The following is a 144,179-nucleotide window of genomic DNA, read 5'->3' on the forward strand; positions in this document are numbered from 1 at the left end:
GTGAGAGATTCAGTAAGTTAATTTGGTGTATGTATCTTCAATTCCATTTTTGGTACAGTCCCAAGATTTCAGATATAGACCCAGTGTCGTGAAGCAGTTGGTGGCAGCATTTGTGATATTGATCCCATATCCTGAGGCAATTTAAAACCATTTGAATTAAGAGCTAGTGGATGGAAACTGGTATGCAAACCATACATCACCTAACTGACAGGAAATCTAAGCTGTACAACACTCCATGATTTTTTTTTTTTTTTTTTTTTTTTTTTTAATACGAAGTTTCTTCTACTCTGTAATGATGTGATGGTCATAGAATGTGCGAAATTTATGGAAACGAATACCTGACCTTGAACACCCACAACTGAAGTGCTCAATTCCTGTTGTTATTTATGATTTAGGGGAGCGCGGTGGCTCAGTGGTAGAGTGTTCACCGCTATCGCCTAGTGAACTTTGTGATGGGCAAACATTGTCTTCACTGTCTCCTTTAACCTAACCGGCATAACCGTGGGGCGTAAAATTGTAGGATTTTATTTCATATTTATGTATGATTTAATAACTTATAAGAATTTAGAGACCGGACACAATGGTAGGTTTTCCAGGAAAGGAAATAATCTAAAAGAATCGTAACGTAATCAGAATAATTTGCTCACAAATAGCAGTGGATTGCGAATAATGTCAGTGGTCAATCTCTTGATGAAAGAAAGGTGTCCACTTTAATCACCGGTTGAGGAGAGCTCTCTGGTTTCGTAAACTATAAATAACGACGGTAATAGCCAATATAGTGACCACAAATCGTCCAACTGAAACCTTTGTGGCTGACCAGGGCCTATTTGACTGTTGGATTGGTGTTTAGGCGCCCTTTTTAGCATCAAGGCTGTATGAGACGTGGATCTCAGTTGAAGGTGGAATCTGAGCCACAATAATGCGTTCGATTTCAATGCTCGAATTGAACGTACGAGACTCCTTGCACCAAAGGCATTCGCTAACCACTAGAGCAACGTGAAGGGCTTTGAGAGCTTAAGTAAAGCTTGATTTATTAAGCTGCATCGGGACCGAATAAATCAATAGTTTCATTGTTAATTCCCAGTACGAGGGGAAGAGTTGTCTCGAGAAATATGGAGAGAGGAAGTAAAGACATTAGAATAATTAGCTGAATATGACATTCTAATTTATACAATCTCTGCATCACAAATATCAGCATCTCCAGCACCACTTAACTCTAATTACTCGCAGGTCGAGGGATCATTGTAATTGTTAAGCACTAGATCGTTATGAAGCCCAAATTTTGAGGGTTTTTTTTATCGTTATATTGAATTTAAAAAAAGAAAAGAAAAAAGAAAAATGGTGAATCGAGGTTAGGTAACAGAATGTGGTTCTGATTTCCTTTTCACAGAAATGTTCGTGTGTGTCTGTAAATACTACATGATTGATATTATTTTACCACATATTGAAACAAAATTGTATATTTGATCATTTAGTTAGCAAAAGGCAAATTAATCAAACATTTATGATTTTTTTTTGTATTGTAATATAATGTTTTATTCTAATTATTATTATTATTATTATTACCATTTTTTGGGAATAATTATTTTAAGTTCCCAATTTGCGTCCACCGCCACAACATTGTTTTGTTGTTTCTTTGATAAAATATTTTGTTGAGAGAGTATTCGGTGCTTACAGTGTAGTCTGTGAATTGTTTTTTTCAGTGGGTAACCAAGTGCATTAATCATAATAGAAGAAATAAATTTGAAAGAAAGGTTTGTAAATAAACTGAATGTACCAGGCGTAGTACATGTTGTATATACTATAAACTAAGTTTTCTATTTAGACTGGATGCGATTGTGTAATTACAAGTGTCACGTGCCATAAGTGTGTTGTGTGGTGGTGTTACCCTCTTTTCTCTTGCTGTTTTCTCCTTTCATATTTACTGCTGTATTATACGTAAGTTATTAGTTATTTGTTCATCATTAACGTCATACATATATATAGATAATAAATATTAATTTTTTTTATATTTTCAAACACAGTTTCATTGTTTTTATTACTATTACCCGCTTGATCAGTAAATGCATTTTTGTTTTATACGAGGTGCTACGCAAAATATCCCAAGAATGTCATTGTAAAAATCAGAAAACCATACTTAAGTCCTAATGTCCCCCGTCACTTTCAAAGTAGTCCCCTTCGGCGTGTATGCAACGATCCCAGCGCTGTTCCCACTTTTGGAAGCACTCCTGAAGGGTATTCAGGACCCGTTGCGCTTGCACTTGGATGTCTTCAATGGATTTTAAAGGTCGCCCTTTCAACGCGAGTTTCATCTTCGGGAATAGGTAGAAGATTCATCACCTGTAATGACTGGATAAGAAGTTTGGACACTCTTTAACTCTTTGTTGCAGCTCAGTGCATGTCTGAATACTGAGGGTTTTTTGTCGATGCTGAGAAGGCGAGGGACCAACTTTGCTGCAGTTCGACTCAGTGCACTCTCACCAAATGCCCTTTTCCAGCATGCGGTGGATTTCGGCTGCAGTTTTCTTCAACTTGACGCAGAACCTGACGTAAATCCGTTGCTTCTTAACGTCAGCGATTTGACGAATCACAGAAGCACTGAAACACACCCTGACATACAACTACAACTCTCGCGCCAAAGATGACAGAGTGCAGCAACTAATACGTGTACCTCGAGACATCTAGTGGCGGAATGTTGTACTGCTAGTGGTTTGCCCGGTAAAAAAAAAAAAAAAAAAAAAACTCGGATATTTTGGTTAGCACCTCGTACAGTTGCTGCTGCTCTTGTGTTTATGTCAAAGTAAGGTGAGCATTGGGAGACAGGTTTTCTGCAAGGAATTGAAAAAACTAGACCGAGTGTATTTCATGGTCGTTTTAGTTCTTGGGTAAGATTTGTGGTGTGGTTGTTATTCGAAGAGTAAAATTATAACAAAACCAATAGCCAAAATATAATTCGGTCTCATAAAAGATAATATAAAGAGTCCATTTTGGTATTAGATAAAGAAATGGAAGGAATACAGAAATTTGAGAGCTGTTACCAAAATTGGGAGTGTGTACGAAACTGCTGAATTATCTGAGCAACATATTTCAGTGCAGGGTAAGTGGTGACCACGAGAATGAGAGAGAAAGAGAAAAAAGGAAGAAAAATAGGTATTCATTCGATATGGTAAACAACCTTATTCATACTGGAATCTGTAGACGTTACTAACATAGATTGTACTATTCTGAAACATATTTATATATGTTTCTATGTGGAGCTCAAAACTTTCCAAATACCCTTATAGACATAACTTGGGTTGAGTTTATTCTCTCTTTATAATAATAATAATAATAATAATAATAATAAATCTTAGGTAAAAGCAGGCACTGCTTTCCTGTTTTGATCATATGTCTGACGTCGCTCGTCACCAAGGAAATTAGTTCGCAATCTTACCTTCTCCATAGATATTTCAGATCTGTAATACATTATATTACGAGTAGCGTTCAGAAGGTAAGTTCCACTTTGATGTTAAATGGAAGATGAACATCACAAGAAAATGATTTTACTCTGTGGAGTTAGTGATACATAACATACGTACTTTTCAACATGGTTAGCATCCTTGTTGAGGCATTTATCGTAACGTTGCATCAGCGTAATTATAAAGGAAACCAAGAAAGTTCTATCACTTTTTTACGCACCATCTTCGAACATCGATATGTCACCTAAGACGTACCTGGAAGATCAAAAATAGTCCCCATCAGCATCGACGACCTTCTGCCAGCGTTCTGGAAGGCCATGGATTCCATCAAGGTAGAATTTGGTAGGCCGTGAAGCGAAGAAGGTATCAAATGCACTTTGCACATCTTCTAGGTATTTGAACTGGTGTCATCTAAGGTGATTGTCCAAGGAATGGAACAGGTGATAATCGGACGGTGCATTGCCCGGAGAGTATGGCGGATGCAATAGTTTCTCATCTAAGGTGTAGAATGATGTCCCGGGTCACCCTAGCAACGTGAAGCTTAGCGTTGTTCTGTAACAGGAAGACCCCTTAGCAATTCAGAAGTGCTGGCTCCAGAGTTTTGAGTTTTTGTTGAACACGGCTCAACTGCTGACAGTACACATTTGCATTGATGCTCTGACCAGCTGGTAGCAAGTCCCGAAGTACGATGCCGCGAGCAGTCCACCAGACACACAGGAGGACTTTCTTCTGGTACAGTACTGATTTCGGCTGTTTTGAAACCGATTCATGGGGTGCTGTGGAGCTTCGTACAGGACCCACCTCTCATCACATTCAACACCTGTCTAGAAATGGCTCCTTCCTCATACGAGACAGCAAAGAAACACAGAAGTCTGCTCGCATTGCCCTCTGGCCCGGAGTCAAATCATGTGGGACCCATCGACCCAACTTGCAATGCTTTCCAAGTTGATGGAGGTGCTACCGAATGGTTTATTCACTCACACTGAATTGTAGTCCCAGTTCCTCATATGTTTGGCCACTATTCGCCTCAATTTCTGCCTGAAGATCTTCATTTTGTAGATGTGTTGGTCTTCCGACACGTGGTGCGTCTTCTAGTGTTTCGTCACCGTCCTTAAACTTGTTAAACCACCCTTGAATTGTCCGCGTAGTCGTGACACCCTCACCAAAGGCCTGGCATATCTTCCGCCCTGCTGCAGCGGCGTTTGGTTCCAGTTTGAACTCTTACGGCATACACGCCCTTATGACGCTCTGTTGTAACTGCTCCAAATTTTTGCTTCATATATTTTTCGCTTAAACGCAAATTCTGCGTTAGTGCATTTTGTGACGTTCATCTGAATTCGTACATTTTGTGTGGTGTATGCTTTCCGTTGATTGCGCTGCCGCCTGGTGGGGCTAAAAGAAAGAGAGTAGAAGAAAAGAAAAAGAGAATTTTCAGACGCATAAAGCTGGATTTTGGTGTGTAAGTGTGTGTGTACTAAGAAGACTCGACATAAATTCTAAAACGAAGTTGAGTCTTAACTCCAGACGTACTTTTAAAATATATAAATTGTGCTATACTTTGGAAAAGTTATCAATATACCCAAAAGTCTATAAATAATCAGTAAAAATAGTACTGCTAATATGAGTGTTTTAGTAGATATTTCGTAAGCTTTTACTAAATTAAGGCAGTCCCATGAAATATTTTATAACAAGAAAGGATGGTGAACAAGACTATAAGAAAACAAAGGACTTGGCAAGAGGTACCTGAAGGTAATGGACATCTAATTACCGACTGACACGAAAGATTTTTGATTAAGCCATTTTCTTCAACAGAAATTGCGTTATTAGGCAGTCATCACGTTCACCAGGGAAGCCAGCTTAGTAAATCCTTTAAATTGGTAGAATGGACAATTATTGCAAGTAGATTCATAACGTGTGGACTTCGGTAAAGTGATCACAAACGATAGTGCGCCATCATGGACTAAGACTGTATTTGTGAGTAATTTTAAAGCATATCTACGAACTAGCTACGTAATTGGGGCAAAGTGAAATGTAAAATATTTACTATGTTACAGGTACGTCCATCTAATTATAATAAACGGCACTGAAAATATTTAGTTTTGTTTGTTCTCTTTTTTTTTTTTTTTTTTTTTTTTTTTCAGATTGCATAACAAGGTGAGAACGTGGTTGTTAAATTACTTGTGATCAATCTATGAAAGTAGGTGATGCTCTCATCTATTTTCTTTGACACGCCTTAGGTCTCCTCTCAGGTGATTCCGTCCGAATCTGGACCATTACGGTAAGGTGAACCGTGCCTTCCTGAACCTTAGACGAGTGTCGAAGGGACGAACTTTCTGAACCCACAAGTAATATAGTGATAAGCTATATTATTTGGGGGCAAAGAGTAGTGAGTTCTCTACGGTAACCGTCTAACGAGAGTGTGTACCAGGCCGCGCGAAGCTGTACCGTAATATTGTGGAGGTCCCATGTTCACTCTGTCCTTGTGCAAATTCACGGTGTAACTGAACTGCCACAACCAGATAGTATGTTGGATATACCCACATCAACAACTTACCTTCGCCTTATCTCCATTCGCATTCAACTCACGTTGTGAAGGCCAATTGAACACACATCACAAAAAGCGACAGAATTTTCTTGGTTACCCTTATACGTCTGTGTAAAATAAATTCTAGCGCTAAGGACGGAACCAAGACATCACGACCGTCAGCAACTTAGAAAAACTTGTTCGTCCAGAAATTTCTTCGGGAACCACTATCGCCAGGGCATTAACTGTTGCTTAGTTTCTGGCATCACATACCCCACCCATGTTTTGTTCCCGGTGGCAGTCTATTGAGATAGTAGCGCAGTAGGAAGGTCAAAGTGAACACTAGACTCTTCTGGCTGTGCTCTACTTTCAGTTATTTTGAAACGCATCGTGCACAAAAGTTGCGAAACTGTAATTGCTACCTCGCACTTCGTGGAAGACTATGCACGCAGCCATGTTTACCGAACACTGCAAAAAATTTTGATTTTGTTACTATGCTTTACGAACTCGACAAATACAGGGTGTAACATAAATGTATGGCTAAAAGTGACGAGGTGATTGCGGACATCCAAATAAATAAAAATGTTCCTATAAACATGGGTCCGATGCCGCTTCGTTTCTGAGATACAGGGTGTTCAAAAGTGCATTCCCTTCAATGGCTCAATATTCGAAAGTGAATGGAAATGTTCAATATTACAGGAATAATACAATCAAGTGGAATTATGCCTGTGCATATACATTTACACTAACATATAGAATGAAACTAATAAACATTTGAGGTTATTCGATTTTCAGTGTTGCCAACCTGGTTTAAAGTATCTATTATGTTTTCAAATAGCACTAGACGTCCATACGTTAGCATATGATTGCTGATATCAAAACGTTCATAAACATGGAACACTGTCTTTCGAAGCTTATGTGTGGTATAAACGAACATTGTGACCTCCATCAAATACCTTTCTCAATTACTTATCTTTGGAAACATGCAATAGTTTTGATCTATGAACCGTTGTAAATCGTTAATTAACTTCACACTTAGACGCCCTGTCTTTCGAAAATCAAGCGGAATCTATCCCATGTTTAGGAACATTTTGATGTTAGGACTCCTATGCTAACGTGTGGACGTCTAGTGCTATTTGAAAACATAACACTTTGTACCAGGTTGGCAACACTGACAACCCAATAACCTCAAATGTTGATCAGTTTCATTCTCTATGTTAATGTAAATGTATTTGCACAGGCATAATTCCACGTGATTGTATTATTCCTGTAATATTGAACATTTCCATTCCCATAGTGTCATTGGAGACACTCGATATTTGAGCACCCTGTATCTTGGTAACGAAGCAGCATCGGACCCATGTTTATAGGGACATTTTTACTTACTTGGATGTCCGCAATCACCTCGTCACTTTTGGCCATGCATTTATGGTACACCCTGTATTTTTAGTAGAAGTGTTTTCAGCTTATCTGTTTGTACTTTTAATCACAGCACCGTTCGTATTATCATTTCGTAGTCTGACAACCGTGTGTCTTAAAGACTATGGGTTACTTTTATTATTATTACTTTTAAAAAAAGACGAAATCTTGAATTGTATCATTAGTGTTTGCAAATGACTGTAAATATGAAGCGACAAATGCAGGTAAAAATATAGGATTACTTTTTTTTTTTTTTTAAAGTAGGGGTGTTGAAGATTCAAATGAAAAGTTTGTATACATGCACAAACGTGTGATTAAGCAAAAACACATATCTCAGAAACAGATAGTAAGGTTCAACTGTTAGCTTTATTAGAACAATGCTTATCTTCAATGCAAGAAATCACTAGTAATCAGTGGCGGCGTAAGGCAAACTGGGGCCCGGGGCCAGTGAAGTAGATCGGGGCCCCTTCTCGAACAATCATGATTTATGCATTGCTATTTTTGACATTCATTTTCATACTTATTCTTTCTGTTTACTTCTCCTCCTCCCCCTTTCCCGTTGGTGTGAGTGTGTTTAAACCATCTTAATTTGGGATATGTTAAATAAATGGGGGTGACATTCAGCATATGTATCATATAATATATATTCATTTTTAAACAAGGGGCATGACAGAAATGAAATAATCTTAAGAACAAACAAAACATAACAACAACAACAACAACAACAAAGAATCCAGAATTTATCCGACACCTAAGTTATACTATTCTAGGTTAAAAGCGTACTGTAATTAGATAGAATAGTTTAAGTAATGCTCCTAATAATACATTTAGAGACAAATTTATGTACAAAATGTAACATTGAGCTGATATTGAAAAATATGCAAATAATAATATAACCGAAGTGATTTCTAAATGTGTCTCAGTTTTCAATAGAATTTTCTTGTTCGGTTCTCGCCTTTGGTGTTAGTTCTGTGCAATTTCTCATATGATAAGTTTATTCATAGTCTCTCACCTGCCCGAGTTTACGCTACATGGGCTTCATTTGATTAGATTTTTCTCATACAATTAGCTCCATTCACTGTAACATTCGTTTTCTCTCCAGTGATAATACATGATACTTAAACACTTTTTATTTTATTTATTTTAATTTTTTTTTTACCGAACTAGTAAATAATGTCTAGAATAGATTTCTCTCCTGCGTGTCTTCTTCATTCATCTTTTACTAGGTTTCTCCTCAGTGATAATATACGATCTATTTAGTGCCACTGCTTTTGCCGAAATATTAATAAATTGTTAAGCATTAGAATCTTTCTCTCCTGGTTGTTCGTTTTACTATTGTTTCCAGATTTCACACTTGTTTTATGATTCCATTATTTTGTATTTAATAATTCAGTCATATTTATATTCTGCCACTTATGACTATTTCCATTACCACTTACTGACACACTTAGTATTAGAATATACTGTAACAAAAAATCCTGAATGTATTGAATAATTGAGGATAGGGCTCCATCATAGATTAAATATGTGAGCACAGAATTCTACTATGGGTTGTGTACCATCCTACTTTTCATTACAACCCATCACCAGTCAATTGACAGATCTTGACGGCTTTTTATTATTCTTTTGGTACTTTTGTATTTTTATTGTCTTAAGTTGAAACCTGAAACTACTTTCGGCAATGGTTCCACTACCTTATTAGCCTGTGTTCCGCCAGTATTCAGGATGCTACCTTGCTTGCTTTAGTAGCTGCGAAAGTATCAACTATATTATCAAAATCCAAAGTAGATGCTATTCCATTATCGATAGAAAGAATGTCCGGATTCGTGTCTTTCTTGACTCTTAGTGGAGCGTAAGTATGGTCTTATCAGCTTCATTTTGCTGGAAGACCTTTCAAATGATGCGACAGATACGGGTAGTGTTATCAAAATCTGAAGGGCGGTTGCCAAACTTTTGTAAGCTGCAAACCCCATTGAAAATAAATATTTTAATATACTTTGTGGGGAAAAGTCAAGTTGTTCTTTAGGTTTCTATTCACACCTTAGTGAACGGATTATATATAAACAATTCTATGCCATTCAGGTCATTCGGTTAGAACAAAGCCAAATCAGAGCAACAAACATGCTTTTAACCTTTCCTCGCGCTCATAATTTAGCTGCTGCACAAAGTTGGCAAAGTAAGAAAATAGTTTTATTTTATTTCTATCTAAATATAGAAGGAAGCAATATAACATAATTCGCGTTTTTTTTTTCTTTTGAACATTTGAACACTTGTTTTCTTATTGAACATCTTATTCACTCTAAATTTGTGGGCTGAAGTGTAAATTTGTACGCCAAGAAACAAGAGCAAAAAAGGACAAACCAGCTAAGCAAAAGAGTTTCGCTCGCTGAAAATTCGACTTGTAAAGGACAAAATAAAAAAGACAGAAGGAAAACAAACGAATCAGCAACTACAGCGTCTGCACCAAAGAGCTTTTAATTAGGAACAGAATGCTAGTACCCTAATATAAAGGTAACCAAGAAAGTTCTGTCACTTTTTCACCAACCACACTGAACATCGATATGTCACCTAAGACGTACCTGGAAAATCAAAAATAGTCCCCATCAACATCGATGACCTTCTGCCAACGTTCTGGAAGGCCATGGATTCTATCGCGGTAGAACTTGGTAGGTCGTGAAGCGAAGAAGATATCAAGTGCATTTTGCACCTCTACTAGGGATATGAACTGGCGTCCTCTAAGGTGATTGTCCAAGGAATGGAACAAGTAATAATCGGACGATCCAATGTCCGGGAAGTGTGGCGGATGAAATAGTGTTTTCCATCCAAGGCGTAGAATTGTGTCCTGGGTCATCCTAGCCACGTTGAGCTTAGCGTTGTCCTGTAACAAGAAGAAAACCTTTGCGATTCAGAAGTGCTTTCTCCAGAGTTTTGAGTTTTTCTTAAACACTGCTCAACTGCAGACAGTACACAGTTGCATTGATGCTTTGACCATTATGATAGCATTTCCCGATGCACGATGCCGCGAGCAGTCCACCAAACACACGGGAGGACCACTGAAGTGATGGTTTCGGCTGTTTTGGAACCGGTTCATGGAATGCTAACCAATGACGACGCTGTGGAGCTTCGTACAGGACCTACTTCTCATCACACGTCAACATTCTGTCCAGAAATGGCTCCTTCCTCAGACGAGACAGCAAAGAAACACAGATGTCTGCTCGAGTTGCCTTCTGGCCCCGAGTCAAATCATGTGGGATCTATCGACCCAACTTGTAGTGCTTCCTAAGTTGATGGAGGTGCTGCCGAATGGTTTTTCTACTCACACTGAATTGTAGTCCCAGTTCCTCACATGTCTGGCCACTGTTCTCCTCAATTGCTGCCTGAAGATCTTCATTTTGTAGATGTGTTGGTCTTCCGGCACGTGGTGCGTCTTCGAGTGTTTAGTCGCCGTCCTTAAACTTGTTAAACCATTGCTGTTCTGTCCACGTAGTCTACCAAAGGCCTGGCATGTCTTCCGCCTCGCTGCAGCGGCGTTTGACTCGAGTTTGAACTCGTACAGCATATACGCCCTTACGACGCTCTGTGGAGGTCCCATGTTCACTCTGTCCTTACGCAAGTTCACGGTGTAACTGAACTGCCACAACCAGGTAGTGTGTTGGATATACCCCACACAAACAACTGATCTTCGCCTTATCTTCATTTGCATTCAACTCACCTTATGGGGACCATTTGAACGCAGACGTCCACAAAAAGCGACATAACTTTCTTGGTTATCTTTCAGAAAAATAAACACACTGCTGAACAAGACTGTACTTATTTAATATAAAAACACATTTATACGTGACGTTTCGATCTTCTAGCCAAGATCCTCATCAGACGTACACTCCTAGATTGATTTGCGAGACGTATGACTATGATAGTGTGTCAGTTTGGTTATCTTTATAAAGCTTTATGTACGTTCATCACTTCTTTGTGCCCTTCCCTTGAACTGATAAATAAATAAATAGTGATATTTCAGGAAGCAAGGTAGCAGAATGTAGACAACACAATATACTTCGATTTTTCTTTTACTATATTTTAATCTACACTCAGTATTTTCCTTTAAATTTCTCTGGAGTAATTGAACAGAGTGAAATTTTTATTTTATTCATATTTTAATCACACACTTTTTTCCTTTGAATTTCTTTCGGGCCCTAACAGACAAACTGGTTTTACTTATTTTTCACCTACATTCAGCTTTTTTCGTTAATTTTTTTTGGGGGGAGGCTCCCAAGAGAGTGAAACGTTTGTATTATTATTTTTTCACCTACATTCGGCTTTTCCTTTAAATTTCTTTGGGAGCCCACAAGATAATAAAACTGTTATTTTATTTATTTTTATTCTATATTCAGTTTTTCTTTAAATTTCTTTGCAGGTCCCCAAGAGTGTGAGGCCCTAACCCATATGTTGTTTAGCTTATACGGAAATCGGGCACTGATTAGTTTTATTAGACAGATGTTTTTGTTGTTTCATCTAGTATTTGGTGTAATATTGGTTGACAATTAATGAATATTTACTTTTACTTTTAAGGAAGCTGTGAATTATAAACCTTGACGGTCCTTGTACCTCACGCTAACAAGTTTCTTCAGTAATTATTTTTTCCCTACCGTCCGGGGACCCCCCCCCACAAACCGGGGCCCGGGGCGGGGGCACCGCTCGTCCCGCCCTTACGCCGCCACTGCTACTAGTAATAGTATTCGAGCACAAAGAACACATTGCACTGATATACAAGGTTTCGTGGTTTTGAAATGAAGAGCTGCATCGGAATGGATTTTCCCCCATATATTCCACAAATGACTTTCAAAATTTCCGTAGCATTTATTTTTTAACATTACGAAAACGTGAACTTTGAAAATAAAACATTAATTTATATATGACAACGTTTGTAACGTGTGAAAATATGCTCTGAAGGGACAGAATGAATGTGTAAGGATTAGGTAAACACAAATTTATATTGCAAAACCAACATACCTAACATTCACCACTGGACTTTCCTTCAAACTTCCTCTTGGTGGATTTTCTTCAATGTTCTTCCGTAAGTCTGTTTTTAACATCTAGCAATAGTCAGCCATCATAATTATGTCAAATCCACTTTCCTTGGCATCTCTCTTCCAGTACTTGAATAACCTAATGGAAGCACTCGCCATATTCTTCCGTAAAATCGCCAATTTAGATGAGAATGAAGAAAGTGAAGTTTGACGCTCATGTTGTAACCAAGCAGTTTATAGGATTCTAACATCTAAAACAGTGTAACTCTTCAAAACGTTTTGTAACACATTTTTGAATGCAGTCCATTTTACAGTTCGCACTCACTCATAAACTTATTGGATATGTTGTCCACCATTAATTTTTGTATTCGTGAGCTGTAAATGTACCAGCTTAGATGTTTTTTTAAGACGTGGTTGATTAAAGCAAGGTGCTGAAAGCATTTGCTGCCTGTGCTGAAAGCTGTTACGAATTGCTTCGTTAACCTTGCTCTGAAGCCCCATTCACACAGAAAGTAAGGAAATTTGGTGTAGCCTGCATGTTGATGGTACAATCCGCGGCAAAAAATCTGCAACGTGAGGATGTAAGTTTATTGTGAAACTACGCCTAACAGCACAGGGAATGAACGTAACATCTAAGTGGAACGAATCACGCCAGGATAAACCTCGGCCTCCTCCCGTGCACACTTATTTTGGAGCAAAAAACTTCGTCATTTCACAATAAACTTATATGCTCATGTTGCAGGTTTTTTGCCGCGGATTGTACAACATTCCAATCACCTTGACCACACACTGACCATTCATGACGCTTGCACTGAACTTTTTCAAGCAGAAATTTAAGGTTGTCAAACGTCTCCTTCAAAGTCACAGAATGGATGGATGGATGGATGTTAGTATTGTGTAATAAAGCACCTTTAAACACTTTTCTATTTTACATTTTCGGATTTGGTAAAAATAATCTTCCAAAAAATCTATGTAGTCAAAGTGATACGTTGAAGATCATTTTCGGAATCTGCGGCAACAATCAACTTCTATACCTCTTCACTTCAAAACAATAGACAAACTTGGAAAATGCTGATTAATGCTTTTTTAACCTTTAAGATCGTTAGTTTTTGAACATTTATCTAGATTTCAATTTTAAGTGGGGATGAAGGAAATGAGTTAGATATTTATGAAAGACAAATCAGAGTAAGTACAAGTACAGAATATGCTTGATGAGCAAAGAGCATTAACCCTTTCGAAACGGGCGTGACATATCCTGCTGTAGCCCTAAAGGATTAATCACTTATCAATGATTCTTCAACTTGTCCAACGTAATATGAGCAGAGCTACCACCCTAAGAAATTTCGTAGTGCATTTAATAGAGATTTGAAGTTCTTCTTTGACAAAAATATAATATGTTTGCACCGATTTTTAATCTAGAATATGATCTGATTTTTAAGTGTATTGAAATATCTTAAAAAGATTATCCATAGAGTTAAATAGTTTCAGAAATAAAAGTAACATTGTAAATGTGGATAAAAGAGAGTTACTTGCTCTGTACGGCATTCTGTCAACATGGAAATTATAGTATGCGACGAACTTTTTGCGTATTAAAAATACACACTTATTTAGAGCGTACGAAATGTAGAGAGGTCTAAACTTTCTTTTACAATAAACTTGAGGTGGGTCCTTATCCTGATTCTCGAGTTACAGTGTATTAACTTGAGCTCGGTAAGTTTGGTGAGTGGCTGGCGTGCTGGGAATAAATAATCGGCAAATAGTCACAAAATGATAAATAAAATCAATGGACTTAGTAATTTTAATTAGTCTTAGAAGTTAGCATAATACGTCATAGTTCATGAAGAATGAAATACAAATACGTACTTTATATTATAAGCTCAAAAGATCAGCTACTGAGAATATGCCTACAATTCTGTATTTAAAGACAGAAAAAAATGAACTACTTAAAATAGCAACAGTTCGACGTTTATTATTGTCAGGTTACGTTGAACAAGTATTATTTTATAGATATACAAAAACTACATTCCAACAGCTTTTTCAACTTTACAATTAATCAGCAATGAAGGGTTTTCCTCACTGTAAACTTTTTTTTTATCTACCTGTCTAATCTCTAACCACGTATTTTTATCGTAACTACCTCTGTATTGAGAAATTTGTTCTGTGTAGTGATACTATGCAGAACACCAGAAATTAACGTCAAAGATGGCGTAGTACAATGAAAACTTGACCCACGACCTGCTGTGACACATCAAAACACATCGTCAACTCTGACCCATGATCCACGCCCTCCTCTCCACTGACTTAAGAGTTTACACCTGTAATAAAACAAGGCTGCGAAATTATCACTAATCGGAGTGGGAATTTCTATGGCCGATCGCTCTATTATAATATCAGTGGACCTGACCTTTACGGTATAAAATGGTAAAGTGTTTGTGATGGGTCATATTACGATGATTTCAATTTAATTATCAATCATATATAATTATTTCCTTGTTGAATTACAGATACTACTCAGGTAAGTAAGTATAAATAAATTAAAAAGAAAGAAAATGGTGGCCTTGAAAGTAAAAGGTAGACAAATTCACCAGTGTTCAAAACATACTATCTACAATATACTGAGCAGACTAGGTCGGTGGGTCAGAGTCGATCATGGTGGATCGTGGTGGTCATGTCCTGCCGACCCACGATTCATTGACCCACTCCATCTCTGGTTCACGTGTGAAGAAGAGTAATTAATTCTTTAAATGAATGCTGCGTCATAATCTGGTCTCATCAGTTTGCGATTGATTAGCGTATTTAAAACATTGAGCGCATAATGGCTTCTAAGAATGGCCGAATTAAGCTTGCAAAATAATATTACGAAAATATTGGGAATCTTAATTAAGCGCAATATAAGGTCCCGGGGAGAATTTCGCAGCTCCGGGGGAGAAAATTCCACCCCATCCCACCCTCTGAAACCATCATTGAGTGTAAGTACAAAATTTTTAGTGTCTAATGACTCTCTATTCTCATGTTTTTCTTTAATCTCGAATTTGAAAATGCACTTCTTGTCTCGTTTTCAAGACGAGACGAGACATTTCTCTTCTCGTGGGCAAAACTACCTAGGGTAAACGGGTGAAATTTTCTACCTGTAAGCAGTGCTTAAAGTGAGCCGGTTATGCATCCGAAAGTTAGAAAATCGGCCGGTATGGGATACCGTTAAAAGTAACTGATTTAAATTGAAATTTACATGTAGGAAAAAACAAAAACAGCTTTTACACACAGAAACAAGTATGATGTTATCATTGAGTCAACAAATATGTTTGTACTATCAAAAATTTCGTTTCTACTGCTTCGAAAGTTAATAATAATGATGATTAACAATATGTAAGGTTTCCATGTTATTGAATGGAATACAATACAATACAATGGAATACAACGGAAAACAATATTCATTGTTTTGAAGAGTTAGTTTTCAAAACGTCTCTTGTCCGTTTTTGATTCAAAATTCAGATAGCGAGTAAACCAGGGGTGCCCACAAGGGGGGGGGCTATGACGAAAACTGCGTCATTGAAATATTTGGGGGGGGGTAAAAATCTATATAAATATGTTTGAGGGAGTGTAAAAATTAATCGAAAATATTTTTTTTCATGGAAGAACACCTACGGATAGACAATTGAGGGGGGGTGCGTCATGGACATGAGGGGGGCACCACTGAGTAAACTAATATTTATTTATTAATTTTTGCTGTTATTTAGTTTCAAAATCCATAGTCAATCTGAAAATATGTTTCTTAAGGATTTCGAAATTAAATCACATTAATTATAGCTAAAATTTAAAAAAATCTAGTTTAAACCTTATCTGAATTTTGAACTAAAAATGGGCAAGGGACGTTTTGAAAATGAACTCTTCATTTTATAAATATATTTCTCTTAAGCTGATGATAGTGGGGAGTAAAACATTTACATATTAGTCCTCACTCACTCCCTTTCTCTCTTTCTATAGATTTTTCAGGTCAAAAATGGTGCAAAAATGTCAGAAGTTGAGATGCTCATTAGGATTCTGTCAAAATTATTACTCTAAGCGGTCATGTTTGTTCCATACCGTCACCTCATCTGATGTCACTTTAAGCACTGCCTGTAAGGATAACACTACCTTCTATATTGCATTAAAAATAGTTTTAAATTTTGATAGCACAGAGTATTTATCGACTGTACTACTTTCTTCAATCGTTTAGTAGTAGGAATACGGTCATAACTGAGAAGGGGTTTACTGGAAAGCCAAACTGTCGAGTAGGGGACTTGCTCCTCAGAACACCCTACAGTTCCATCTCTCAGGAATAAAAGTGGATCTGAAAAGATAGGGGATCTGACGTCACCCGTCTCCGTGCTTATCTTTGCCCATTGTAATATTTTAGAATAGAATAGAATATTTTATTGTCATTAAGCTTTACAAGCAAAAGACAACGTCCGAATGATATAGGGCTATATGTACTTCCGCAACAATTTTTATAGAGGTAAGTTAGTCAGTACTTCAGATTATATGCCCGAAACCAAATTGCCTGTATAAAAATTGTTGCGTGAGTTCCTTGGATTCTGAAACATGTATTTTTGGATAGAGCACATATTAATTCCTAAGTAAAGTCTTGACCCGACTACGGTAGGTCACATAGTTTTGGAGCTACGGGCCTTTAAAAGTTCATTTTTATCATTTTTTCGGGAGCCCATAACTCCGAAAGGAAGCATTTGTGCACCCAGGTTGGTCTGTACTTTTCGTCAGTGGCGGCCGGTGGATTGTGGTTTCGGGTGTTGCAGTGCGAACGATAAGAGACAGAAGATATAAAGTTGACTCATTGACTAATCAGCATAACTTTAGATGCAAATGCTATGTGACATGTTAAATAAAATTCTGTGTTTAAAAAATAAAAAAAATGCAGAACATTTTATCCGATTAATCAACTTAATTAATTATTAAGTTCATTATCCTCTCTTTGATTGGAGCAAATCTGTCTAATACATGCTGGTTGAACTCTGGTATTCTTATTGTCAGGTCTTTTTCGATGGAAAGCATAACCAATGGTGATAACCTTTCTTGGGACATTCAATTCCTTGAAAGTGTCAACTCTTTCTCATATGGAAAAAAACTTTGCGTCTTTTGCTGACGCCATAGGCACAGTTAATATTAATTTCAGAAGTTTTGTAGATTCACTGAATATTTTTTCTAGATTATTGCGAACGATTCATTCTAGCAAACTCAGTCCCTGACAATGATCCGAATTCCTCTTCAGCGTTGACTGAAGAGAGTTTGTAGCAGAGATTAGTGTTATAAAAAAAAATGTACATTGAACACACTTTATTCATAGTTTATCTAGGAAAATTTAAAATAAATTGAGGAAATGTATCTGGTGCCGTGCAAACAACACTATTGCCATAAGATATCCTGTAAATTTAAACTGGATTTTTTTTTTGAACACACTCCTGAATTGCCCTTTGCTTGTTTTGTCTAAGTCTTAATTGATAATTTTTCCTCAGTTGAAAGCTCGTCAATGTTTTTTGTAAGTTATTTACAGAAGTCATGGTATACAATTCATTCAGAATTTGTAGGTTATTTACAAAATTAAAGCACACACAATAAAATTAAACCTAATAATTAAAAACCAAACCAGCTGATACAAAAGAGGTACTGGTATATGAATTTCGAATGTCACATATTCATACATCAACACACACACATGTGCGTAAAAGAAAAAAACTACACTCCAAATCATCCGTACTGGTTGTTACGCAATGCGCGATGAACACAATATACTTCCCCATGAGGCGAAACAACGCTTACCAATGTGATATGTTCTGAAAAGGAAATCTCGAAACCCGTCAGATGAAGGATCAGCATGTAACAGAAGCCAAAAATCAAAGAACATCAAAACAAACAGCACTGCCAATTCTACATCCAGAAATGTTAATTGGGAGGGGTCTAAAGTATTTGAGGGAGGTCCAATACGTCTACATAATATGGAACCTGTCTTATACTGCACCCGAAAAGACGATAAGTAATTCTTACTTACTGTCATCCATATTTTTAGAAAAAAATACCGTATAGAACGATTATTTTTATAAGAAAAGAAGAGTACATGATGAGGCGGAAAATAAAATATTTAGCCTGCATCAATCGTTTCTCTGTTAAACAAGTATAGTTCGTTAAGAAAGTCTACAAATGTTAGTCAAGTTTCGAAATTTTGGGGAGGTCCGAACACGGTGAACCCCACTCATGGCTACGCCCCTGAGCTTTTCTAACTAGTCCCAAATTCAATGTTGCATTCCCCATCATACAGTTTTATGTGGAAATTATCAAGAGTATAAAATATATTTATTTTATAAAATAAATTGTTTATGCTAAAATACTATCCACAGAGGGGGCGGAGCGACTCTACATACTGACTTATTAATATTTGATTCACAAATTACTGTAGAAGCCGCCTTCATTATCAATATAAGCTAAGAATTAACTTGTAAATAGGGTCTACTTTCATTTGTTTTCTCCTCTACTAGATATTTTCTTTCTTATTTTGTAATTCTGCAATCACTTTTTTTAATTGTCATTATATTGATTTGCTTCAGTATGGTCCCGTAATTTAAAAATATGAATGCATAAAAACAAATTCCATTTGTTAATTGCTAGTGAAAGAAAATTCAGAAATCTTATTTAGCGCGAAAAACCTTCTCGTTCACTGGAAACCGTGCTAGTGTTGCTGAAGCACTACAACAACCAGTCCCTTTAACTTCTGAGATAGGGGAAAGGAGACTTAACATTTGCTCCAATTGCCGCGCTGAAGGAATCTGGTCGTTGTATGCTTGCTGCAACACAATATAAATTAGAGACTCTGTGACGGATTATTTTTCCTTTTTAAAACGGATTAACGGAACGGACAGTTACAGAAGTAAAAAAATATGTTATTTAAAGTGTATATATGCGAGTATTAAAAAGTATTTTTTTCTGCTCTTCACTACTATTGATAATAATATTTTTTTTCTTGAAATACTTTGGTCGTTGCGCAACGCTGCAACACTAACATAAGCCGCCACTGCTTTTCGTTTTATTTTGGTGTCAGGAATCACCTTCCGAACGTTATCGGTGTTGTTTTGAAACACTCTATATATATAATAACCGTCACCAGATTATAGAAGTAATTTTTGTGGACGCTCTGCATATTTCGTAAGGACAGTAATTATTCTTCGATTTATACTTTATTTCTGCGACGCAATAATTTCTGTCTTCGGTGGGAACCGTTTTCTTTCCACGCAATAGGACAAAGGAGTATTTTGTCGTTCATTCATTCATATATATATATATATATATATATATATATATATATATATATAACGTTGTTTTGTGGTGAGAACATTTTAGTGAGCGACAAAGAACTTATTCATTTTCTGAACTATATATAATCGTCGTATATTTCGTACTTGAGTACCCAGTGTTTCTTCCTTACTTATTAACATGCAAGTTGGAACTAAATTAAGTGCATTCTTCAATCATTTATGGAAGTATTGCAGACCAGGTGTCCGAACGTCAAATCGTCGCCAACCATGTCGCTCTGCTAGTTCGTTACCTGAACGCTCCCACAACCAAGTTACCGCAATGATTTGTGCATCGTGGTTAGTGAACTGAAAATTAACGCAAATTCTTTTAACACTTAATTTGCAAGTACATACAGGTGATTTAACCTGAGTGCATTTTAGAATGAACTGCCAACATTGACCAGGCGGTCAATGCAGCTCGTATCTCGAACCTCTCAGTTCGAGAAGTTTTACTCCGCATCTTCAAGCAACCACCATGTTCGTTGGATTGGGCATCACAGTATCTTAAGGAGCATACGCTATTAGCCGGTGAAGGACTTAGTTACGGCTGGCCCCATTTAGTGAAGTCCCGGGTTCGTAAACCCAGTGCGTACCACTTGTAAACGCGCCCTCCAACAATCTCATTCTATTTTGGCGACTGTCTACATTCTTTTGTGTGCGAAGCAGCTACAAACTACCTCGTGGGTTTATCCTGGTATCCTCCCCACAGTGTTAATCCCAGATGTGAATTAATGATGTGAAAAAAATATCTATAGTGAAATCTTAATCATAATATATCTCTCTCTCTCTCACTCACACTCTCTCTATATATATAATATAGTGAAAAAGCGAAGTGTAATTTTTATTAGTGAAAATAGTTATATGTTCAGTGTTGAGTATTGTGATTACCTTTTTCAGTGGCGGCGATTGACCGTTAAAAGTGGGGGGGGGCAGGCATGATTTGAATATTTGTATATCAGTGTTAGTTTACCTGGTTGATGCTAACACTTTGTTTGTCGAAAGATTGTATAACTAATAGGATACTATATTTTTAAGTTAAAATACTATATATTCTATTTCATATTTTATTAAGGAAATTGACAAGAGCAAGGGAAGTAGGTACTAGTTCTTTGTATTCTTAAACAACGAAAGTGTAAGAAGAGATTTGATTTCTTGCTCATGAACATCTTAAAATGCTGTCTGGAAAATTGTGTGATCAGATTATTTAATAACAAACTTGCAAAACAAATAAATAGAAAGGATAATAGAGGGTTAACCTAAAAGAAATAGACAAGTTATGCTATGTATAATTTTTTTTGAGCAAAAAGATTTTACCGGTGGTACATGCATACATACTTGAAGTTTTGCGGCTGACAGTTTTTCTTTTGTTTCAATGACGGGTGTGTGACGTAAGCGGCCCCGCCCTCGAACTTGACATTGACGTGGCTTGGAGGAATATGGCGAGTCAAGTTGAGAAGGCTGTGTTCCGGAATATGCCAAGACAAATTCAGTTACTGTAGTGCAACGTCATTTTAGGACAAAGTATGGGAAAGACCAACCCACACGACAGTCCATTTATGACTGGGTGCATAAATTTGAAGAAACAGGTTGTCTGTATAAGAAATCCACGGGAAGACCTCCAGTGTCAAACGAAATAGTTGAGCGCGTTCGTGCGAGCTACGCTCGTAGCCCGAAGAAATCAACGACATGTGCAGAAAAAGAACTTGATATCCCTCAAAAGACTGTCTGGAACATTCTATGCGAACGTCTCAAGTTCTATCCATATCGACTGCAATTACTGCAAAGTCTCAATGAAAGTGACAAACAGCAACGTTCAGTTTTGCGTGTTCATACAAAATCTTTGTGAAGAAAAAGATGACATCATTCAGCTGCTTACATTTGAGGACGAATCAACCTTTCACATTAGTGATATCGTAAACAGAGCAGATTAGGGACTTAGAAAGGTTAACGTGTTTTGTGCTGTATCGCCCAAAAAGGTGTATGGACCGTTCTTTTCCAAGAAGAAACTGTTACTGGAAGAAAGTACCTTGACATGTTGCAACTTTGGTTGATGCCACAACTTGAAGAAGATAGTGACAATTTCATATTTGTGCAGGATGGAATCCCACCTCACTGACATTCCGATGTAAGGGGCTATCTTGACGAAGTTCTTCCTAGGCGGTGGATTGGCCGTTCAACTGATGAGAACATGGCTATGACTCAATGGCCACCATGAAGTCCAGACCTCACACCGTGTGATTACTTTCTGTGGGGTTTCAGAAAAGATAATGTGTATGTTCCCTCCCCTCTCTCAGTCTGACGGAACTGAAAGAACGAATCAGAGATGCCGTTGCATTGGTGGACAGTCAGAGTTTGATGCCTGTTTGGGAAGAATTGGACTACAGACTAGATGTTTCCCGTGTAACCAAAGGATCACACATAGAACATCTGTAGTTGTATCACAACCACTTCCAGATGTACCCTAACAACTCATGTAAGTTACGTTACCAGTAATTAAAACTCTTCATTTGGGGGACCACTAAAGTTGTCTATTTCTTTTAGGCTAACCCAGTATTACTCAGTAATGAATAATGAGGCTTGTTTTGCAAGTTACATAGAAACTTTAATGAATTAGGGATTAATGAACAAATTATATTTTTCATTCCACACAAGGTATTAAATGTATGTTATTACTCTAGAAAGACAGTAAGCTTCCCGAAACATTTTCGTTGCCATTAAGTGCAGTTTTCACTTTCTTGGAATACATCTAAACTCAACAATACTTAGAATCAATTCACACTCCAGTTATACAAAATAATCCTGAAAGCTAGAATTATGTTGAATTCAGTAAATTTAATTGTATATATCCTCGTACACCCCTAAACACACACTTCATTCGTATATTACACTGTAAAACAATAAAAAAATGTAGTAATTCTTTCTTATTGCTCTGTTTTTAATCAATATTTCTTGCTGTTAGAAAAAAAGAAAATACATTTTAGTCAATTTTTATGCAATTAAAGAATAACTTGTGAAAGTTTTTTTTAAGTGTTATCTATTAGTTTCAAAGCGTCTGACTAACAATGTAAGAAGAAATGAAGTACGCTGGAATCATTGTGCTCGAATACGTTAAATTTTGGACAATTTTCAGTGGCAATTAAAACGCAATTCCTGTAGCTTTCTTAATACAACAGGAAGAGAACTAACCAATACGTACTCACGCAACGGCAAATATATGGCATCATTCTTTTCTATGAACCAGTAATATATATGCAATAACTTTACATTTCCAAATGAAACTATATACATCAATGGGTAACTTCAAAAAAGTGGGGGGGCAACTGCCCCCCTTTGCCCCCCCTAATCGCTGCCCATGACCTTTTTCTCCTGCATATTTTTTTTACTAGTGTTTTAATAAATAAGCAAAGTGTCATTTTATTTAATTGTTTTTGTTACATGTATGAGTGATATTTGTGTGCGTCGTGGTCTGAGTGACCGTCTGATCGTCCGTGAGGATTTCGAGACGAGACACCCGAAACTCTCGGTACCTAATGCTCATCTCATTATTGAAACCGGAGGGCAATTTGGGAAAAGATCTGTAATCCCTTTTTGGAAATGTTCTTCGATGTCTTAACCAGGTAAGTTCAGGTTTCTTGAAAGCAAGGACGCCCATGTTGTGGTTTCAGAAGGGGGCAATAGTGATGAGCGCAAGAGTCTTGCTCTTGCAGTTTTTGCAAGAGTCTTGCATGCAAGACCAAGGCCAAGACCAGGAATCGTGATGCAAGACCAAGACCAAGGGGTGCAAGACCAAGACCATACCTGCAAGACCAAGACCAAGACTCTTGTGCAAGAGTCTTGCACAATTACTGGTACTGCTTGAATCTTTTTTATCGAATGTAAAAATGAGAAAAAATCATTACTTCTTTCACTTGAATTTCTTGGCTAGAGTAAAAATACCACTGGAGTGAATGTGTTCCCATTAGTTTATGCAATCGGTGGTGTGAGTCGATCTGCCCCTGTAGCATATAGCTACAGTATGTCGTTTTCTGAATCGGTTCGCGTTTTCTGTTGTTATTCCTCGTTCTCAAGCCACACAAGTGCCATTCTAATCAAAGCTTGTTGCATACAGAGAAATTATCCATTGGTGCTGGATTACAATGTATTCCTCCGTTTTTAAAGAATGAGGATTACTTATCGTGAAATTACACACTACAGGTGTGTGTTATCTGGAGTTAACTTAAACCTTTAGCCCTCGAGCTGATAAAGTTTGTAGACTCGTCCTGGGATAAATGTAGCAAAAGATTAGATTTGTTTTTCACCCTTCAGTTGATTTGCCTCAGTCTGCTGACGAAACGCCACAAACGTCCAGCAAGAAGAAATTTGCAAGATAAAAAAGCAAGTGTCGAGCCCAAAAGGTAAATTTCATGCGTACTTTGAAGTTGTTGCGGTAAGTGGGGAACATCCCTATGGTTATGCAAACTATGCAAAAATCTAAGAATAAAGTGACATTAAAAATGAAAAACAGTAACACTTCAGGATTGAAAAATATATATATATATATATTTCATCAGTGCATAAGAACGAAGCGCAGGTACTATTTCCATTAAAGCATCTACAAACTCAAAATATTGCAAATTTCTTTAAACCTGGTTGGATTATAATCAATATTATTTTTATTTTTCTCTCCTTTTTGGCCGATATTGCGAAACATATCACCATCATCATCATAGCTATTCTGTCATTATTAGAAGATCACTTGCTGCAACTGAGAAGTTTCGAAATACGGTGGGCCTCAGCTAGTCTCTTCGTCTTGATGTAGCAATTTTCTGATTTAATACCTTTTTCCAACTACAGTCTCTTTCGCCTCTCCCTCTCTACCCTTCCACCATACCCTCTAATACGTCCCTCATAATACAGTTCCTCCTCAGTCAATGTCCCAATACATGTCTTAATACATCTAAAATTCTTTTATTCTACCCTACGGCTATTATTTCTAACACCTTCTCTTCGTTTTCTGTTCAACTCAGCTAATTCTCTCCTTTTTTCTCCATGCTCATGTTTCGAAAACCTCCAATTTTTTCATTGCTTTTCCGTAATGTCCATGTTTCTGCCCCATAGAGTACATATTTGGAATCACTAAAATAAAATCCTTATATTTAATCGGAAGTTTTGTTCAATATAAAGATTAGCTAATCGAGGTTGATAAAAAATCTGATGCCTTTAGATTGTAAAAATTATTTTGCAATTCATAGTGTTTCAGTAATCTGTGCCGTTTTGATTTTCTTTCATGCGTTTCAGGGGTAGGGTCCCCAATTTGGGAACCAATGGAGTATTGTATCTGTTAAAAAATATAAAAAGATTACGAAATGATGTGATTTATCTTAAAAGTAGTGAAGCGGGGGCAACCATTGAAAAAAAAAAAAAAAGTCATCGCTTATGTTGTACACTATCTTCATACTTACACGAAGGTAAACTACATTGCATTTAGAAACATACATTGTATTTCCGTTGCTATTGGCGCATTGTAGAATTTATTATCTCTGATATCCAGCGTAAAATTCACCTATGAAAATCATAAATTTCTTAAAAGCAAAACTACCAAGATTCTTGCAAGCAAGACCAAGACCAAGACCAAGACTGGGTATGCAGGACCAAGACCAAGACCAAGACTGGGTGTGCAAGACCAAGACCAAGACCATGACCACCCGGGTCTTGGTCTTGGTCTTGCATTTGCACATCACTAGGGGGCAAGTATATGCGACATTTCAAATATAGTTTTAAATTTTGCTGTAACTATTCTAAAAATTCTATTGGATTTTCGATCTTGCGAAGTACAATTTTCTCTAGGGGGGGGGCGATCATCCCATCTTGGCCCCCTGATCGGCGCCCTTGCTTGAAAGTACTTATTGGTGGGACAGTAAGGGGACAGATCCGGAAAGCGGTTATATATATATATATATATATATATATATATATATATATATATATATATATATATATATATATAAATCTTAATAATTCTTGAAACGCCCGACCGATCTCGATCAAATTTTCAACATAAATGACGTTCAGGCCTGAGATGGTTTTGTCATTTCACTTTGACGGTGCAACTTAGGAGAGGAAATTTATAAATAATCGAAAACGACCGATATTAGTGTTGAATCCATGGTTTTCGAGGTCGCTGAGATGCACAATGACGCTTCTGAGAATGGTTAAATCCAAATTCAGCACTGGAGCTTGGGGGAGAGCTAGATACATAAATATGATCGAAAATAACCTATATCAGTGACGAAACCATGGTTTTTGGGATCAGTGACACTTCAGATCCCGTTTACATCCAAATTCAGCCCCACATCTTGGAGGGGGGAAAGGTAAATACATAAAACTGATAAAAAATAACCCATATACTCATATTAGTGTCGAATTAATATTTTTCGGGGTCGCTGACATGAATAGTGACACTTTCAATCCCGTTTACATCCAAATTCAGCCCCGCATCTTGGGGAAAGGAAAATATACATAAAACTGATCAAAAACAACTCATATACCCATATTGGTGTCGAATTCATATTTTTCGGGGTCGCTGACATGATTAGTGATACTTTCGATCTCGTTTACATTCAAATTCAGTCTCGCATCTTGGGGGAGGGATATTATATATATATATATATATATATATATATATATATATATATATATATATATATATATATATATATATATATATATATATATATATATATATAATGATCAAAATGACTGTTATTAGTTTCGAATCCATAGTTTTCGGGGTCGCTGAGATGAACAGTGATCTTTCTGATGCCGTCTAAATCGAAACCACTAAAAACGAAAACAGCATATTTCATGGATACCAAACACATGAGATACGGAGATGTACGTACATTTAAATTTTCATTTTAATCCAGCGAAGCGGGTAATCAATGCTAGTTGGTTAATAAAATCACCATTTGATTTCTGTAATTTTGAGTAGACGATACTGGTACTACTGTTGCAACTCATCTTTTGGGGTGGGTCAAGAAGGAAAAGTGCATTATTCAGGTGAGTCAGTATAATTTTACTCTTCGATCACGAAAATTATTAAATTCGGTATAAAAAATATTTTGTAAAAGTACTTTGAAGCGTAAGTTTGAATTGAAATACATTTTTGAGAGTATTACGAAATGAACTTTATCTCTACATGCGTTTAGTTGAGTAATCCTACACGAAGCATGGAATACCGTATGTTACAATTAGAAATTCTTAGAAAAGAATGTTTTATGAATTTATTTGAAATTCAATATCTCTGTGGGGTATTGGTGAAGGATATATTTGGTTTTCTATTGCTTTTTTATCAGGTAAAGGAAATGAAGAGGTAAGTATTTTGTAAGAGTAATGTATTGGACTTACGGTAAGAGTACCACATGTCTTGAACCCGTCATCTGTCGGCGGCACGTTGTACTTCACTCGGAAGCCGCCATATCGGTAAGTGACAGTGGTGTTTGATTTTGAGTAGTTATAGTACAAATTATAGTATAACTTTGTGTAATTTAGCCGTAAAATATAGGTAAAGTTGTAGTATAGTTATTGTAGATTATTTCCTATTTTTAATAAGAACCAAAATGAAGTCGGAGCTATGAAGTGTATGTATTGCGTAAGTACCGGTGGTAATCTAAGACAGCGGTCTCGGGCAAATTGGAAAGTAATGATTATCTGATTAAATATTTTGTTGGAAGCTATATTTTCCTAAGTATCTTTTTCGTAAATTAGTTTTAGGTGCTTGTGTGTGTATTTATTTCGGATAAGGAAAAAAAATCGTGGGGTGAGTTTTTAATCAAATGTGTTCCTCCATTACGTGTCGTTTTTCCTCGTGTGCGTGGACAAAAGGAAGTGAGTTTATAGTTGTAAAAAAAAAAAAAAAAAAAAAGTTTGATCTATACACTTCCAAGAGCTATTTTTGATGTTTGCATACTCTGTTGGTAATAAGTGTGGCTTTGTGACAAGTGAAGGGAAGTATGATTTAAAAGGGTTTTAACGAGTTTAGCGTCATGTAGCATTGATTGTATGTTTAACATGAAGACCGGCATGGTTCATATTCGTATATTTTAATGCGAAACTCAGTTTTATAAAATCACAGTTCTTTCATTTTAACCATGTATACTACCTGTATAAGATCAATATGTTCGTGACGTGAATGTGTTTAGTTTTAATGTAAGGATTTCGGGAATTAGATTCTTTGCGTGGCAAATTAGTAAAAAAGTGCCGTAATTTTACCCTTGGATATTTTGTACCGTATTAATTTGATAACATTTTTTATTAAAAGTCAGTATGTATTACTATAGCGATGTTCGTGAAAAGAAAGGTGGTGGTTCAACTATTAGCACGTGCGCAAGGCTTCCCGGTTTAATTTTTTAAATGGGCAATTGTGGATTTTTTTTTTTTTTTTCTGGTTCAGCATCTCACGTTTATACCCTTTCAGGTTAAAGGAAGCTCATTAGTGAAAGTCGATAATTGAAATTCTTGCTAAATTTTACAGTACACGCCCCAACTACCCATCAATAAATAGGGCCATCAATAAAAATACTATAGAGTAGGATAGGGTTTTGTTTGCTGAGGCAAGTTTACACAGTTTCGTTAAAATTAATCAGGCATATTTTCTCGTGTCTGCGTAATATACAAACTGGAGAGACCATTGTCAAGTTCATATAGCTTTGTCCTCCCAACAGTAACCTGAACTTATGTACACATGCCCTAGCAGTCCGCTACATCAGCGAGGCGAGCATAAAGAAAATTGTGCCTGTTGAAATGTAAATTTGTTTGGGATCGAGTGAACTGTTGACATCTTACAGCGTAAGAAAGGGAGGAAACTTCCGATAGGCTGGTAGATGCTTTTTCTGAAGGGCGGTGAGGGAAGGTTCTGGAACAAGGGTCCTTTATAGGTTAGTTGCTAGGTTAGTTTCATTCTGTACCAGGGTTTAGTATGTATTACCAGGGTTCATAGCGAGTTTTTTAACTAAGTTACATTTTCCAAGTTGTTCACTAAAAGCTACTTTTTTTGGGAGGTAAAGTGAATCTTTCTTATGATTTGTTTTGCGTTGACAGTTTTCTAAAGAAATAAATGGAAGAAGGCAGAATCTTGTTACTCATTACTCTTCTGGAAGTTTCAGTACTTGCTGCCACATGTGAAAGTCAGCTTTATTCTCACTTCAGCTTTTATTCTTTCTAAAGCACAGTGGATGGTTGATGGATGATTAAGATCTGTAGGTGGGGTTGAGAACGCTTCTGTCTATTCTTTCTTTTGTCATAGTATTTGTTTTCTCTCAAAATGCCCCATTCAATGTTGAGTGTGTTTGTGTGGTTCATGTTCATTTTGTGCTTCTTGCATGCTCTTAAAGAGTAGGTGATGAATTTGAATATTTCATGGCTTTGAGAACTCACAATGCTAAGTTAAATATAATGTCTGGGGTGAAGAAATTCGGAAATAGGCTAGAACTGGTTCCACTTAGAAGCTTCGTACATCTGCTTAGCGTAACTACAAAGCAAACTTAGAAAACCTAAGAAAGGAGGAAGCTCAAAAAGAAGTAAAGAAAAGATGAAACAAAACAGAGGTGATTGAGAAATTAAGATAAAAAGGGGCATGATGGGATTTTGGTCATTTTTAAACTATTTACAAGAGACCAGACCACTAGGAGCCCTGTAATACATATGGTATTGCCGAGCGAGCACTAGGGAGTGAAGGCGGGTCTTTAGCCTGGCAGGGCAAGTAGTTTTGTCTTCATTACAGCTCAATGGGGAGGGAGTACCTATGTTCTAGAACTGCCGTGAGGCGAGCATACTTATTTTTCCTGCATTGGGCGGATTTGTGTGAACTGTATATATTTCGCGACTTCTCATGTGTAATTGTTTTCCTCGTGTAGAGTACTTTGAGATTCATTCATGCTTTCATTGAGAACAGATGGGGTTTACTAATTTTTGCATGGTTTCTGAAGCAAATAGAAACAGGTACAGGGTAGATACCATTTGAGTTTGATTCGTTTCCCGCACGATTCATTGAATGTCTTCCGAACTTCATGTCACAGAGGAAAAAACAGGACTGAGGTATAACGTAAACATGCCTACGCGATTTAGCAGGGATCACAGTAATCGAGCACCAGATGGCTCTGGCAGTCTCATTTACATGATTAAATGTTACAAGAAGTTTAATATTTCAGCGCTCAATCGCAGAGCTTTTCTGCATAGCTACTTTATTTCCTCGTAAGAAGAATAAACAAATGTTAAACCGAAATTCGTGAAATATTGAATCATTTCAAAAGACCGCCTGAACCATCTGGTGCTCGGTTGCTGTGATCCACGCAGTAAATCTCGTTCACGTTTCGACGTTTACGTTACATCTGTCTTGTACTTTGTGTTCATGTACTTTCTTACGTATTCTGCGAGAATATTGATTTCGTTCACTCAAAATAGTTCGGTAATTGAAACTTCTTAGTGCTATTTTTTTCCTTGAATAGCATTGTAGAAGTTGTATTTTTCTTTGAGGATATCATAACTTTTGTCATCTTGTTTGATCTCGATGCTGGCAGAGACATACGTACTGTTGTTAATCTATGAATTTAACTAAACATGAAAGTGTTTCTCCATTTTATATTACACTTTTAATGCGAATCTCAATTGTATACATTTCATGGGATGAACATTAGTTACACAGGAAAGATTGTTTTTAGTCTGTTTAGTTGGTACTAGTGTTCTGTGCGCTACATTTTGCAAGACTTAACAGTAAAATACTTTCCATGAAAAGACATGTTTATCGCCCCCAGAAATGTGTTCCTTATGGAATTAAGTACAAAGTGATAAAATTGTATTTTGATTTACAAATGTAGCGTTATTAATGTAAAATCGGAGTATGTTTAGTACAAGGGGTCCGGAAGCACACACACACACACACAAAAAAAAAAAAAAAAAAGAGAAATGAGTGATACAAGTACTTAGGCGTACCATAACGTAACCTAATATTAGTAGAAATAAGCGAAGTTCTATCATTTTTTGTAAAATTATGCGGGGCCCTTATGCTAATATAACGTAAACTAACCTAACCTACCCTACCATAAACTGACCGAATATGAGCAGAGATTAACAATTTATAGAGAAGAGCTGGACCCCTTCTGTTAATCATACGCCGTAAAATCATTAAAAGTGCTTTGCGACGGATGAATTTTGTATATAATAACATTATTAGATGCTGTTTTTCCAGCGGCGGTGTATTTCTGCACGGTGTACAGAAGCTGTATTTTATGTTTACAAGTGGAGCGTTACTATTATGAAACCATGACAAGTGCTGCTGAAACTCGTGTCATTGCCAAACCTACATCCTTTCACTACCCTTGCTTATGCATGTACCTACTGTCGCTGCCTCCTTCCGGACGCCTTCCCGCGCTACTTCGCCCTACCCTTATTTGGTTAGATAGCATTCTTGCTTTTTAGTAGCCACCTGGTACAAGTTGTTGCAGTGTAGTATTTTTGGCACACATCCGTAAACGTATTTATACGCAAATCATATAAAAATTGTAATTTTTCAGTATTTCTGTTGGCCCCTTGAATTTTATCCATGCGAACTGAAATATCACCCACCACAAGTCTTTTAGAGAACAGTGAAGGAACTATGGAAAGACTTGTCTTTTCGCAACAGATATTTCGAGTGTTTCACCAAGAATAAAGCTGTACGGTTTAGTTGAAGGGGTCCAGCCTTATTTTCGAAAAAAATAATAGAATTTTACTTATTTCTGTTATTTGGTTAGGTTACGATGTTAGAATTAAATATTCATATTTCCTTAACGCGCGCTCGCAGTAAGTACGTAGTCGCTACAGCATTTTTTCATTTCTCATATCTGCAAGTAGTAAGATTCCATTCTTAAACGATACAGGAATAAATTCCGTGAACTTCTCTGCTGTGAATCTTTTTACGTACTTCTGGGCCCCTTGAACTAAACATAGCTATTTATTATTTTTACAAACCTTCTGTACCTGTTATTCGTGTATTTGGCTGGCAACACAGAATATGATCCAGGTATTCGAGAAATCCGTATTGTGTTTAACTGTTAGTAACGAGTTTTCACTTGTCTGAAATGTAAGATTCCGAAGATAATCATCCATGTGGTGGCTATGTTAAAGTCTACAAGCATTTTATCGGGATGAGAGGTGCTTAATGTCCATTGTTTACTTTGTATTTTAATTTTCATCTAAAATTTGACTGTTCATTTTTATGTTGCTAGCTAACCGAAGGATTTTATATATATAATAGTGCCTGCAGTTTTATGCTAAGACAATCGCAAGTTGTAAGATGACAAGGGACAGAAACATCAAGATAATGGCATACTTAGGTTTCAGTTGACGGTAATGACACTAGTGAGTTAAACACTTCTGTAGAATCAAGTTTTACTCATTTATTTTTGAAAATTTCTGTGACTAACAGAATTGCGATTTTTTTATTACTCCAGACATCGCCTGCTATATATATATATATATATATATATATATATATATATATATAAGATTGGGACTCTAAGCCTGTTGTCAACATAGTACAGTTAAGATTGAATGCTCAGTTTGTAGTTGTCAAACACGTTAATTATATTTTCATGTAGCGGTTTGAGTTGCTATTATAGTGTTGCGCGTACATTTGAAGCGCGTTGAATATGTCTAATCAAATGATTCCATTTCAGGATTTTGAGACTTGACAAACCAATACCAAGATGCCTGGCGCTAACAGTGTTGGTACTTTTAAAATATTTGTGGGCAACCTGACAGAGAGCACAAATGCATCGGATGTGAAGCCTTTGTTCGAGAAGTATGGCAAAGTAGTAGAGTGTGATGTTGTGAAGAACTATGGTTTTGTGGTAAGTGCTTGCTACGTAATATCTAACAAAGTTTTATATGATGCATACCAGACATCCAGGAAACGGTAAGCTAACATCGTAGGTGCATAGATTGATAAACTACCTGCCCAACCGACAGTGTATTGAAGAAATTTGTCGTTGAACGAATCTTGTCGATTGTTTCTAATTGCTCCAACTACAAAAATTCTTCAATATGCATTAATTAGCTTATCTTTGTATCTCGTAAAATGCATTAATCCTTCTATCGGATCTCGCTGGAGGCACTTGATCGGAAAGATGTAAAAGCTTTTTTAGGCTAGCATTCCTGAGATTTTCCTCACGGCAACAAAGAATATACCACAGTGGTTTATAACTAGAAAGGTAGAAACCTGTATTCAAAACTAGGAAGGTAGAAATAATTTCCCTTTCAGCGTTATTCGAGAACAAAAACGCGTTGTAAAATATAGCGGAAAGCTAATTGTAATGAATTCAGCATCCCGAGAACGTACTTACAGAAAAAGGACTTGTTTCAAACTTACGAGTAAAATCTTTGTCTCCTAAAGGAACAAGAAAATGCTAGAAGCGGCGCGTATTGAAATTAGCCTTCCAGGACGTATAAAACATCCGCAGATGCAACTAGTACTTGGCACCAACTCTCAAACTAAGTTCGTTGTTGGTATGATTTTTCTGGCTGGCCCCTAGTATATAAAGATTCTACCTGCATCCTTGGGTAATGCGCAAAGATTTTCTTACTGCGCGAGAGTCAGAACATACGTATATGTAGTGTAAGGTAGTGATTGGTTTGGTTTAAAGAAGTGAATAGTATCTAGAATTCAAATTTGTCAAATGTTAATTCCAGGTTTGGCTTGTTTAAACAAAAACACAAGGTCGAAAATATTGAATCGCAATATAGGCACAGGTTAATGTGCACGGCTGTCGAAATAGCTATGGAATTACCAAATAGTTACATTGATAGCTAAGGAACTCTCCTAAATTTATTTATTTTTTGGTCTAAAAGAAGTTTTTTTTTTTTTTTTTTTTTTTTTTTTTAACTAAACTAAGTTCTCTACATTTGCTAATGTAGCTATGGGGTGGTTCGAATTTTCTAGTCTAAAGAACCCAGTGTTTTTTGTTGGATAAAACAAATAATGAAACCAAAGATATCAAATTCCAAAATTATACTTCAAAGCTTGAATTTCGAATAGTATCCTTAATGTGATTATAATCAGTTTCTTTAATTGTATTTCTCAGTACACGCCTAGTTACAGGATTTGCTTTCAGGTATGCATTTTTCAAAAGGAAAATTCTAGTTAGAATTGAATAAGACTGGAAAAAGAATGTTTTGAAATCATGCTTAACAAACTTAGTTCAATCAAACTCTGTAACTACGTTCAACTGTAATCTGGGAGGCCAGGCAATGAGATTGCCTTTATGTAATAAATACTTGGATATTAGTGCAAATGCATTTCTCCATGTCAGCTATTTAGATTGAAGATAGTTTACTTTAAAACTGATTTTTTCAACTATTTGGATAATTACACACGTACAATCGAGAGTTGTATTAAGAATGAAACTAAATTTTATAATTACGGATTGCACAAGTCATTTTAATGTTTTAATATAATTTGAATCGCTATTTCCCTTTAATATGTAGTTACGAAATTTAACTGACATAGTACCGTTAATAAAACTTAATTGGGTTGGGAAGACTGTTAACTAGTGGTATTGCGGAGTATGTCAATATTGTTCCCTGTTATTTGCTTGCATCGTACCAAATTTGTATTTCCAGTGGCGTATCAAGATGATTGCTCCTATGATCCCGTCGCTATCTGGTGTACGATGTTACGTGCAATACCAAGAATCATGTTAGGCATGAGTTAAGCAAGTTGGAAAGTGCATTATTAGTTCCTCGTAATAAAGGTGGAAAGCAGTTTGACTACGAGCTTTGACAATTGCGGTGTTTTTGTTTTGTTTAAATAAGCAGATCGTGAAAACTTTAAGAATGTTTGTGGAACTGCAAATCTTGCTCCTTGGGGAAAGCAGGGGTTTGCCTTTGAAAGAAGAGAAAAAGCAGTATTGAGGATATAGTATAATACGCGTAAATAAAAATTATACGTGTTAACTGCTTCTGATTTGTATTATTTATTTTTCTTTCCAGCATATGGAAGATGAACCTTCTGGTCGGGATGCCATTCAGAACCTGAATGGTTACTTAGTGAATGGCCAACCAATGAAGGTTGAAGAAGCGACAAGTAGGAAGGGACCACAAACACCAACCACAAAAATATTCGTCGGCAATTTGTCCGACAAAACTAAGGCTGATGAAATTCGCAAACTATTTGCAAAGTTCGGAACAGTTGTTGAGTGCGACATAGTGAGAAACTATGGATTTGTGGTGAGTATTTCACTGATAAGACGTGGTATTTGTATGTAAAACTTGTAAGCTAGTAGTTTGCTGTAATTACCTGTAGTAAACTTTATAGATATCATACTAAATAGCTATCATGTAATAGTTTGTCTTGTGGCCACCAGGAGTGAGCTGTCATAACTCACCAACTTGTAGGAGAGTTCGGAGCATACAGCTTCTAGTGTCTGTTGACAAGGTTAGTGTTGCCAGCTAATTTGTATGGTAACACATTTTGTACGTTGCAAGTTTTTAATTTTATGTGTAGTCATCGTACACGTCTTAACTGGAACGTACCTAGTCGAATGGTGTGACGCGAATGAGTCCAGTTTGTTAGGGAATGAGTGTTTCTATATCATTATATTGACTACTATTGTTTCGATCAGTCCTAATTTTCCCATTTGCTGTACAGTTCCCTCATAGGTATAGGTTAACGTATAAGTCTGCTTGGGAGACTTGGGTTAGTCCGAGTGGGAATTCGTGATTCAGATCCCACGTTTAGCTTCTGGTCTCATGGGTGCTGAAGGGTACGTTTAACTCTAAATGGTCAACTAGCCCTTTACCATACAAAGCATAAATGACATATTTAGTAAAGAAATAGTCAAAATAGCAGTCACTAAACCATTCTTTCAATGTAAATACTTTTTCAGAAGACTATGATCTGCGATAAGTGTAACATGGTATTAGATTCATAGTGAAGTCATTCTTTCCAAAGTGTTGTGTAGAGATATGATTGAATTGACTCAAGCTCAGTTGACTGTAATTTTGAACTAAGAAAGTGCAGAAATGAGAAAAAAAAAAAAAAAAAAAAAATTGCAGGGTGCCTCAAAATTCGAATACTTTTGAATCTTACTCGATTCTGCTAACTCGCAGTATAGTATTAAAAAGTGTCGCATAAGTTATACAATGTAAAGGTTTGTGATTTGAACTAAATATCTAGACCACCATGGTGATGCTTGATACAATTTTACCTGTGGGTAACTACAGACTGTTTCAAAGAATGTGTAGCCATCAACCATTTTTTTTTTTTTTTTTTTTCCAAAAACTTGGAGAAAGGGTTGAGTTTCGATTAAAATGATAGTGTTTATTCAGCATATTGGAGTACATGTGTTATTTCACAGATACTTTATGCAGTCTTGAAATCAACCTTGGTTTTGAAAGTTACGTGAAGTGGTGTCCATTTCTCACCATGCATTCAGATTTCCTGCCGGAGTTGTCAGAAACATGCCTCAGCATTCGAGTGTATATTCGTCCAGTGTGCTTAATTTGTTTACAGCCTCAATTTAAGGCTCCCTCACAAAAGAAATTCCGACGAAATCTGGGAAAACTAGCGGGTCAAGCAGTGTTACAATTACGAGAAATTAGGAGAGCGGAACCTTCTTGCTAGAATCACATTTCGATTGCGAATTTGTCTTCGAATTCCAGAAAATTTTCCAGCATTGACAGCTAATGCTGTTGTCACCGTAACTGCTTTCTTTGTATTGTTAAAGAAGTGGACGTTTCTAGGGTTAGGACAAACCAATAGCGGAATTTGTTCACATACGCAGTTAAATGGGAATAGATATCACTTGGATGATGTAATGTACAGAACGCAAGATTGTTTTAAAGGTTTTCATGTATGGCTGTTCACTGACATGTACGCAAACATGTTGAAAGTATAAATGTACCGTTGTTCCCCAATGAGTACATTAAAATTTTGTATATTGCTCTACAGCTAATAGTTCCCGTAAAGGTTTTGTAATTATTGATTCCATAATATGAACTTATTTCGAATGTAAATCTTGTTTATTCATAGCTCTAACCATTGAGATTCAGGGCATTACATGCATGTAAAGGGACGAAAACCACAGAATAATTATGCTGAACTTTGTTCGCAGACTTAACTAGCAGCCAGTAAAAAAAAAAAAAAAAAACTCAGATACTCATACCTTTTGATAAAGCAAAGTCCTTAATGTAATTTTCCGTTACAAACTTGGACCATCGTTTGAGAGAATAGAACATTGCCTTGTAAGAGTAGCAATGGGAGATACCTTACATTCCAGTAAACTATGAAATTTTTATACTTTGACTATATGACTGACGTTTGATTTTATTTACGGGTTTATTTTTTCAGCTATAGCTTTTTTTGTCCAGTAAACAATGACATTTTTATACTTTTGATGACTATGACTTACTTTAAGTTGGTTTTAGTTACGGGTTTTTTTGCCAGCTATAGCTTTCTCGGTCTATTCCAGCACATAGAATCAAGTGCCAGTGTGAACGATGCAATTAAGGAACTGAATGGGTTTGTCGTTGACGGACAGCCAATGAAAGTCCAAGTTTCAACAAGCAAAGTCAGACAGAGGCCTGGTATGGGTGACCCAGAGCAATGTTACAGGTAAGTTTCTGTGAACAGGTAAAATTAGTACAGGGAAAGCACTCAATATTGCAATGAAATGTTGGTTGGTCATTACAAGGTCCATTGGAAAAAAAATAACGATATATAGGAATAAACAGGATTGTCAACTTTTTTAGCTGTAGTGTTAATAGTGCAGTAAGTTGACAATTTAAGAATTCTACATTGAAAGCATGAACTGAATAAATAGAGCGTAATACAGCGTGATTCAAAATGATGTGAACGATAGGGAAACGTTCTATAAGTGATAATACTCTTAACAATAAAATCTCGATGGACATAGTTTCAATATTATCTTAAAGTTTTGTTTGCAACGAGCGTAGTGTAAAATTTATCCGCTAGGTGAGTGATTAGTTCCGAGATGGCTGCCTGTGGTGCAGAGAGCATTTTGCGTTTTACAGTTTCAAGTTTGTCGGTCTGTTGTTAGTGTTGAGCGCGAGTTCCGCCCCACATTTCATAGATTCACCATCAAAGAACTCCATACGTAAGTGGTATGACAAATTCAACAGAATGAGATGCATTTGTAAAGAAAAATCGTCGATACGTCCACTTCTGAGGCAGATTGCGAAAGGGTTCGAACCAGGTTTCAACGCAGCCCGCAAGTCAACCAGGAGAGTTAGCAAAGAGCTCCAAATGCCTCAAACTACTGTTTGGCGTGTAGTGCGTACACATTTAAAGATGTATCCGTATCGAGTACAGTTGTTACAACACTTTAACACCTAATGATCACACGTGACGCAGTACTTTGTGAGTCATTTCAAGAATTGTGCAGTGTTGATTATGAATTTTTTGGGCAAACTTTGTTTCAGTGATGAGGCTACGTTCCAAGTGACAGGAAGAGTAAATAAACAATGTTCGCATTTGGGGAACTGAGAAGCCTCACCAAATCTGTGAAATTGTGCGTGATTCACCGAAGACAAATGTATTTTGTGCAATTTCATCTTCAAAACTTTATGGTTCGTACTTTGATGAAGGAACTGAGACTGGACAAACATTTCTACAAATGCTTACTGCGTGGCTTATGCCACAGCTCGAACATGACATTGCAAACTTCATCTATCAATTGGATGGAGCTCCATGTCACTTTCATCACAATGTCAGAAATTTTCTCAACAGACTTCCACACCGCTGGATTGGGCGGTCAGATAAAAATCATAATCAGCTTCTACGTTGGCCAGCCACCAAGATCACCGGATTTAACCCCCTGCGATTTTTTCTGTGGGGACATCGAAAACATTGTCTACATACCCCCCTCTACCTCAAGATGTGAATGAACTGAAAGAGCACATTACTGGTGCAGTGCAAACTATTGTTGCAAACACGTTGAAACGGGTCTGGACGGAATTGGAATACCGAATAGATGTATGCAAGGTAACAAAGAGGGGCACACATAGAAACACACACATCACACATTTGTGATGTACTATTTTCATTTTTTTATCACAAACTTGGAGAGATTTAGCTGTAAGAATTGAAGCTATTTGGATGATTAATAAAAAAAAGTTATAAAGAGTTGTAATCGTTCACATAATTTTGAATCACGCTGAATAATGCTTTATATCCATAGCAGTCTGAACTGAAGTGCTAGTTATTTTTGGAATTGATGGAAATAAAATCTCAAGTTCCTTCTACTTATTCGATTATTTGCTGACTACATAAAATTAGGAATTACCAGTTGCTGCATTTACCTGTTAAATTACGCAGTTTATTCCAAGACATTTCACTCCCTAATATTAATACTTCTGGAAATATTTCTTGTTAAATTGTCAGATTGCGGCAAATGCTCCAGCAGTTCATCCCTTTGGGAGGCAAGCACACATTGAACAAATATCTTTTGAAATTCGATTCATAATTTCGGAGTTGGAAAGGTAGTAGTTGGATAATATACACATGATACGGAAATGAACAATCGCATTTGTATTGAACCGTTGATGGATAGCATTCGCTGGTAGTCTTTATTTAGCGGTAATAACTTTATAAACGTGCGATAAATAACGCATGGACACAAAAAAGTGGGAATGTTATTCAGAATCATAACTCATGAGCGAAACAAATTGACATTGGTACTGACAGGTATTGAGCATAAATTACTATTCAACTAACAAAGGAGGTACTGTTGGAAATGTAAATGGTTTCTAATAGTGAAATTTTCTACTTAGCTATATTCTTTTTTTTACAGATGTGGAAGAGGTGGTCACTGGTCAAAAGAATGCCCAAAGACAATGGGAGGGTGAGTTTTCAGTGATAAGATGGATTGAATGTTTTTTGAGAAATAAGCATTGGTGATGAGTTAGAAATGTAGCAGATTCATAGTTTCTTTAAAAAATGAGAATGGGAAGACAGGACTGTTTTCCAGCGTCTTAAGGGATAGGTTGATTTGACAGGTTGCTTTCACTCAGTAGCTAGCTTAAGAGTTGTGCAAATGTTAAGGTTAGTACAAAGTTTGTGGTTGTTTGCATCGAAATGTCATTGTTTAGCAAAATTGTTGACCTCAATAAATGAAATCTCGAGGTAAGGAAATGGACCATTGGATGACTACTATGAGGGGGAGTCCGAAAATAAGGTCCGAGGCGATTGTGGAAGAAGTGGGGATGCAAGACATAAAGTAGCATGTGACATTAAAAAGCACATACTTTTATTTTTCTACAAGTACCACGTACATTGAGACATTTGTCATACCGGTCTATAAGGTTCAAAACCCTTCCCAGAACAATTCAAGGCTCTGCATACGGAAGAAGTGACTTCGAACAACTTTTGTGACTTCAGCATTTCTTCCAACCTGCCGCAGTCTTCAAAGCTAGAAACGGATGGGTACGAGATCAGGACTGTATGGCAGATGGGCAAAGCCCTCCCACCCAAGAGTTGCAATATGGTTTTGCGTTGCCGTCGCAGTGTGATATCTCGCACTCTCATCCAACAAGAGCACCAGGAATGGGGCCAGGCCGCTTGTTCCGAATCTCCTTCGATTTTGACGGTGTGACAGCACTGCGGAGCAGTGATGCTTCTAACCTCCAAAATGTTCAGCAACAACACCCGTTTGGCATCTCAAAACGCGCCTCCTCTCCATAGCTATCAGGCTTAGACTGAGGGACTTGCCTCCGCTTTGGGCAAACGCTGCGACGGTGCCAGGTGCAATATCGCGGACGAACGATACCCACTTGTCTGTGTTGTGCGTGCGACCGCGCTTTTATTTCCCCGTTGCATCGCTTTCCTGGGGAAAACTGGAGGGGGGGAAGCTGATTTTCGGACTCTCCTTCGTAGTTAATTTACTTTTTCTATAATTGAAGTAGAGTTCGTGTAATTTTTTAATGCATCTCCTAGCAATAGAAAGTGATTTTAAAGCGGAGAGTTATTTCAAGAAATGAAAAAAAAAAAAAATGTTCAAAATTGTAATTTTTCTGAATGATAGTTTGGCATTTGAAAGAACTAAAATATACCTCCATCGCGTCTTCAGTTAACTAATTTGTACTTCTGGCTTACTGAAAATCGTTGCTTAGTCTTAAATGTGTAGTAATTAAACACAAAGAACTTCTCTTTTGAAGTACAAATCAGAATTAACCTTTATTTTTTGGATGGATGTTTATACAGGAGGGATTATCATAAGTTAAGCTGAGTAGCTCGTTGGAAGTTGTAGAATTTATAATATGGAACTTAGAAGTCGTTCGATTAATGGCTTACATTTCTCATAACGTCATTTTTATTCATAGTTTTTCTGTTTTAGAAGACATTTTTCGTTTAGTAGGCAGATTGTGTACAGTTTCATGCGGTAAGCATAAGTTTTGTTACTATAAGAGTTCTTTACTCTTCCTGTTTTTTCTCGTATGTGTTCGTATGTCTACTTAACTATTAAAAGTACTATAGTATTAAGGATTTCGTGTAAGAGAAACGTGCTTTTTATATTAATCCTTAAGCAGCTTGTACGCCGATGCGTTTCGCGGCGGCGTCAGTGGTGAAATCTTCTACGGCTTGCCGGTGCTTATATTGAATTTCGAATTTCCGAAAATTTGTGTTGAACAAGCAAACTAATGCATCCGCAGGCCCTAGAATTTTTCACTGGCCAGGTACTGCGCGCACGGTCGATGCTTTTGTTTAAGATTAGCTTTATGTTGAGGAGAACGTGCGTGTAAAGGTTTGCATTCTCTTAACAGGCGCATGGGACCTGACAGGAACGGCTTTCGTGACAGAATGTTTGGACGAGGAGAACCTTATCCCCCACCACCCCCGCCGCCATTCATGCGGGATCGATTGATGGGAAGGTTCGGGGTAAGTTCGAGACGCTTCGTTATTTTTGATAGCCCCGTGAGCGGTAGGTACGGCTAATTTAAGCTAATATATGCTATAATGTTAGAAGAATGCTCGAGGACCGTTCGTCACGGATGGAACCGTGTTACGGAACGATGGTAGAACTCGTGATATCTGGAAAGTAATGGAAATGATTGCTTTGCTCCGATTTTCTAGATTGGAACTTGATTCGGAGATGACTGATGAGACTTCAAGTCGGTTGGAGGTTTAAAATTCTATATTTAAAATATGAATATGCTGAGCGTTGTAGTTAACTTGCAGTTTTGGACTACCTGAAATTATTTTAATTTTTAGTTTCAATAGTGCACATTGGACGCTGAGCAGTTCAGTTCAATTATGACAGTAATAGTAAAACTCGAAAGAATTAAGAATTTTGTACAAAAATTTATAGTACTGTTATTAAACTAATTTAGTGTTCTTTTAAAAAAAAAAATAGCATTGGAAATGGTAAATTAACTACAATGCTCTGAAGTAATTAATGATTGTATATGATTAAGGTGTTTTTCTGTAGATTTTAATTGATGCAGTATTTGTATGAGTGTTTTACAAACATTTCAATTTTCGTGAGCTATCGATCGCAGTCTGCGCTGGCTGGGAAGTAGAATTCAGAATTATAATACCTTCATTTGGTATACAAGCATCGAGGACTGCGATCTAACTTCTTTTGGTAAGTGCTAAAAACAAATCCCTTCAGTTGCTAATAACTGCCTTGTATGGTGTTGTATTGCAATAAGTGATGTTAACAAGAATAGATGCACTCGTAACCTATATTTTCAGGTACAGGGAATCGTATTTTTAGGGTTTGGACATTAGGCTCATCACTTTTTATGTTCTAAGATTTTACTAGGAAGTTCGGGTGTCGATATTGCGCGGGCGTATACTGTATATGTAAAGAGCTGCAGACGTCCCATCATCTAGTTAGCAAATTAGGTTTGGTTCTATTAGTAAAAGTTTTCAATTCAACCTAATTGGCAGATATTGGCGATGGAGTGAATACTTCGTAGCAGTTTACATAATGGTACTGACTAGCACTCGAAAGAGCGACCTAGTTGTTTTGCTTTCAGAATTTGTGTATATATAAGCGGGGGACTGCCTTTTGTTATACTTTGTGCGGTGAGGTTTTTTTAATGAAGTACTTAACTATTACTAAAGTGCAAAATGGATTTGTGTATGCATTTACATGGTTTTCTGTGTTTTTTTTTACATCATGTGGTAAGGTTTTTTTAGTTGACGTGACTGTGACATTATCCTATATTTGGATCAGGGTTGGCTGATTTTTCGAAACTAGCTTAAAAAAAAAAAAAAAAAAAAAAAAAATCGTGAAAGTGTTCGTAAAATGGGTTATCACATTTCACTCCCGTATATTATTCGTTATATTCAGATCCAAATTCCCTATTCATTACTCAGATATACTACAAAAGCAACTTTTTTATAAGTTTATGAATGTTTCTTTTGTGATTTTTTTATAGTTTATTATGCAATTACAATCATAGAAAGAAATGCAGTTTTGTTTAGTTTTAATAACGTTTGCTATTAATAAAATACATGGAAATGCCGTACTTGTTTTGGGACGGGGGTCATACAGTCCCCACGAGAGGCATTTATTGAAATCAAACGTATCTTTGGTATCTGTTTATGTATAAATGGGTCGCAGCCAAAATGGGCTCAAATAATTCGTATTTTTATTCACTTTTCTTACTGATGCAAATTAAGGCGTTGCATTTCTTTAACTTGGACTAATAAAAGCCGTAGTGGACTAACAGTTCTTCTGTACTCTGCAGTATTTTGAAATTGCCCATATGTAATTCTGAATAATGGTTTCACTTCAACTGTTCTTTTTTTTCTAACTGAAATGATTCTTGACAATTACATTAACAAGTATGTAAAGATCAGTACAGCGTATTTTTGAGTCCTTCGTGAGTGGGTCGGCAGACGTATCGCATTTCTGGCCAATTAGTCCCGGTTTCGAGTTCAAATGGGGGACAAGTTCTGTCGGATGTAAGCAGAGTAGCTGTTTGGATTTCGCTTTAAGCTTGAGACTCCCCTTCCAGCATAACCCGGTTGTTACATAATACCAAGGCGAAACACTTTATTTCTGTTTATATGTGATATTAATACATAGAGCAAGTTTAAACCAAGATTTTTTTTCTTTGAATAGACACCATGGTTTTTGCTAACCCTGATTTGGATACTGGTGGAATTAGGTCTTCCACGTCTAACCTTTGCTTGTTGGAGAGCAGATTCGAATATTTTTGTGAATGTCCTAAAGCAGCTCTTGAGCTGTTCCATTATTTATAAGCATTCGGAATACTGCTTGGGGTGTATTACGTAATGTATTGTGTTCATGCAATGAGTGATAGGTTACTATAGCGTGTGGTTTTGCTTTCACAGGATAGCTATTACGATAGCTACTATGAGAGACGATATGATGATTCCCGTGATGCATTTGAGCGTCGTTTCCCTCCTCTGCCACCAAGAGACTTCGGACCAAGAGACTTAGGATCATCTTCACTCCGAGGAAGGGACTTCCTCCCACCTCCACCTCCACTGCCACCACGCCGGGACTCGCTTCCACCTCCGCCACCAATGTCATTGAGAGGATCCTCGAGCTCCTTGCGTGACTCCAGCTCCAGAGACGGTTTCTATGACAGGAGTAGCTCAGATTTCAACATCTTCAGCCGTCGCTCGCCACCAACCTCCAGCAGTCGCTTCAGGTATTTGGCATAATCTTAATCTTAAGTGATTTTCTGCTTTCAGTATTTCATAAATATTAATTTTTAATTCTAAATGCTGATAGACTTCATTAAACCAGGTGTAAAAATAGTTTTAGCCAAGTTATAAGCAATTCGTCTAAAATTGTTTCGATTTAAACTTAGCTTTACTGTTATAAATGAAAACAAGTTCCGTTGTATTAAACAAGTATTCGTTAAGTGTTCAATGTTTGCATACATCCGTTTCGTAATAGTTTTTCCAGACTTGCTGCAACAGAATGGTTTCTCTAATTTGATACTCTCATACAAGGGGAAAGAATACTGGGAAATTAAATTTTCTGACGTTCTCCCCTATTGTCAATGCTTTGCGTTGTAGCATAAGAAACAATTTTTACTAGACTTGAAACTAGAATGCGTTAATTAAAATTTTAAGAATAATTGTACCTTAAAAGTTATCCTTGACATAATTGCAGAGGAACACAAATTCATTACATAGGTTTAAGGTGGTAAAGAGATCGAAGTAAATTTCCACAATATCCTAACTTGACGTTACTAATACGATGTCTTTCATTGAAGTTACTTCATGCCCTAATCCACATTGTGGCAAGTTTTTTTACAAGTTCCTTGGAATCTCCAAGTTAACTATGTACAGTAGTTGGCTGGTATTATAGTCCAACGAACGGTCTCACTCAATTAGTTTAAAAATTAATTCAGATTCATTCTCGACATGTAAATAGAATTATAAATGTTATGATCATTGTACGGTAAATAAATTGGTGGCACTTTTTACATAAGAGAATAGTGTTAAATACTGATAGTATTTAAGCACCATAATTTGTCATTCAGTACATGAATAAAAATTACCTGATGCATGGCTAGTCTTACTGTCGATGCATTAAACGGACTTCCCTAGTTTAGTGGTTCCTAACCTTTTTTATTGACGCTCTACTGAAGGTCCATAACATTGCAACAGTTACTTCTTTAAAAAGATAAATTACAGTAGACTATGAAGTATGTAGTACTGAGAATTGTTGATGCCGCTGGAGACTGGCTGCTACACAATTAATTTTCACTAAAATTTGAAGATACAGATGATTTCCTCTGCAGTTCTCAAGGATGTTCATGAATAATGTTTTACAGGGTCAATTGATTTTGAAGTTTCGTAGATTTGTACATCTCGTATTATTACCTAGTTCTTAGATTTTAATTTATAAGCTGTTGGGAATTAACGGAAAAATAGAGCTTTTCATCAACTAAGTTTATTGCAGTAATGGAATCAGTAACAAAAATTTACTAAGTTTGCAGAGATCATTGAGGTTGTACTATAACATGAAATTTCTTATATGCATTAAGATTATTTACGTGCTGAAATCACGTTTGGTATGTCATATGTAAAAGTTTCTTAAGCGTTATGAAGGAGACGGTGAAAAATAAATGGTGAAGGAGTTGTGATAAGTCTTGCGATTGCCACCTTACATCGTTCGATCATACTATCAGCATCTTGCCAAGAATCTAATTTGACGCTGTCGGGAGTAAAGTAGGATTTATTGGAAGAATTATTCTGAATTACTACGTAATAACCAACAATGCGGCAATAACACTATTGGCAAGAGGATTATGTCCGAAAATGTGGAATTACTAAGCAATAAACGCTTCAAAATTAACCCCAAGTAACAGTATAGGTAGGAATAGATATTTGGGGGACATCTGAGAAAACATTGTCCGCCATTTTAATCTTAACGCAGGCATCTTAAACGAAAACCATAGGATTGCAATAGATCATTTTAATAGTAACTTCCGTAGAAGTTGAATGGCACTATTTTTGTTCTACCGCTAATCATTACGAAGCTAAGCCTTACTTTTTCTCCAAGGAAAGAGATTAATCATGCGGCAATTAAGCACGCACTGTTAGCAGGAAGGATTCAACGTGTTCTCAATTTCAGTTGGTTGTCAAGCATTGAGTTCTGGTTAAATAACACATTTATTAATCAATGTAACGCTGTTATAGTATCACAAACATCCGAAGTTTGAAAGCATCTAGCACATATACAACATAATGAAGATGCACAGGATAATGCACGTCAAAAATACCTTAAAATTGGATATGGGTATGGTATGGCTTGTTTCAAATGAATAGAAACTAAGTTAACAGGGCCTGAAAATTTGATTTTTTTTGATAGACTGATTTCAAAAAAATGCTTATAAGTGTATCTAGTTTGTAATTGGCAAACAAATTAGTTTGCCATTTTTAGCACTTCGATATCTCACAGTTCCGGATATGATAAACATTGCTGAAGTTCGCAACACTGCTTAAATCATAATTGTGAGAACTTGTAATTAGAGCTACTATAAACTATTGCGGAAACGCTATAAAAGAGAAGGAAAACAGTAATTTTAAATATTTTCCAGAAATACACCATCTTTAGCAATGTTGCGAACTTGTTCAATGTTTATCATTTCCGAAACAGTTTGATATCGAAGTACTATAAACGGCAAAATAATCTGTACGTCGATTGCAAACCATACAAGTAACTAGATATGGTACTTATCTAACTTTTTTTTTTTTTTCCCGACATACAGGCTTTCAAAAGATCAAGCTCTAGAAACTTATGTTCCTGTTCATTCGAAACGAGTCATACCATTAACTAACATATATCTAACGTTTAAGGTACTTGCGATATATATTATGCTGCCAATCTTAGTTGTGTACGTCCGTTAGAGGCTTCCAAACTTTTGGATGTTTATGATACTATAACATCCTTAGTTTGCAACACTGAATGATAAATGTGGTATTTTTTGATGAAATGGTGATTTGAAATTTGTAATCTGACGTGGTCATTTGAAAAATATAACTTGGGTTGGCAGTACTGTTAGGCGTTTGATAAATGCAAATGTCCCCCTCCTTATATTTGCTTCGTGCAGTTCCGCTTTTCTCAATCTTTTGGTTATCATTGTTGGACATTATAAATGATACGCCCTATATGCCAATCAACTGCTGTCGTTAGATCTTTGTCTTAGAACTTTAAGAAAGTCAGTGACCTTTGATCTTGTTAGGATGGATTCGTAAGTTGCGCTACAAGAATATTCTTAATTGCTTAATTTAATATGTGCAACAGGTAAATATTTTAGGTATTAGTAACATCAAAGTTTGATTGCAGTAATGTGTTACTATCAATTACGGCATGTAAAGAGCTTGAAGCTGTAACTTCCCTCACAAACATTTTGTGAAGAGCTCTTCCCTTTTCTCCCGGACACTTGGTACCGATTCTTAGGAATAGCGGGAAATGTAATTTCATAATAATAGTAGTATTATAGGCAATAATTATATATATATATATGATATTCTAGGCCGGAGTAATTTTTTCCATTGGTTTTGTACTGTTGTGCCTTGTAATGTTTTCACTTCAATTCTTTCTCACATCTAAGTTAGGAGAGAGCAGTAAGGTAAGATCTGATTCATTTAAAGTAGAGCGCGTGTGAGATCTGCTGTTCGTTATTCTGTTGCTTTTACATTCATGAACTGATTGTTTGTGGGAATTGTCAGTATTGTTAGGGAGGGTTGGGGTGTAACGTGGCTTCGAATCTGTGAAACCATATTTTTATTTTGCAGGGATGAAGATTTGGGACGTTCTAGGTCCAGGTAAGATGTATATGTTGTACTGCTTTTTTCTGTATTCGGTATGTTAGGCATCTTGAAAGTATCCAGCTTAACTTGGCACTCGTGGATTTCTGCCGTTAACGGTTGAGTGACAGTGTTGCTCGAAATAACTGAGTATTTATTTTATTGGGTAATTGCTTATTGAGGGGCTAAAAGAATATTCTGCTCCGTGTCAATGCATGAGACATTTGCCAACGAAAGCTGGATAGATTTAAGAAAGTGAACAGGCAGCAGCAGCATACTGGCATGTTGATCGAAATATTTAAATCCCTACGGCATGTAAATTCTCCCTCTGCCTTCTTAAGTTCAATCAATTCGAATATGTTTACTGACTTACACGAAGAAACATTCGTATAATGAATCTTGAGTAGTGTTAACTGCTTATATACACACTGATGTTGGAGGAGTATAAAAATATTTCCATATTTTTTAAAAAATATATTAATTCATGGAGATTTAATACGAAATAATGAATTTACAGACTAACTTTCTAATCATTATAGTTGCGTGCAGTCATGTAGCAAAGATATTCGAGCCATTAACCATGCATGTTTTAGCATGGAAATTATTATACCTAATTTCATAAAGAGGACATTTGGAGTGCTTCATAAACGCCTTTTCATTCTTTTCGAGCATCCAGATAGGAATAATCAGATGGATGTTTTTTTGCTAAATAGGGTACACCGTGTGTTGGTTTTCCTTGGGTTTCTTCAGTTTCCTCCCACTTTCTTTATTCTATCATTTCATTCCTCACCATCACCGTCTCCTTTAGCCTACCCGGCATATACGTGGGACGTAAAACTCAATTTCATTTTATTTTATTTTTTATTTATTTTTACTAAGTGGGAATTACTAGGAGATACAAGGAATTATCTAGAATTACTGGTGTTAAGTAGAACAAAGTGTTTTCTGAAGTACTGTCGGGTCGCTCGCGTCACACGAAATTCGTTGTGGTAAGTTTTCAGTTACAAAGTGTAAGTTCGGAAAGTGTACTTCCGCAAGTTACCGACATTGAAAATTGGAAAATGCAAAATTAGCTGGAGGTGGATAGATAGGTTGTACATTTGCCAGTAAAAGTGGGTATTAATGTTTTTAGAAAGCTTCAGAGGCCACTGAGTATTTGGTGTAACTTTTAAGATCTTAGTGTATTCACATTGCAAAACTCTGAACTCTAGTTTCGATCACTTCGAAAAATGTTAGGAAATTTTAAATCCCCACTTCTGCTGGCAACTGTGGATTGTAGTGCATGAGCACCCTTGACGGTGCTATAATATGCCTGGAAAGCAGACTGAAATATGATTACTCTCATCTTTTCAGCAGCTACTGACGGGAAGGAACTGTAAGTTCATGGTAGGCACGAAATTTGCGATTTTTTATGAACTGCTAATTGTGCAGCCTTTGTAAGAGGACGAAATGCAAGGCATGGATGAGCTATATTTTTGTTAATTTGTAATGCAGCAGGACAGCAGTTTTACTCGCAGAATAGTGTTGTGAAAGCCGTAGTGACAGGTGCACAGTTTTGTCCTATATAAACTGTAAACGTGATGACTACTCCGATGTTTATGAAGTTCCTGTGTTATTGAATGTAACTATTTCTTAATCGGTCTAAATTGAAAAGAAAGTAACTGATCATAATCAGTACGACGAGACATTTGTCTGTTTCTGATGCAAGTTCAGTATGAATTTCTTTCAGAAGTCGAATGAAAACTTGAATTCTACCACCACTTGTGTGTATATTTACGTCCAGCTAACTAAAACTAAATGGGTGTGGTAATACCAAATTTTATACAGAGTGGTTCGAATCCTAAAAAGTGCCTGAAATTGATTTTCAGATTAACATATATTCAGAGTATTGAAAGGGTGTGTAATTCTGTTCTTGATCGTTTTACTATTAACCTATTTTCGAACTGTTGACATAACTAGTACTGGACTGTGGGACCAATGTTAAATTAGAAAATGCAAGAAAAAGAACTAAATACTGGTTTCAATAGAAATGAATTAAATAATTTATCGTAGAAATGTGGGTAGGCGGGGATGATTTAAAAAAAAATGGTAGCAGGTAAAGAACTATGTATTAAGACAGTTTGTATAGTTCTGAGAGATTTTGAAATTATTACTGGCTTGTAAATTATTCTTTTTAAATAGGAAGGGTTATTATACGTTGAACGTTACTTTGTATTTATTTTCATTTACTAATTTCTTAACCCTAATGGTAGGGGTTAAAATTCTGTGAACAGTAATTTTTTTTTTTTTCGGTTTGAGAATTGTTGTATTGCAAGCCATAATTTTGAGAAAATGAAATTGTATTTTTTACTTAATAAAATTTATATTAAACTTTTTTTTGTTTTTTATTTTGATTTTGAAACCGGGTGGGAATTAGTTTCCATACAGTAATGCTTTCGTGTAGGCAGTTACTTGGTGTTACCTTGAAGATTTAAAATGGATCAGTTCAGTTAATAAACCCTATCACAATGACAATGAATTGTAGTTTTAATTTTACGTCATTGTTACATGTAAATTAGTTCAGGTTTGTGTGGGTACACATGAATTCTCTCAATCTAAATACGTATTCAGCAGATGAACATCAGTAAGTTTTTAATGCTGTTTAGTATTTTCGAGATTTGTCTGCTACATGTAGTTTTCCAGTATCGACGGAAAATGTCTGGAAAGTTTAGTAGTACGCTTTAATACTTCAATCTGAAATTCATACTGAATGTTGGGCTTCCGGTCAATTTCTTCTGGAGAGTAAACTGAATACTTTATTTCAGCGTAGTTATACTATGGTTTCGACTCGTAAGATTGACGATAATCAGCATTTTATATTTTATTGAAGTATAAAATGCAAATGACTCGGCAATGAAATTCTGACATCTTGAAGGTGCATTTTCTCCACTTGTCAGTGCTCTGCATCAGTCACGCCCTGGATCGTCAGTTTTCGAATTTTATTAGCCACTATCATTATATTCGTAATTTTCTGAGCAGTCTTTGAATACCTTGATGTTTACTTGAAATCGTTGTCCTCATAATTACAATGTGTAAAGTTTCCCCTTGTAATTTTTCACGCAAAATATGAAGAACGGACTGAACACTTTCAAAATTTGTCATGGTAATTTCTAACTCCCTCTCCTATTAAATTAAATTTAACGAGTGATCTAAGTTTGTTTTTTATATTGAATAATGGTCCAAAATTTGAGTAACTTGACCAGTGATATATTTTTCTTTAAATAGAAATTGTCGAAAGATATAATCCATATTAACAGGAATGTTAATGGTATTTAGTGTTTCACCTTCTCCCCCTCGTGTTCTCAATGATAGAATCTTGTGGATCACTAGAATTTATTGGTCTCCATCCCGGCGAAATGAAAATACCGCTAATTTTACAGTAATTATGTGATATCTTCAAATAGATAGAAGATAATTGAAATATGGAACAAGAGCGCCCTCGACAATATTATTTTGCGTGAGATACCGTTATCACAAGTCACGTTTCCGTTTTCAGCTGTTTAGAAACGCGAAAATAAATGCCGATTTTCAAAATGGCTCGAAATCGGAAGCAGATAAGTGAGTCGTGATAACGGTACCTCATACAAAATATTGTCTAGGGCGTTCTTGTTCCACATTTCGACTATCTTTTATCTATTTGAAGATATCACAGAATTACTGTAAAATTAGTGGTATTTTAATTTCGCCGGGATGAAGACTCTTAAGATATATTTTTCGTTTAGAAAGAAATGATCATTGCTGTATCTGCATGCCTGTTCACTGTTAATCTTAGAACATCACTAACTGGTGAAAGAGTGATAGTCTTAGAACATTACTAACTGGTGAAAGGGTAATAGCCTGATAATTTTGCTAATAGGAAGCAGTGGAATATGACATAACGAGAATAGAACTTTCAGACTTCATTCTATATGTACTTCATGGAGAATTAAGGGATGCCTGAAAATAGATTGAGTATATGAACGTTGATGTATCAGATAATGGAAGGAAGTTTTTCACACATTTCATGGATATGTCGCATGGGTTTTATAACTGATGTATGTATTTGAGAAGTACTAGTTCCATAAACTTAATAGTTGCGCGTTACTTAGTCTGTGAATAAGACGTAACTTTTCTTTCGAGGTTTCTACATGTAATGGCAAGGAAGCATTGTCGTGGTTCCAACTTTTGTAGCACCTATACCGAATAGTGCGGGGATTGTGTAGTTTTGGATAAGGTTTGAAAGCGGGGAAATTTTCTCTGAAAATGAAATTATCTTGAGTCATCTAAGTTTGTCTCCTGCCTTCAGTCTAGTCTTTTCCAAATAATTATTCGTATGTCCATTTTATTGAAATGGCTTGTAGGAATTGTTTTTACAGGGATTTCTGACTCTTGTCAAGTAATAGTAAATTATCCTATATCCTCGGATACCAGTGCCGTGCGGACATATTTCGCTGTAGTTAATAGTAAACACTCGTGACATGGAATTTCTAAAAGTTGTGGAGGACTGCAAAGGCTGTCCTATTCCTTACACAATATTTGTTTCGTGACTACATGTTGAACGTACTAGAACATACTCCACTGTGTTTCATAGTTGGTACTATAGACATTGGCAGTAGCAATTTTTCGGACTAAAGGACTGATTTGCATTATGATCACGACGGAGATAGTTTTAGCGTGGTCGTGCTAAGGAGTTTGTGTAGCAGCTTTGCTAGTTCTGATTTGCACAGTACACTATAGGTGGTACTAGTGCACGTGGTCCTTTTTGAAACTAAAGTCTGAAGGCGCTCGGTCAGCTTTGTTTTTAGATGTTGCGTTGTCGGCCTCTTTACAAGCATATGAAGCCTTTTATTCAAGCTACACAGCTAATTTCAGGTAGTAGTTCTTGGAATCCTGCCGCAAAGATTCCAGAGGTTGCATCTGTCAATATGAAACTCGTGCATACTGCAAGAGTTGAAATAAGCAGCAGTGTATTTTGAAACTGGGCTTCCTTATATTACGTATGGGCACCATTAAGTGGTTCCTTACAGATACGTAAGCACATACTGTGGTTTGGATACTACATTTAAGTTGTAGGTCTTTATAGCCTCGATGCTAAACGTGGCGCTAAATTCGCAAGTCAACGTGTATTAAACTGAAGAAGAAAGTTAGGCAGCCATCAATCCCTGATTTTTAAATTGTGTAAGTGGTTGGATTAGCGTGACTATAATATGCATACCAGAACAAGTTTATTTGGTACTTCGAATGTTCCAAGTACTTTTGAAGTGTTCGTTAGAGATCCGTAATTTTCTTGTAGTGCATTAGACAATAGTATTTGAACATGGAATGAAGGAAGTTTTTCTAGTAACCGATGCTCATGGTTAGAATTTACAGTAAATATTTTGGACTGTTCAAAATATTTTGGACTGTTCAAGCAAGATTTTGAATTTACCGATTTGGTGCAGTTCCACCAACTAATTTTTCTTAATCAGGTAGATATTTAGAACATAATTTGAGGGGAATCACAGTAACAAAAGCTCATTGTATCCAGTCTTGTCTGTCCAACTTTCAAGATTGTAACTGCTCCTCTGTTTTATATTGTCCGTTAGTGTTTGTGTACCTTACTATATTTTTTCTTAGCCTTTCCTCGCGGCCATTCCATGCAAAGACCTCATCCAGTTTTAGATATATATATATATATATATAGATCTAAGACACGTTGCAGTGAAGTGTTAAAAACTGTTTATCATGCAGGACGAATTGAATATTGTGGTTTATCTCAACTTGTAATATTTATCGGACAAGACTTTTATTTATTTATTTATTTTTTTTTTTAATGCAGTTTTGATAGAAGGAAGGTTTAAGAGCCTACCTTACTAAAAATAACACAAAATTTACAATTTTTCTTTTGCTTGTTTTTTATAAGTGAAAGGACATAATAAAATAAAACTTATCACAATCATAGATAATGTTGTACTACAACAGAAAATATAAACCTGAAGGAGTTTGTGTTGCCATCTATAGATATTACAGTGTTGCCAGAATAATAATTTCCCTAACATCTAAGTTAAGGCAGCGACCAGAAGAACGAACTCAACTGCATTTGATTATGTATCATGTTGTTTTGGTTTCCTGTGAACTACTTTTTAAATAATAGTTGTATTTAGTTTGTAATAAACAAAATAGTTTTAACATACAGTTATTAAAACATTATTATTTAGTTTTAAAAAGTAGTTTTAAAAAAGTATTTAAAAAGTAGTTCACAGCAAACCAAAACAACACAATATGTAACCAAGTGGAGTTGAGATCGTTCTTGTAGTCGCTGCCTTAACTTAAATTTTAGGGAAATTGTTATTCTGGCAACACTGTAATTTCTATGGATGGCAACACTGAAAATTCTTCAGGTTCATATTTTCTGTTGTAGAACAACATTATCTATGATTGTGGGAAATTACATACCACTATCTCCTTTCACTTATGAATAAACAAGCAAAAGAAAAATGGTAAATTTTGCATTATTTTTACTAAGGCAGGCTCTTAAGGCGCATATGGTGGTTATAGGGTTAGCCGAACGGAGATGATTTCGGGTAGTCTCTCGTGATGTAATAAGCTCGCAGCAATCTTGATTCGCTTCAGTCTTTTTTCATCCTAGTGTTGAGTAGAGCAACAAAATATTCCTAAACCACCCAGAAGGAAAGTGTAGGGATTATATAAAAATAAGTTTAATAAATATTAAGTATGCTAAAAGTAAGCTGTTTAAAATTCAACTGTTTGAGAATAAAGTTTGGTACAGTTATATTTGGAAATAAACCATGAGTGAGAACTCTGTATAGTATTTATTGCTTTCGTTATCTCCTTTTGCCTAGAAATGAAGTGCATGTGAAAAGTCAAATGAGAAATTGTAAATTTTTGAACAGTACGAAAAGTTAAAAGCTAGACTTCATGAAATCTAATTACAGGCTTCTATATCTGTGAAAGCGAATGTGTAGAGGCTTGAAATCTTACTTATTGCTCATTGATGTTACAACACAGTGCTTTTTCTTTTTGGCTCCCAACCTTTCATATAGGCTGCATGTAAGACTAACCTGCTTGATCGCCAAAAAAAGTTTGTAGGGGAACAACTTTTATATAGGCACTCTTCAGCGGTATCGGGTAGTATTTCAGCTCCGTAACTTTTGCTATTTTGTTTGTGAGTTTCTACTTTTATAGAGAACTTCTAGTACTTAAAAATACCATGAAGCAAAATATCCAATATTATACGCTTGTCTCAATGTAACATAGTAGCAGAGAAAAGAATAAAATTGCATACAACGGCTTTTGAGTAGTTAAGCCTCGATACTGTGAACGTGCATTGTATAAGACAAGAGTAATGCGCAGTGGTGAGATCTTGAGCACAACAGATTTTAACCAGAGATGACGTCACCAGAAAAATTAGTCTAAAGCTTTTTTTCAAGATGAGCCTTAAACATGCTGCAGTTTGCATAGTACATGACGGACTTTCCCCACTCATGATCGCTTTCCATTAGCAGATTTGACGCCTCATAAATGCCAGTGGTTCGAATCAGTTTTAAATCGTATCTTATTGTGTGGGACGTAAAAATTCCTAACGTCGGTAGATAATTTGAAATCTGGATTCGTGAATGATAAGCAGCATAGTTTTAAAAAATAAATTGTTGGCGATGGGACTCGTAACTACTTTCCTTTTTCCAACATAAAATTGATAGTGTAAAAAGTACTCAGTTTGATCATCGTGAGATAGAATACCCTTTAGGCAATGGTGATTTCTAAGTACTAGAAACGCTCAAGGGTTTTTAAATATTCTAATGTTAAAGGAGCTTCAGTTGCAGTACTAAGTGGCAGTACTAGTTTCATTAAAAAAAAAAAAAAAAAAAAAAAAAAAAAAAAAAAAAAAGGATATAGAAACTAAAGCCAATCATTATACTTGTCAAATGTTCTGTAAACAGCTAATTTACACAGCAAGCTCCGAATAATTAACTGAACAGTGAAGGAAATAAAAAGATGAAAATACAGGTAGTAATTTGACCATTTTCGGTATCCATTTCTGGAATTTGACAAAAGTTAATGTAAATAATATCTTCGGTTAATAAGAGTAATTTTTAAAAACTAGCTTCAGTTTAGTTCTTTGCACTGAACTTAGTATGACTTTGAAATATCCTTCATGTAGTTTTCTGAACGCATTTATAAGATAAGGAAGATCTTGTATATTAAGATCTAAAAGGAGTAGAGTTACCCGCATATGTAACATTCAATTCTTCTTTTGACAGACTGTACGAGGACTTTAGCAGGGACACATTTGATGACAGGAGGTAAGTCCAAATTTAAAAAAAAAAAATAAAAATAAGAAAAATATAAGTCGTAATTCAAAATTGCACGTACAGTTCGTTAAATATTTCTGTGAACTGAAGAATTACTCATTACTTTTTATTTTTTATTTTTTTCCAAGCAGTGTAACAGTATAGTTATTGTCTTTTTCTTAGAGCAAAAATTGGTAAACTGATTGTAATTTCATGAACTTTGTTTTAAATTACTGTGCATGATTTAACTTCGAAGTTTAACGTGTAGCTGTGTGTTCGGCCTAGTTAAAAATTATACGGTGTTAGAATAAGTCTTATAATTTATATGTTGTGAATATTTGTTCCGTTTCCTTGTTCTAAAGATTGACTTTGCTTTATTGTCAGACCTACCGCTCGTGGACCATCTCCCCCCCGTCGGTACGCGCCGTATTAGGCCGTGACCGTGGCAAGAGTTCAGCAGCATGGCCCGTTCTCTCATGGGATTGTCTCTGTGTCGGTTTTGGGAGCATCGCCGCCGGTACGTGTGAAATTGAAGAAGGAATGTGACCGCAACTGGAGTCACAATGAAAACTTCATCGTCGGACTGACGGACAGACGGACCGTAAAGTATTTCTCGGGACATTGTTGCGGACTCTTCAGAAGTACATTTTACGTTTTCATTTTATTTTACATGATGTTAATTATGTTTACATATTTAAACTAGTGATGTTTTTTGCACAGTTATTAAAGTAGTTAAGAGCTGAGCTGCAAGAAAACAACTATGATGGATGGAAGATATATAACCTAGAACGTGCTTTAGATGGTGATAAGAACTTCATAGTTTTGTTCGGTGGATAAATGTAATGTTTAGCATGTCACTCGTGATATTGATAATATCGTAAATACTATATCAAACATTCTTTTTATTCTTAGATATTAGTTCACCGTGTTTTACTTATGATGTAATGAACCATGTATGAATACAGAGAAATGTATCTTAATTTGGTACAGTCATTTCATGTGAAAAACAATCCCATTCGCCCTTTAACCTATATAAATGTTAGTTTTCGTAATATCGATTTTGAAGTGATGTCTTGGATCGAAATGTAATAAACTGACTTCGTGTTTAAACTATGCGTTGTGATTTCTTTAGTCTACTTTCTTTTAAAACTTAGCATAATTACATACTAACACTGTTGAACGATGTATGGATTCGACGTACGGATGTTACCGACGACTTGATCGAGACACGTGTTACTCGAAACTAGTTTCGATGTATAAAAGGCAAGTAAACGATGCGGATAGATGTGAACGTGAGTATACAGCAGTATTGATTTTTAAATTTATAAGCATTGACAGCATATCCTGAAAATCATGTGGAATCTGATTTTCCGCGTGAAATTGCTTGTTAATTTTCTATGGAAAAACTCTTTAGAGAACTGATTTGGTGGCAGTTTACTCTTACCCCAGCTTTCTGTAATAAGGGCTACTTGAGACCATTGGTCATATTTTTGGAAATTAACTTTCAGTAGATTTTTAGACGCTGTTGGGTCCTTATTTTGCCATAAAAACAATTATCCTATCTGAACCTGCAAGTAGATGCCAATTTACAGAGCATTCTTCGTTCATTTTCGGTGCACCAAATGAACACTTTCTACATAAATGACATGTAAAGATTTTCTACCTTACCCTATGTAGATCGATTGACATGGGATAGATTTAAGTTGGTAAATTCTCTTGAATATTTGTGTGAACAAAACCTCGTAATATGTACTTCTGTTGGGCCAAAGGTCAAATATTTGGAGGAGGAAAATTTAGTACAACTAGTTAGAATCTTTCAGCCTGTTAATAGGATAGGTCATGAGACATGTCATTGTTGTAGTGATAAAAATTTCTGATGCGCCGATTATGGAGCGAGGAACGATCCGAAACTACGTATAAGTTTGTTTTTATCTGGTATTTCAGGTAAATTCCTCTGTATGGTCTAGTATTTTAGTATAATTTTTGTAAGTACTTGTGAACTTAGAATAGTTTTTTTTTTCTTTCTTCACGTTTAGATATATTGAATAAACTTATATATTGACAATATATAATAGTTCTCACAGTAACTCCTCACATTTTTTTGGTGTTTGATGCGAATTCGGTTTGACTGCAGTTACAACATGAAATAACAGTAATTACGATCTTTGGTACGCACTCTTAACACGGTACACTACGTACTGGGAAAAGCATACCAGAGGTTGCAATCTGTTACAAATTTCAGTATGAATCAATCATTTCAATTTAGTTGGCATCTGATCTTTCGACGATGTACCACTGTGAACATTCCCTGACAAGTATCTCAGTGTAAGTGTTCGTAAACGCACAGTTGTACAAGATACCTTGCCGAGACCTTGGGTGCTGCTATTGGAAATGTGGTTTTCAGTGTACCGGCGAATTAACAGGAATTGTTTATTCGTCAAAAGGCCTGAGCTTCCTGGCAAGCGGTTAGCGTACGCGCCTTTAGCGCGGAAGACCCGGGTTCGATTCTCGACGGGAGCCCAATGTGGTTCGGATTCCGCGTTAGTCACTAGGTCCACGTTTCATATGGCCTCGCTGCTGAAAAGCACGTTAAACTCAAAACTCGTCGTCGCCAGAAGGCCTGAACTTCACATTCTATTGACCATTGCTCACAGGGAGGCTGTGGTATGTGGTGACATATACAGTGGATGACAGTGGAACACTGCGTCCAGTTATTCTTCTCAGACTAGTCCCGGTTTAGTCTTAAGCGATTCGTCCTGTGCTATCGTTTAGACGGAACCAGGTATCATCCTGCTTAACATCCTCGAAAAACTTGTGGAAGTGGTGTTCTGGAATAGAGAATTTTTATAGGTGCATGTTTGTCCTCTTTCAGGACACTGAGGGTTCAGATTTCATACTAATAGACGACAGGCCGCATAGTGGAGTAGTATCTGAAAATCGGGAAATATTCGGATAGGGTAACCAGATGACCAGTATGGAAGTAACGCATTGGAAAATAAATAAGAGCTAGAAACACCGTATTTAGTCATTCTCCGTACAATCGCATTATTACACTAATGAATATAAAATATACTATTTGAAGGATCTGATTTATGTCATTAAAAAAAAAAAAAAAAAAAACTAATTGGTTTTAAAGACATTTTCATTTTTGAACTGATAAAACTGTGAAACACAAAATTAGAAGTTGTTGTCTATACGTGGGTTAATTCACGAGAAAAAAACTTTAATACATGTACAAGGTAACTATCACAATCCCTTTCAGTATTTTATCATATTTCCTAATGCTCCAATCTCCACTAACATCATTCTCTCTCTCTCTCTCTCTCTCTCAAAACATAAAATTGAGAACACACAGTCTTTAACATTGTACTGCACACACGCAATACTTTTGACTGATTCTGCAGCTCCTTCGACTATTCAGAATTAATAGAAAACAGTCTTTCTATACTGTACTGACATTGTGACCTACCAAAAAGAATTTCTATTTTCAGTAATTCTGGAAAACTTTTTGAATTTTTGATTTACGAAAATACTTACACCAAATGTCATTACATGAATTGTTCATATACTATGTTGTCTGCACTTAAAAACACCTCAAAATTACAAAATTGATTGAAAGCTTCATTAATTCCCCCCCCCCCCTGTCATTTATATAAATAAGTTAGCTAAACATCTTCCTAAGTAGGAACGGTTTTGAATCCCATTCATTTGAAAATACAAAATTGCTATTTCTAAATTGTAACCATCTCTCTCTCTCTCTCTCTCTCTCTCTAACGTATTTCTTTTAATTTCAAACTTGAAATTACAGCTGTCTTAACTTTTCAGTGTGTTTTGCAAGATTACTTCAACAAAATTTTTTCTTTGAATAGACAATATTATAATGGAAAACAGAAATAAGGAAATGTAAAAAGCACAACCTTGCTTTACTACTTAGTTCATTCTTTAAAAAGGCTTTAATTAGAACAGAAATACCATCTTGTAAAATGAAAATACTTCAAACCTGCGATCATTTCCAATCTATATGTAACAGCCAGCCATTTTGATTTTGAATGGTTCATTTGTTACTGTACTTAAATTTACAAAATCTCAAGTTTCCTGTGCGAATAATTTATGCGGGGAAATAATTGTTTTTAGAACTATTTATTTTACATGAACTCAAACCAGTTCCAATGCAATGTTGGACACAATTATTAATACATGAGCAAAACAGCCGACTTCAAGCTTTAATCAGTACTTACTTTTTTAGTTTATGTATAAGGCAGTAGTTTGATATTTCATTAGGAACAGCTTTGAACTCAGTTTAGTATCGTCAGATTTGTAGTCAAAATATTGAATCAAAACAGAAAATAGCTTCATTGATCTATGATTAGAGCCATCAGTTGCAACGACAAATGATGCTGTTTCTCCTAATACTTCAATTGTCAAGTATATAGAGTAGGGCGAAAGAACAATTAATTATAAGTGTTCACGCACAACTTTTGTTCAGCTGAAGCAGTGTTTGAATGTAGTTTCCTGCATCATAGTTATGCAATCTATGAATCTAAACGACGGATGTTTCACTATGAAATGCCATGGTTCCTTTAGGTGCGTTATCGAGACTTTACTAAGACTCCCAATTTTGAACTGAAAGCACTACTTTGAACATACTGTGTTTGGTGGTATTCATGAGTTTCTAGATCACAAGAGCCTGTAAAAAAAAATGTTCATGCAGCATCTTCGTCGGTAAAAGAAATTCTGCTGTTAATGTAACAAGTACTTTCATTTTGTAAATTTCTCAATGTTACTAGCTTAAAAATCGATCGTTTGTCGTACTGCGAAGAATCTTGTTCCATACAATTACTCTGCAACATTTACACTAGTGTTCAAATTAAGGGTCCACAAGAAGCGATGATTTGTCATTGTAGTTAAACGTATTACTTGCGATACGTTCAAAGAAAAGTTTACTAACTTCTACGAAGTGATTTACCTTCAGACCGGGATAAATTCATTAGACGTTGTAAAATGTACAGTCTTTAAAGATTTTTACTAAATATTTGGAGCAAGCAGTGTGTAACTTGAGAAATAGATGCTCTGCCAAGGAATACAATTGTAGAATTCGTAAAATTTAATAACCTAAAAATACACTTAGCGAGACGAGAAGTTTATTTCTGTTGCGTAGAAGCCAGGGATAAATTGTAGCGAGAAACTAATTTTACTCTGTTTGTGCCTTTTACTCCGAAAATAACGTATTGGACACGCAGAAAAAGTGAAACAAGCCAAAACTCACTGAAACCTACTTATGTACAAGCACAATCTCGCATTCTTCATTCTGCTCGAAATGTCAAGTGTTTCTGCCTATCACACCTTAAAAATTCAGCTCCACGCTCCTGTTCATCCTGATTAGAGGTTTGCAGTTGGCTGAACACACACACACACACCAGGGTAGAACTCCGAACCACTCGTACAGAAAGCGAGAAAATAACTTCAAAAAAATGTTTATAGTTTCGCTCAAGATTTCTAGACGTCTTGCAAGGCGGGGGTACGATGCTTCGCTAGTAGAATGCTTACCTGTGGTGTCCCTGAGTCGATCCTCGGCTAAGTTTATGGTGGATAACGTGTCCCTGGGTTTTATCGGGGTACGCCAGTTTCCTTCCACATTCTCATTTCTCCAGTTCTATCATTAGTCACTTTAATTATCGCCTCGGCCTGAAGGGCATAGTGGTAGGGCGTTAAACTGAAAGATTTCATTCTATACGGCTTCGGCGCCTGGCTGCAAGACAGCAGTGAAAACTGAACTGTTTAAATCGGCTCTATATTTGTTAGTTTGACTTTTTTGTAGTGATCATTGGCTACTTCTATCGATGGTTGATTCATTCGAAAGCAGAAAATCATCTCAAAAACAGCAATACTTCTATACGAGTTCCAGTCGTACAGTTCTCCTTAATATATATTGGTTGCCCCACTGTAATAGACACCAAAACGCTATGTTATTATGAAAAAAGTACTTCAAGATATAAAACAAATGCACCAAAATTTTCTTATTTAGTTTTTATATTTGTCTAAAAATGCAAAATTCATGAACACATCGGACGGTTTTCTGAAAAATCCGCCCAGACATAAAAAAAAAGAGAAAAAAAAGGTCACTGATCGGAAAATGCCGTGGCTTGCAAGATCGCTCGACCTCAATCGAATTAAGTTCTCGTGGGATGCTCTCGGTCTACGTGTTGCTGCCTGTCTTCACCCTCCATGGACACTTTTAAGATCTCCAACAGGTACAAGTGCTAAAATGGGTATTCTATGCCCCAACAGTTGTTCGCCCTTGTTCGTCGACATCACATTCCAAACCATCATTTTGTGAGTTCATACACTTTGGATCAATATATTGGTCCACCTTTTTAGCGTCATATGTTCTCATTTTTGCAATGCATTGTACATTTGGATAAGTTTTGTTTGAAGACCATGTTTTATTAGCTTCTCTTCACAGCAAGAATGTAGAATTCAAGGATTTGTTCTAAATGATAGAACTATATCAACCTGATCCAAAATATTGCGTCTAGACTCGTTCCCGATTAAAGGGACACAACAAATATTCATAGTTAACCTTTACATTGACGAAATTAACTAAGCCCGAAATGCAGGATTTTTTTTTTTTTTTTTTTTTAACATTCAGATTAGTTACTTCTAACTGATCGATATATGACGTAAGAGCTCGTTTTACAATCTGAGTAAAACAGGAGGGGGAAGGGAATTATGTAGGAGAGCAAGGGTTGGCAGTGTACGTGTAGTTATGGATTCACGAGCAGTGTGACAAAAAATTACGCTGCATTATTTGCCTGTCAGCTCTTTCCCCTCACAGAGAAGACGAAAAGCAAATACGTCGCATTCAGTTGGAAACTACTGGTGAAGATACACACTAGATATACTTTACTGAAATCGTTCCATCTATTCGGAAATCAAACTAAAACTTATTTGATATCACGTAGTGCAACTCTTATACACTGGCCAGGGATTTGAACAAGATCATACTCTTTGCGTTGGGGCCTCTAATTGTTACAGGGTAATGATTGATATGTCGTTGGAAAGCCTGTAGAACACTGATTCCAACGAGGTAACACTTGTGCACTCCCGCCCTGTTCGTACAAGAAATAAAAAAGCATAAGAAAAGTATAATTTGCAGGGACTCTTGTCACCCTTAGCCACTTTACGCTGACAAAATGGAGAAGCCATTGCTGCAGTACAAAGAGAGATTCAGAACAAAATTTCTATAAAAGCATCTCGTATAACATTTTCGAAGGGGTGTTGCTGACCATGTTGTGGGCCCTGGTGAACCCCCACACTTAATTGTCATGACACATATCGTTGGAAATCTTATGAAACACAGTTCCAACGAGAATTAACTTCTTGACCAATTCAGTGAATAGGTATCTTATATGGATCCGTCCAGAATATGTAATTTACGTCAACCACCTCCCCCCAATAAAAGCAACAAGTACTTTTGCAAGTTATCAAGAAGATTGTGGACTACTTCGTTGCTTCACGTACCAATGACCCCCCAAAAAATTGACGAAAAACACTAAATTTACACTCCCTCTACGCCGTGATACATCCCCACGTACATAAAATGCATACCGGCGTAAAGCTCCATCCGTCAGGAACTCGATACCAAAATTATCTTTCTAGCTTAAGTGGGGCTGAGGTATTAAGGTTTAAACCCTTGAAGCAGCAATTGCGTCCTTTTGGCGTTTAAAGGTTAAGTACAATAATTATCGTGTAAATGTAGAATAAAACGCAAAAGTAATTTACAGTTTTAATTTAATATGGGTAGAAACAAGTGCGATGGAAGGATTCCCTAATTTGTCTAGTTTTCCATTACACAGTAATAGTTCACCGTACATGAAAATATGAATAAGCTAGTGAATATAGAAACTACGTGGAAGATTAGATGACATTGCCGAAAATGGAAATGGGAAACAAGGACACAAATTACAAAGGGACATAATCATTGGTTGTAAATACCTGAAGAAAATGTTGACCAAAGGAGACGAATTCGATTACGTTAAATTTTTGTAGATGTTTTCTATTTACACACGATTAGGTAAGGATCATACAAATAAAACAAAGCTGTTGGAATATCTACTACGTAACACACTTAAGTTCAAGAAGACTACCTACTTCAATATCACACATTGTATAGGTTGGAGGGGAAGGACTTATATATATATATATATATATATATATATATATATATATAAATAAATAAAAATGTAGAGAATTGTCCTGAGAGTGTTTTAGTTATGGTGGATGTTCAGTTAGAGATCGACGGAATTCTGTGAATTGCGGGGTCCTATTTAAACTGACATCTTGCGAAAGCTGAAATTATTGGGTGCTGTAACCCTTCAAACGCAGAAACGACCACAGTAAGAGCATAATCTTCTCCATCCTATACTGCACTGGAACTACTATTCATTTCATAAAGATAGGCCCCTGACTTCGCGGTACTCCCCTGACGTTCACTCAAAACTTATATTGCATTGTTGTACCTCGTTGGAATTGTTGGAATGTTATCTTTTCAACACTCAAAGCATAACAATTTTCTTTGTACTGTGTAGCGAGAAAAAAATAGAAATTAATGAAAAAGTGCGTATTTTATAGTACTTTTTTTGGTAAACCAATGTTTATACGACTATATCTCGGAAACGAGGTAACGTGAAATAATTTCCTGTGCACGATATGTAGGTACATCTATTATCTGTAAGTTCTGAAAATTTCATTACTCAACACTTTGTAATTTTCTTGTTATTCAGTGAAAAGTGAGACTTCATTATCTCTGAATTGCTGCGGTGTATCATCAATCTGAAAAAACTTTTGGAAAGATCTTAAAGTACCTTTTTCAACCAAACTGTTTCGATTTATTTTAAAAGATAAATAATGACAAATATGACATTATGATTTTCTCTGCTTCGCGCCCTTCGCTATCGCAGTTTATACGGAGTGCTACGTTGCCAGATTTCCCTGGCGCGTTACTCTCAGCCCGACGGGTATTTAAACTTGTCAAGCACACTGTCCGGCACTTTTTAGAGGTATTTTTTAAAAATTTCATATCTCCACAGAGTTTTAACCAATTTCTTAGAAATTAACAGGATACACAGTAAACATACCAATTGTTTAAAATTAGAAAAACGAACCGCTTATCTTATTTGGATTGCATATGATCGTCGTCGAAAATTTGTTACTTGTCGTCAGTTTTTTCTTTTACTGCATACAGTACGAAATACACTTACACAGAAACACACACACACTCAAAGTTTATTATATGGTACAATCTTAGTTGACATGTAATATTGAGCTTACACTTCTTAGAAAATCTCTTTTCAGTTCTAGAAGTCCCAGTACATTTCGAAGCACTTTTACACGCGAAATCCAACTTCATATATCAAACAATAAACGCTAGTATTTTTTTTTAACTTCCATTTATCTTGCGGATGCTACACATTTTACATCACCTTTGTCCTGCTCTATTAGGATTTGAGGATAATAAGGGAACTCTGTACGGGTAATGGTCCCTTGCTACCAGCCTTCCACCAGGTGAAAACTGGGATGGTCCCTGTACTTCAATGCCTGCTCAGTGCAGGTGGTGTGATATTTTCCTGCTTTCTTCCTGTACAGTGTATGAGCATTGACAACTGATAAGTCAAACAGCAGAAAAAGCAGCTTCTTCCACCATTTGACAGACATATTAATAGCTATTGCGTAATTAATTTGTAAAAATCGCGTAAAGCTGGCTTCCGTACAAGGTACATGTGAATAATTAGTGTAAAAAATTTATTGTTTTCAATTGAAGTAATATGCTATCACTTAGAAAACAAAGATTTTTGTTTTTGCGTGTTGATTCTTTTCTTTTGCAACTATAAAACTTTATCGGTAAAAACAGCTGAAACACTTTATATGGGGGAATACTCTGTAGATAGCTAAGCATTTTGATCAATTCCCGGGACACCATTTAACAGATGTTTTGCATTGACTTAAATTTTATCGCTCTAAGCTACATCAGAATCTGCCTTCGAATAGGAACGACGCGTTTTTTTTTTTTTTTTTTTTTTTTTTTTTTTTTTTTTTTTTTTTTTTTTTTTTTTTTTCTGGCGCAAATTCAGGTTCACTTGAAACAGAGTTACCATCTTGTTCATTCCCGGATACGCCACTGAACAGAGAATAATAGCTCATAACCATCTGAGACAGAGTCATTAATCAGTTCTGCAATTTCATTGTTGCTCAAAATTTTACTCCTTCTTTCTCTTTCTGTAATACCACTGTCCGTAGAAGAAATTTCGACATTTTTTTTCAATAAAAAAAGCACGAGAAATAGGCTACTCAGGAAAAATACAAACGCTCGTTCGCCCGTCTCACTGCAATAAACATATATGATGTATGGAAGTTTTAGACACCTATGAACCGAGGGAGAGTGTTGAAAACGTAATCAGTGCGACATGATTTACAATAGATGATAAGACGCAGAAACAGCCCCCGTCACGTACACGTCGTTGAAAGAAAACAAAAGACCCTTGTTTCTCTGTTATATTTGGCAGAGGAATTAATTGTAGAACCGGGGTGAACTCGTGATTGCTAAGGCTACATTTCTTTTTCCCTTTATTTTTTAAATGTCGCTTATATATGTATGCATATATACAAAGATCAGACTCAACGTGATGCAAAACCCCGTTGAATACGTATATACACAACATTCGAACTCTGAGTTTTAATCGTGGTAGCTGGGCAGTGCGAGAGAAGTGTGTTACTGAAAAAGTGTCTATCGTTTGATTCATCTATTAGTGTTAGTGATTCGTTTTGTTTTATTACATGTTATTATCATGCATCATTTGCGAAGTTCCGAGAAGGCGATGATTATTAAAGCCCGAGCTTATTTTGATGCAGAGAGAGAGCAGGGTGTAAGCAATTGTGTATTTCAACCAGTGAAGCGTACGGCCGAATGTCTTGGTGTGAGCGAGCGAACTGTGAAACGTGTTACAAAAGAACACCGCGAAAGTGGGGAGGTTTCTTCTCCAAGGAAAAGTTCCGGTAGGCCAGAAAAATATATATTGGATGAGTTTATGCAAGGGGTAATTAGGCGAAAAGTGCATGATTTTTATGCGGTTCGAGAATTCCCCACGGTAAGGCGCGTTTTGGAAAAATTGAAAACCGATGTGAGTGATTTTCCGGATATGAGCGAGACATCTCTTTGGCGGCATATGAAGAAAATCGGGTTTAAATACAGAAAATTTAACAAAAAACCAGTTTTAATGGAGAGTTCCAGGGTAGCTGGGCAGAGGGATTCCTTCTTACGAGAAATTACGTTTTTGCGTAATAATGGATGGACAATATATTACACGGACGAGTCATGGTGTGGGGCAAACCATTCGAAAAAGTATGGGTGGCAAGAGCAAATAATGCCGGATACTTCAACTGAAGCATTCGATTATCATAGGGGGGCAGTGCAACAAGTTAATGGGTGGAATGGTGGAATTCGAACACCATCCGGAGCTGGGAAAAGAGTGATTATGTGTCACATTGGAAACGAAGATGGGTTTCTGGAAGATGAAAAGTTATGCTTTATGGGACAGAAAGGGGGTTCAGATTATCATTCAGAAATGAATGCCAAACATTATGAGGAATGGTTTAGAAAAATTGTTAACAGCCTTCCGACAAAATCAGCCATTGTCATTGACCAAGCTCCATATCACACCATGATAAATCCAGAAACGAGAAATCCATCCATGAGCTGGAAAAAGGCCGATATCATTGAATGGATTCAAAATAATGATATTCGCGTTCCGCCAAATGCTTCGTCATTTGATGACCTTACAAAGGCTGGTTTACTTGAATATGCTAGACCGTACTTTAAACGGAGGGAACTACTTCTGGATAGTATATTACGTACTATACCTGAAAAGGAAATCAAACTTTTGTGGTTGCCCGTTGCACATTGCGAATTTAACGCAATTGAACTTATTTGGGCATTCGTCAAAAATAAAGTTGCGGCAGAAAACAAAACTTTCAAAATAGCTGATGTCATGCAATTGTGCATCGATTCTCTGCAGAGTGTGCCTTCTGATGTTTGGAAGAATGCAGTAGAACATGTTCGTAAGCTGGAAAAACTGTATACTGATAGAGCTCACTATCTTGAGGTACAAATTGAACCATTGTTAGTAAGTGTCCAGGAAGATAGCAGCAGTAGCAGCAGCGATGAGTCAACAAGTGATGAAAGCGAATGAGGTAAGTAGATAAATATATTTTTGGATGTGTTACTTCAACGTTTTATTTCGATGTTAATTGAGATACGTTCATCCATTGTTATTATTTTTAAGATATATTGTTATGAAGTAGGCTCCGCGCTGCAATTTTGCTTAACGCGACAACACAGCACGAGATGATCTATACAGCGTTGCCGCATTTCGAATTACTGTATGCTTTTTCTTTATATAAGCGCGGGGAATTTAAAGGTTGGGTTGCAACATGGCTCTCCGCTTAACGCACAGAATATGTTCGTATAAACATTTTGTTTTAAAAAATAAATACTCTACCAACTAAACCCTTTTTCATTAAAAACTTCAAATATTTGGAACACTGGAGTACCAAATTTTCGAACTGTTTTTTGTACGTTTCTCTACCTACCTCGATAAAGGAGATCAGAGCGTCATACATTTATTTTAATTACACAAAAAGTATCAAGTGATGAAAACTGAACTTTTCACAACTTACAGCTAATGGATGCATCTACATATTGTACACAGAGAATTATTTCACGTTATCTCGTTTCCGAGATATAGTCGTATAAACATTGGTTTACCAAAAAAGTACTATAAAATACGCACTTTTTCATTAATTTCTATTTTTTTCTCGCTACACAGTACAAAGAAAATTGTTATGCTTTAAGTGTTGAAAAGATAACATTCCAACAATTCCAACGAGGTACGACAATGCAATATAAGTTTTGAGTGAACGTCAGGGGAGTACCGCGAAGTCAGGGGCCTATCTTTATGAAATGGATAGTAGTACCTCATATACATGAATAATTTATATTGTCATATATGTAAGATATAATGTGTACACAGATTAAGGTACAAAATCACTCAGTAGCTTCTGGGGGATAATTAAAATTTTCCGATAGTACGTCGTAAGAATTGCCAAATGCGAGTTCTATATATCATGTGCGCAAACGCTTAATTTTTCCACTTACCAGCTACACACAGACGGCCTTTCTCATGAGACAAATTATTACCACTGTTCTCTCTACATACGTGTAGGTGCTACAGTCAATCCTCACACATCAGATTATTCGCGATGAGCAGGTTCATGGGCAATTGCCACAGGAACGCAATTTCATCCAGTAGTCTGGGACTACCTTTCTGTTCAAGTATGCTTTCGTAGGGATGTCTATTGTGGGAAATCTTAGTGTTATAACACCGACGAACGACATAACCTACGCAAGCGTCATTCAGCCGAGCGTCGGGCTGCTTGACAATTTCTTCTATATGGCCACGCTCACATGTGGAATGTGCATTCGCTAGCATCTTCTGACAAACTGATATAAAGTACCACACATTACTATGGTTGTGTTCGATGATCGTCAAATATTAGCGTTCCCTGTACACACATTTTGCTATACGAATTTCACTTGAATCAGATATTCGTAGGGAATGTTCGTGTTTTAAATCCCACCTAAAAGGAGGGAGGGGATGTCCCATAAACTTGAAAAAGTGAGTGAAAAACTTAAAGAAAGCAGCAGTCACGAAGGATGCAATGGTCATCAAAACGGATATTACAATCACTTGCGCAGTAACAGTTCGGATCATTCAAATTACTTTTATATTGGGACATAACTGTACCATATAGTGTATTGGGCTGGGGAGAGGGGAGGTACGACGGAATTCTGTGGGCGTAATCTGTATTTGCCAATTGACTGACTGGTGTTCGATGTCTGGTGGGGGCGAGGATTTACTTTCATGTTCTGTCCTCTTTCAGGTGTGGTCCAGAGGTTAATATATCATACCAAATTGCTACCTGAAAGAAGTTACGGGCGGTTTGTGAGTGGTGTTAACCACGTCCCTTTAATATGCATTGATACGGAAAGTGCGTGTACAGAGCCGGTGGGCCATAAGGTCTGCCCGTATCTTTAGCTGTAAGGCAAGCTAACACGGAACAGAGCAAAAATTTCAGTTCAAGACGCAGTAAATGGGTTCCCAGGAGGGATCTTTTCCGTACACAGTTCAGAAGCATGATTTGAGACACTAGAAGTAAAATTTAATTTAACCATAACTAAGAACCTGATCATTTTAATCTTGCCTTTTTAGCATGGTTAAGTCACACTTTGGTTCCAAGTATACTTTGATTTTAATTAGTGTTTTTGTGAAAAGTTGAAAAAAATAATGAAAAGTAACAAGAGAATAACAATATTCCGTCGATAAACTTTATCACCCTATGTAAATCAGTATATTAAAATATTGAGAAGGTGTTATTGATTTATTAAAAGCTGGAAGGGACAGTGAGTGAAACTTGGCGCGTATAAACGACAGCAATACCTACGAAGTCCACAAACAAAACGACGTAAAATTCTAAGTATGAACTATCCGGAGAAATGTTAAAATTAAGCACTAACTTTAAATGGTAATCGAATTTCCTTCAGTACACTTCTGCGTGTTAGGGGAAAAGATCAGAAAGTAACAAGATGACACACACAGCGGAAATACAGTCCAACTTACAAATCTCGTACGGAAGAAATGGTATCGTTGGTTGGCATTCGGAATCTTTGTTTCGGTAAGTAAAATTATTACTATTAATTTCGTTTGTACACTCATTGTATACGTATTAACTTATTTGTAATTATTCTAATTCTTTTACTTTTTTCCTTAACGTGGTAATCTTATTTAAGCGTGTGCTGGTTTATACTCACAACTTGGTTTCAACACTGCACCTCCGTAGCTTACTAAATAACGTACAATAATTGCATTGTTGTTCATAATTGTTTTTAAATGCACGTATGGGGCACAGTTGCACTTTATTCTTAACATGCGTGAATAAGTGGTGTACTTTCTCAGGATTCAGGGCCAAATTGGTTCCACAACAAAGCACCTTCGTGCCGAAGTGGCTACCCGCGTGCTGGCAAGGTTCGATCTCTGTGACTGTGTGTGCCTCATACAAACTTGAGTAGTGGTTCGGATCAGATTTTAATCAAAGGTCGTGTATTAAAACCTTGGCACAGTCAAATGGAACCAGTCATTTCTGCGGCAAAGTAGGATTTATTGGTAGATGGTCAAAAACGTTCTTCCAGCTTATTCCAAGCAATTTTAAAACAAATCTGAACAGTAAGTGCTCCCCATAATAGAACAAATGTAAAGTTCTCTGTGAAGGGCAGACTATCACCTTAAGGTTCATAGTACATCCATAGTATTAGGGTGTAGTGACTTTCAAATTTCTTAAATCGTACTCTACATGCATTGCTTCCCAAGTTTTTATTTGTTCAGCATTGAAGTATTCAAAGTAATTGAGTTACTTCTGTGCTACTTGAACATTTTCACATTTATTGAACAGATATAGAATTGTTTGACTCAGGATATGATTAAAGTAATGAAGGTTGGTTAAAGATTTTAAAGTGAGGACTTTGTCTACGGTTTTTTTTTCTTTTTAAATCCTGAAAACAAAATTGGTGGAAGGTAGTCCGTTATTCTCATTGGAATCTATTTTATTTGGTATTTTTATTTCAGAGAAAACCTGTAGCTTTCTAAAATATGCTATAAGGAAAATTTACTACGTTAAAATATCAAATACTCGAGTAATACTTTCGATAAAGTGGATACAAGTTTTAACTGAAATCTAATCGGAAAACTATTATTAGGAAGACCTAGGCGCAAATGGGACAATATAGGCGTTACAGACACAGTAGTACCAAGTAGAAACTGGATCCAGTTAGCTGAGGACAAAACTCAATGGAGAGCTTTTGTAAATGGGAACGTTCTGGTTCCATAGATCAGTTATTATTTAAAGTGCACAGTCTGTATCTGACGTGCCCTTGTAAGCGAGGGATGGAAGCAGAACGAAACGCAGTAGAACTATTGTTTGATCTTCACAATAAACGGGGAATTTTAAGAATGCAGAACCAATGGTTAATTAGCATTGGTTTACTTCAGAGCTGTTGCATTATATACTCTATAATAATTGTTCTAGGCAATCATCATAAGCCTATACTAGCTTAGTTCATTAGTTCTATATCTGTGCTCCAATGCTGGACATACAAAAGTTACCACGAACAATGAACGTGAACGAAGGGTTTCTCCTTGTACATAAACGAGAATTGTTCTTCCTCGATAGTTTTCGGAAAATGAAATGGTAGCATACGTATTCCGCCTACGGTGTTCAGTACCAAGAATATCGCACTCCTGCCAGAGGATCCCGTTTTGGAAGTTAACAAAATCGAAAATTCATTAAACCACAAGGATTATGCGAATAAAAATTACAAATTTTAGATGAATAAATTAGTGAATCGGTTGCTTTCCCAGAATAAGTTCGTAGGTCTTCAATTATTACGCTACGCTGGAGTATTCCCACCCGGTTATAAAGCACAATTAAAACAATCGGTTTAGTTGTAATTAATCTCTCTCAGTTCTGTCTGAACTTTTTTTTAAACTACCTCACTCATATGTTGGCAAGTTAAAATTTCGAAAGCTATTTTTAGAATCATTGTAGTGAATATACAAAATTGTATTCATGTGCCCTCTGTGGCAATAAAAAACTGAATTAAAATGAATAGAATGTATGGATGGAAAATGTGCCTCATGGCCAAGATGATTCTCATATCAATAACAGTCTTCTTGTAAGAATATAATTTGATAATGATTTTGCAGGGTACTTTTAATACTGATACTATCTGTATAATCGGGAAATGTATATTTGTGGTAAATTTCATAGGAAAAGAATTGTAAATACGAAAATTAGAATGAGTAAAACAATGTTTCTAAAAGGACAAGGAAGTTCTATTTTCGTTTTATTGTTTTTATTTAATGCTCTTTTGACCTGAAATTTGGCACATACATGTCTGCTGATTATACACATACTAACATTACAAGAAATACCGGGTGAATTCGTTATCAAATTATATTACAACAACAACATATTTATAGACATGCGACAATAATTGAAGAGTTTGATGCAATAAGGGCTAAGTTTGAAACATGCAGTTGAAGACTATGTTGAAAATTTTAATAGTGTTTTTTTCTTTCTTACATAAAATAATGTAATATGTAGCATTTTATTCCGATATTTAATTGAAATGGTACCAGGAGGCTAAAGAAGCATGACAAAAGCCACAAATGCGTTTGATGTAATAAGGGCGTAAGCAAGTTTACCCCCTTTTTGCATCGAACTCCTCAATTTTAGACATGCGTGTACATATTACAAGATTAAAGTGTACTAATATTGTGGGCTTCCTAATAGGTGAATAGAATCATTTTATAGTAAGACCTTCACACGTTTATACGAAGGTCACTAGAAAAGTTTTGAGACATGCAACTGTGAGTACTCACACCTTTATTTAAACTGTTTTAACTTTTCGAAGTATTTTCCCGAACATTTCACACGTCTCATCCTTCTAAACCAGTCCTTGAAGCACTGGTGCCATTGAGTTTCAAGCACTGCACCTAACTGTTCTTTGTAAGCATTCGCAGCAGCTTCAAGGCGGGAAAACCGATGTCCATGAAATTTCTCCAACATAGAGAACAGAAAAATGTCAAACTGGTAAATCCAGGTTTCATCACCCTTCACAATCTCAAACCCTCCACGAGTCTCCCTTTCTTGACACCATTCCACGCCTGTCTGTTTTCGATTTTCAGCCTGGGGGGCGCGGTGGCTCAGTGGTAGAGCGTTCACCTCTGGTGCTTGGGGTCCCGGGTTCGATCCCAGCCCCCGCCAAGTGAACTTTGTGGTGGACAAACACCGTGCTCGTGGGTTTTCTCGGGGTTCTCCCGTTTCCTCCCACTTTCTTCATTCCACCATTTCACTCATCTCTCATAATCACCGTCTCCTTTAGCCTAACCGGCATAACCGTGGGACGTAAAACTCAAAGATTTCATTTCATTTTCGATTTTCAGCCAAGTTGTGTGGCACCCATCGAAATGAAATATTTCTCACACGCAAGTGTTCGTGCAGGATGGTTGAAATACTCTGCGCACTAATTCCAAGGACACACTCAATATCACTGTCACTGCTGTTGATAACCTTTCACCGCGCCCCTCGTTTTTTAATGGGGTCCGGTCACATCTAAATTCTGAAAACCAGCGAAACACTGTTGCACGCGATGGTGCACTCGTCAAACGCTCATGTCAACCTTGCCAGCGACTCCAATTCATTTAAACCATATTTAAAATCGTACAGAACCATGGCTCCCAATTCCATAGCTGCGGTGCAAATGGTATCAACTTAGCGACATCGTTCACCACATCATATGGCATGATCGTCGCGAGGCTAAGCAAATTCACTTAAGAAAGGAAGGGCACTTGTCATCCAGGGAAACTTACTTGTACAGTGTCCCGTTGGCTGTATCTCAAAACTCCTAGTCGCCCTCGTATTTTCAATACCAGTGGTACCTTTTAATTTTATATGAAGTAACTCCGAAGGAATGTATTTTGTAAATAATTAAGTGGAGGGGATTCTAATTTCTGTACTTTCCCTCCATAAAACTGTACTAGAGCGAAAAGCGCACTTAACACTATAATTATTACCCACTTCTAAATTCATTATTTTTATCTTTCAGGTATAAGAAATACCTACTTAACTACTCTCGAAGTAGTCTTGATTTCCATCAAATAAGTATGGAATCCATTCGAAAGTTCAGTGTTGCCAAAACTTACTGTGCATATCAGGTTTTACTTGTGCTACATTCCTATGTATATTAAGGGAAGACTACAATATTAACAATTGTAAAATTAATTACTTATTACTCCGAATTTTCTTCACACAGGTTTGTCATTCCTGAAAAAAGTACAAAATAACAAGTACCAGTGATTTAGCAACACAACTTCTCGTGAGTTCCTTCATAGTTGTATGACGGATGTATAGAAGGCCATGTCAAGAGTTTCGAGTAGATATTAGTACTCTAATTCCTGCAAGATAACAGATTTAGAATTAGATAATAATTATAGTGTTCAGATCGGTTTTTACTTTAGGTAAATTATGGGGGGGGGGGAGGTGTAGGATTGTGAAGCCACATTGCACAGGTTAGTGTTTTAAAGTACATTGCTTCGTATTGTAGGTGTTGAATATAGATGAAGTTTCACAGACGTTGAAGCTACAAGCAGGTGAAAATCTTCCTACAGAATAAGATTTAAACCTATATGGTCCTTGAGAATGGTTTCAGCTACTAGGAGTACAAGAAGTCAGTACAGTTTTTAATCTTGACTTAAAAGTATTGGGCTCGTCTCGTTCCGAAGTTAGTGACAAAGGGACATGTAGAATATGGTGACCCGTTTTTTTGGTAATGACATGCCAAACTCCAGAATCGAAGTTGACGAATTCCGTGGAACCTGGAGGAAGTGTCGCATCGCAGGAAAGAAATTTCCCGTGGGTTAATTTTGAAAATTTGCATTAGGAATTTTAGAAATTAACTACATCAGCCCCGCTGTCCCTCTAGGTTCCGTTCCCTGATTTTTTTTTAATGCACTACTGAACATGTAACTGTATTAGTACGTATGTGGCTTTAAATTTACTGTCCTATAGTCTACCGTTTCTCACGTAATGAAGCAGCGGTTTTAATTCTAAGCTGTAATGTAATACATCAGAACTTGCCATTTTAGTTGCTCGATTCTTCTATTATTATTATTATTTCTTCTTGTTTGAAAAATTATTATTCGACTCTTCTATTATTCTTGCACTGAGATCGTAGAGACGTTTGTGATTTCAGGGAGTGTGGACATTTTGTGAAAAAAATTACTGACGTAGTCTTTTTATTTCAAATGTGCCCTCGGAAAACGTGAAATATACTTCGGCCCCATCCCCACCATATATCCGACGAAGGAAACCTTTCCTTTGGGGAAAGAAGGGAATGGCCTTGACTGTGTTGCCAATTTTTCATTTAGTCGTTTGATCTTGGCGGGTGAAGATCGTAGGCTACCTAGAATGGCTAACAAGACAGTGCAGGGCAAAGCTCGTGAAATAATTCAGTGTAGCAACCCTGTCCGCATTCAGCTGCTGAAAGATCTCTGCCGGAACAACTTTTCTCCTTTCGAGGGAGGTATGGGAAAACAGACAGCAGCGCCAGCAAGGGTACACTTGGAATAAAAAGGCTGTAATAGGAAACTCACCAATCATCACTGATGCAATGGTCAACTTCGACTTTTATTTTTGTATTTCACTTTTAACCCCACGAATATCGCAACATTCTGTTGCAGTGTTTCTTAATATGTGGGCGCCTCTCTATTTCCTTGAGAGATTGAAAGTTAGTCCGTAGGATAATTTATCAACACTGAACTTTATATGTTGCTCACACCTGGGATATTTTAATGTACGTTAACTAGAATTCAATCAGTCGAGAAGAATAGAAGACAAAAGGCTGAAATAAGAAATAACGACACTATCGAGCTAGGTTGAAAAACGTTATATTAGGTGAATGTTGAATTCATAATCGTATTGCATAATTGTCAAAAGTGACACATTTTATGTTGCAAACTTGTACACTTCTGTTTTCAATAAGAATTGCTCCTATTCACATAACCGTAAATTTTGTACGTGGAAATAAGTTACACATGGTTAACTGTGATTTCGTTGTTGAAGTTGTGATTAGTTTTAAAATTGAGTATTATTTATCTGTAATCAATCTGTAAAATACGTATTTAAACCCCTTTTAATGCTTTGGCTTAAGATAACAATTGCCCAAAGAGAATTGACTTGAGGTTTAATCCCATCTCTGGATGATGATGGTGGAAGAAGTGGCTGCCCAGGTTATATGACCATATTTGATAAGACTGGTTGCATGAAAAAGAAATAAAATAGTGACCTTAACCACATGTTCCACATACATTCCTCCTTTTTCGATACAAATAGTGGCACGGGTATAGAGTTGTAAGATCGCTCCTAGAAATCTTGTCATCCTGCTTAGTTCACTGGTAACAACCTGCTGGATATTAGAAATAGTCAAACCTCTGCCCCTTTAGTTTGGATTTAATTTGGGTAACAGAAAAATCTGCTCGAGCCAAGTCAGGAGAACAAACGAAAGTTGCCATCAGCGTGTTAGGTCTGTAAAGATTCTACGCATTCGAACAAAGGCATCTCCAGAATTCTCGTGTTACGATGTTCTTGGACTAGAGAGAGATGGTTCACAAGGAATTCATACCCAGTGGTCACATCACATCACAGCAGCAGTTTAAAGCCACTACTGATCGGTTTTTGAAGAGACTGACGTCTGAAACCAGAATTTCCTGATCCTACTAGAGGCTCCTCCTCCATGACAACTCCAAATTGAAGGTACAGAGATTTGATTGTATTTGATACGCAACAGGCAGTTGCTAGTGAACTGAACAAAGCCAGATAACAGTATTTCCAAAAGCGGATCTTGCTGCTCTCCACCCGTGCCACTAGTGTCAAAAGAGGAGGGATGAACGTTAGACTGTTGTCATTTCCATATACACTCATTCTCGAAACTTAGATGGACTGTGTAAACTTAAGGTTCCTCGTATTCTCTAGTTTAATTTAATCTTTTTCAAGATAGTTGGCAAGTGCATTAGAAAGATGCTTAAAATAATCGTGTATTAGAGCCTTTGTGTTTCAAGTGTGCCGCTGCTGTCGATGTATGTTTTCCCGTACCCCCCTCGAAAGAGGAAGGACAGGTTGCTGTGGCCTAAATCTTTGAATAGTTGGACTGACAGGGTTGCCATATTGAATTATTTCACGGGCTTCGCTATGCACTGTCTTGTTAGTCATTCTAAGTAGCCTACCATCTTGACTCGCCAGAACCAAACGACTGAATGACAAATTGGCAACACCGCCGAGGTCATTCACTTCTTTCCCCAAAGCAAAGGGAAGATTTCCTTCGTAAGAGGGTGGCGGGGGTGGGATTGAAGTATGTTTCATATATTTTCCGAAGGCACACTTAAAATAGAAAGGCTCTAGCGGTATTCTATCCAAAAACGTCAACACGAATATTAAGTTTTAAAATTGTATAGAAGAACAGGTAGTTGTAGTTGTTTACGTAAGTGCTAGAGCCAGAAAAGTTTGAAAAGTCGGGGAGTTGCTCTTGTGATAGCTCTGAATTTATTAGGTAATACGTTAGGCAATAATATTTCCACTATCCATCAAGTAATTGAATGCAGCTCTTCCAAAGGCTTCCAAAGCTTACTGGCTCTATTTGGAGAGAGGCTTTCTGATTGAATTTGTCAGACCAGACTTTGTGTCCAGTTCCATAATTCCGTATCCTATAGGATGGAATTTTTTAAAACTGTACAATGCAAATATTGACAAATGGTCCAAATAATAATAATAATAATAATACTGGCTACCCATCTCTCTTTGAAAGTCCTGCAGCCTTAACTGTAGTTGGAAGTAAATCAAACTTAGATTTCCTTTGGCCAATGGAGACCTTTCTTTACAGTTGAATTATTAGAATTTCCCACCCATGTAGCCTTCTAAAGCAAGGTGTGGTCAAGTTTTTATTTTTTATTTTTATAACAAGACTGAATTGTTTAACATTCTGTAATACCACCAGATTAATGGTTTTATCTAGTCAGCACTTGTATTTCTTAAACTACGCCACATTACACCCATTTCAGATCTACATGTTGAAAGAAACCACCACCAGTTAGTGTAGTGTAGTGTTACAAGCTAAGAACGCTACAGCATCACACTCATCCAAAATTTTCGAGGCCTCTGCAACTGAGACGGACGTGGCATCGAATACTATGATCATGATAGGCACATTAGAATGAATGGGTTTTTACCCAAAGCCTTGATTTCGATCAGCTCCTTACATACTATCACTTTTAATCACGCAGATAGTTTTCAACAAACGAAGGAAATTATACTATTTACAGCAGTTGATATTGCAAACTGTTCCGGAGATACACAAAACATGGATAGAGGTTGCTATACTGCTCAGAATGACTCATTTGTGGGAAGTGTTTAAAAGTGGTTATTGCATTCCTTTGCTGCTTTGGTAGTTGAAACTGTGAATTTGCAATTACGTAATTTTAAGCAATGTTGCAAATTTTACCAATGTTTATCATTGATGAATTCGCAAACCTTATCAGTTCCTTGGATTACCCGTATTTAACTATAATTCGGTCAAATTTAACAATTTGCTAACAGGCAATTGTGTGTAATATTAAGCGATAATACTGTTGGCAATAAAAACTTGAGTGAGCATTTTCATCGGCTTTGTCTAAAAATTTTATTTAGCCTAAAACTACTTGAGAACGTAAATTCGTGGGGTACCCGACTGCTTTGGGTAATATTGATTTAGCCCATCTACATATTCTTACGTAGACGAAATGATTAATGAAAGTGTCGCTGATCAATTAGGAAGTTTTTGTGTATTCGTGGAGTGAAATTTACGATGATGCAGTTGTCTTGACTGTTCTCACAAATGCATTAAGAGAACGTAACAATTTTAAACAGAAAATACTGCCTTCTATAACAGTATATATATATAAAAAAAAAAAATGTTTAATAATGACCAGTTCTGTATATAATTCAGTTGTTCACAACTAATGTTATATAAGTCACTCGCGCCTTGCTGAGTATTTCCGTATTTTCACAGTATTTAGTATTGATCTTACAGTAACTTCATAGAGAAAGTCTACTGGAAATCGAACCTGGGAACTTGCTCCAAAAGCCAAGCATTCGATTTACACTCCGAAAAGAAACCGTTCAGTGGCTTAGTGACCCTGCTTAACTACTGCAAGTAAAGAGAGCAGAACTTGGATAAGAAAGCGTGAGTGTGGAAATGCTGAAATTAAAAAAAGCTACTAGAGATAGTGATACGAGGGGCAGTCAAAAGGTTCCCGGAATTTTGTAGCTCTTTCATTACCACAATATACGAAATATACGAGGGTGGGCTGATAAGTTCTCGGCCGGCCCGACCCAGGACTTGAGCTGCAGACATGAAAGTGTGAGGCTATTCAGCATAGTCCCCTCGAAAGTCAACACACTTGGCACTTACATGCTGCAACTTCTTCAACCCCCCCCCCCCCAAAAAAAAACCTCAAGGTCTGCAAAAAAACGGTTTCGCAGCTGTTATCACCTCTTCGCCATTGTGAAATGTCTGTCCTTTCAGCGCTGTTTTGAGTTTTGGAAACAATTATCAGAAGGGGCAAGATCTGGCGAGTAAGGTGGGTGGTCAATGCGCTGAAACCCTAGGTCCCTCAGAAAATCCTTTGTTCTGCCAGCCTTGTGGACGGAAGCATTGTCCTGCAAGAACAAGACACCTCGTGTCAACTTTCCCCGGCGCTTTTCTTTAATAGCGTTCTTTACCTTAGCTAGCAGACTGCAGTAATACTCTTTTAAAGGTAGTCTGAGAGGAAAACACCATCCTTATCCCAGAATATTGAGGCAAGCACCTTCCCTGTGGACTTTTGTGCTTTGAATTTTTTGGGGCCTTGGAGATCCTGAGTGGCGCCACTCACATGACTGCTGTTTGGTTTCCGGATCAAAGTAATGTAACCACGTTTCATTCTGGGTAACAAGCAGATTCAAAAACTCGTCCTTGGAGTTCGCAAAATGCCGTAAAATCACCTGCTATGATCTCTCACGTTCGGGTTGCTGATCCGCGTTCAAACATTTCGGAATCCATTTCGCAGAAAGCTTGCGCATGTCCAACTGATCATGGATTATTGACCCAACACGTTCTTTGGATATGTGCACTTTGTCAGCTATCTCCTGAAGCGAAATCCGTCTGTTGCTCAAAATCAGGTCATGAATCTGGTCCACTTTTTCCAGAATTGACACTGACACTGGCATGCCACATCTGTCACCATCTTTTGAAAATTCACCACGCTTGAAGTTCGCACACCATTTCTTCACAGTGGAATATGAAGGGCACTGTCCACCAAATGTGTCTAGCATGCAACCATGGATTTCCTTGGGCGACTTCTGTTGCAGGAAGAACAACTTCATTACACCTCACAACTCCTATTTGGTGAATTTGACATCTGGCTCCGCCATGGTTCATTCAATTACCTGTAAAATAAAAAGCATTCATGGTAGAATCGTGAAATTTGGTACTTAAACACACAAAAGATCAACATTTCACATGACCAATTACATCAGGGTAGTACATTCGGAAGGGGGTCAGGCCGAGAACTTATTAGCCGACCCTCGTAAGTAAATTTACTTAATCGCCTTCAAAGGAGGTACCTTCGGAACTCTTGTGCCAGCGATCCTACGATTGCTGGAAACATCGGCGAAAGTCCTCTTTTGGATCTTCTGTGAAGTTCAGCCGTTGCGTTCGTTTTGATCTCTTCTTTGACGGGCTCTTTTGAGGCCCATTTATAGTTTTGGGAAGAGCCTTAGTGCTATACTATTTTTAAGGCTATCAGTCTTTGAAGCCGGTTTTTCTCATTTGCATATGAACTTGATGGTTGAGCGTTGCTTGATCTGTCAAATTGCGCCAACTGATCACTACAGTCCTCCGTTCAGCTACACTGTATTCGTACACTGCCTTTTAAGACTTGTTGACACTAGTTAGGTTCATAAGTAGGCAACCTAAGAATCGTACTATACAAGTCATTTTGATTGCATTACAAATACCAAAACTGCAACATTACGGAAACTTTGTGACTTCTCTTCGTATTCCATTCCGTGGCGAAAATTGTTCTAAATCCATCTCTTAATAGTTTTTCAAACTAGTACTGAATTTAGAAAAAGTCTTAAATTTTTTATTTAGTGAAATGGTTGTTCCAAAATTTGCCTGATTTGCCTGAGAAGGGGAGGGGGAAGCAATAATATTTGAAACACTGTTCACCAGTTTGTTTTGCTTAACTATCAAGTAGTGGCGTTAAAATTCAAATATTTGCTGTTCAGATAACTAATAATTAGTTGAATACTGAAAACTAATATCCAGTAACAGCAGGAAAATAATAGAATTTTAACAGCACTATTTTTTTTTTTTTTTTTTTTTTTTTTTTTTTTTTTTTTTTTTAAATGAAGAGATTATTATGCAGAGATTTTTAAAATGACTTCTGGATTTTGTTTCTCTTAGAGAAATGTGGAAGTTTAAGCAGACCATTGAAGAATTCTTAACTTTTCTGCTTCAGTTTTGTGGTAAATTTAGAACTGAAGTTCGCTACTAAATGTCAAGAAAGTGTACACTTTACATGGAATACAAAGTTAATTGGAATATAGAAGACTCCTCTGTCCATTGAACTTTCAAGCCCTGTAAAGAACAAATGTTAAGAGATTTGGTAGTAGTAAAGTAATGCCAATTAGTAAAACTTTTCATTATTATTTATACACTTGTGGATTACCTTAGATGCCTAATCGAATTCCAAATTCGTGACCATATGAAGTCTGCTTTATAGGCATATGATTAGCGGAATCCCCATCTGTGGGTCCAGTTGATACTTGAAACCAACTACATCCACACCTCAGCATACATATTCCTGAATTGAACTCAAATCATTAAGTGAAGTAATAAAATGACTTAGAGGGTCTTGCATCCCTTCTGTAGTATTATTTTAACGAAAAGTAATTACACTATCGCAATCTTTTTCCTTAACTAAGCAATCAATATAAGGACGTATCCGGCTGCAATGATGTGAACAGACTTTGGGAGAGATGGCTGAAATTCAGCCCAAATGGAGCATAGTCAGTAGAGCACGAAACATGAACATTCAGGGACGTAAATAAGGGCCCCGCATTGCGGGGTGGGGGAGAAGCCATCACGGGGCCCCAAATCGTGATGTAGGACGTACAGAAGGGGCCCCATTCCACGTTGTCTGCGGGGTGGCCCCCAAGCCCTTAGTTACGCCATTGTGAACATTAAAGTCAATGGAAAATCAATGAAAAAAACTGAAGTTCTTCCACATACCTCAGAAACTATAATAAGATGGTTAATGGAAAGCCTATTGCAAATACGTAATGGAGAGCTTAAAAACGATGTATAGCACGTAAGATAAATATGGATACAAATTGAGTAAAATCAACATATAAAGTATATGCATCTTCTGCTAATTACCCAGGGCGCCCCCACGCACAGGTTACGTGTTTGAAATTTCTCTCATCTGCATTTGGAATCTCCAGACACGATTTAGCACACAACGCGACTTTTGACCTGATCCCGTGACAGTCTGGTCCTTATGGCAAGCCGGATATGCTCTAGCAGAATTATGTAAGTCGTCTGCTACTGATAAATCGGTAAATTTGTGTCACTTCTTATCGACAGGACTATGTGATTCAGCTTATAGATATTGGATCAGTTTTAAACAAAACTTTACTTTTTCACTGGACGGTTTTGAATCAGAAGGATTAATATAATCTCAAACGACCAACCAAAAGAAGGTAATGAGAATAAACTTGCTTGGCACTATATCGCGTGTAGGACTTTTTTTTACTTGTACACTGTTGTGTATGGCACAGTGAGGGTTTGAATTTTTCACTGCAATTCACGTGTTTCACAATAAAGATGCGAAGAATACATATAATATTCGATGATGAATGAAATTTTCGTGCAGTAACAGGTTTAGAAGCAATATTCAATGACACTTTTAATTCGATTTGAGATAAATTCCAAAGTTACTACAACAAACTGTTCTTTCTTTTTCCAGGATTTGATGGGCACAATAAGGAAGAGCTACTTTTCAAAATTTTATACCAAATTGAATTAAGTTTTTATCTTACACTATACTTAAATTGATTTTGAAAACTGTATTCTTTCCAGTTCAATGTATCATAGGTGCCTGAGTCCTGATTAATTTCCAGGGTAATGTATGTTTACATGAATGCCACAACATTACTTGTGTTCCTTTTAAAAAGAGAGCTTTTTAAGAAATGAAACGCACAATGTAATTGTCGATTAAGTTTATATGTGGTGTATTCTGTAATAAGAATTGTGATTTTTGCTCAGATGTACAATGGATCAAAATATGATAAATGGTGTCTGAAAACGCCTTGCTTTTAAGATTGCTACACACATGATTTACGTGTGCTTTTGCTGTACTAAGTGATTCAGTATTTAAGACTAAATTTGACTTGTAACTTTACTTGTAGCAAATGAATTACACCAGGAAAACCAAGCTGAATTTGCTACAAAAGTAATTTTACCAAAATATATAATGAATTGTAGTTTGATTTAGAACATTCCGGTAAATCTCAGGTTCAATTTAATTACGGACGCAACAAATAATGTACCTTAAATAAAAACCATGAATGCCTTTTTCTTTTTAAGTGAGCATATAGAAATTGTAGTTTTTCATTTTGTATATGAAGAAAATAATGTAAGCGAGTTTTGCTGTATGTATGTGGATATTTGCAAGTACTAACAAAGTAGTTAAACGCATAGCTCCATTTGTAAAGGGTTATTATATATATTGATAAAGGTACTATTAAGTCGGTCAACAAACACTTGATTTCAATGATTGAAGCGTAGAGAAAGACATTAGTCGTTGTTTTAAATGTGACTGCTTGTTGATAAGTTCATGGTTTCATTATTTATTGTTTTTCTTCCCTCAAATGAACAAGTCTTTCTTGTTATGGTATGTGTTCATTTTTCACAAATTTTCAATAAAAAATTTCAATTAATATGTCAATGTTCATTTCCCTTGAACAATTTTCATAGAATAATATAATGGCTTACACCTTGTATGTTCAGTTATTTACAGTGAACAGCTTCTTCTGTTGTGTGGCTAGTGTAATAGGAATGTTAAGCGATCATCATCTTTAATTAAGGCATAACTGGAGAACAAGAGAAATGCCAAGCTATTATCTTGAATGAAACTTTCCTGGGAGCAGTCTAGAACTTTTTTTTTTTTAGGTCCCAGCAGTTGTGGCCCTTCGAATTTAAAATATAATCATATTTACGAGGGCCATTCAAAAGGAACGATCGCGCGGCGCCGAACCCCCACTATTGCGATCGCGGCAGTTAGCTCGTTCCTTCACCTCAATGTGAGCGGAGTATCAATGCTGTATGGTCACCCTAGTTGTTTTTGTAGCTATTCAAAATAGCAGTGCCATTCGAAACTCCTGCCAGATGTGTGAAGTACGGAGTCTCACTAGTTTTCTGAACGCGCAAAAAGTTAAGCCTATTGAAATTTATAGACAAATAAAGAATGTTTATGGTGATGGTGCAATAAACGAGTCATCAGTGAGTAAATGATGCATTATGTTTAATCAAGGAAGGACCAGCGTGCATGATGAAGATTGGGGTGGGAGACCATCACTTGTTACGGAAGAACTGAAGGGAAAAAGTCGAAAGAAAAAATTCCACAAATTTCACTATGAGGAACCTAAGCAAGCAGTGACAACCTGGCTCAAATCTTCGGCGACAGATGAGTAAGATCGGCATTGAAAAATTGGTCCCACGAAATGTCTTATTACAACTGGCGATTACATAGAAAAAGTAAAGTAAGGTCTGTGGCTTTGTAAGTTTGGTGCTGATACAGTTTGTTTTTATTTAACCATGCCAAAACGTTCTTTTACTTTCTGGACGACCCTCGTATTTATTGTAGAGTTTAAAGATGGAATTATCTACTAATGATAGATGTGTGAAGTATATTAACTATTAATGTGTGGTGAGTTCTAAAAATATCATCATAGTTATTCTCGTTCGATACAGTGTCATTCGACTGTAGCGAGGAAAAGGAACAATATATTGTCATTGCTGTAATAGGAAAGTGATACAACTCAAAATCAACTTGGATTAACACTGCTGCAGATTAACATAGCTGAATAAATGACATCTTGTCAAGTGATTGCTCCTTAGGGATTGGAGGATACCTTCATATGTGATGTTTTACACAATACCCTTCTTGCTTTTAACCCTTTCGGTACGGTGCGCTTTTTAATTTCATCGACTTTCAGTTAATGCATTATTGCTCCAAGACTACTTTACCCGATTGGTATGGCTAAGACCTTGTTTTTAGTAGAAGAATGTGACAATTGTATGACGTAAGTTTGATTGCAGTGTTGCCAAAAGTAGGAAAATTTAGGGGTGAAAATTAACAAAAAAATTCCCTAGCAAAACTGCACATTTCCCGCTGTTGCCACATTGGTCCAACTCGACAAAAAATTCTTTTATCTGTCAACAATGCACATTGAAAGTGTTGGCTTCCATACAAAGACTGAAAGAAAAAAGTCTCTCACATCGTACACACGAAATTTTAAAATTTGTTTCGCCTCAGAAGCTAAAATTAAAGTTATGCAGATATTGCAGTTTCCCTAATTATCCTATTCAAACTCTGTGGTGCATTCTGTCGACCGAAGACGAGGCTGGTACGTTTGTTCCAATGTAGCCAATAAGAGGAAAATCAGAAGGGGAAAATAGGATTTTTCACTTAAAATCGGGAATTAAGATTTTTCATGGCTGAAAATGCCACTATAGCACGACCAACAAGAGATGGTCTCTGACGTTTCTTACCTCATGCGGTGGGACATTGCAGCCCCCCACTTTGATACCAGTGTTACCAACCACGATCAAACTGTCTTATACCATTAATAAATTGCCACTACAGTTGCACCGAAAAAAACCTTGACACGCGAGTAGTGGCAATGTCACTGCGAGCTGTCAGAGACGTTCTCTTACTGGACGCACTATAGGAAGATGCAAACAAACTTTGGTACATCACTAATATAATATCCTAGAAGTATCATACTGATATCTAAGAAACAAAGCGTGTAATAAAAAAAATATATTGTAAACAGAAATGTAAAGAAAATAAAGAACCTAAATTTGAATTTTTGCGAGCCCGCTAATTACCCAATTTTATCGATATGTAGCTTTAAGCGAGGACTAGTGTTCAACTGACGTAAGTTGACTTGCGGTTCGTACGTACAGGTACGGATTTATAAACATAAATTTCGAAAATTTTGGATTTTTTAACCAAAAAATCGAGAACTAACAATTTACGTAATTGGCGACACATTGAGAGTTCAAATAGGTCCAACATTCAGTATCCGTATGAGGTATTGTGACGATGGGGCAGCTCTCTAGTTTCATCTTGCTCTTTATTTTCCCATATATTTGGAGAACTGCTTAGCAGTTGTCATAAGAGAAAAATATTGATATACACCAAGAGTTACTTGGGAATAATGGGAACTTAAATCTAGGGGTTGAATAAAGGCTTTTGTTAATATTAATTGAATTTTTATTTACATGATTGATTAAGCAGCATACAGCTCAGTACTTTGGAAGTTATTAAGTATTTACCGTTATATTTATGGTTAATAATTGTCTGATTTGTTTATATGATTGGTTAAGCAACATATAGCTCATTACTTTGATTACTATTGAGTATTCACTATAGTTTTTACTATCAAAATTTTTCTGAGGATAGACAGTGAAATGCAATTATACGACTGTCATTTTTAATCTTGAGAGCTTTATCGTAGGGAGACAAAACATAATTGAGTTTGATATGACATCCCCAATACAAGAAAAGGTTCTATAAGAATCTTTGTTACGTACCTTGCTGAATTCTCGTAAGGTTGAGTAAGTCGTTACTCCTCTGGTCGTTGCACTTACTGTGGAACACCTGAGGGCTGACTCTTGAATCCCACCGAGGGCTGGGGATCCTCAGACTTAAAGGATATCGGGTCACACCCAAATCTCGTGGTGATCAGACCATAAATTGCGTCAGATTCCTAAATATGGAAACCTATTGCCCTTTTAGCCTCCTCATTGGTCCTTACCAACTGCCGCACCCAGGATACGATACAGATGACACATGTACAATATCCGACGCATGATGCAATGTCACGCGTCCAAGCATCCGTAAGCACTGACTAAATTTCCTACGTTACTGCGTTGTTGCGGTCATAGTTCAATAGCAGGTATCCTGTTTTTGTATTATCAATTATCTTCACTGAGTAAGCTTCCTATAATATTGCGTCGTAGTGATAATATCAATTGTCTTCATCGTGTGCATATTTCCCTTCTCTTGTTGCTAGCTCTAAGCAAACCAAGAGAACAAAAGTGTCTGAATAAACCCATTAATTCAACTTTACTCAATTTAGGGCAAACGATAACCATATTTTAAATTTATTGCCACATTCTCACTGCTTCATAATTTTCTACTTTGAAAATTACCAAGAAGTGAGCGAGGCATGAACTTACTTTTTGAATGACCCTCGTACGCGAGAATCTTACAACTACGTCGCTAACACTATGGATTGAAAGAAAGGGGGATTCAGTTGGTAAGCGAATATGATCATATAGTAGGGGAAAAGAACTTTACAGTCGAACCTAACAGTCGTATGGTTGCATTTCGTCTTTACCAAATAGAACGATTAATGTGTTTGTAAATCATATTTGATAACATATGAATGAAATAATGATAGTGTCTCCGTAAAACTGTAATACAAGTCATAACACATAGAATGAGACAGGTGGAACACATTAAGACACACTTCAAACACAGAAAAAAAAAATGTATAGTGAATGAAAATAATAGTTACAAAACTACACTTGTTATTTAGTACATGAACGTGCAGAAATCAAAATAATCGTGATACACAAGACTTCAGAATGGAGTAAGTTAAATCATAACAATGCTCAATTATAGTCATTGGTTATCAATCAGAAGTAATCATAATCAGTAGAAATTATACAGTAAAACAGAACCTCCAGGTACATACGTGACAGATTCACATGCAGAACTAGAATTTGTCTAAATATGACTCATGACAATAAGGACTTGTTACAATAATTGATTGCCCCAGATAACAAACGTTTTGTTGTTTTGTTTATGAATTTTTTATCTTGGACGTTTACAATCTAAAATAGAGACTTTACAAGACTGGAGCACTGAATTAATTTGCCACATGAAATATTTACATCACTCATTGAAATGTTATTACAGGTATACTGCATAAAGGATTTGACTCTACATAAATCACAGGAACTATTTTCAATGATTTAAGGGCAAGGTCGTATGATTCACGACTGTATGAAATGTTTGAACGTTTAGAAAGTCGAATATCCAATGAGTCTGTCAATGAGTGTTAGCTTAATACATGCAATAAAAACAAACAAAACTGAGATGAAACAACTAAGAAATGAAGATTTGCTAAAACAAACCATGGGCTAAAGAATTAATTACAATTGCTAATTCTGAATAATGGTAAAAGAGTAAAATTTGAAATAGTAAAAGAATAAAAAAAAAAAAAAAAAACGAAATAGGGTTCCGATACCTTGTCGTGAAGCTGTTGTGGATGACAACAGTACGTATCAGTAGCAAATCCACAACAATATAGATAAAGTAGTTTAATAGTGTAATGTAACATAGTGAACTCTATTTGTAAGATCATTTTAAAATTATATATACTTAGCATTTACATGAAACATGGCTTGAAACATGAAATCAATCTTCAGTATTCATAATTGCTGTCAATTTAATTCGTATTACACAAATGAATGACATTTAATATATATATATATATATATATATATATATATATATATATATATATATATATATATATATATATATATATATATATATATATATATATATATAATATATATATATATATGCCTCATAATTTCTACTTACAAGGGGATTCAAAGAGTTACATTTAACATCCTTGTGAGATATACGCAACAGTTTGTAAGGGATCAATAGAGATCAACACCAGTTTTTATGTTGGGTAGGGGCGGATTTGTTTCCATTAATCATACTAATCATAATATCATACAACCATGCGGAATCAAAGGTAGGACTGTTGTCACTTCTCGTAGATTATATATCTCTTAACCCTTTTGGGATCTTGGCTTTTTGGGCTATTTTTTAGACTTTCAGTCAAGCAGCTACTGCATCGTCACTATTTATCCTAGGATCATGGTTCATACCTCATTCTCTTTAGAATTGAGCTGGCTTTCAAATGATACCACTTGCATGCTCATACCATATACCAGGAGCGGGAAAAATGATGTCAAAGAAAATTTTGGAGGAAAATTTTTTTCTCGCACTTTGGGCCCCTCTGGAGCGGCCCTGTGTGAACGTAGCCATCTAAAAAAAATCTGATAAATAGTAATTGGTATACTGAATTTATGTGCCAAATTTCAAGTTTCTATCATGAATTCCAAGGACGGGAGAAATTTTATCAGGAATTCCCACCATGCCCCAAATTACCGTAAAACACCATGATCTCAGGTAAAAAATTTCCTGAGACATCCCTAATTACCCTAGGGTCATGTTTCGCTCATCATTCTCTTCAGAATAGAACTGCCTCTCAGGTGGTACCATTCACTTGTCCCCATCATGTATCTAAGGCGGGAAAATCCCGTAAAAGGGATTTTTTGGTAAAAAATTCCCTTTTTAACGTTTAGCCCCTCTGTACCCACCTGTTTTAACGCAGAAATTTGGTAAATACTACTCGGTGGACTGAATGTTTGTGCACAATTTCAATCTTCTAGGTGCAAAAGTAAGCCCGCCAAAAAATATATACCCACCATGTCCCATTTTTCTCTATATAGAAGTATATTTTTCAAAAAATCCCTGAGACGTCCCTAATTACCCTAGGATAATGATTCGACCGTCATTCTCTTCAGAATTGAACTGTCTTTCAGACGGTATGACTCACGTGTCCCCATAATGTATGTGAGGCGGGAAAATGACAAACCGGATTTTGGGGATAAAAATATCCCTTTTTTCACCCTTTTTCCCCTCTGGTTCCCCCCCCCCCTTCTGTGTTAGCACTGACATTGGAACAAAAAATCTGGTAAATACTACTCGGTAGAACTGAATGTTTGTGCAAAATTTCAATCTTCTACGTGCAAAAATAAGCCCGCCAAAAATACTTTACATAACCCCCTCCCAAAAAAAGTATTACACGAAAATATAACTTTTAGACATGACGTCATCACCTCCTATGTCTGGATGCAGGACGGTCTGAAACCATACGTAATGTCTTCTACAATGTATCTGGACTTGAAAAACAAACAAACAAACAAACAAAAAAAAGCTCAAATAGAAGAGAAATAACGCAATGTACCATGAAAAATGCGTACCGTACAAAATGTACGATAAGATCCCCAAAGGGTTAACCCTTATCCGGGCAACCGGGGCCTCCCAGGCCCAGTAGCTTCATTTTTCTAAAATTTCTCAATAACCATACATATTTCGAAGACATAAAATACTGAATTATTCTATCTTTCGTCGAAGTTAAAATCATGAACATATCGAGTTGGTAAAGCTAATGTTTTTTTTTTTTTTTTTTTTTTTAATAATAATAATAATTGAAAATCTTTTCCTGACGTAACCGGGGCCTAGGAGGCCCCGTATAACTTTAGTGAAATTCCTGTCAAATATTAGATCAAATTGTCACATAATTATATATTGAACACGTGACTATTGTAGCCTTTAGTCGGAACAGTATGCGGCAACAGACATTGAATTTCGAGTGTTCTGCACTTAAAATATATACTGGGCCTGACAGGCCCCGGTTGCCCCTTTACGTTACAAAAATGTCTGGACCGGATTTGCTATTCTGCTTGGCTTACAAAAGTGTAACACGAAGTTTCGCTACTTGACAAAAATATATACCGGTACATTCTAGACTAGTCTGAACGGTAAGTGACAATAGGCATTGATTTTGTGTATTCTGCACTTAAAATATATACTGGGCCTCACAGGCCCCGGTTGCCCGTTTACGTTACAAAAATGTCTTGCCCGGATAAGGGTTAATGAATTTAATAATTAGGATATATATATTTAAAAAAAACATCAATATCAGAACTTGTTAAATGAAATGACTTTATCAGCCTGGGCTTTGAATCAGCATGCCAGTGAAACTATAAGGTTGGAACCCTGTTTCGTTATGTTTGGATTCGTCTCGAAACCGGGGTAATTGGTGTTTTTCTCTTTATGAGATTTGGGAGCGTATTCAGAAAGGAGTGAAGAAAGAAAGAGAAATTGCAGCATTAATTCCCATCCGGGGAATCGAACTATCATCTATTTGGGCCTGGAACCTCGATATCTAGTGGTGATAAACCAACTTAGCCAATTGCAGAATATTTTAATAATCTATATATAGTGTCATTAATTTCTTGCTTTCAATACAGAATTTTGTCGTGGACACTCATTCGAAATCATGGTTTTAGCTTAAAACCACAGTTGTGTGATACGTATTTCCTGTTTACCAGTTATAACGACAGAACAGGAAACGTGTGCCAAATCAGCTAAGAAAGTGCTTACAAGATTTCCATCTAGAGTAGGAAGTTTCTTTCTTTTCTCGTACTAAATTTCTCTCTTTTCAACTATAATCCTTTTTTCTGCTTTTGAATTCACACAAGAGGTACGGCTTAATAGTGAGAATTTACAGAAAATGTATTGAGTTGGATACTCATTCCTCAGAGAGTACGTGTTTTATTAATGCGCGTGAACTTGACTTTCCAATCGCAGCCCTCTTTGTCCATAACTTGTCCAATATAATGCTGTTTACCTTTCTTTAAAATATACCGTACTATTACCCACGAACTGACTTTTAGACCACCAAAATCAGCTGTTGAAAGTAGCCCCATTTGTTACCTAAAACGACATATGGTTTTCAAAAATTCATCAAAATTTGAATATAGGTTAGACAATAGAAGCTATTGGAATCAGTAAATAATGGATGAGATTTTATCAGTAATACTGATTTAGGCAATTAATGCTTTAAACCCAAGTTCCAGAGAGAGATTTTTCTGGTCGACGAAAAAATAAACATATTTCATTTTTCTTCGTATATGATTTTCAGTAAAGCTTACAGATTTGTTATGGTTGAATTCAGAACACTCCACACTACTACTTGCAATATTCAGATGAGCCGCAAATGACTTTTCAGGACATGAAAATTTTGATTGAAACATTTTCCCAGTTTTGTTCAAAGAAGCCCCTATGTTCATAGTAGCTCCATTTGACGGTACGGTTGCATACGAAACTTCTACAAAGAGTAATGAATGGTACAACACGATTTAGAATGCAGAATTTTGTGCCCTAGACTTTGCTTCACTTAAGGCGTTACTGTGGTTAATACAAATCGTGTAGGCCGTGAATTCGAGTTCTGCCTCGACTTGGGTAATTTTATTTCAAAATTTCCTCAATTCTTTCTTCCAAATTATGCTATATATAAGTGTCAGAAGTCATAGAACGGCTTTGTCCTTCCGTTTGTTAATAAGCATCTGTAAAAACGGTAAGAGATATAGAGATGCTGTTTCTTACAATCGATTCAGCGTCTCAAGAATAGGTTTCATTTCCTCCGTTAACTGTTCAAACCGGAAGTATCAAATTAGTCATTTCCGGTTTTAACGTTTACCGTCATAGAGCGAAACCTGTAACATAGCGAGAAGCAATCTCTTTTTTTACAACCCATTTAGCATCTCAAGGCAACGTACCATGACTATCGCGAACTCTACAAAACCAGAAGTGGTTCGAATTACTATTCCGGTTTGAACACATCCCAATGGAACAAATGCTTTTTTTTTCAATCGATTCTTTCTCAAGAGTATATCGTAACATCCCGTAACACACTACCAAAACTGGAAGTGGTTGAAGTTTTTTTTCAGGCTGAAACCACCAAAGCTGTTATTCTGATCTAACTACGAAAGAATACTGAATGGTCTGGTCGAGGCAAATGCGGAAATTGGCGGCGGTGTATTTAGCTGTACTTATGGAATACCTGGCAGCTGAAGTTCTTGAGTTGGCAGGCAACGCTGCTCGTGGCAAGAAGATGACAAGGATTATTCCATGTCATTTGCAGGTAGCTATCCATAATGCCAAAGAATTGAACAAGTTGTCTGAAGTGACAATCGCTCAAGGTGGTGTTTTACCCGACATTCAAGCCATACTTCTGCCCAAGAAAACTAAAAAGACATAAATATAATGAGCTGTTTCTCATACATTTAACTAATTTGGTTTCCTTACTGATTTTCATAGAGCAAAAACGATAAGATATATCGAGATGCGGTGTTTTTGCAATTGTTTTAGCGTTCCAAGAATTGTTTCTACATTAAAAAAAAAAATCAGAAGTGGTTAAAATAACCATTTCCATGTTCAACATTTACTGTCATAAAACGAAATGGTAATATATAGTGACAAACTGTTTTCAGCAATCGATTCAGGGTCTCAAGATCACGTACCATCACAACCCACGTCTATACCAAAACCGGAGATGGTTGCAATTTCTATTTCCGGTTTGAATACTGATTTCCATAGAGTAAAAAGTGTAAGATATTTAGAAGCAGTTTTTTTGCGATCAATTCAGCTTCCCAAGAGTATGTTTTTTATTTCCTCTTTACCATGTATTCAGTCGGAAGTGGTTCAAATTAGCGATTTGCTGCTTCAATCTTTGTCGTCATGAAACGAAAACGCATAGCGAGTAATGGCTTTCTGATATGGATTGAGCATCCAAGGAACGGGTTCTATCTTAATCTATTGCAACCAATAGTTATAGATGTACTACTTAAAATATTGAATTCACAGTTTGGAAGTCTACCGTAGTTTTAGAGTGTGAAACGAAGATATCTTGTTATTATGGCTACATGTATTTCTCAGTCATTCTGCAGATATGAGCAGCAAGTAGCTTCGATTTTTTTTTTTTTTTTTTTTTTATTTAAAGAAAGGTACTTCACTTACATTTGATCTTTCAGTGATCGTGAAAACTCATGTATCTATTAAAATGCTTAAAAATCGGTAAAAGCGCCTGATCTTCAACCTCTAACTTTTGATGTCAAATCTTTGATTTACGGTTATTACTTCACGATTAACAATCGCAAATATTTTAAACTATGTGTACTTTAAATAAATTATTTAAATAGATCTTTCTCATAAACTTTACTTTTTTAAAATTATTGTTCAAAGCCCTTGTATTTTAATAAGCCTTCTCCAAAATCAATGCAAATGAATTGTGCTGCCATCTTTCCAGTTCTTTTAATCTAAACGTTTGTGGACGTTTATATGTTTATGTCCAATCCTTTCGACAATGAGATCTCGGAAACTAAAGGCTCTAGAAAGATGACGTTTTCATTGATGGATTGCAAATTCTGCGTAGATTGTCCAGTTCTAATTGAATATTTAAAAAAAATACATGGCCATTATTTCTTTATTACATGTTTATGGGTACACTGGAAGTGTTGAAATTTAAAAAAGAAAAAACCTAAAGCATCATATCCTACTCATTATACATTCCAACACCACCTAATTGTATACAGGGGTTGCATATCACTCCGGCGTTTGTTTTATGGCCAAATGATAAACGAAGGATAACCATTTCTCCAGTCTAAGTTGAATCTTTATTGTTTGGAGCGTTTTGCCCAATGAACACTATATATCACTGACATTATAATTAATTGTGTGTGTAATGTAGTTGCTTATTACATACCCCTTTCAACATGGCGACAGTCACGGCTTCGTTGAGAATACTACTTTTCTTTCTTCTTGTACGCGCCAAAAATGACTTATAAACCAGAACAACTGGAAATCGTTGAACGAAACTTACACAATCACTGCACGCCGTTTCGAAGCACAAAAGTAATAGGGGACACAACTACATCGATTTTAATCAACGCGCACAATTGTGTTTTGCCGTGTTGAAAGGGATACTACATGTAAGAAGAAAGAAATCACTGGTCATATATGAGTTAGAAACTCGAACCGGAAGTAGTCTCAAACTTGGAAATGGTACGAGACATTCAAACAATAATCGAAAAAAATATGGTACCCCTTGGCGATTTTTATGAAGACGTCCTTTACTTGTGTCTGTAAAGGGACATGTACAGATGTTGTGAGGAATGACAAGGAGATTTATGCTCATATGTGAATGATGCGCTGTGTAGGGAGCGCAGGTTCAGCTAGTACTCCACGCAATGGCCACTTGAAAATAAGTGTTGTAGAGCTATGACGAACTAACAGAAATTTTGAATTCATATTTGAACACGACCTTCTGTAAATGCGTTTAAGAAGTTACACTCCGAAAACTAATACAAAATGTTATTTACACTTGTAATAAATTTTAGTAATTTACATTTAAATATTAACAATTTATAATTATTATTACGTCATATTCCATGAAAATTTAATTTACGAAAGATCAGTGTTGGGTAAGTTACTTGTAAAAATGTAACGCGTTACAAGTTACTTTACTTTCTTTTAAAATGTAACGCGTTAGTAACGCGTTACTTGTCCCAAAAAAGTAACTGTTACTTTACTTCGAAAGTAACGCGTTACTTTTAGGTCCGAAACTTTAAAAATGTGAAAAAAATGTGACTTCAATTTTCCGTACTACTATTACTACCGCTATTATTATTATTATTATTATTATTATTATTATTATTATTATTATTATTATTATTATTGCACGTTTTGAATCGCTTTATGTAAATGCAAGAACAAATTTTTACTTGATATATGAACATTTCAATATAATGTAACATTGATAAAATGCCATACTGCGTTACTTGTAGGGATGGACACGTGCGAGTTTTCTTTGAAACTCGATTCGACTAGAAACAGACATCTTTGAGCTCGAACCGAGAACTAGGCTCGAAAAATTTCCTCCAACTCGACTCGAATTGGGGTCGAGTTTCGAGTCGACTCGAGCCAAATCCAGTGTGTAGTTTCGAGTACTTCTTCAAGTATATTACATAGACAGTATAATTATTATCAATGACACTACTACTACTACAACATTATTATTATTATTATTATTATTATTATTTATTTATTTATTAATTTATTATAACAACACTGTATATAAAAATGAAAGGGGCGGTTTGTATTTGAATACTAAAAAACTAGTTGATTACCAAGCTCGGTAGTTGTGAAGTCTAGGAGTGAAGGACATTGTTCACGAGCTTCTGAATTTGGGTTGAGGGTCTAGGTTGAGTATTCGGGCTCGAGCCAAACACTGTTAAGCGTTATAGGCCACTGGCCAAATATCTTCAAAACTGCCCGGCCCGAGTTTAGAATTGTGAATGACTCGAACAACTCGGCTCACAGCTCATTCACTATCGACCCGAACCAAGAAGTGAGCCGAGCCAACAGCTCACCCAACCGACTCGGCTAGAACCCTCGGTTCAGTTGAGCCGAACCGAGCAAATGGCTCATCCCTATCAAGCCAGCTCGAGCCGATGGTTCACCCCAAGTGAGCCGGCTCGAGCCATCTTCTCAGTTGAGTCGAGCCGAGCTGAGCTTGTTATAAAAATAGCTCTTGTGGTCTCGCTATCGAGACGAGACGAGATGCGAGCAGTGTCCCTTCTCGTGAGCAACACTAAAAGTATTCCATATTACTATATAGCTTACATTGCTCATGGCTTTCGTTTTCCAGTGTCATCAGGCCATGATTTCAAGACGACTTAAAGCGAACGAGCCATTTATCAAACTCGACTGGACTCGAAGCTCGATGGGAAAAACTGAATCGGCTCGGAAATCGACTCGAGGATATTACCCTTGATTTGACTCGAAACTCGACTTGAAACTGATCTGAAAGAACTCCAATATTACATACCATCAGCAAACTATTTTCTAGTAATAAAGTAGGCCTGCTCATCAGAACGCAGTTTATTCATATTAACCCCTGACTGTAAATCGTTAATTATGGCACCCTAGTTGTTGATAAATATTTTCCGCCGGGGCACTTCAGACACTTTACTTTTAAATTCTGTCCACCATCATCCTCAGCTCTTAAGAAAAAGAATTCTTTCAAATGTTCGAACAGTAAAATATTTTCGTTCTCCATCTTTGTAAAAACTACACCAATCAAAGTAAAATAGACTACCAGTATCATTGCACTCCTATTTCACTCACTGAATGTATTGATTTGGAGCTGTCAAAATCTACGACAAAATCTTCCAGGTGCTTGCAATCAGTACACGTGATTTCCCTAAGGGCTAAGGCTGTCCTCATCTTCAAAAAACAGCAAGTGGCACTACGAACTTATGTGTTCTCTGTGTGTCTGTGACTGTCGGTCACTGACATACGTAGTTCATGCTCGATTGTTTCATTCTGAGAAATTCACTTACAGGAAAGAAACATTTGTTTCCGAAAAAAATATACATATATTGTAGTTACTCATCCGAAATGTAACGCGAAAAAAGTAACGCAAACTAGGTACGTTACTTAAAAATTTGTAACGCGTTACCGTTACAGTTACTTTGGAAAAGATGTAACGCGTTACTAGGAAACGTTACTTTAAAAGTAACGCGTTACTTGCGTTACTTTACTTCCCAACACTGCGAAAGATATATTGGATCATACGGAGAGGGGGAGGGATAATCCGTACTACATTAGTAGGCTAAATTTTAAGGTTAATCCTAAGGCTGATTAATCCCAAGCATTGGGGGTTAAGGAAAATATACAAAGTGAAAGCAATTTTTTATAATATATCAAAACCGAATAAGTTTTATATGTTATCATGGAACTCTAGAGGGGGAGGATAGGAGGGTAAACCCACTACTTCATTTTATACTGATTTTAACCCCATGCAGAGGGGCTGATAAGGATGCTTCAAAGAGTTGAGTTGATTTTGAGTTTAATGTCCCTTTTAGTAGGAATGCTACGTGAGACGGGACCTACTGATTGACGTGGAATCCGAACCACATTAGCTGAAGCTGGGAATCTCCCACGCCAAAGGCGCGTACGCTAACCACTGAGCCGCGAGGGAGCTCAAGAAAGCTTCAAAGAATGTACGAAATATTAAGGCAAAATTGGACGTTTTCTTTTAACGAAAATTATTGTGAACACACTTTTGAAATTGAGGGGCAGGGTAATCCACCTCTTTATTCTTACAGTTAGCACATTTTAAGCCAAAGGTGAGAGGATATTCACAATGGCATAAAGAAAATATACGATAAGTTTGTTGTAATCCAATAATTTTTCGTTGTTTACATCCGAAAATTGTTTTGCGTGTGCATGTAGAAATTCTCAAAATGGGTGGATTTTATGCTCTTTCACATACCCCTTATACTTAAGTGGTTGTAACTTCAAACAATAGGGTTATTTCTGGATGTTGAAGGAAGCCACATACCAAATTTCGTTAAAGTTGGGTATGTTCTACTAGAGTTCTCGTGGAACGAACAGATATACACACAAATGTCAATTGCGTCCAGTTGTAGAAGCTTCGCATCAATAAAATATGCCAGACAACCCAATCTCGTTGCATGAGCTTAAATTGTTGGTAACATAGGAAATGTTTATCAAATCTGTATCCAAACCAATTAATTTTCATGAGATAATAACCTTGCATTTCGACATTGAGAAGTTTTTTTTTTTTTTTTTTTTTTTTTTTTTTTTTTTTTTTTTTCACCTGAGTTGTTAAGTATGAATCATGTTGAATGGGAAGATAATGCGGGAGAACGCTGACAGGTGCCATCTGTTTGCTTCAAGGATGACTTCACAAAAGCTTTAACCATCTGCCATAGACCTGTTGTGTTAATCTTTCCACATCTGAAGTGCGTAGATGGGCCTACGTTATGACTAGCTATTCAGGTAAGTGGATTTCTATTGGTTTAAAATCAAGTGAAATTAAGTTATTGCGTTGTCAATTCAAAAGGAGTTTGTACAATTCATCCCAACCTAATTTTATTTATTTATTTATTTAATAAAAACATATATACATACGAGATCGTAAATATTAATATGTATAATGGACTATAATTGAAATAATGAGATTTAATCAGGAGCAACCAAGGTCTTAGGCTCAATCCCCTAAATTTACAATTCTCTTCCTCACACATACAGTGGCGGATCTAAAACGCCCGCGACTAGAACTCCCAGTTTTTTCTAGTGACAAATATAATTGAAGTTATTACTTATATATGTTGAAAGTTTGTAGTAAACTCACGGTATACAGTGAGCGCAGAGCGTGTTCGTACATCTATGCTATTGAAACGAGAATGTCTATGAAAAAGGAACAGAAAATTTAAGAAATGCAATAACACAGTATGAATAATGAAAACTAAGCTTTATGTATATATCAATGAAGAACCACAAAGACAAGTGTAATGTTTAAAAAGTAAACAAACTCCGTAGAAAGTGTGTAGACTCAAAAAGTTATAGTACACCTGACGTAAGAATACGAAACAAAGATACCACAACTGGGGTTCACTAGTATTCACTTGAGCATACACCTCTGTATAGCATGACGAATAACAGAATGAGTTTAGTTGTGAATTGGAGTGAAAAAACTGCACGGTGGGCTGTCAAAATGGGAAGCAACCGAACAGAAACAAATGAGAAGACAAGAAAAGTAATTATGGAATTGCATAAGAAGGGTAAGTCTTTGAGAAAGATAGCAAACCTTGCAGACAGGCCTCGTTCAACAGTACAAACAATAATTGCGATGTATAATGTTTCTATCACTGCGAAAAAAAAAAAAAAAAAAAAAATGGAAGACCAAGAGTGTTGAGTGAACAAGATAAACGTTACATTATTAGGGAAAGAAAAATGGTTCCAAAAAGTAGTGCTGTGCAATTGGCAACGGATCTGGAAACACGCGGTGTTAAAGTATCAGCCAGTACAGTGCGGCATATTTGCAGGGTATCATGGTCGGATAGCCACGAAAATGTTCTAGGTGAACAAGACAAATCGTATAAAGAAACTAAAGTTTGAAGAAGAGTATAAAGATAAGGGATCAGGCTTCTTTCTGGAATAGGGTCATATTTTCGGACGAAAGTAAATTTAATTTTATCGAGTCCAATGGGAGGCGTATGGTATGGCGCAAGGTGAATACAAAGATGAATCTTCGAAATCTCGTCCCTACAATAAAACACGGGGTAGGATCCGTGCTCGTCTGGGGTTATATGAGTGCCTCAGGAGTGGGTAGTCTCCACTTTATCGACGGAGTGATGGATCACAAAGTGTATATTAACATATTAAAGGAAAATCACCATTCTAGTACTCAGAAGATGGGTCTTGAAAACAATTTTATTTTTCAGCAAGGCAACAACCCCAAACATAAGCGGAAAATACTCGATTGTGACTCCTCTACAATACCCGAAAACAGCTTCGCACACCTCCTCAATCCCCAGACATTAACCCCATAGAACACCTATGGTCTAATCTGGAGACAAGAATCAGAAGGCACGGCTTCTCTACTAAAAAAGGCCTGAAAAAAGCTATTCAAGAAGAATGGGACTTAAGCAGTCCCGAAACTACACAACACTTGGTGAAATCAATGCCACGAAGACTAGAAGCAACCATTAACGTACATGGTAATTCCACAAAATATTAGATAACGTAATCTACTTTATAAACATTAGTTCAAACTAAGTGTACGGTGACTTTTTGCGCTTACAAGATAGGAATTCTCTCTTTTCGTTTGAACAAAGCAGTGATTGTGTTTGTTTGGCCTTTCTCTTGTATATATAAATAAAATGTATGAATGTGTAGTCTTAATCCTGGGTATATATATATATATATATATTCCACCTCCCGTTCTCATTCTAAGCTGTTTTCAATATAAAGTGTACACGGTATACGAACATTTCTGCTCTCACTGTACATATCATATTATGGATTCTGGCTGCCTTCCACAATTTTTACTTTCTAAGTCGACCACTGCCTCCACGTAACCTTTCTCCTACCTAATTTACAGTTTTCCTTTCTAATGGAACATTCTGTCCCGCGAAATATCAGGTTGTATAATAAATATTGAGCCTTTGGAGGTCAAAATTGAGAATTGTGATTTAAAAATACACTATATGGGCACCATTTTATTTTATTCGACGACCTGCGATTTTCCCAGCAACACCATAATCTCGTTGCTACAGAACATGTGTGGTTTCTGGTCAGAAAATTGTGACATGTGATTTCACAGGCCTCTTTTGAAACTAAACCCATTTTGGGAGTTCTGTAGACACCGAAACAAATGAAAGCCAGACGGCGTCAAGTCCGTGTTATACGGAGTTTGGAACCTTACAGTATTCAAAATGGTTCCATATGCTTCAGTACTTCAGTACACTGAATGCAACTTTAATACAACTTGTCAAAACACTTCTGAAGATCTTTGAGGGGAGTAGTAATGAGATACTCGATTGACGCTCTTCGAATGTTAGGAGCAAGATCAAAACAGCTCCTTTCAGTCGCAATTTTAGGTTCTGGAAAAGGAAGTAGTCAGGAGACAGATCAGGAGAACGGTAAATGATGAAGCAAAATTATCCCTTTATAGAGACCAAAACACTGATGAACAAGGCCAGGGGCGGATAGAGCTACCGGGCTGTGTCCGGTGCCCCCTCCTCCCCAAACGACCCGTTGGTGCAACATACAAAAGAAAATTTTGAACTGAACGGAACAAGCTCTAAATTGTCAAAATCGGTGCATTGGAAACCAGGAAACATATTGTTTCAAATGAGGCGCATACATACAAAATCGATTGAATTTTCTGTTTTCTGAACGTTTAACAGGATTCCCCCTTCTCGACCGTAAACACAAGCACTTCCGACGTCTCTGTGTAAGCATAGCTTGTTATATATTATTTTGCATTTGAAATCAACGTAACTGCTTTCTTATAATACTACTTGAAATATTGAGTGTTTTCCTTCAATTCTTTGATTTTCCACGCATGGAATGTCAGTAGTTTTGTCATTTTTTAAAACCCTTTAACTATCAACAGGACACATGTGTCCCATGCGAATTCATAGTTTTTTTTTTTTTCTTTAGAAAATTCTTTAAAAAAATGTTCTCTCATCGGTTCAGATGTGACTAGGAGAGACTGTTTAGTTTCCAAAACTGTGTACAGATGTCCTGAATATCCCACATTAAAGGAGTCGTACATGTACACTCATGTCCAAAATTATTGTCTCATGTCTATAAATATGTTGTTGTAGAAATATAATTTGATAACGAATTCGTCCAGCATTTTTCACAATGTTAGTATGTATATACTCGGCAAAGACATGTACGTGGCAAATTTCATGTCAAAAGAGCACTAAATAAGAACAATAAAACGAAAATAAAATGTTCTTGTCCATTTAACAACATTTTGTTTTACTCCTTATAATTTTCGTATTTATAATTCTTTTCCCATGTACTTTAAATACAAATATACATTTTCTGATTATACAGATAGTATCAGTATAAAAGTACCCTGCAAAATCATTATCAAATTATATTCTTACAAGAAGGCATTTATAGATATGGGACAATCATTTTGGACATGAGTGTACATATAAAAGAATATTCACTTTTAAACTAGGAATGCAATGGATATACTCGATTGCAATGAAATGAGCTGAGCGAGCTTAAGCAACGTAATCAGTTTATTGTGACTTTTTAAAACAATCAGTATTTTTCATAAGAATCGCACAATTCTTCGTCTTCACCTTTTGTTCCGGCTAAAAAAAGTTTAAAAAATCGTTAATTTGTTTTTAAATTGTGATTAAAATTGTAAATTTTTACGCTAAAAAAATAAAACGGCTTCGCCGGAATTTTTGAAAATCACGGGCAGATTTTAATTGTTGAGAAAAAAATCACGTGAAAACTTTTTCCCCATGTTAAGTCTATGGAAGCGTTTTTCGGTGATTATTCCTCGATGGTATATCGGATTTTTGATTTCGACCTATGTTCTCACTCAGCACGACATACTCTATCAGTGTGCTAAGTTTGGTTGAGATCGGCCAAACGGTCTAGGAGGAAGCGTTTTTTGGTGATTATTCCTCGATGGTACATCGGATTTTTGATTTCGACCTATGTTGTCACTCAGCACGACATACTCTATCAGCGTGCTAAGTTTGGTTGAGATCGGCCAAACGGTCTAGGAGGAGTTCGCGGACAACCAAACGGCTAACCCGAGTATATGCGAGCAAGCGTGTTTTGATTCACCACACTAGACTTTGCAACAGCAAGTCTTATGCAGCAAAGAACAGAGCGACAAACTATTTCATACTCCCAAAAGAGAATGATATCCTCAAGGTTGTTTTATTATTATTATTTATTATTTCCATTCCCATTAACCTAAAGAAAACAGCCCTTTAATCATGAGTTCACTTATAAACGAGCAGATAGCACCGACAGTGCTTGTCTGTCATATTGTCATGCTCATTCCCCCCCCCCCCCCAGCGTGTGCATAGCTTATTCTCCAGATCGAACGAACGCATTTGTTAAAGGTTCTGTACGTGTCACTAAGCAAGCTTATCAGCGAAAAAGAGAACACGAGTTTTCTAAAATATATCAGTCTAGTGTGGATGCTTACATATACAGGGTATCTTAAAAGAAGTGGCGAAGACAGAGGGTAGGCCCAATGTTAATAGTTTCAAGAGAGTAGGCCCAATGTTAATAATAATGATAATAATAATAGCTGCATAACTTATATCATCCTTTGTATTAATTCGAAATGTCAGCTTTTCTCCTCATTAATATGTCTATTATTTTCTTCTTGAAAGCTGTATCCTTGGCTAATATCCTTCAGAGTTCATTTCTTTAGCGATTGAAGCTAACGCACTAAAGTCTGTCGTTTACAAAATATGAAACAGATTATCGATAGACATAAATATTTTACTACAGAAACACAAGAAAACAAACTCACATGAATTTAACGTAATTGTTGACCATAGACAGCACTTATTCGATCCGGGTCTCAATTTTCATAACGACATTCATGTATGTGACTTATAGCTGATCTTAATTCACCGTAATGCAATTTAATTGTTTCAATTGCGCGTGATCGAGTGGAGAAGATGGACTATCATATGATCTGCGCTTCACAAGAAACTTGAATACTTGTACTGAAACAAACTCTGCTTGTAAAATTTCGACTTTAATTATATTGTTCAAAACACGACAAGCATTCAATAAAGTCATTTTGTATGCCACTTGATTCCCTTTAAAAACAGAATCAGACTTAAATATCTTTTTCATACGCTGCTCTTTATCAATCAAGAACTAGAAATAATTTTTGTACCAATGCATGCAAAACTCTCTTGCCCTCTGTTTGTTTTGTTTCAAACACATGCGTTGGTCTTCGTTACTTAACAACACATTAATTTTCAAAGACCATTGGCATAGAAGATTCTTTAATAGGAATTATATTATGTTCATATTCTTCACTTACTGGCATTTTCTCTCATTCACTTTTGCAAATGTAAGAAAAAAAGTCACTCACAATATATATATATATATATATATATATATATATATATATATATATATATATATATATATATATATATTGACATTTTGACACCTCTCTTTTCAATTCTAATGAACACATCGAGTTTGATTTCGTACGGGTTTTCATCAACGTAATGGAATAAAGGGGAATTAGTTTGCGATAGTAGGTGTAGCACGTTTAGAATTGCTTGTTTCAGTTTTTGTGTTGCATTGGAGTCCGCAAAATTAAGCAAAGTTCGTACGGAATGGGGCCCACGTTCTCTGGCTCTCTATTTATTTTGCATATATCGAATCGAAATCGAAGGTCTCGATAGAAACGTTTTATGTAGAAACGAAAGTCGATAAGCGCTGAGGACGGTCTCTTTCGCAGGTTATTACCAATACGTTCTCTTGCTGGATTTTCTGAGTAGCTGAGCGGTAGTTCTACTGCCGCCTGAAACACTCCTCGGTGAGGCTCCCAGCAATGTTGCTAACCACGATTTCTTTATCGAACAATAAAATATTTTTTCAACTTAAAAAATTATCATACATTCTGTGCAAGGAAAATGGATCATTTATAAATTACAATTTCTGAAAGTAAATGGGTAGGCCGGGCCTCAGAGCCTCTTACCACCCTTCGTCACTGCTTAAAAGTCCCCTGACATACTGTAAATTTTATCAGAGTTACAATAAAATGTAAGAGGGGAAATCGTCTCCAAATGTAATGTTTTCAATCTAAAGTGAAGGATTTTTTTTTAAAAAAATCGAACGAGCCGATCGGGCTGTACAATCCTTATGCGCCCAATGTTAAATGAAAATGAAATGTTGCCATTTACCTGGATCCACAACGAAAGTGAATGAAGTTACTCTGTTATGCTAAGGTGTCGATGGCTAGTCCCCATTTCAAACATTTCCTATTCACCATACTCTTACAAAATTTGTCCACCTCCCGTCTCGTCCTTCCCTCTCGCACCACCAGGTAAATGGCAGCGTTGCGTTTTCATTTAACATTGGGCGCATAAAGAGTGTACAGCCAAACTGCTCCTCCGATTTTTTTTAAAAAAAAGCTTCACTTTAGATTGAAAACATCATATTTGGAGATGGTTATCCCTCTTATATTATATATATCCCTCTTATATTTTATTGTAACTCTGATAATAACAGTTATCGTATGTCAGGGGACTTTTGAGACACCCTGTATAACAAAAAAAAAGGGCATAGTGTTAAGAAACTACTTCTTCATGAACAGCTAAAACAACGGCCTTATCAGGTTGAGAACAGACAGGTAATTAATCGAGTTGTCGAGGTGGAGAAACTCATTGGTCAAACAGGGCTGAGTTACAGAAGAAAAGTAAATGAAGCAGCCTATACACTGGAAGACAGCTATATACAGATCATGGACATTTTTGGATACTATTCTTTTGTTGAGCAAATTTTATCTTCCGCTTAGAAATCATTTAGATAATGTCATTGAGAAGAGCAAAATAAGTCACGGACGAGGAAGTAAACAGGGTGGTGGTCACATAACTCCCCCCCCCCCCCCAAATAAAAAATCGGTGCTCAGTACATTTTGCTGAGTATCGAGTCAGTAGGCCTACATTATCAGAGAAGATACTTCGAAAGAAATATCTCAAACTGGAATGTTTTCTGTTCTACACTGATTGTTCACTGAATTGCAACCATCCCTCCACACAAGAACGCATGGCAAGAGACTGAGCTGGTATTACCTGACCAGGATAGCAGTGCGGTTTTGGGAGGATGGCGCTGCTGTTGTGTTTACATCAGTTTCTTGGCAAGCGCCGTGGGACAGGGGAGCGGAGAGTTTCACTCTGCAGTGTATCCAGCGGTTTTTAAAAGTTGCAATTTAGGTGTTATGCATAGCCTAATCTCTTTCCGCTTAATAAAGAACGCCGTAAGTTATGTGATTGTAGTGAACCATTCCTGCAATAATGTAGATGTATTGTGAATAGTGATATATGAATGGAAACTACCAATTTAAAAACAACATAGCACAATTGACAATTCAGTGAGCTTCTACCGTGTATTAAAAATATTATGTAAAAATTGATTACGTTTTATTCGATGTCATTATAAAACAGGAGCAACCTGTAAAACGCTGCTCTTTTTAGTTTGTTCACAAGTTAATATGGAGTTATATTTTTGTTGTTGATGTTTTTTGCTTGTTACTTAAGATGTTCTGCAAATAACTTCAATAACTTTTGAAACTGTCTTTACTTGAGCCAAGGGCGGATACAGGCTGAATGTTTGGGGGGTGGTCGTTCGAAGTCAAATCAAGGTAAAAGTATTGAAAAAAAGTAAAACTACTTTAGAAAAGGAGAAGTAACTATTGTCTGCAATTTCTAGAAGCGAAATGGCCACTTGCGATTTCGAAGGTGGACATTTTTTTTTTTTTTTTTTTTTTTTTTAGCAAGAACGCCAATGTAAGTAATTTCTTGCAATTTATTATTTGACTTCTGCAACATAAAAAAAACTAAGACCTACCTATTTTAGGTTTTATTTTACATTTATAATACAAAGGTGAAAATTCTTAGGATTTATTTTTAAAATAAAAAAATAAACCGGAAATCCCCTCTGGATCTACCCCTGACTTGAGCATATGCGTGAAGTGGTTTATTACGAACAGGACAAAAAGAACTGTGATAGATTGATTACAAGTAACCCGGTTAGAAACACTACTGTTTGCATAGTTCCAAAACCGGCCGCCCGCACTCGTTCGCTGGTCAGGTAATAACATGATTACTCCGACAGGAAGTATTCCAGAGAAAGAACACACTCGGGGCTAGATGTTGGCAGTCAGCACATTGTTACAATGAGAGGTGGGCAGGATTCCAAAAGGGTATGATGATGGATGCCCGAGCAATAAGTGCGTTAATAACCCAGATGGCACCATTTTTCGGATTTTCCCGTTCCAGTGTATTAAAGGAGTACGAGGAGTGGAAAGATAATGGGGTAACTGCCTCCAAGACACGGAAGTACAAGGGCATACGGTAAAGTTCCACAGCAGACGACCCACTTCTCACGACTCGTCACTGCCAAATTCGACGTGCTTGGGACAGGAGGACGCTAATTGGACCGATGATTGGAAAAGAGTGTGTTGATCCGATGAATCACAGTTTGTGCTACATTGCTTGGACGGGTGCGTGCGTGTGTGCCACCAACAGCACGAAGCTACGGACCCCTCGTGCATGGTGTGCACTGTACAGACAGGTGGGGGCGTCTGTATGGTTTGGATATGTTTCTGTTGGCATGGACTGGGGCCGTTGGAGTGCATGGACCACAGTGTGACATCCGTTAAGGGATCACGTACACTCTACAATTCAACACATCTACACACACGGAGACACTATTTTCTAGAACGACAATGCACGGTGCCACCTACCCAGGACTGTGTTTACTTGGCTTGAGGTACATTCCATGGAGGTGAAACATGCGAATTGACCCCAGGAGTAAAAGTGGGGGAACGCGGGGGGACGTCGTCCTTCCACTTCCAGAAAATATCTCTGGCGTCCCCTCACTTTCTAAAAGAATTACAATGGGGAAAGATAACCACGGGGAACGACGTGACGTCAACCACCCCTCTACCTTTTCAGATCCAATTTCACCCCTGATTGACCCCGTAACTCACCGTATCTTAATCCTGTAGAACATCTATAGTATGTTGTGGAACGAGTTCTTGTTTCGACATTTGTGGGCTCATTGTGGGATGCCATTAAGAATATCTTATGAGACTCCCGTGGGAACATATCAACAACTTCCAAAATCCATGTCACGACGTGTCTAGGCCGTCCTTCGAGTAACAGGTGGACCAACAAAGTATTAGGAAGGCGATCGCAACTCAGTGAGCACTCAGTGTATTAGACACTACTCCAGATATAACAGTTTCAGACCAATGCTTTGTTGTTTAACAGTTTCTTGTTAAAACTACTGTTAAAGAAAGAATTGTTGCCATTGTAAAATGCATATCTACCACAGGCCAATATCTCTGCGATCTACTGCTGGAAATTCTGCAGAAGTTGAACCGTGATATTAAGAAGTGTATTTGAAATTCAACCGATGACGCAAGTAACATGCAATGACAATATTCTGGTGTCTCAAAACACGTAAGTATCGTTTACCCTAATCAGTTACACGTATGATGTTACGCTTACATACTTAATCTTGTCATACCTATGTGATGATCAAAACGTTGCATTGATTCTGTGTCATTGGTTGTTCTGCTGAAGACGTCTTACAGTTATTACGGAAACAAGATGGTGGGTACAAAGCGGAAGGAATAGAAAGTCTCCTCAAGTTCAAAACAACTCTGACAGCACAAGTATTCTTGAGGATATTCCAAGTGACGACACCTTTGTCAAACTATATCCAAACACGGAGTGCTGATGTACTGGTCATATCTAATGCTGCAGACTACTCTGTTCCAACTGAAAGAGCAACTCTCTCCCCTAATGATGCCTATCCGCTCCTGATCAAGCTGAAACCTGTGACTTGGTGCAACGTCAATGGAAAAGGATGGCGTGCTCCCTTGTCATGACCGTCTGTCCGTTGGTATATAATAAAATTTCTATGAATGATACCCACGAAGTCCGAGAAGCTGACAGCACAAGACGATTCTCACATTAACATAAGTACTAATATGTAATGGCAGTTACTACATAATCCGCAATATTGGAACAACCGCATGTAATATGTGAGCCTCCGAACAAAGGTTATTTGCGTGCATCTCTCCAGTTGTCACAGAGTCTTCGAAAGCATCCGAAAATATGAGTTTGTAATGCTTTGGTAGGTTTGCGGATAAGTTGTCCACGGGGTGAGACGAGAAGTAAATGTCTTGTTTCGTAAATTTCGTACAAGTTTCCTCTCAGCTGGATTTGGAAAAGCTTTCCTCATCTCGTTTTCTAAATTTACACCTTGATTTTTCTTCTCTTAGCTTCATCTAGAAGTTATCAGAATCCTTCTGCATAACGAGACATCCATACAGAAGTCTAACAACATTTAAACTATACAGCATGTTTATAAATGAATGGTACGGTTTTAAAAATTAATGTCTCTTGTAAAGTTAATCTGCACCCATGAACGCAACTCCTACCCTAAGAAACAACTTTTAAGGTATTACGAGTGAATTTCAATATGAAACAACTGCATATATTATAATTAGGGTAGGTAGTTATTTCTAAGGCACTTCAGAATCTGCACCCAATATTCCTGTATATTAAATTCTCAAGTTAATATGTGTTCCTATCATTGCCTTCATAATTTAACAGTAACTATGAGCTTGCAAGCTCTGCGAGTATATAAATCGTGTATATTATCAGCAACATTACTCGCAATACCTTCCAGCGTGGATATTTGTTTTGTTTATTATGATAATGCACACTTCGAACATAATATAAACATGGAAAATATTCATAAAAATATATTAATTTAACAACTGACTCTCTTCCCCACGACGCCGACAGTTGCATCGCATTTTCCTGCAAATCAACTCGGGCGCTGATTGGCTATTGAATGCTCTTGAGTTGGATTATTTAGAACAAGACCGAAACGAAATTTCTTGAACAAAGCTATTGAATTTAAGACAAAAATTACGTCAGTGCTGACGGTTTTTCATTAAATAGTCTTTGAATGGCCTTGTGCAAGAACTCTTTGACCATGTATAAACAGCATAATGAAACGTCAGTGATAAGGGTGCCTGGGACACTGCTTTCCACCTAAAGATATATATCTTTAAGTGAGGTTTTATGAAACTAATCAAATAATGAACAAGACAGGATTGATTCATCCGTCATCTTTCACCAGCATCCATCATTTTCATAAATTTCTACGTTAAAATTACTGTATAACAAAACAATTATTTACAACAAAACTCAGTGATATAGGTAGCTGGGACGTAAGTCTCCACCTTGAAGATATGAATCCTAATTGAGGTTAAAAAAGAATAAATATTTTTTTATAATTCTGTGACTAAAATGTTTGTAAGCAAGCCTGTGCAAGTGGTTCAAGGCATGTCTAATAAATATTGCGAATGTAGTTAACAGTCTTACAGCATAATAGTATGAAAAAAAACTCAATACTTGCAAATGGGTGAGTGTATTAACCACTGATGATGTCATTCTAATTTTAGTAGTTTTACTATACGGATCCACAGACTAAAATGTACGGAAAATTTTCGGAAAATCTTTATTTTGCCCATTTTATGTCAAGAACAGAACCCAACGAACCCCTGCGGGGCTACTAACCCGTTCCTACTCCTACTGCTACCCTCCCCCTACTCCTACTCCTATTATTACTTATACTATGGATCCGTATAGTAAAATTGCATGCTAATTTTGACATTTAATTTCGTGAAATTCGTTATTTATTTTTTTTTTACCTGTAAATTTATTTTTTTAAAGGTTTATTCCTATCTTGAACCTTTATGAGATGGAATCTGGACAAGGGTGTTCGGCTTATGTCGGACAGATAGGGCCAGCATTTATTACCAAAAATTGTTACTTCCTGGTTAATTTTCAGTACTTTTTAAAACTAAGGTTAATTTTGGTTAGGTTACATTAGGATTCGTCAGGTTAGGTTAGGTTTATTTCCTTATTCATGCCTTTCCTTACCTTCGTATAAAGTTCAGAATTAATATATCGCACCCGATACAGGATTCCACCATGCCTCAAAACGGTCAAACTTCAATTTGTGTATTCCTACACCCTTACGCATTATTCCGCGATGAGAAAATAGTCTATAACATATTTCACTCTCCCCAAGTGCACACACTGATTTTCGATATCATTACGATCACAGATTACTCACGCTTCAATTACCTTTTTAGTCTAGGCATCAACTTGACCAAAGTGCTCTCCTTTTCGAGTTTAAGGGCAAATCATGTAACAATTTGGCATCCAATATTTTTCGAATGTTTACTTATCACTGATCACGAAAGTGCCGATTTCCAGAAAAAATATCTCACGGGATGGGGAGGGGAAGAAAGCCGAAATTTTAGCCGTTACTCACTATATCTCCGTAACTATTGGAGCTAGAGTATCCAAACTTTTTTTCATTTTGTTTGTCTAACTGTATTCTACAACTTAGTTCTGGTGCATTTTTGAGCTAAATGTAATGGTTTTCTTATTATTTTCATTTTTACTCAATATGAGTTGCGCGTTTCAGCCACAGATTCTTTACAAAATCAAATTCGAAAAAAAAGTTTCCTCTAAACGTTTTTCATTTTATGCTCTCAAAAATGTATACTTATATTAGTGTAGGACTAATAGTGCCTGAGTTTTAAGCGACTTTATTCTGTCGTGTACGAAACATTACGGTGCGGCCCAAGCGTTACCTTCTCACAAACAGTAGATATTAGCAGCTGATGATGATTAATAGATACATAATCTTGTCTCCCTGCAAGTGTATAATCCTGTTGAATAAATCTGTCTATAATCTAATTAAAAATATCCATCTTTAATATCAATTGAGGGGCTTTTTGGAAAATAAATCTTGTCAAAACTCAAAAATTCTCTGAAGAATGAGAAAACAGTTTTCTCTAGTACACAGTATCAGAAACTCTGCACATCTGCTTCTTTATACTTGTCTCTGATACCTTCTAAAACATGTACAAACATGCAGCTTTCTGTTCAATTTTCTGAAAAAAAATCTTATTTCGACAAGAGTTGTTTTTGCTGCAAGTCCTTCGATAATGTACGACCGATTCCATTTCAAATCGTCCAAGCAAGACACAATTGGTCCCCATCATAATCTCAGATTTCATTCATACTTTTTTTTTTATATGGGATCTACATGCAATATTATTCGACCCATATTTTTTCTTTTTGGTGAAAAGAATTTCTCCTTCGATATATAACCTTCGAAAATGGCGGCCCTCCTCTCCGATTGCTCGAAAAACTGAAAAACATGTCAAATTAAAAGTGTTATTGTAGAGAAACGAGTGTACTTAGTAACATAAAAGCAACAGCACGAAGAATATAAAGTAATATGTTTCGGTGGAAGAGAAAAAATCGTCTCTTGGCCCAATACGAATCGCACAATTCACTAGCAATGTTGCTAACTTTGGTAAAAATTTTGCTAACTTCAAACATTTTTATTTCTGTCCTCACGAGCCATATCAACCTCTGCTTCTAGCATCGAAATCTACCCGATAAAGTCTCTTGAAAATGTAAAGAACTTACATTTCTGATTATTACTGTACATCCTACGTTATACTATGATGAAAAGCTGAATATTTCTTTAAGACTCCATGTTTGGCCGCCATTTTCTCAAAAACCCACCTTTTAAAAATCTGAATTTCTAACAACTATTGGAGAAGTACTTTAGTATTTAATATCCGTTAACTGTGAATGCGGCTGTAGTCCCTAACGTTCGCAATTAATTACTGACATTTCGATTTTTGTACTTGGAATGTAAATATTTTCTATGGGCATTTAGGTCTTGTACACAAGGCGATTTGAATGGAAGTATGAAAACTTTGAGAGTTGAATCCCGACATCAAATCAAGTAGAAAATTTACTATAAGCATGAGTCGAATTCCGCTTCGTTGTCGAGTTTCAGGGTTTGCAACTCGGGACCCAAAATCGGCTCGTGACAATGAAAAATAAAATATATATTCGCGTGAAATCAGAAACTATGCGTTAAAGTTATGATGAAATTCAGAAAGTTGATTTGTTTCAATATGATGATATTTACGTGCGTTGCAACTCGGTTGGCAGTGTTGCCAACTTGGTAGAATTTTATTTGTTTCCTATTGGTTTTTATTTGATATTCATTAATGATTGTAAACATCATATAAAGCACAATTTTCCTCACGTCACCACAGTTTTCGAAAACTTACGTGTATTTCATTAAAAGGTTTTATCTCTTGCATTATTGATAGTTTGAAACATTGAGTGTGAATTTCACTTGATGTTTATTATGATTAGTAAAACCACAATGTCGAATAAAACTACGTCTGTGTAAGTTGTAATAATAATAATAATAATAATAATAATAATAATAATAATAATAATAATAATAATAATAATAATAATAATAATCTAATTTCCTTTTTTATTATTGCAGAATCTCTCGTAACTCTACGCATCAAGTTCGAACTTGGTCAAAAAGCAAAATGATATCTGCTGGACAAGTTGTAACGTGTTCAAGAAGTTCTGCTGCAACCACATGTGATTCGGTGTCGTGAATATCGTCCAAGTGTGTTCTCTGAAAGCATGAAAATTGTTTTCGCTGGTAACATGACATTGTAGTGCACTAATTACAGTGATTGTGTGAATAACAATGGACAAGTCCTATTACAGTAAGGACCGTATTAATTGTGTTGATTATGCTAAAAGGAATAAGAGGATTGTGTACAGAAAGAATTTTCGACAAAAAATTTTATCTTGCGGTATAACATATGGATCGCATACATCATGCCTGCCAAAACCTAGTATTAGGATAGGATTAGGAGGATTAGGAGAGGAGGGGATTATTTGTGTAAAGGGTGCTTTGAATATTTACCGTGAACAACGTGAATTTATTATTTCCATTAGAACAAACACTTTCCCAGGTAAATGGAAAGAAAGTTTAGTCTGTCCATTACCAAAATCTGGAAACAAGAGAGAAATAGGAACTTTCAGGCCAATTGCTATTCTAGCGCCCTTTGCAAAAAATTCTTGAAAGTATATTATATGCGCGAATTTTAAATCATGTAGAACCTATTCTTTCAACTTATCAACACGGCTTTTTACGTAATAGGTCTACTTCGACAAACTTATCAATTTTAACAAATTTTATAGTAATAGAATTAGATTGAGGCGCGGTCAAGTAGATGTCGTTTATACTGATTTTAGCAAGGCATTTGACGTCGATGATCATGATGTCTTGCTACTGAAAGTAGCATCTCTGAATTTTTCGAAACAAGCAATGGGGTATCTTGTATCATACTTACATAACCGAAAACAATATGTTTCATACAAAGGATTTGTTACTGAAAAATTTAATACTCTATCAGGAGTCCCCCAAGGATCTAATCTAGGTCCTCTGTTGTTTCTTCTTGTTATTAATGATATTCCTCTATGTATTAAAACTTCTCAAGTTCTTTTTGCCGACGATCTCAAATTATACTCCAAATAAGTTCAATTGATGACTACCTGAAACTTCAACAAGATCTAGAGAGTATTCAAATGTGATGTGATAAGAATAAATTAGTCCTGAATGTTTCCAAATGTAAGTACCTTTCACGAGGAAAGAAAATCAAATTAACTTCACGTATACAATAGGTGGTACTTCCTTGTCTACCCCAAGTACTGTCAAGGATCTGGGAGTTGTATTTGATAGCAAATTAGCCTTTACTCAACACATTGACGCGATAACGAGTAGTGCATATAGAAACCTAGGTTTCATTTATAGGATAGGACAGGATTTCTACAAACAATCAACATTTATAAGGTTATATTTTTCATGTGAGGTCAAAATTGGAATACTGTTCTACTGTTTGGATACCAAATGTCACTAAATACACTAATGCAATAGAAAATATACGATTTAAATTCTTAAAAATACTTGCATACAAGAAAACCGGTTTCTATCCAAAGTATGTCCCCTATGAAGACTTGGTAAGGAATTTTAATTTTCAAACATTAGAAAAAAGGAGATGTTTTTGATTTGTTGTTCTTACATATATTATTAAATGGTAAAATTGATTGTCCAGAATTAGTTTCAGAAGTATTATTACGTGTCCCAACAGGTAAGACTAGAACAGCAAACGCTGGGACATTCTATTGTAGAAAAGCAAGGACAAAAATATTACATAAGTCTCCTCTGTGGAGAGTGTGTGCTTCATATAATGAAATGATAAGATTTCATATAATAGATGTGTTTAGTATGTCAGAGAATAAGTTCAAAAGAATAATCATGCAATAACTTATGTATAATTAGATAACATATATTTGTGTATGTATATAATGTATGTATAATAGTGTATGTTAAATAATTCTGTATACGACAATATAACTGGGCATTAAGCCTGTTGTGTTGTCCTTATGAAATAAATAAATAAATAAATGTGTATGTGATATTGGTGACCACGGAAGAAAGTGTAAAGATGAAATTATGCACCAGCAAGATGATTCTTTCCCTCTGAATGTAGATTTGGAAACCGTTAACCAGACAGTTAACGTACTAAACATGAATGTCGTCATGAAAACGACCGTTATAGGTGAAACTTAGACCACGATGAGGGATTCACCTCTCAAAATTTTTCATATTGCGTTTCAAATCACCTTTTGCACACGACACAAATAACCATTCTCCCCTAATAGTACGTTTGGGCAGACATGCTGTACGCAACCCATATATTTTACCGCAAGATAAAATTTTTGTCGAGAATTCTCTCTGTACACAATCCTCTTATTCCTTTTAGCATAATCAACACATTTAATAGGTCCTTACTGTAATAGGACTTGTCCATTGTTATTCACACAATCACTGTAATTAGTGCACTACAATGTCATGTTACCAGCGAAAACAATTTTCATGCTTTCAGAGAACACACTTGGACGATATTCACGACACCGAATCACATGTGGTTGCAGCAGAACTTCTTGAACACGTTACAACTTGTCCAGCAGATATCATTTTGCTTTTTGACCAAGTTCGAACTTGATGCGTAGAGTTACGAGAGATTCTGCAATAATAAAAAAGGAAATTAGATTATTATTATTATTATTATTATTATTATTATTATTATTATTATTATTATTATTATTATTATTATTATTATTATTATTATTATTATTATTATTACAACTTACACAGACGTAGTTTTATTCGACATTGTGGTTTTACTAATCATAATAAACATCAAGTGAAATTCACACTCAATGTTTCAAACTATCAATAATGCAAGAGATAAAACCTTTTAATGAAATACACGTAAGTTTTCGAAAACTGTGGTGACGTGGGGAAAATTGTGCTTTATATGATGTTTACAATCATTAATGAATATCAAATAAAAACCAATAGGAAACAAATAAAATTCTACCAAGTTGGCAACACTGCCAACCGAGTTGCAACGCACGTAAATATCATCATATTGAAACAAATCAACTTTCTGAATTTCATCATAACTTTAACGCATAGTTTCTGATTTCACGCGAATATATATTTTATTTTTCATTGTCACGAGCCGATTTTGGGTCCCGAGTTGCAAACCCTGAAACTCGACAACGAAGCGGAATTCGACTCATGCTTATAGTAAATTTTCTACTTGATTTGATGTCGGGATTCAACTCTCAAAGTTTTCATACTTCCATTCAAATCGCCTTGTGTACAAGACCTAAATGCCCATAGAAAATATTTACATTCCAAGTACAAAAATCGAAATGTCAGTAATTAATTGCGAACGTTAGGGGGTACAGCCGCATACACGGTTAACGGATATTAAATACTAAAGTACTTCTCCAATAGTTGTTAGAAATTCAGATTTTTAAAAGGTGGGTTTTTGAGAAAATGGCGACCAAACATGGCGTCTTAATGAAATTTTCAGCTTTTCATCATAGTATAATGTAGAATGTACAGTAATAATCAGAAACGTAAGTTCTTTACATTTTCAAGAGACTTTATCGGGTAGATTTCGATGCTAGAAGCAGAGGTTGATATGGCTCGTGAGGACAGAAATAAAAATGTTTGAAGTTAGCAAAATTTTTACCCAAGTTAGCAACATTGCTAGTGAATTGTGCGATTCGTATTGGGCCAAGAGACGATTTTTTCTCTTCCACCGAAACATATTACTTTATATTCTTCGTGCTGTTGCTTTTATGTTACTAAGTACACTCGTTTCTCTACAACAACACTTTTAATTTGACATGTTTTTCAGTTTTTCGAGCAATCCGAGAGGAGGGCCGTCATTTTGGAAGGCTGTATATCGAAAGAGAATTTTTTTTTCACCAAAAAGAAAAAATACAGGTCCAATAATTTTGTATGTAGTTTCTCATTTTAAAAAATACACTAAATCTGAGACAGTCGTGTGGACCACCCTGGACGATTTGAAATGGAATCAGTCGTACTACAATGATACTGAGCGAAATAAAGCAGTAACCAGATTTCAAAATTGCCTTCAAGAGAGAATCATGAACAATTTGCATCCACGTTTATTTGATATATTACCTACCACCTTTCCCTCTTAATACTTAAGTAACGCTAAGAAAAAAAGCAAAAAAAAAAAAAAAAAAAAAAAAAAAAAAAGATATGCTTAACACATTTTATAAATCATCAGTTTTTAAACTGTTAAATCTTATTTACAGAAGAAGCACTTGCCTACTATTAAGGTTTTGTACAGTTGGTATAATACAAGAAATTTATAATAAGAAACGTAATAGAAGGAAACTATATGCTTAACAAATCTCTACACAAGAGAACGAATTATTTGATTTCTAGAATTAATTCTCGATAATGATATGTGTCTGTTATACCCAGAAAAAGATAAAGAAATTTATGGTGTCTCTAATGCATCATTCAGTCTTCATCACTCTGTCCATTAACTGATATTGAATTTTTATACTCGCTCGGACAACTACACATTGGATTGGACAAGAAACCGTGAATATTATATTTGCATTTCAAACTTACAAATTCAAGTTTCTGACAGCTACACATGGTAATCTCCAAACGAGCCTTGGGAATATCTTCGAGTGTTTTCAAAACTGGTCTTAGAATTTGGTCCTCCAAGTACCATCCGGAGTCATCTGGCCTTGGTAGATAGAGCTTACACTTATCAGCGTTTCCCAAGTTGCAGTTTGGTAATGGGATCTCTTTACATGTTGTTTGAGAGCATCGCTAGTTGGAGGTAATTTCTCCAGGCTGCATTTTCCTGAAAGTAGGAGCCTAGCTCCATCACAAATCTTCACATTAACCTTGAGAGACTTTGTGAAATACAGTTCTGCAGATTCAATAGCGATTGCTGATAAAGGAATCTGTCCTAAAGAAAATAAAATTTCACAGTTTTCTGAGTAAGTAGAGCATAGATAATGGATTGCTGGAATTATCACCAACGATCTCAAAGTTTGTTGTTGTTTCCGGTAGTTTTAAAGATCAGAAGACTGTTAAGTCAAACTTCGAGATCGATGTTCAAAATCTTGAAGAGAAGCATGAAGAATCATATTCTAGAATGATACTTCAAGCTGTGAATCACAATTCAGAAAGAGTTTTTGTGATGAGTAGAAACATTGGTGTATTCCTGCTGTTGAAACACCACTATGATAGAATTTCTTGTAATGAATTGTACATGATGGCGGGATTTCAAAGACAAGAAGGTTTATTCCAGTTCTCCACCTTTGCCACCAGTTATCTGAGAATGAGAATAGAGGTAATGGCTTATCACACCCCATTTGGATGCGGCATAACGTCATATCCAGTTGGAACATCAAAGATCAAGAGCTGTCTACTTACCCATGTCAGAAAAATGCGACCTTTTATTTTTCTTAGGACAGATTACTTTATCAGCAAGCGCTATATAATCTGAGGAACCGTTTTTCACAAAGCGCCTCAAGGTTAATGCGAACGTCTGTGATGAAGCCCCAACTTTTAGGAAAATGCACCCTGGAGAAATTACCTCCAACTAGTGATGCTCTTAAACAACATATAAAGAGATCCCATTACCAAACAGAAATTTGAGAAATGCTGATAAGTGTGAGATTGATCTACCAAGGCCAGAAGACTCCGGATGGTACTTGGAGGACCAAATTCTGAAGCCAGTTTTGAAAACACTTGAAAATATTACCAAGACTTGTTTAGAGATTACCATGTGTAGCTGTCAGAAACTAGAGTGTGTAAGTTTGAAATTCAAATATAAGAATCGCGATTTCCTGTGCACTTCAATATGTAGTTGTCCGAGCGAGTATAAAAATTCAATGTCAGTTAATGAACAGAGTGATGAAGAAGACTGGATGACACATTAAAGACATCACTCTTTTTTAAAATATTTTTCGAAATATAAAGTTTCCCAAGAAAGTTCTGTCTTTTTTGTGGAGGTAAGTGTTCAATTGGTTCTCACACCGTGAGTTGAATGCGAATTGGAGATAAGGCGGAAATCAGTTGTTGGTGTGGGAATGTCCAATATACTACCTGGTTGTGGCAGTTCACTTACACCGTGAACTTGCGTAAGGACAGAATGAACATGGGACCTCCACAGAGCGTCATAAGACGTGCATGCTCTACGACTTCAAACTGGGATCAAACGCCACTGCAGTGGGACGGAAGATATGCCAAGCATTTGGCGAGGGTATCGTGACTACGTGGACAGTGCAGCGGTGGTTTAACAAGTTTAAGAACGGTGAAACTCAAAGATGTACAACGTGCCGGAAGACCAGTACATGTACAAAATTAAGATGTTCAGGAAGCAATTAAGGCGAACAGTGGCCAGACATGTAAGGAACTGGAAGTGTGAATGGAAAAAGAATTCGGCAGCACCTCCATCAACTTGGGAAAAGCACTACAAGTTGGGTCGATGGGTCCCACATGATTTGACTCCGAGCCAGAAGGCAACGCGAGTAGGCATCAATCAAAACAAAACATTGTAGAATGTTTAAAAAGGGATCAAAAACAAAATTACGTAATTTAGCACAATATATTACTTAAACTTAGCACAATATATTACCTAAACTTAGCACAATATATTACCTAAACTTAACTACAAAATAAATGTGTAAAATGGTTAAACTCTGGTTGAACAATAGATAACCTCAGTCACAAAACATTAATAAAAATTAATTTAACACCTCAACGATATTAATTTGTTGTTAAAAAGTACGTTTCTTGTCGGTTTTCCGAATTTAACGTACGCAGTGTCAGCAAATCTGAAAACCAAGGGCTAATCTATACACTTTACCAGAAACATATAAACATTAAATGTGCTATTATAATATTTGCGTGTTGTAATAGGTTTGTGGTATTGTTAACCAACTGATAAATTGGCTGAAAAAACTTTAAAAAAAACTTTTCTTTATGCTCAAGTTTAACATTTGCTAATTTAATTGTTATGTACACTCATGTCCAAAATTATTGTCGCATGCCTACAAATATGTTGTTGTAGGAATATAATTTGATAACGAATTCTCCCGGTATTTCTTATAATGTTAGTATGTGTATAATCGGCAAAGACATGTATGTGGCAAATTTCATGTCAAAAGAGCAGTAAATAAGAACAATAAAACGAAAATAAAACTTTCTTGTCCATTTAGCAGCATTTTGTTTTATTCATTCTAATTTCCGTATTTATAATTCTTTTCTTATGATATTTACCACAAATATACATTTCCCGATTATACACGTAGTATCAGTATTGCTCCCTGTAAAATCATTATCAAATTATATTCTTACTAGAAGACAGTTATTGATATGAGAAAATCATTTTGGACATGAGTGTACATACTAGTTAACATATGGTATTGAGTTAGGAGAAGAATGGTATAATTATAATTACCTTTTCTTCGCCTAGCAATCAACAAACTAACTTGGAATTATTCCGTCCCAAACTCTGACATTACAAAATTGCGTTTATCCTCCTCGTTAAATACCACATTTAAAACACACCTAATTTATATAATCTTATCGTTCCTTCTGCATAATACAGTTTGCGAAAAAAAAAAAACTATATTAAAAGTATGGTACAGAGCAAAATTTAGGTACTGGTTCCAGTGTTACACAGTGCCGGAAAATAAAATTGCAACACTATGAAATTGTTTTCCAATCTGAACTACATTTATTCCGTATACAGTATACATTTAGTAAGGGTATGAAATGATTAGTACAATATGTACAGTAGTTTGGGGACGACATATATAGCATTTCACTACCACCTCCACATTAATACCATGTATAGGCTCCATAAATAGCAATGCAGGCTCGGATTCTTGAATGCACTCCACCATAGAGATCACGGGTACGGTCTTAGCGGTACATTCTGCCATGTTTGCTCGATCTGATTGCGCAAATTAGCAACAATTGTAGGTGGATGTGAGCTTGTGTTTACTGTTTGTCACTTACCTACCCCTGCTGATTTACAACACAGAATAGACACAGATGGCGCCAATATCACTCTGTGGCGCCAGTATCATCTGTTGGACGAAACAGTTACAAACTCAATTCTGTACTCCATTATCATCATATAACTTAATAGCATAATCATATTAATAATTCCCTATGTATTACAGGATGTTGCATTTTTTTTCTTGCAGTGTAGTTATTACATGCCTCCAACCTAAGAAGGATGGTCCCAATATAATCATAAGATTATGCTAGAAGTGAGAATACCTAGCAGCCTTACTCTACTTTTCTCAAATGTTGTGTATTAACAAATGTGAAGCTGTAGATGTCATCTCAGATGAAAGAGGTCGATCTTACCTTGTTACGAGCGTTCTTGCCTTGAGAGAAACTTTCATAATCATACAAGAGTAATGTTAGTTATCACGTTTCCCTTATAAGCAAATATTGAAGATATGTGAAACATTTGTATGACATGTATACAATTTATTTTCCAGCGTTGTGGTGTTATGAAGAGATCTCTACATGGGCAATGTTTGTTGTAATTTAGCCTTGGCTACAGTGCGTTGCGTTCCTTGTGGTGAGCGTTGCTGTAGAAAGCTTTGTCCCCAATTTTATAATTCATTCTACGAAAAAATTGTGCCGTCTCCTATTGTTGAAGACCAACCGTCTTTTAGGGGTGGCAGTAGTAGCAGGCGCAAATCTCTCAATTGTCCTGGACACTATCAGAACACACAAGCTTGTTGTCGGTAAGTTGTGTTTATTTTGTTCATTTATAGTAGTGGAACATACGATTTCCTTAATTTCAAATACAAATAATGTAAACTAACATACATGGCGTTTCAAAACAACACCGACAACGTTTGGGAGGTGATTCCTCACACCAAGATAAGACGAAAAGTATAGACCAACCTGGGTGCACAAATGCTTCCTTTCGGAGTTATAGACTGCCGAAAACATGGAAAAATGAACTTCCAAGGTACATAGCTCCAATACTATATGACCTACCGTAGTTAGGTCAAGACTTCACTTGAACTAGCATGTGCCCTATCCAAATATCCACGTTTCAGAATCTTGCGGTACTTCCGCAACAATTTTATAGAGGTAGTTAATGAGTGCTTCAAGTTATATGCCCGTAGCCTAACTCCCTGTATATAAATTGTTGTATAAGTAGTTCAGTATTCTAAAACATGTATTTTTGGATTGCGCACATATTATTCCTACGTGAATTATTGACTCGACTATGGTAGGTTCCATAGTATTGGAACTATGGACCTTTAAAGTTAATTTTTTTCATGTTTTCGGCAGTCTATAACTCCGAAAGGAAGCATTTGTGCACCCAGGTTGGTCTACACTTTTTGTCTTGGTGCCAGGAATCACCTCCGGAACGTTGTCGGTGTTGTTTTGAAACACCTTGTATATTTGGCTATTTTTTGTTCTTTCAAACAAGTAACTGCTGTTGTGCTGCAAACTGTTGTTTTGTGTGATAGAAAAATCGAATTAGCATATTTGTTGATATTGTTTGTCGTATACTTCCGATTTTTTTGAAAATATTTAAACACAGTAGTGTGCAAAACTTAAGGACAAAAGTTATTCCCAAGTGGTATCAATAGCGTCATTTCAGATTTTGCTAGAAGGGTTCAAGATTCTCTAAACATGTAAGAATTTTATATTATTTTTATTAGTATATTAGTATAACTAACTAACTCTAGTCTTGGAAGAGACTGTAGCATCTCTAATATAACGGTTTTCAAAAATAAGTGTACCTACTTTGAGTGTCTTTAACACCCGTTCTATATGTAGACCCCAGAGATTTTAATGTTTTCAGACCGGTAAAACATTTCCGAAGCAATGAAAACTATGATGCGTCAGTGGCTACAGTCGGAACCAAACACATTTCTCTTACTATGTATCCACGTACTTCCAATGCCCTACACTAAGTAGACAGCACATCTTAAACACTACGTCAGAAAATGAAGATATATATATATGATTTTTCTATACGTATTTCTTTATTTTTCATACCATGGGACGTAAAACTCAAAGATTTCATTTCATTTTTTTATTTTCCACATAAAAAAAACTAAGATTTTCATTTGAATCACTCTCGTCCTTTTTATACAAATGTCGATCTAATTCAAATGGCTAACTTAGGGGAAAATGGTAGCACAAAGAGTATCTGTATGTTTCCACTGAATATGTGATCAAATGCGGTCCATAGCTGCGTAACTCTGTGTCTATCACAAAAGTCATCGTTCGCGAATGACATTGCTTTTAGTCTTTTAACGCCATAAAAAATCGTTTTCCTCATTTTTTCTCGGAAAGTACGCATAAGAATGTGTCATCGTGTATGTGATTTTGTTCACTTCGATCCAGCGACGCTAACGTTACTAGGTTATCGCCTGCATTCGCGTAACTAGGATATTTTCCTAGGGGGGGGGGGGACAAGGCCCTTTATTTCTGAAAATTGGAAGGATCTTTTTAGAAGACCTTGTTATAATGCTTATATATATATATAAAGTAGCGGATCCAGGATATGATCAAGGGTGGGGCTAAACCATAGTTAGCAGCTTTAGCCAGTGTAAAGCAGGATTGAAGCCAATTTTTCCAGTGTATACCTGAGCGTTAAGGGGGGTCTATAGCCCCTATAGACAGGATAGATATGAGGAACAAGCTTGTATACCAATGCATAACTTGGTACATTCATTTCTTATTCCCTATAGTATTTTTCGAAATACATTTGGATTGAGTACTTTTACCCGGGACCACTCCAGAGGGTCAAAGTTGATAGGAGGGATTTCTGAAGGGAATTTTCCTCACATTCTCCCGATTTTCCCTGTTTAAGTACATTATGGACCCCAATACATAGCACCTCTAGAAAGCTTGTTTCATGCTGAAGAGAATGAACTACAAACCATGACTTTTCAATGAACAGGGTTGACGCAATAGCTATTTCAACATGAGTCTACGATTTTCTTTATACTAAAACGGTTAATGGGACCCAGGGACTTACTCCGTTGTCCATGACACCTAATTTTTTATGCATGAACATATCTTTGTTATGTTTATCGAATGGATTAGGTTTGATTTCCATGTCCGGATGACAGGTTCCTGTCCCTTCCTTGTGAGAACATAATAGTTAACGTTTACGAATAATGTACTTTCGCTCAGAATTGCACAAGTAAAACAGTAATAGAAAATTGAGTTTTCATAATTAGAGTAGATTTGAGGTAGTTATTTAATAGCAAGTGACTACAGGAAATATACAATTTTAAGCAAATTTATGATATAATATATTTTCACTGAACTGTTACATGACATTCTCGTGTTAGGAGAACTAAATAACTTGAAGAGCTTATAATGTGCGGGGAAAGGGGGAGTCATCTATCTATCTATATATCTATATCTATATCTATATATATCTATATCTATCTATCTATATATATATATATATATATATATATATATATATATATATATAAGCATTATAACAAGGTCTTCTAAAAGATTCCTCCAATTTTCGGAACTAAGGGGCCGTGGCTCCCCCTAGGAAAATAGTTACGCCAATGCGGGACGAGTATATACACTATTAAATATGTCGAATGCAAGCATCTTTAAAATTGTTAAGCGTAAATTGAGGTAAACTAATAACATTATTTTCGTCCAGTAGAAAAATTCTGGGGAGGGCCAGCTTTGATTCTAGGGGGCGGCCCTCCCTGGCCACCCTCTAGTTCTGCCTGTAGCAAGAACTCGCCTTAGCAACCCCCCTTCCTTAGCAACCAAACCAAAACACTCCCCGACTACACTTGATATTGGCATCACACTGTAATTTTCCTATTTCATTTTTTATTCAAGTGATAAAGCTTGATTTCAAAATTGCGGTACAGAATTTAAATTTTAGTACAAGATAAAACACCAAACTAATTAATATTTGATTGCCAAGTAACATGCTTGACAAATCCTTATAGTCTTATCATAATGACTGCAAATTACAATGTTTCTGGAATTACATAGGGATGTGCATATATGTACAATAAAATAAAAGTTTGTTGCTTTAGAATATTTAATTATGACAAACAGTCAAGCTGTTGTCTCGAGTATTATACTTGGGCATTTTGCAAATCTCTTATATAGATGTAAGTTAAACGAAAACAAAAAGCTGGAACTAAAATTTAACTTTGCGGACTGTTTTGGCTTCAATGTGTTTTAAATTGTCCTCAGAAGATAGCTTTGATGCTCTATGAAAATGATCCTGAGATTGGTAAATCGTTCTTGCTCTGTTAAGTTTCTGAGCTTTTATGATCTTTAGTTTGCTGAAACTCCTTTCCTTGCCTTATAGTAAAAATAAATATTTACCCAGTTTTGCACCCCCAATCCGCGCACGGGGCCCAAACCCCGTTTGCCGGCTCTTTAGTTACGTTACTGGTTCAATCTAATCTATTGATTGATGTACCAGTATATCTCGTCTTTGTATAATATTATTTTAGATAAGCAGAAATTAATATTTAAGAGTTAATCAATGTTGGGGTATTCCTGTATCTCATTAGTCTAACCATATAGACTGAAATAGTGTGACGTCAGATCCGTCTTGTTGCCATGATAATCACAATTTTTCTAAATAACATGCCTAAGATCTTAAGTACAAAGCGAAAACAGTGATATGTTAACTTCCAGATTGCAAACATTGGAGTAAAAGAAACACCTGTATGTGTAAAAACAAGTGGATAAGATTTCTAATGTATGTAAGCACAAAAAGATAGAAAAAGCATGCAGCTAGGTAAATAAAATTATAATTATGTATATTAAAATGTGTCAAGCATTGAAAGTGAAAATTTTCCCCTGATATCGCAGATTTTGACTATTTATACATTTGGAGGTTACAATAAGTGTGAAAATATGCTTAGCTGTTTATTATCGGATATTAAATTTAAATAATTCTGAAAAAGCTTTATTTAGTACCATAAGTATCACACATTACATTGCAAATGTGTAGGCCTACATAATTACTGTTTAAAACTTACGCTGAACTACTCATAATTGGACGTTTTCTTGTACTGTCGGTGTGTGTTTTTAAAGTAAATAGGAAACACAAGGGAAGGTCCAATGCATGTTAACCGATCAAAAATGGGTCTAGGTTGAAAATTCTCAACACGCATATAGTTACAAGCGCAGTGCCGTTTGTTTTTAGTTTTGATTGTTTGTTTGTTTCTATACTCCCAGCACCAAGGATGTTATAAAATAGAGGATCTGCCCTTACAACAAAATCTTGAAGCCATACGTCACAGTTTCGCCACCCCTACTCTGCCCACTCCGCCCAATAGGATCGCAATGTTCTGAGCCAACAATCATGGCGGAAAAGAAAGTAGCCAATCAGACGATGGCAGAAACGAGAGTAGCCAATCAGACGTGCCGATGCTCGGTTGTTTTCTGGCTTCATCGATTTAATAGGATGAAGATACATATGGGCAGATCCTCTATTTATAACATCCTTGCCCAGTACCCTGTTTGTATATTCTAAATCTACTGATATTTGTAAAGAGGCACCTAGAGGGTGTTTTACGCGGGTAGAAGAAAAGCATGATCATTATACAAAAACAAACAAAACTTTTCTATTGTATCTAGAACACAGAACCGGATTTTATGAAAAAGGGTGTAAATACGTGGGTATAATGCTATACAATAAACTTCCCAAAGATATAAAGACTCAGGACTCTTGCTAAATTTAAGAAAGAACTACAGAGATATTTATTACAACACTGTTTTTACTCGATAGAGTAATACATGAATTGCTAACAGAAACAAAAAACCTACATTATCTACAGTGACCAGTGTCGTTGCTTGTTTTTAGCATTTGATATATCTTCAAGGATTTCTACATACAATGCAAGTAATAATTACTCTTACTTTATTTTTAATAATATCATGCAAAATGTAATGTATAATAAGATGTAAGGCTTAATTATTAACCTAGTACCAGTATGTGTAATTTTCATTATTATTATTCTTTTTACTTTTCTGTTTATATATAAATGACGTGTCCACTTCATATGCATTGCAATGCAGTGCTAAATGTATGAAAAAAGGACGAAATAAATACAATGCAATACAATACTATTTTGTAGCCACTATAAATATGCACGTATATTTTAAAGGGCAGGCGCATAAGAAAACTAAATGCGCCAATATAATCAACATTATTCTCAAAGTAGACAATGATTTTTCCTTGTAGATAAATCCACTGGCGTCTTTGGTATTTAAAATTTGGAGGGACATCAAAGAAAGTAATTTAAATGGTACTGCCTAGCCCAATCTGTTTATTATCTTCGATCACATTTGTTGCCTTTCTGCTTACATTCAAGGACCACCTAATGTATATCAAGTACTCTGTTATAATTGTTTCACAGCCTGAATATTATATTCCTAATAAATATAATTATTATTATTTGTATGTTATTCTGTCGTTAGTAAATAAATTAAATTAGAATAAAATACGGTATTGAATATTTTGTACTTCAAAATATTGGGGGACGAGCCCCCTCGTTTCCCCGCCAGAGACGCCCGTGGATAAATCGTACATTTGTTCTATTTTCATTGTGCCGACAGCTTGTCAGGCTGTATCTTAGAGATTTTACATTGCGTGTAGTTGCTTTTGTTCATTGTGCATTACTTGGTAATGCCGCTACATAGACAATTTCTATCTTATCAGTTTACCTATAGGTGTGGCCCTGTAGTAAAAGGTTTCTTACAAGTAACACTTCACATCGTTGCTGCCGGTCTGACGCTAAACTATACATTTTCGGAAAGCACTAGTCCTAAATAGGATAACTACACAGTGCGACGGTCAGACGTTGCCGCGTTCAGGACTTATGGAGCGTCAAACATTAACATGGGGTTTATGAGAGTAACCATAGCAGTCGTATTATTTCATGCTAATTCGTCTTGCATTTGAACTCTGTGCTAACATTTGTGTTGTAGCAGTCGTATTATTTCATGCTAATTCGTCTTGCATTTGTACTCTGTGCTAACATTTGTGTTGTTTTTGTGTTTTTTAGGTATGCGTTGTAAGATGGATCCGAAAGTGGTCGTTTGGGCTCTGGTGGCCGAGATCGGGACAAATGAGCGCAATCCAAATTTGGAAGAGCAAAGGATGGTGGCACACATCAAGTCTCTTTTGACCAGCGGGATGGAAGTCGTTGAAGAGATTCGTACGCTCGGCTTCGGTGACAGTGATGGTGACCAGGGGGACGGAGACATGGATTTTGGAGACGAGGAAGACCAAGAGCAGGAGGATGCAGAGATGCCTTCGTCATCGCAGCAGTCTCATACGTCTTCCGCATCTGGCTCATCAGCGTCAGAATACCTGCCCTCTCCTGTGAAGAAGCCGAAGTTCCAGGATCAGCCTCCAGAAGACTCCAAAATGACACCAGAGCAGTGGCGCGAGTACAAGGCAAAAGCCTATGCCTACTGGACGGTAAATCCAAAAACAGGTAGGCCTTGGAACACAAAGACCGGTCGTGCTACCCACTCGACTCTGCAGAATCAGTTCAGGTATATTCGGAACATTGGCGTGCTACGTCACTTTGGGGCAACACAAGGCAAAGATGACAAGAAGACGCTGATGGCAGAGATCAATGAGGCAGTTCGGGGCATGTTCGCGGAGAAACAGCACACTGCTATCATTCACGATCGAACGTTGCGAATTTGGGCTAGGCAAACAGCTAATGAACTGGACCCTAACAAGAGTCTCAAGTTCAAGGCATCACCGTCGTGGGTGTACAGATTCAAGAAGCGCAACAACATCGTGGACCGTGCAATCACCCACAGGGTCGGCAGGACCTGGCAACTGAAAGAGTTGGACTTGCAGCAGCAGGCTGATGCTTTCGTATTAGCGACTCGCGAGCTCATTGCAAGCGAAAGCATCCCACCAACGCAGGTTGCCAATGCAGATCAGAGTAGCTTCAAGAAGTTGTTGCAGAGTACTCGCACTCTCCGTACCAAAGGAACAACAGTCGTGCGAGCGGTTGTGGGATCCATGAGCGCAACAACCCACAGCTACATGATCATGCCCGTGATCACCATGGCCGGAGAGATTCTGCGGCCGATGTATGTACTGGTGTCGGAACCAAGTGGAAAGTTTCCGGGAAACAAGCCTGCAGATCCACCGAACATCAAATCATTTGCTGGCAAAACGTCCAACATGAACAGGGACGACCTTAAGGACTTCTACGAGCAAGTGTTCTGGCCAAGCATGCCTGATGATCGGAAGAAGATCGTTTTGCTATTGGACTCGTGGACTCTGAACAAGGACGACAATCTATCGAACGCACTGAAGCCTGCCGACGTTGCGTTGCACAAGAGACTGATTCCTGGTGGTTGCACTGGAAAGATTCAGCCTTTAGATGTGCATTTCTTCCGTCAGTACAAGTCCTTTGTACGCTTTGTGACCGACACACTGGCCATGGACAGTGTCATGGATATCTGGCATCGCGATCGATTCCTGGCACTACAGTCGTTTTCACTCTACCAGTTCAGCGCACCCCGATTCAAGAACCTGATCCGGTACGCTTTCCACAAGGCTGGCTATCTGGACGAGGAGCCGGGAATGTGGATCTCTCCGCACGAGTACTGCTTTGACTCCCTCGACGAAGGTGACGTGTGCTTCACGTGCGGCGAACTACCGTTCGTCAAGTGTGCACACTGTGAGCGCACTCTTTGCATCTCTCATGCTCTGTTCGACGATTTGCACATTGATTGTACCCTTTAACTTACGCAAACAAGTGCTCAATCAGACAACGTCGATTCAAACGTCACAAACCTTGTGTTCTTCTTCGTTTCCTGTAACTCTCATAAACCCCATGTTAATGTTTGACGCTCCCTAAGTCCTGAACGCGGCAACGTCTGACCGTCGCACTGTGTAGTTATCCTATTTAGGACTAGTGCTTTCCGAAAATGTATAGTTTAGCGTCAGACCGGCAGCAACGATGTGAAGTGTTACTTGTTAGATGTTACTTCCTGAATTACTAGGTTTCACTTGTAAATTTTCTAAGTAGTGGCTCCATATTGTTAATCTTATCCATATTTATATCCATATAGATCCATATTTATAGGATAGGACAGGATTTCTACAAAGAATCAACATTTATACGGTTATACGTATTTTCGTATGTGAGGTCAAAATTAGAATACTGTTGTACTGTTTTGACACTAAAATAATAAATAGTAGAATTGATTGTCCAGAATTAGTTTCAGAAGTATTATTACGTGTCCCAACAAGTGAGGCTAGAACAGCAAACACTGGGACATTCTATTGTAAAAAAAAAAAAAAAAAAAAAAAAAAAAAAAAAAAAAAAAAAAAAAAAAACTGACATATTGTATAAGTCTCCTCTGTGGAGAATGTGTGCTTCATATAACGAAATGATTAGATTTCACGTAGTAGATGTATTTAGTATGTCAGAAAACAAGTTCAAAGGAATTGTCAGCTAATAACTTCTGTATAATTAGACGACGCACAGTATATTTGTGTATGTATACAATGTCTGTATAATAGTGTATGTTAAGTAATTATGTATACGACACTATAAGTGGGCATTAAGCCTGTTGTCTTGTCCTTATGAAATAAATAAATAAATCTCTCTCCCCCCCCCCAACATTACTTTGTCTTCAAAATATTTTACAATTGTTTTATTAACAGTACGCTATATTTCATAGTGTTCTTGCTGCTCCATTAGTGCTCTCAAACGGGTCGAGTTGTCGGGTCAGGCTACTCCGGTCGGGTCAGTCGGGTCAGTTCACTTTGGTCAACTGAATTTAGGTTGAGCTTAAGTGTCTTCATCCCGGCGAAATTAAAATACCGCTAATTTTACAGTAATTATGTGATATCTTTAAATAGATAAAATATAATCGAAATGTGGAACAAGAGCGCCCTAGACAATATTGTTTTACATGAGAAACCGTTATCACGACTCACTTATCTGCTTTCGATTTCGAGCCATTTTGAAAATCGGCATTTATTTTCGCGTTTCTAAACAGCTGAAAACGGAAAGCCATTAGGTGACTTGTGATAACAGTACCTCACGCAAAACAATATTGTCTAGGGCGCTCTTGTTCCATATTTCAATTATCTTTGATCTATTTGAAGATATCACATAATTACTGTAAAATTAGCGGTATTTTAATTTCGCCGGGATGAAGACTCTTAACTCGGCTAGAGTCGAAAGCTGCTGTTTTTCAGTAGCTGCCTAATTAAAAATAGCAATTTTCAACTGATTTTATAGAAACCATAAATCTATTTTGAACACTTGCAGCTAGTGTTTTTATGGTAAATGCTTATTTTTGTACTTGTGTGTATTTTAATTTTTAAATGTGGAAGATTGATTTTAGCAATCGACTGTAATATTAATATCTACGCCAATATGGAGTCTGGATTTAGAACAAAACTAGAAGTTGTTTAAGCAAGGCCAAAAGAAAGATTGAATATGGATGACCAAGCCCAAGCGGGGCCGCGGTGGCTCAGTGGTAGAGAATTCATCTCTGGTGCGTGGTGTCCATGGTTCGATCCCAGCTTGTGCTAAGTGGGCTTTGTAGTGGAGAAACACCGTGTAGTGGGTTTTCTCGGGGTTCTTCTCTTTGCTCCCACTTTCTTCATTCTACCATTTCATTCATTTCTCATGGTCACCATCTCCCTTAGCCTCGGTGCAGAATCAAGGGACCTTAAACTGAATATTTCATTTCATTTCACCAAGCTTAAGAACATCGATACAAGAACAAGATAATGATTTGATATGCAAGACAAAGTGCATAGTAACCTTGCTCTTGGCCTTGTTTTGGTGATCACCAAGTAGCAATGAGCATATTTTCTTGCTTTCCGTATAGTATGAAAGACCATAATCAAAATCACACTTGGTGTTCATTTGTACCGATGAGGCGAGTATTCTTGGCTCTTGTATAGCATGAAAGATCACCAAGACTACGAAATGCAGGACCAAGACTTGACTGTGCAAGACAAAGAATAAGACGCAGTATTGATGACCAAGACCCAGGGTGTGAATTGTTTGAATTTCATTTGTTGGGCTGAAAGTGATGAAATAAAATTAGTACTTTATAATTAATTATCATACTGTATTTTTAAATTTTAAATTACAAAATTCATATTATGTATCTTCTTACTTGCAACTATATATACTGTAAAATATGTTTTACCAAACAGATGACCCTGAGTATTTAAGCTAAATACTTGAACACCCTGTACTGTACTGAAAACTTTTCTCTACCGGCGAAAGAACCTAATGGCAGACCAGTGTAAGGACATAATTTTGCAGAAGAAAATTTAGTTCCTATAAAATCCACCCCACGTAGTTTGCGTGAAACTGTGGTGATCCTTGCTTAGGCTGGCTGGGCTTTGGGACACCTACTTTTCCTAGTTATTAGAGAATTTTATACTTTTATAGTACATTGTATCATTCTGCTTGTAACAAGTAATAAAATTGGCAGTGGAACAAAATGATTCCTGTGTAGAGGTGATTGCTCTACCTTCTGCCTGCTTAGCAAAACTTTACAATATATGTATTTTCATTTGAGTAGCGTCGTAAGGAAGGGTTTGATGAAGATATACTTAAGTTTTAGTTTTCTCTTAATAGATGGCATGGTTACCATACATTTTTATGTTAACGAATAATCGTTCTTGATTTTGTCGAAAATAACGCATGAGAGTTTATATTTGTCCGTTTCATTTTGTTCTGTTTAATTAGAACTATCAATTATTAGATGTCTCATCTTTTAAACAGGTTTCCTGTCATTCGCTAATGATATTGTACAATTAATACTGAATATGGTAACTTGACATTTCAGTTGGTATCTAAACTAAATTCACTTGTATTGCTTTTAACATTCCAGCTGTCAAAACCCTGAGGCTGTACAAAATCACCGCCATTATCATCATCATCATCATTGCCATCAGGGAGGTGAGCGTGATCTGAATGAAGAGCAACTTCCTATAATTAACGACAGAACACCTCAGCGACCAATCAACTTAAAACACTCGTCATTTGCTAGAGAAACTTCCAGCGTTGATTCTGAGAGTGTGATAAGTATCCCACCGCCGCCGCTTCGATCATATGCAACGAGGATGTGCAAAGTACAACCAGGTAATTACAGAGGGCATGCGTTCATTCTTTATTACTACTCTCATCTTCATGCAACAGCAGCACCTATCTCTGGTGCCAGGAATTCTTGGTTCAATCGCAGGCAATGTTTTCTTGTGGTTGGATTAACATGTTCGTGGCTTTTCTTTTATTCTTCCATTTCCTCCCTCATTATCATTCCACACATACTTCCATAATGATTCAGATCCACTAATCATCCATCTCTTTCAGTGTAAAGGACATAACTGAGGCTTCATTTCATTTTCACCACTTTCATTATTAACAGTGAGTAATGATCCTTATTATTAGCTGTAAAATTTCATTACTCACGAGTTGTAGAAAATTCTAAAACCAAGAAATAAAATAGGAGTAGATATGGCGTTCAGCATTCGGGAAATTAATACATTTTTAGTGAGCGAAATAGTATAAAATGATTTCATTTGGATGCTATTACAGATACTTAACGGATTATTCTTGGAAATCAACTACTAAAATGAAATTGAACAATCGATATGTCATATTCAACAAGAAAACTTTTATATGTCAATCTATAGAACTACCACTTTCAAAAATTGAGAGAATAAATAGTGGAAATCTTTTGTGCAGGATTATGAAGGCGAAATTCTTGTTCTGGAACTTTAATCACAAAATTAAAACTATTTCAAAATTGCGCTTCTAGCTTGACATCAATTCAGAATTTTGCAATACTTATTAGTTTCAACATTTGGGTTTTTGAAAACTAAACGAGCATATATATAAATTAACACTCATAATTTGAACAAATGTTGAAGTTTTCGAATAATGGTAATTCTTGCTTAGTGCCAATTTGACACGAAAATTACAAACTGAACTTTTTCTTTTAAAAAACAATAGGTGGATGACACTCATAATGTCATTAACTACGTACACAGTTTCCAACTTGTGAGAAACAGTGTCGGAACAGTTTTTACTTTATTTAATAGCATTTTCTAAATACTGTCTTGTTTATTTTCTAAAATTTTGATTTCCTTTGTTGTTTTAGGTTATTCTCTAAAATTTAAAAAGTCCATGTATCAAAGTGAAAATCCTTAAGGGGCTCTCCAAACTTCATGATCTCTTTCATGATAACCACATAGAGATTACAGTAATAGCATGTAATGTGTTTATAGGCAGTGGTGTTATTCTATTTTTAACAACCGGTTCTACCTATCTATCTATCTATCTATCTATCTATCTATCTATCTATCTATCTATCTATCTATCTATCTATCTATCTATCTATCTATCTATCTATCTATCTATCTCTTCTCTCTCTCTCTCTCTCTCTTTCTCTCTCTCTCTCTCTCTCTCTCTCTCTCTCTCTATATATATATATATATATATATATATATTTGTTTATCTTTCTAGTCCTCGTCTGGAAAGACAACTTGCACTATGTGGCAACGTCGCAAATAAAGAACCATAGATTAGATCTACCAATCTATCGAATAGTTATATCGATTCTCTCCAAATGGTAGCTAAAGTCGATATTGATTGACACTAGTATCACTTATTAGTGTAGCAATCGATTTAACTGCTTGTTGTATTCGTAAAGTAATGCTAAATAATGGCTCCAAGTTAATCTGGGACGTTGCCACATTGTGAAATTTTGATTCCCCATAGCGGCCGAAGGAGGCCCCGGAGTTAATTCCATCATATAACATTTTCGCTTTATTTTGACCTGTAGAATAGTGCTCTGTGGTCCGTGGGCGACAGTGGCGGATCCAGGATATGATCAAGGGAGGGCTAAACCATAGTTTGCCGCTTTATCCAGTGTAAAACAGGATTGAAGTCCATTTTATCCAGTGTATACCTGAGGGTCAGGGGGGCTATAGCCCCTATATCCCCCCTTGGATCCGCCCTTATATATATATATATATATATATATATATATATATATATATATATATATATAGCGAGAGAGAGAGAGAGAGAGAGAGTAGATAGATAGATAGATATAACTCTCTTAGGGAACAAACCATGCACGGTAGACGAAAGCAAATCTTTTACTGGATACCACATGTGAGAAGTAGCGACTTACACAACATCCTACTACAAAATAGTGTGACGAAGTTAGGCAGTATCTACTACGAATGTCTTGGAAACGAATTATCCAAGATCGATGCTTGTCAGAAAGTATTGGAAAAACCTTAATCCAACAATGGATCGACAATTGTTGATAATGATATGGATGCATTTCAAATATAAATAATCCTCACTTCTACACTCATTTGATTCAGTTCTCATTATCGATATGTGAGCGTTTGAGGTTAAGAAATAAGCGCTTACAGCTTGTTCTGAGAGATCATAAGTTTAATCTTGTAGCTGTTAGAATTTCTAAAAAGAAAGATAGTTAAACTAAAATTTACTGTTCCTGGGTGTAACTGGGTAAAATTTACTCTCATATCAGGGTATAACAAACGGTTCTGCGAACTTGAAATATTTTAACAACCGGATCTAGCAAACTGGTGCGAACCGACTGAATAGCACCATTGCTTATAAGACAAAATAGGAAGTATATATTTATATATCTTTCCAACTTCTTGTTACGATCTCATTATGACCATTCCAGTACACCTCTATGTGATTTTGTAGCGTATCTTAATATCTTGTTTTTACTGCCGTAGGAGTTGCTAAATTTCGTCGACCTGTCTCAGGCTACCAAGAAGCTTATCCGTCTCCGCTTGGCGAGAGTGGTTCCAAGCCCGAATGCAGCACTGAGACCCTCAAATTTAATGCAGTTAACGACGACGCCCATGTTCCGTCAGGCAATCGGGGCTCAAACCCTTCGTTCCCCTTTCTAAGACGGATGAAGAGGGCGACAACAGTCGCTGATGTGAGCAATATAACGGAGACGTCCCGCGTGGCTGAGTGGACCAGGGCTCAGAGTATGCTGCACATGGGCGATGCAGAAGAGAAACCCAAGAAATCAGCTGAAGAAATGGCGAGAGACCTTGGTCTTAATTTGGCGTTATATCAAACGACAGGCGAGGGTGCGTCTGACTTCATGAATAAGTCTCTGGCCATTATGAAGGCTGCACAAACTTCTACTGACTTTCTAGATCCCAAAGATCAGTTGAAGGACCTGCCATTTGGAATCGTACATTTCACAGCCTGCTATTACAAGAAAAGTAAGAGGTAAGTAACACGACAGTTGCAAAATACTAGTATTCATATCAATGTAATCCAATGTGATTAATAGCAAGGTGTCTCACCATTTGGGAAAGGGTAACGAGTACCACTGGCGATGTGAAGGTCCGAACTTTGACACCACGTGTAGATGATTCGTGTTCCCCAGGAGATGATGCGAGAAACGTGATAATTCTCGTTTCTTTTTCGAGACGAGATGAGAAATCTTACGAATCTTCCGGTCAACGCTAGTTCATCCAAGTCTTAGATCTCAAACATTGTTTTAGAGTTACTCGATTCATACATAATGTAGCGAACATGCAACCAGAATGGGCAAAATTATAAGTTTATTTAAAAAAAGAACACCTTTTATTATTAAGAAATTAACACTTCTTGTTTGGAACTGTGAGCATCCTTTGCGATTCCAGAATAGACTGTTATTCCGGAAATAGGTACACGGATGTCACAGTAACACACTTTCACCGACTTAAAATTAAAACCCATATAAATAAACTAGGATGCTTATCCATATATAAGCTCAAATTTAGAAAGTTTACTTGTCCAATTCAACACGAGTGAATAGAGTGTCAACGCCGTCGCTCTGTGCGCCGAAAGAAAGGACCCGATGCCAATACTTCGGTGATGTAGCATCTAGCACCAGAGGTCCAAGTAGCTCATCCGGCCCACGTCCAAGTGTCCAGAAACGTCTCTGCCTGAGACGACCTCCAGGGAGGACTTCACAGACCCAGTCCAGCTCCGCCGAGGTTGACGACGAGGACAGCCGCCAGCCAAGTTCAAACCCTGAACCAGAAGGTTCCAAGCTGAGTAGCGAGGCCCTGTGAGTCTACGAGGCGACGCCACAAGGGAAGAAGAAGAGGAACAGTTTCCCGGCGGGTTTGAACTAAGGACCTCAACAACCGAATACAAGTGCATAGTGCGTCGTATGAGTTCCAACAACAACAGTGTCAACAGTTAGCTCAGTTCATTGGACAGCATCCAGCCAAGAGATACGTGAGTAAGCAAAACCATATTTTGATTTGTTTCTCAAAGAGGTTCATTTGAGGAAAAAGGAAGCTAATATTCTATTCCCACACATAGCCTTGCATTGGCATGTTTTAATTCATTTGTCTCAATTTGGTAAGCCTTCAGCTAACGAGACACCCGGTCATAACCGAGACCCTTCAGGTCAATGTGTAGACCGGTCTAGTTAGAAATTTAAATTATCCCCTTTTAGAACTCCGGATCTTTCATCTCATTCATTCATCTTTTCATCTTCATTATAAAATCCAATTCCCAATCTTTCATTTACGTGACATATTATCTCTAAGCATAGTACCGTTGTTATACCGTTGTAATAAAAAAAAAATGATCAGGTATGGACGAACATAATGAAGAATATTTATCAGCGTTTACAGATATGAGTGGTTTAAATGTTGTTGTATTACAAAATTAGTAGAAGCAGACAGGTTGTCTCTTATCCATACTGCATGGGCATAGACTATTCCAGTATGATGTCACTCAGGGAATCTCTCACTCAGGAAAAGCTGGTCTGAAAAAGCTGTTACACCATTTCCACCCAGCATTTCTACTACTGGGAATCAAACTTAGGACCGCTCGCACCAAAGGCGAGAGTGTTAATGACTCGCTACGCGTCATTAAGATACCAGCCCCAGAAGAATTACTTAATTTGCCAGTGCAGTGAAAACTTTTTTCAGGTACAAATATATAAAATTTAAACAGAGTCATGTTCTTGTATTATTACAATATATAAGGTGTAAGTTAATAATTGTAACAAATGTCTGAAGATGATTCCTGACACCGAGATAAGCACAAACTATCCTATAAATATATAGCATATTGGGCATATTGGCAGAGTCAGCGAGGGCCACAAGCGTGGGAACAGTAAATGCTTCGTAGCTGTACAGAGACTTTTTCCGGGCACATCACAGGAGATGTACAAAGTGTCCGCCATGGACAGCAATGCGTGCATGACAAGGATAATGAATTCGCAAACCTTTTCGAAGATATCTGGCTCATGGCCAACAGTTGCATAAGCTTTATTGATACATTGTTCTAAGTCGTTGAGATCGTTGACAGGAGTAGCATACACCACACTTTTATGTGTCCCAACAGATAAAAACTCAATGCATTCAGGTCCGGAGACCGGGCAGCCAATGCACTGGACAGCCACCACGATCCAATGTCTTGGGAAGTTGTTGTTCAACCACCGGCGGAGATTCACACTAAAGTGCACGGGAGCTCCATCATGTATGCACCAATGTTGCGGCGAATTGTTAGAGGAATATTTCCCAGTAATTCGATTAGTGTATCCTGCAGGAAGGTCAAATATTGTGCTCCATTCAGTCTTCGGGGTAGCATGTATGGACCGATCAGTTAGTCATGGACAATACCTCATTATACATTGACTCTAAATCGGCGTTGATAATGAGTGACAACTGTACCATGGGGATGTGCATCTGCCCATGTGTGTATGTTATGCATGTTTACAATATCACCCCATCCAAACGTGGATTCGTCAGTGAAAAGTATTTATGTCTGAAACAGCATGATAGTAGTGGTCTGTTGAATGAACTAGTGGAAGAATGTTTCACGTGGTTGGAAATCCGTTTGTCAGTCCGTGTACCCTTTGCAGTTGATATGAGTACAAGGTATTTTCATGTTACGCACACCACTCAGTCATGTTACACACACCACTCAGTCATGTTACTAATACGTCATTTCATGCCTTTATTCGCTCGTACTCTTACCTGGCTCATTGTCCACAGATTCTAACACGTTCGTCCATAACAGGTGTTTGTACACGACAGGGTCTACCAGCATCCATAGGCCGGTAGTACGGTTCCTGTTTCACACACGCGCAGATAAGTTTCTGCAAACTTTCTGTATGATGGTTGGTGGCTGTGAGGAAATCACTCTTGATAGAGTCGTGCTGCTTTACATCCATTGCTATCTACACAACTATAAATGAATAGCATGTTGGCCTGTTCGCGGTTTGAATAACACCATATTGTAGTCGACCACTGCTGCTTGTCCTAGCCGTGTCCTACTCAACACTCGCAAAACAATGACCGCACTCCTGCACTGTAGCGTCTTAAACACAAGCGCCATCTCTGGGTATGAAGTCAAAAACTACGTATTGAATATCAGTGTCATCATTGCAATTTGTTCATAAAACATTTTTAGCTTATCTCAGGCCGGTGTCAGGAATCATCTCCCGACGTTTGTTACACTAATTAAGTTACTACCCATTTCAGATAGGATTGCCGTTGTTTATGGTGGCAAAACACAGAACTAAGATGTAAACAGAACGCAGCTAAGACGTGACAGCCCACTCGTGATTCAGTAATCTGCAGTGTTGAAAACTCAGTACGTTTCTGCAGAAAACATGGTACGTTCTTTGTGGAAACAAGCATGGTTTAAGTTAGCGTAGGAGTATATGTATGGGCATGTGAGTGACAAGGATTGTTTGCTTCAACTACTCTCCCTCCCTCTCTCTCTAAGCCTATCTCTATCCATCTATCTATCTCCCGCCCTCTCTCTCTCTCTCTCTCTCTCTCTCTCTCTCTATTTCTCTGTCATAGTCACAGAACTCGCAAGCCGAGGCTTGCTGCCAGTGTTCGAATTAACACTTTCAATCCTGGACAATTTCAGCCCTCATTTTCCCCTTGTCCTGGGGTTTTTTGAGAGTTAGAAAAAAATTACTGAAATCTTAATTATGCACATAGAAAGATAAAATTTGGTTTCCTGAAAGAAGAATAACCATTTGTCATGTAGAAACGGATTTAAATGCCTTGTGCACAGGAAGGTGGGTGTGATGACGTCATACTTTTAAAGAACATTTTGCTGATATTCTAATAAACGTGTAACGTGGAATAAAATCATTTCTTTTAAACCATACATAAAAATACCCAAATGGAACTAGGTTTAGATAGCGGCATGCTGAATAGGTGCTAACAAAATAACATTCTACTCGGGAAGAGTGATGTCTCTCCACAGAGAAAATATAGAGTATTTTTTCAAAGCACCTTCGGGATGCTTCTTTGCAATTTATTGAGATTCGTACCTGTTCATTTCATTTACGATAGCTAGCATCATAGTCAAGAAATAAAGAAAATAAATCAAAGAAAGATAAATAGGAATAGCAGTAAATACTTGGGAGGGATTGAAACCGGAAATTCTGCAAAATTCAGGTTTTTGAGATGGTTGCAAATTTTCAGTCCATCCTAATTCTTCATCTGTATTACGAGTCTTTTTCCTTTCTTTACTGGAGGCAAAAGCGATTCTCCCATTCGCTTATCAATAACAAATTTCGTCAGAAAAATAATCTGCTTGTATTTCGTATGCATCAGTGTCCGAATCATTTGTTATCTCAACAATTTCCCCTTTCGACAGGCGAGACGGTTGCGAACGCAATGTACTAGAAAACCTGTAACTCCATTGAATACGAAAGAACAAAATGCTCACGATAAAACCTCGAAGAAAAGTGATCCTTCCTTCTTTAGCTTAGTGAGAATGAGGAGCAAAATGCATCGCACTTGTTACGAAAAAGAAGAAAACCCAGCTGGTTCCTAAAATTATTTATTTATTTCGTTCTGCATCCAAGATAGGGTTATGACATGTTTTCCTAGACACATGATATAATAAATTTTACACGCCAATAGGAGTCATATAAACAAGAGAAATAAAGTGTGCATAAAACACTGAAACATAAACAAGAAAATAGAGTACACGTCACAATAACTCTTCCTCTAATTTCCTTCTGTGTCTTTGGCGCGGTAGACCCGGGTTCGATTAACGGCGGGAGCTCATGTGGTTCGGATTCCACGTTAATCAGTAGGTCCACGTCTCATATAGCCTCGCTGCTGAACGGGACGTAAAACTCAAAGTCAATCAATCTAATTTCCTTCTCTTGCCCGAGCGAAAATAAAACAACACGGGACACTATAAGGTGTTGATCAGATATTACAGTTCTCATAAACCACGTGCTTATGTGCAACCACGTGACCTCTGCAGATCATGATATACGAGACCTCACGTTACAGGGTTGTCAGGCTTACGCCTGATTTCCCGGGGCGGATCCAGGACGGACTTGTGGGGGGAGGTTGTAATACTGCTAGTTAGAGCTACTTTTAAGAGCTTCAAACTCTGGGATGGGTTTTATTTATGTATAAAATAAAAAAGTGTCCTCTTCTGGGGGAAGGGCAATCGCCCTGATCGACCCCCTGGATCCGCCCCTGCAAGAGATTGTTGTTTCTTTTGCTAATCTGCAGAAAATTAGCAACAGATCTGATCGTTGGGACATACATTTCACATTAGGAAGTATGCAATGCTTCTGTATGCGAGTTATTTTACTATTTTAGCTTTGTTTACCTGTTCACTTCTTTGAACACTGTCCCTCTGTCTCTTGCTTAGCTAGCACTAAAGCCTAGAGGGGGCTAGGGTCCCGCCGTGGTGTAGTGTATGGAACACCACCTATTAAAGGAGCGACGGGGAATATCGGGAGGATAGGAGCCTACTGGAATATAGACGGGGGTCGTGGGCCCCGGGTAAGGTACAAACTCACGAGAGGGTTGGAGGAATCTCGCCCATTAAAAACTTCATAAAATGTTATTTCTACTTTATTTCCATTTGAGAAGAAACATTCCCCCCACTTCCCCGTCACCTAGGTTGGGACAATTTCGCACCCTAATCCCTGGTCCAGCATACTAACAATAACCAGAAAACAGCAATAAATAAAGACTGAAATATGAAATGTAAGGTTTCACATTTCTGTTTTTAGTATAGATGAAATTATTTGTCGAACGGTATGCAATTTGTATTGGGTAAAACTTCAATAATCTTTGGCAGTTCTTTCCATGAGTTCTTTTTTCTTAACTTTTGATTTTTCTACGTGGAATTAGACTTGGATTTATGTGGGGCTTAGCCACCTCTAGAACCCCCTTAGCTACGCCACTAATGAGGATAAATCCTTCACAATTCTACATTTTCTTACTGTGCTGTTCTTACAACAGGATTAACAAAGGGATGCATTAGGATGCCTAAGTGCTTACAGCAGGATTCCTAAAACCATCAAGACAAATTCTTACAACTTTTTAATTTTTCATGTTTTTAGGAGTATGTTATAAAGTTTCAAAATGTAGCATGTTTCATAACATGTTCCGGACCTTTTGTTGGAACGTGACGCTTTGTTCAGTTCGTTTTCGATATTGTGCGTTAGCAACACTCGCCAATACAGAGACAGGCAGCGCATGACTCAATGTTGAC

General features: G+C 36.7%; 3 protein-coding genes across 14 annotated transcripts in view; all 3 read left to right on the forward strand.

The window, feature by feature from the left end:
- Window positions 1-2,023, forward strand: part of tkv (serine/threonine receptor kinase thickveins) — a gene marked incomplete in the record, with an annotated part of 73,297 nt that extends 71,274 nt beyond the window's left edge. Inside the window, 1 exon segment of the mRNA XM_081760511.1 lies at window positions 1-2,023. This exon segment is cut by the window's left edge and continues 866 nt beyond it.
- A 24,634-nt stretch (window positions 2,024-26,657) lies between these two features.
- Window positions 26,658-85,096, forward strand: lark (RNA-binding protein lark). Of its 11 annotated transcripts, none has more exons than XM_081760514.1 (10): window positions 26,658-26,803; window positions 32,458-32,631; window positions 34,769-35,005; window positions 37,249-37,391; window positions 39,589-39,639; window positions 41,558-41,672; window positions 44,103-44,425; window positions 48,033-48,062; window positions 56,324-56,365; window positions 56,738-57,463. In XM_081760514.1, the coding sequence occupies exons 2-10, from the start codon at window positions 32,488-32,490 to the stop codon at window positions 56,784-56,786; spliced, it is 1,134 nt and encodes a 377-aa protein (XP_081616640.1). In that variant the 5' UTR covers window positions 26,658-26,803; window positions 32,458-32,487; the 3' UTR covers window positions 56,787-57,463. The 11 variants fall into 11 exon arrangements, with proteins under 11 accessions (XP_081616640.1, XP_081616644.1, XP_081616645.1 ...); XM_081760518.1 differs by lacking the exon at window positions 56,738-57,463 and adding an exon at window positions 84,124-85,096 and having other exon boundaries at window positions 26,746-26,885; XM_081760513.1 differs by having other exon boundaries at window positions 26,747-26,885.
- Window positions 85,097-99,813: 14,717 nt separating this feature from the next.
- Window positions 99,814-144,179, forward strand: part of LOC145686817 (uncharacterized) — a 59,114-nt gene continuing 14,748 nt past the window's right edge. The window contains exons 1-4 of one of the 2 annotated variants that reach the window (XM_081760526.1): window positions 99,814-99,972; window positions 123,105-123,356; window positions 134,500-134,750; window positions 137,393-137,903. In XM_081760526.1, the coding sequence (XP_081616652.1) occupies window positions 123,133-123,356; window positions 134,500-134,750; window positions 137,393-137,903 (986 nt within the window). In that variant the 5' untranslated portion in view covers window positions 99,814-99,972; window positions 123,105-123,132. Of the gene's footprint in view, window positions 99,973-111,552; window positions 111,673-123,104; window positions 123,357-134,499; window positions 134,751-137,392; window positions 137,904-144,179 lie in introns of those variants that run through there. The other variant, XM_081760525.1, reaches the window with a different exon arrangement.

This window comes from Thermobia domestica, chromosome 5 (genome assembly GCF_964235325.1).
Source record: "Thermobia domestica chromosome 5, izTheDome1.hap1.1, whole genome shotgun sequence".
In the NCBI taxonomy this organism is placed as follows: domain Eukaryota; kingdom Metazoa; phylum Arthropoda; class Insecta; order Zygentoma; family Lepismatidae; genus Thermobia; species Thermobia domestica.

Excerpts from the sequence above, each read along its gene's own strand:
- lark (XM_081760514.1), top strand. The coding sequence starts at position 32,488 with ATGCCTGGCGCTAACAGTGTTGGTACTTTTAAAATATTTGTGGGCAAC. Across the intron at positions 41,673-44,102 it reads GATTGATGGGAAGGTTCGGG|GATAGCTATTACGATAGCTA; the intron begins GTAAGTTCGAGA and ends TTGCTTTCACAG. Across the intron at positions 56,366-56,737 it reads GACACATTTGATGACAGGAG|ACCTACCGCTCGTGGACCAT; the intron begins GTAAGTCCAAAT and ends CTTTATTGTCAG.